At 35.8% G+C, this 144179-nt stretch overlaps 1 protein-coding gene across 2 annotated transcripts; it reads right to left on the reverse strand.

Annotated features, from left to right (window-relative positions):
• Nucleotides 1-4078: 4078 nt before the first annotated feature.
• Nucleotides 4079-118871, reverse strand: GABRG2 (gamma-aminobutyric acid type A receptor subunit gamma2). Of its 2 annotated transcripts, XM_003981341.6 has the most exons (10): nucleotides 118184-118871; nucleotides 84895-85046; nucleotides 83273-83340; nucleotides 80498-80718; nucleotides 77211-77293; nucleotides 73684-73821; nucleotides 23441-23593; nucleotides 9972-10177; nucleotides 7957-7980; nucleotides 4079-6544 (listed from the first exon to the last, which is right to left on the reverse strand). In XM_003981341.6, the coding sequence occupies exons 1-10, from the start codon at nucleotides 118288-118290 to the stop codon at nucleotides 6269-6271; spliced, it is 1428 nt and encodes a 475-aa protein (XP_003981390.1). In that variant the 5' UTR covers nucleotides 118291-118871; the 3' UTR covers nucleotides 4079-6268. The 2 variants fall into 2 exon arrangements, with proteins under 2 accessions (XP_003981390.1, XP_003981391.1); XM_003981342.6 differs by lacking the exon at nucleotides 7957-7980 and having other exon boundaries at nucleotides 118184-118869.
• Nucleotides 118872-144179: the final 25308 nt, after the last annotated feature.

Here is a 144179-nt window from a genome sequence, read left to right on the forward strand (position 1 = left end):
TAGAACCTGAAAAAAGCAAAGAACCAGTTCTCTCTTAGCGCCTCCGAAAGGAACTTGGCCCAGAGAACACCTTTAGGTTAGCCAGTGAGACTACAAACTTTGAGGTATGATCATGAATTTGTGCTGTTCTAGATAACTAAATTTGTGGTAACTTGATGTAATGGCAATAGAAAACTCAGATGATAATGGCTTTCCCATGATACTACATCATCCTTTTATTGGTGGACTTTTGTGAATAATTTCATTAATTTTTCATTTATCCCCTTTGAGTGTGCCATCTTGATTTCTGCTAAGACGCTGTTAAATGCCTATATCTCAGTGCCTGAGATAAATATAGATATTCATTGTATCATTATGTATAACAATACAATTTTCAGAAATTATGTTAAGAAATAACATAAATTTTCAGAATACGGACTGGCTAAATAAATTATGGTATTGCTATCTGATATAAAAATAGAACAGCAGAAATTGTTATATATGTACATAAATACATGCATAACTGTGTGAAAAAATCAGGCTACAAAACAGATCTATATCTATACCTATCCTTCTGTTTGTATCCATGTTTATACTTCTATTATGTAGTTAACTAGCTAGCTAGCTAGTGTCTCACTATATAAAGGAAAAATATAAATGATGATTTTAGTGGTTAACTCTTGCTAGTGGATTAGGATAAAATTTTTTTTTTTAGTTTTTCATATTTTTTCAAAACTTCTACAAGGCTTTCATTAGTGTTCAAAGAGAAAGTTCTAAACCAGTAATGAGCCTTCCTTACATATGGTGGAATGCTTTGTATTACAGAGAAAATCTTTTCTAGTTTCACCCAGTTAGAATAGTAATTTCCTCTACCTACAACTATTTAGTGCAGCTCCATTTTAGTTACTTATATTCTTATCTGAGTTCTCTATCATATTAAGGGCATTTTGAAGCAGAGAATGCCTTAAAATTTATTTCTTCCTATACTTACAGTGCCCTATGTGAGGCTCTTGATATGTGTTTACTGAAAGCTTTATATTAAGTTGATTTTACAGATGCTTCATCCAAACTTCTTTGATGAGGGACTTATTTTCAGACCCATAAAAAATACAAGTGACAGAAAAAAATAAGAGGCAAACTCATAGAGCAGGGAGATAGAAGATAACCTGGTTTAAGATGCAAATTTTGCTGAATTATTTATATCAGATTCTTGTTACAGAATTGTTCATTTAAAATTTGTTTACTAAGAGGATTAAATAAATATAAGTACTTAGCTGAGGTAAACATTAGGATAAGGCTACTCAAAAATCCCATCAAATACTGAAAGAAATAAAATAGCCTATCATACTTTAGTCAGACTGGAAAGTCTCCATGGACTAGGTAGAATCTTTAATTAGCAACTCTTCAGAAAGTGAACAGAGAAAGGCATTCCAGCAATGTGTCACTGTTTTGGAAAAGACTCAAGGAGGAAATAGGACAAATGAGTCAAGACAACTGTGTGGAAGATATGACAGAGTTTAGGAGGGTCTGAATGTTAGATGATATCAGTAACATTAGCAGAGGAGTGATAGAATTAACATCAGTCAGAAGAGACCAATTACCTTCATTTACATATGAGACTGAGTCTCCCAAGATAGGAATAGTTAGGAACATCCCCAGATGTGACTTGAATATCTATCCCAGGCCCAGTGACATTTTGTTTTTCTTTTAATGGCAAGAGTCCTCAATTATGATTGAGTCCTCATGTTGATTTCTTTAAGGATTTTATAAATTAGCTACAAAATAATTTATTGACTTATAAAAATGTACTATATTAAGATGGAACTACACCTTTGTTGATAATGTCACTTATGTTTATTTAGCAATCCCATTACACATTTCCATGTTTTTAAGGGAAATCTTTTTTACTTTTTAAAAGATAGCTACACTTGTGTCTTTATATGTATCATCTATGGTAATTGAAATGATACACTGTTCCACTTGGGAGTAATTATTAGTACTTGTCTCTACTCTTTATATACATGAATTTCCCAAGTATTGCATGTCAGTAAAGATAGGTATTGTTTATTATCTATGTTTATTATTCCCACAAAGTGGGAATATGTAGTAATTAACTTCATAAATGATAATCCATATTCTTAAGCAAGATAGACTAAGAAAGATCTCATGCCCTTTCTTTTCTGTGCTGAGGAAAATTATTAACATGCAGTCCTTTGGTATTAACTCAGTTACTCCTTACAACAAAGTTATGAGTTATAAGCCATTATTATCCCCTATTCAGGAATAATAGGTCTTGAGAGGGCCTGGATTTGAACCTAGGTAAACTGAAACAGCCTCTGCTTTTCCATTTTGCTCTAAAAATAAAAAGGGAAAATGTTTATATCCCAAATATGGCAGAAGAAAGTTACAACTGGATTTATAATTGGCCTATGATTTTTATTGTCAGAACTGGTAACAATAAAGCAGTTGTAGCACTTTCTTGATGTAATAGAAATAATGAGCCTATACCAAGGAGCCATAGGAAAATCTTTAGTTGTCTATTGTCTCAAGTCCTAAGGGACAAAGGCCAACTCTGGGTCTGGAATTTTTCAGGTAACTGGAGATGTCTTCTTTCAAACAGCATTCTGAAAGCAGCAGGTAACACCGAATAGTGTTTGATCATTACATTAGAAAGAGAATAAAAGAAATGCAAAATTTATCACATTATCTCTTTTACTACATATTCTAAAATTTCTGTCTCATTGCAATAAAATATTCAAAGCGAGGTCAAGATCAAAGAAAGGCATCCTCAAGTTTGGCGGATCCTCAAGTATTAACAGAAAGATAAAGTATTATAGAATTTTACTTCCAAATCCTGAAATGCTCTATGACCCAGTAGAAAGAGCAATGGTCAGATGCCTCTCCCAGGTTTGCCATTAACTGGCTGTGTGACCTTTGGCAATTCAACCACCACTAAAAAACATAGCAGAGCTTTTGGTCTAGGTCATCCTCCCTTTCTCCTACACATTTGACAAAAATTCATGGTGACAAAGCATACAGACAGCAATTTTTGACACAATCCCCAAAGACTGCATCATTTGGTTAATTTAATTTGACCTTCATCACAGACAAAAATTGTTGCTACTAGTCAGAATAATATGAGACTTAAAAAGGGGGCTGAAGGCCATACAATGAATACGCACTCAGCTAAATATAAAGGCATTGAGTTAGAAAACAAGACCTAAGTGAAATTGTTTTTTAAACATGTCTAGAAGGTGAGAAAGATGTCGAAATTGGATGCAGGCAGCCATGAAAAGCCAAGAGAATGACAGGCAGAGGAAGGTTAGGGCAGCTATGCTTGTAAAGGATTATGCTACTTTCTTTTGAGAATTTCAGAGGACTTCAATAAAATATGACACTGTCTCTGGAGCATATCTCCCTATGTTTTTAAGTTTGGGGGTACAGGGAAACGTTCTTTGGCCTTAAAAGTAATCTGTAAGATTTCTTCAATAAGAGACTCTGAGATTTTTATAGTTTACAGGAATGTTTGCAATACAAATAATCTTTAAAAATGAAACCTCATGCTGCAGAATCACATTAAGACATATGTGAGTATTGTTGGATATTTTTAAAGACAGCTTATATGATGGAGGTGGGAGGATCATGGTGGCAGAATATCGGAGGCCCTGGAAGTGAAAGAAGACATTTTGATCATTTGTTGAGTGTCACTACATGAGGTGGCATTATTATACCTTTTAGCTGATAAAATGGAGGATTATAAAGGATGAATTAATAACTGTCAAACAACAGGCAAATGGTAGAGTCGGGATCCCAATTATGTTTGACACCAGTGTCCGTATTCTTAACCACACCACAAGTTTGGAGGTACAGAAGGCTTGAGCTTTACTTACTTGATGTTATTACTTCCTTCCATTTCCATTTCACACCTCAAATATATCTCTTAATTTCTTCGAAGTGAGAAGCATCACCATGCATAATATGATCACACTGCTCACAAATAAAGCTCACATAAAAGGAAAGCAGCATTGGGGAATGCTACTGGAGAGAAGTCACGGTCTTCACGACAAACAAGTCCAACCAGACCACTGACATGCCACCATCAATTAGAATGCAGCATTTTTATTGGAAAAGTCCACATATTAGGCAATTCCCTTTGTGAAAAGGTTTTGAAATACACAGATGGGGAGCAGCTAATAATTAAGATTATATATAACATATATTCATACTGCCAGTACTATGCATACATTGGAAAGCTAGCTTTTTTTTTGCGTGTCCCCATTACAGAATACATTTCAAGTTGACAATAATGTGTTTCTCACCATTGAAAATTTGCCGACAACTCTCCTAAAGAGTCAACATTAAATTGTTAACAATTCAAAACATGAAAATAATTAATTATATTTACATGTCTTTGAGGTTATATATGAGAGTACTGATATATTAAAGATTTGTAAAATTGGCAGCTAAATGTGTTTCAAGATTCATCCAGATGACTCAATGAGGACTTCACATAGCTTTATAACAAAGCCACTCTTTCTTTTCTACTCTTTTTAGATTATCTATCAAGTTATACTGGCTATGATTGAATTCTGACTTTAAGAAATGGTTGCTATAAAGAAGAACTGACAAAGGGTGTTATTTTAGAAAAAAGGGGATTCAGGATGAGTACTTAAAGGTGGAGCTCAACTCATCATGTTTGAAGTCTGGGACAACCACTTCATGTGATTATCATTTAGTTGAAAGAAGCCACAGTCATAGGTTCAACCTCCATGTAAGTCATTCATTTCTTGTTTTATTTTTAGAAGTTAATTTTCAGTGCATTTTTTTTTTTTACAGAGCATAGAAAACAACATTCTGAACACTAGTCAGGTATGATTCCTGATCTTGCCTGTCCTATGTCTTCAAGTGGAATTGTGGATGGGTCAAAGCTAACTCATCCCCAAACCTGGAAAAAAATACACAAACTCTAATTATGCCCTAGTAGACTCATTTTTTTTTTTTTTTTGCATAAACATATGACTTAAGTATTATTTTAAAAGGAGTGTGGACTTTGGCTATTATTGTTCATTATCAAAAATTTATTTTAGGCAAAGTTCTTTGGATCCTTTTGTTCATTTTCACAAGATCAAGTATCACTTGACCATGCCTATGTTCAAAAGATGAGTCACTGGTTCCAGGCCAGCTCAGAGAGATTCACAGAAGCATATGAAGCCAATTTACTTCAAACCCTATCTGTTGAGCACCAACTATGTGCTAGGCACTATATAAGGTGCTGAGGACCCAAAGAGGAAATGACAAGGATTCTGCCCACAAGGCACTCACAATCACTAGAAGCAGATCTTGAGATGGAGAATAAGTTCTGTTATAATCTGTCAACCTAAAAGGAAGAAAAAATAGCGGCAAGCACATACAATTACTTTATACTCTATGAAATTGGGCATATTTAGAAGTGGCAAATGTCAATTATTCAGTCTATATTTTACTTAAAGTGTTCTAATCTGTCCTACAAGGAAAAGAAAAAAAAAAAAAGCTGTTTGAATCTTCATGCGTGAGGGAGAAGGTAGAGAAAATTCCTCCCTCCAATTCCAAACCCAAACCCTTATCGTTACATTCATGATTCTTTTATTGCCCAAAGACACAGAATAAAAGACAATGCTTTGTGATGTTAACTTCATTCCATTTATTTTGGTTCTAAAGAGATGCATGCATTAAACTTGAAGCATTCTACGTTATTGAAATATTTACATCATTGTACATGTGATGTGGAGGAAAATTTCTTCCTATCTTGGGATAGAGGTGTAATAGATTTCTAGTCTAGGCTCTTATATTTAAAGTGACTTGTCATTTTTCTCAAATGAGGGAGATATTCTACTGGGATCAAATTTACCACAACCTGCCCCCAAATGAACATAGGGTGCAGTTTTGGACATTTTGCATCTAATTGTATTTTGAATTGATTAAGGACACCACCACTGTAAACAGTCATGGCTTTCACTATTTCAGTTGTTGTAGCTGAAAGGTATCTTGTTGATTTCAGTGTTCTTGCTCTAATTTCACTCTGCCTTGCAGGTTTGAAACACAGCAAACATTAGAGTTCAAATTACACTTACCACAGGAGAGTTGGGCGCAAACAATATGACATTAATACAATTTAGCAGGTTAGAACATAGAAACAAACTCAAATTATCATAAACCACACAGGGGATTATTTAAGTGGACTTTAGAAAGGACATCTCCTCTCCATGAGATTTAGTGAATAAGACCCACATCAATAAAACCCATACCTCTTTCACAGGTAAAGGTAGGAAACCCAATAAACCAGATTGAACAAGCAGAAGGCAGTGGGGAAGAAGATCCGTGCATATGAGTCCATTTTGGCGATACGGATATGTATCCTCCCATGTCTCCAAGCTCCTGTTCGGCAATCTTCAAAACAGCAGAAAAAACTGGCACAGTCCTTGCCATCGAGACATTCATACCCATATTCTTCATCTCTCTCTTGAAGGTGAGTGGCATTGTTCATTTGAATGGTTGCTGATCTTGGGCGGATATCAATGGTAGGGGCCTGAGACAAGGGTAGGGAAGAAGAATTAGATATACTTGATAAATCCTAGATTAAGTCTCCACAATGTCACCAATGTGAATGATGAATCTGAAAATGAGTACTCAGGAAATTGCTATGACATCGTGATCTACAATGGTAAAATTGAACTTAGAAGGATAGCACATTTGCAGATTTCAAATTTTGAGCTTAAGCAGTGCAGCTGAAAATAATACCATCAAGCTAATAGCTATAGCAAGGAGATTGAACACCAAAAGAACTCAAAGTTTAAAGATTTAAATCAAACAACTACATGGAATCTTAGTCTAGTAAATATTAGATGTGAGATTGGTTACATGAAGGCATTTAATGGTGTTGCATGTGAGTAGAACAGAGAAATAAAATGCATTAATTTTGAACTCAAATTTTGTGTCATGCTTACCTATAGGCAAATGGTAAACCCCATTACACTGAGCAAAGTATAATGTACTAAATGCTATTAAAAGAAAATGTTAAAATATATACAAATGTAGGAGTTTCCTAAGTATAGGCCACAAATGGTATGGCTTATGTTTTAAAGACATATAGTGCTTTGTCTAACATTTACCATCTAGAAGCTTTAGAACAATGTTTAGAGCAATGTTTACCTATATGTGAGTCAACATTCAGAAAAAAAAAATGCTACCACCTTTTTAGCATTTGAGAAGAAACTAATATCAATAAATTGAATGACAATTTGATTTTTGATGTCATATTAATTATGAAATAACTATAAATCTCAATGATTAATTTAATTTGGAGGAGTTTGTTTTGGATATTATAAACACAAATCCCAGTGTCTCTGGGAAAATTATCAGAATTCAACTGGGAAAAGAAATAGCATTGCAGTATTACATGATAGAGCCAAAAGGCCCCTGGATTATTCTAGAGGAAAGGGATGGATATTTTAACTTAAAGCATTTCAAAGCGTATTATTTTTATAAAACTGACAGGTAGGGTTCAGACCAATGGAGATTATTAAATTTACTTAACAAAAAACAAATCTTATTTTGAATTCAGATTTACAGAGTTACATTTTAAGAACATATATAGTATATATGTTAGGTGCTGTCAGTGAAATTGGATCCTATTTTTATCTGGGAAGAGAGGATAAGTTTTGGTTTTGATGTTTAAAGAGGCCCTCTTTTCTAAGGACATCTCATAGAGTTTGCAGCTTTTGAGCTTTATATAGGGTCAACACTTCTGTGAATTAGTGTAGGGTTGATGACTCAACTCTGGAAATCTATAAAGCTTTCTTCATCTCAAAGCCCTTATCTTTAGTAGAATGCTTAAAGGTCTACTCACTAAAAAACAAAAGAAGTCGAAACACCATGTAAGCGTTAATAATTAAATTCAGCAGTTGCATGCAGTGAATTTTCATTCCAAAAACATTATACCTTGAAGGAAAACATCCGAAGAAGCTTTGGGTTTGTAGACAGAAAAGAGAATTGCATTTTTTTTTTAATTAAAAGAAGGAAAAAAAGAAAAGAAAAAGACAAAATAAGACAAATTAAAAATACATTTTAAAAACATAGTAAGTAAAATGAACTGAAATTATAAACACAGAAGGACAATTCTGAACTTGGAATAAAGTATATGCCTAACGTTGGAAAATGGAATTTGGGGATTTTAATAAATTAATCCACAATTACTTAACTATAAAAGCCAGTGTTGTCCACTTGTGAGGAAGCTTTCCATAGCCTGGCTTCCCTGTATAGAAGTATTGTGATTTTTATTTTCTAATTATTGTCAAAGAAGCCTTAATAGGTAAGTCTTAATAGAATGAACCAAAGAGCATATTAAATGGAAAAATAAGGTTTCAGCTTTTCCTTCACAGCTTAGTCTCTTTCTTGTTTTGATAAATCACTTGATTGTCTTAAAATAGGGAAGTCCATGAAATTCTCAGATAATTTAATTTTTTTTCAGTTTCTTTAATCTCCTCTGCAATCATATAGCTGTTAGGGCATAAAGGCTTTTTCCGAAGGACTCTTGTTTAAAAGCACACCCTCACATCCTTATCAATGCTGGAAGGTAATAATGCTGAATGGCATAGAACTCTATTCTTGGGAAAAATAATGGAAAGTGAAGAATGGGGAGAAATAATAATTTTAAAAAATACAACAACAAAAATAAAATAAGGTTAGAAAAAATGCAAAGACAAGCAAAACAGAAAGGGAAGGAAAGGACTGCATAAAGCTTAGTGAATAGTTGGGAAATTAAGGATAAGCATTTCTTTTTGTTTTAATTACCAAGAATAATGATGATTTTTTTTCTTTACCTGTTGCAAATTGTTACATTCAAGTAAATATATGCCATTTGTAGAATCTCGCCAGGTTTCCTGGAGATCCATCAGGATACAACCTAGAATCAGCTATATTTCCTCATTATAATTTAGTTCCCCCTAAGTTGGTGGGCCAGATAACTAGCCACGATCAAGGCCCTCATGGCCCTTACAGCAGACAAGGAAGGGCTATAAACTGAGGAGGCTAGGGTGACTTCCTTTGCCCCTGACTTAGAAGGGAATGGACCTTAACTTCCACAGGGCTTCCTATGAGCCAGCCGGCCACATTCAGGTACATAAATGGGTATACTTGCTCTCTTCAACATCCATATTAAAAGATAATTGCTTTAGGCTTGTTTATCTGTGCCTTTTTATTTAAAGTTTGATGGCAAGATGAAGTCATCCTGCCTTTTTCCAAATCATTGAAATCAATCCTTGTCGGTAAGTGTATAAATCATCAACATCAACCATTGTCATCATCAACTATTAAAGGTAAGGACTTCCATTTGTAAGGTACCATGTAATGCTTTTTACCTTCATTGCCACAGTAGTCCTTTGAGGTAATTATTTTAAAAAAATACATATTTTGTATATGAGTAAACAAAGACACTCAGAGGCTAAGTAACTTGCCTAAACAATAGAGTATCATTTCATTTAAAAACAAAATGATATACATTTTGGTATGAAACCAATAGTAGTACTCTGGTGGTAACATGCACAGAGACAGTTACTTGCAAAAATGTGGTGATCTTTGAAGTTTCAAGAACATTATGGCTTCCTAGTGGAAAGCCTTGAATGAAAATGTTATTTTAAAATAACAATAACTTAAGAATGTTATTGTAAGGAACAGAAAGGTGACAATAAATAGAAAATAAATGCAGGTGTCAGCAATATTTATAATTCCCATGAAATGAAAAGAGTGGGAGTCTTCCTTCATGAATCAGGTCTCTCCCAAATAACTAATGACCAAAATGAATTCTTATGTCCTAGCCAAACTCATACATTCTGTTTTCATTTTGGAACCCAAATCACTGAGGTTTAGTCTGCAGACAGACTAAGACCCAACAAAAACAAAACCAGGTGGGCTTCTACATAAAAATCTCCATGATCCCAATGGGAAATGATACATACAGGGTTTTTCTTCTTTTTGTCTTTATCCTTGCTTGGTTTCCGGTTGCTGACAAAATAATGCAGGGTGCCATACTCCACCAAAGCAGAGAAGACAAAGATGAAGCAAACAGATACAAAGAGATCCATTGCTGTGACATAGGAGACCTTGGGGAGTGACTTCCGGGCAATAGTGCTGAGGGTGGTCATTGTCAGGACAGTGGTGATACCTGAAGAAAGGTACAGTAAAACAGACCATGTGACCTTATCAGCAAGTTGGGTAACTGAGTCACTACTGAAACAAAATTTGTTTTGTGACTGCTGATAAGCAACCTCAATAAGGGAAAGGAGGCACAGGTGTAATCTATTCGCTCTGCCCACAAATATTTATTGCCTGCCTACCATGTATCAGTTACTATGACAAGCACTGAGTATATGCTGAAAAATAAGATGAACATGTTCCCTGAGCATATGTACCTTACATTTTAGTGACAAAGAACACTATAAATCAAGTGAGCAAAGAAAAGTATAATTACAAATTATGGTTCATGCCATGGATAACAGCATAGGTGTTGAAAACCTAGTTAGATGGAATGCTAAGGAAAGGCATCTTTGAAGAGGTGATAGTTAAGGAGCTTAAAAAGTTAGAAGACACCAACTTTTAGCTAATTGCAGAGTAAAAGGAAGATATTGAGGAAGGGACACTATGTCTTTTTAAAAAAACAAATAGAATACCTAGCATCTGGGGAGAGGCAGGAGGGTCAAGGTAATACTGGGATAACAGAAGTTGTATCATGCATAGCATGCAAAGGAGTTTGCATTTCATTTAAAATACAAGGGGAATCCATTAAATGCTGTTAAATAGAGGAGATGTGCTAAGTGACACATTCTGATTAATGAGTTTTTTAAAGGATATGATATAGAAAGAAGATGGTGGAGTAGAAGAATCATGAGTTCACCAACCTCACAGATATACCAAGGTGTAACAACTACCTATATTGCAACTCACTCTGAAAATGACCTGAAGATTGGCAGAATAGATCTTCTCTAACAGCTAAAGTAATAAAAAGAAGGCTACATCAAGAAGGGTAAGAGGAACAGAGATATGTTGAGGAACTTAACTGCTGCAGCTACCAACAAGTAGGAGGGACATCAGAAGCATGGAGGAACAATGGGATCAAGCCCCATACTGGGCCCCCCAGCCCTGGGCTCCTACACTTGAGATGAGTTGCTATGTCTGGTTTTAAAAATCAGCAGGGCTTGGGGCAGCTGGGTGGCTCAGTCAGTTAAGTGTCTGACTCTTGATTTTGGCTCAGGTCATGATCTCACAATTGTGAGATAAGAGACCCATGTTGGGCTCCATGCTGAGCATATAGCCTACTTGGGATTTCTCTCTCTGTTCCTGCCCCACTTGTGAACACTCTCTCTCAAAATAAAAGTAAATAAACATTTTTTAAAAAAATCAGCATGGCTTAACTCCAGGAGAGCCAGAAGGTTATAAGGACACAAAGTCTTGACTTTTAAAGAGCCAGCACTGAAGAAGCAGTAAGAAAAGTGCCAACTTTTCAAACACAGAAGAACCAGTTTGAAAAGGATATTTATGACTGATTTTCAAATATGTGCCAGAGGGTCAGAAATCTGCAGAAGCTTTCTCCAGGAAAAGAGGTACTGACAGGCGCCATTTTTCTTGGCATGCTTCAGCCTAGATATCTGGATGCTTGCAAGGGCCATTTCTGAAATTCTCTTCTTTGTGAGCAGCACTTGCACCACCCCCTCATTCCTCAATAGGTCCATCCCACATAATCCACCCTCCTCAGCAGGCACCCCTCCAAAGTGACTGCTGTCCTGACATAACCAGCCACGTAGCCTCAGTTGGGACCAGTGACCCCTCAAAGAGTCTATTGCCCCTATAAACAGGCCTCTCCACTAGCTGTGTGAGGGGCAGACCCCACCCACCAATGTGCCCACAGCAGTATAGCCACAACAGGAAGATGCACACACAGGGGATATCTCTGGGGCACCTGGCTCTGGAAACAAAGGTATATTATGCTGTGGGGCACCACGGGATGCCTCCACCATAAAGCTACTAATTTCAAGATCAGATATAGCTGACCTACCTGATACATAAAAACAAACACAGAGAGTTACACAAAATGAGGGGACAGAGGAATATGTTCCAAAAAAAAAAAAAAAAAAAAAAAAAAAAAAAAAAAAAACAAGACAAAACCACAGAAAAAGAGCTAAACAAAATGGACATAAGCAAAATCCCTGGAAAAGAGTTCAAAGTAATGGTCACATGGCTTGAGAGGTGGGTGAGTGAACACAATGAGAACAACAAAAAAATAGAAAATATAATGAACTAGTCAGAGCATATAATTGTAACTAAAAATGCACTAGAAGGAATCAACAGAAGATTTGAGGATGCAGAAGAATGGATGAGTGAACTGGGAGACAGGGTAATGGAAAGCACCCAAGCTGAACAGCAAAAAGAAAAACGAATTTGAAAAAATGAGAATAGGTTAAGGGATCTCTGAGACAACACAAGCATACTAACATTTGCATTATAGAGGTCCCAGAGGTGAAGAGAGAAAGAAGGGAATAGAAACTTATTTGAAGAAATGACAGCTGAAAACTTCCCTAATCTGGGAAAGAAAAATGACATCCAGGTCCAGGAAGTCCCAAGCAAATCCAAGGAGGTCCACACCATGACACATAATTAAAATGGCAGAATTTAAGATAAGAAAACAGCAAGAGCGGGGCAAACAGTTACCTAACAGGCAAAACCCTCTAAAGTCCTCAGCTAATTTTTTCAGCTGAGACTTTGCAGGCCAGAAGGGAGTAGCATGATATTAAAGTGCTGAAAGGAAAAACAAACCTATAAACAACAATACTCCACCGGAAAAGGCTGCTATGTAGAAGGAAAGAGAGTTTCCTAGACAAATGAAAGTTACAGGATTTTATCACCACTAAACTGGCCTTACAGGAAATGTAAAAGGAACTTCTTAAGTGGAAAATAAAAGGCTAAACCTAGAGGAAAATTATGAAAGAAAGAAAAATCTCAATGGCAAAAGCAAATATACATTAAAGTTAGCAAATTAATCATTGAGCTAGTATGAAGGTTAAAATGCAAAATTAGTATAATCAGCTATATCTACAAAAATTAGTCAAGGAATACATAAAATAAAAAGATGTTAAATATGACATCATATACATAAACATGGAGAGTAAAAATGTAGTGTTTCAGAATGTATTTGGACTTAAGCAGCCACCAACTTAATATAGACTACTATATACTTAGGATGTTATATATTGACCTCATGGTAATCACAAACTAAAACTTAAAATAGATGCACCCTCAAAAAATAAAGAGAAAATAATTGAAGCATAACATTAAAGAAGGTCATCAAACTATGAGGGAAGAGAGCAAAAGAAGATAGAAGTATAGGGGCACCTGGGTGGCTCAGTTGGTAAGCATCTGACTTCAGCGCAGGTCATGATCTCACAGTTCATGGGTTCAAGCACTATGTCTAGCTCTGTACTGACAGCTCAGAGCCTGGAGCCTGTTTTGGATTCTGTGTCTCCCTCTCTCTCTCTCTGTCCCTCCCCTGCTCATGGTCTGTCTCTCTCAAAAATAAACATTTAAAAATATTATTACTTAAAATTTTTTTAAAGTTTATTTTTGAGAGAGAGAGAGTGGGTGATGGCAGAGAGAAAGACACACACACAATCCAAAGCAGGCTCCAGGCTCCCGGGTATCAGCACAGAGCCCAATGTGGAGCCCAAACTCACAAGCCATGAGATCATGACCTGAGCCAAAGTAAGATGCTTAACCAACAGAGCCACACAGGTGTCCCTAAACCAAAATTAATGAGAAGACAATAATTAAAAATGGCAATAAATATATACCTACTGATAATTACTTTAAATGTAAATGGACTAAATGCTTCAATCAAAAGACAGAGTGACTGAATATATTAAAAAAAAAAAAAAAAACAAGACCCATCTTTATGCTGCCTAAAAGAGACTCACTTCAGACCTAAAGACACATACAGACTGAAAGTGAAGGGATAGAAAAAGATATTTCATGAAAAGGAAAGTAAGAAAAACTAGAATGGCAATACTTTTTTTTCAGACAAAATAGACTTTAAGGCAAAGGCTGTAACAAGACAAAGAAGGGCATTACATATAATAAAAAGACCAATGCAACAAGAGGGCATAACACTTGTAAATATCTACACACACCCAACATAGGAGCACCTAAACATATAAATATTAACAGACATAAAAGGGAGAAATTGTCAGTAATACAATAATAATAGGGGACTTTAAAAGCCCATTATTGGGGCGCCTGGGTGGCGCAGTCGGTTGGGCGTCCGACTTCAGCCAGGTCACGATCTTGCGGTCCGTGAGTTCGAGCCCCGCGTCAGGCTCTGGGCTGATGGCTCAGAGCCTGGAGCCTGTTTCCGATTCTGTGTCTCCCTCTCTCTCTGCCCCTCCCCCGTTCATGCTCTGTCTCTCTCTGTCCCAAAAATAAATAAACGTTGAAAAAAAAAATAAAAAAAAAAAAATAAAAGCCCATTTACATCAATGGATAGATCATTCAGATGGAAAATCATTAGAGGAACAGTGGCTTTAAATGACATATTAGACCGAAGGGACTTAATAGATATACACAGAAAAATCCATCCCAAAACAGCAGAATACACATCCTTTTCAAGTGCACATGGAACATTCTCTAGGGATAGAACACACATTGTACCACAAAACAAGTCTTAATTAATTTAAGAAGCACAATTATATGAAAGTAGAGATTGGGACACCTGGGTGGCTCAGTTGGTTAAGCATCCAACTTGGGCTCAGGTCATGATCTCACGGTTTGTGAATTTGAGCCCTGCATGAAACTCTTAGCTGTCAGCACAAAGCCTGCTTGGATCCTCTGTCCCGCTCTCTCTCTCTCTGTCCCTCCCCTGCTAGTTCTCTCTTTCTCAAAAATAAACAAACTTAAAAAATACTTTATAAAAAAATAAAGTAGAAATCAATTATAAGAAAAGAACTGGAAGAAACACAAAGACAGCCCACTGCTAAAGAACAAATGAGTCAAGAAAGAAATCAAAGAGGAAATAAAAAAATACCTAGAGACAAATGAAAATAGAAATAATACGGTTCAGAATCTTTGGGAGACAGCAAAAGCAGTTCTGTGAGGGAAGTTTATAGCAATACAGGCCTACATCAACAAACAAGAAAAATCTCAAGTAAAACTTAATCTCAAATCTAGCTTTACACCTCAAGGAATTAGAAACAGAAGAATGAAGCCTAAGGTTAGTAGAAGGAAGGAAATGATAAATATCAGAGTAGAAATAAATGAAATAGAGACTAAAAAGGAAAAGAAACTAAAACTTGTTCTTTTAAAAGATAAAATTGAGAAATCTTTAGTAAGACTAATCAAGAAAAAAAGAGAAAGGACTCAAAGTCAGAACTGAAAGAGAACTTGTAACTGATAAGACAGAGATATAAAAAATAACGGACTATTTTGAAAAATGTGTGCCAAAAAAATGGATAGCCTAGAAGAAATGGATAAATTCCTAGAAATTTACAATCATCTAAGACTGACTCAGGACGAAATTTTTTAAAAAATGAGCAGGCTAATGGGGCACCTGGGTGGCTCAGCTGATTAAGCATCCGACTTTGGCTCACATCATGATCTCACAGTTCTTGAGTTTGAGCCCTGTGTCAGGCTCTGTGCTGATAGCTCAGAGCCTGGAGCCTGCTTCAGATTCTGTGTCTCCCTCTCTCTCTGCCCCTCCACAGCTCACACTCTCTCTCCCTCTCTCAAAACTAAACATTAATTTTTTTTTAATTTGAAAAATGAACAGGCTAATTACTAGTAATGAAATTGATTTGGTATTCAAAAAAACTCGAACAAACAAAAGTCTGAGACTAGATGGCTTCACAGATGAATTCTACCAAACACTTGAAGATGACTTCATGCCTATTCCTCTCAAACTATGCAAAAAATGGAAGAGAATGCTCCAAATTCATTTTATAAGGCCAGCATTACCCTCATAACAAAACCAGAAAAGACACTACAAAAGAGAGAGAAAGAAAATTGCAGACCAATATTCCTGATAAATATAGATGCAAAAATTCTCAACAAAATGTTAGCAAACTGAGTTTAACAATACATTAAAAGGATCATTCAATACTATTAAGTGATATTTATTCCAGGGATGTGAGGATGGTTCAGTATGTGCAAATCAATCAATGTGATGTACTACATTAACAAAATGAAAGATAAAAATCATTTTAAAAAATCATAGCATCTCAATAGATGCAGAAAGGCATTTGACAAAATTCAACATCCATTCATGATAAAAACTCTCAACGAAATGTGTATAGAAGGAATGTACCTCAACATAATAAAGGCCATATATGAAAAACCCACAGCCAACACCGTAATGGTGAAAAGCTGAAGAATAAGACAAGGATGTCCACTCTCACCACGTTTATTTAACATAGTATCAGAAGTCCTAGCTATAACAAATAGATAATAAAAAGAAATAAATGGGGGCACCTGGGTGGCTTAGTGGGTTAAGCATCTGACTTCAGCTCAGGTCATGATCTCACGGTCCGTGAGTCTGAGCCCCATGTTGGGCTCTGTGCTGACAGCCTAGAGCCTGGAGTCTGCTTCAGATTCTGTGCCTTCCTCTCTCTCTGCCCCTCCCCTGCTCATGCTCTCTTTCTCTCTCTCAAAAATAAACATTAAAAAAAAGATTAAAAAAATTTTTTTTAAAAAGAAAAAGAAATAAATGGTATCTGAATTGGTAAGGAATAGGTAAAACTGTTAACTATTTGCAGATGGTATGATACTACATACAAAAAACCCTAAAGACTCCACCACAAATCCTTTTAATTGCATCAAAAATAATAAAATACTTAGGAATAAATTTAACCAAGGAAGTGAAAGACCTGACTCTGAAAATGATTATAAATTGAAGACAGCACAAACAAGTGGATAGAACATGCTCATGATTTGGAAGATCTAATATTGTTAAAATGTCCCTATTACGCAAAGCAATCTACAGATTCAGTGCAATTTCTGTCAAAATAACAAAAGCATTTTTCCCAATCCTACAATTGTGTGGAGCCATACAACATCTTTCATAGCCAAAGCAATCTTGATGAAAGGCAAAGTTGGAGGTATCACAATCCCAGGTTTGAAACAATACCATGAAGCTGTAGTAGTCAAGAGTATGGTACTGGCACAAAAACAGACACATAGACAAATGGATCAGAAGAAAAGAGCCCAGAAATGAATCCATGCATATATGGCCAATTAATCTACAAGAAAGGAGGCAAGAATATGCAATGAGAAAAAGAAAATCTCTTTGATAAATAGTGTTGGGAAAACTGGACAGCTATGTGAAAAATAATGCAACTGGATCACTTTCCCGCATCATCTACAAAAATAGACTCAAAATGGATGAAAGATCTAATGTAAGACCTGAAACCATAAAACTCCTAAAAGAAAACATAGCTGGTAAACTCATGGACCTCAGCCTTTGCAATATTTTTTTTCTGAATATGTCTCTCCAGGCAGGGAAAACAAAAGAAACAATAAACAATTGGGACTGTATCAAACTAAAAACCTTTGGCATAGCAAAGGAAACCATCAAGAAAACAAAAAGGCAACCTACAGAATGGAAGAAGATATTTGCAAATGATATCTCTGATAAGGGGTTAATATCCAAAATATATTAAGAACTCCTACAACTCAACACTAAAAAAGTAAAGAATCCAATTAAAATGATCAGATGATGTGAATAGACATTTTTCCAAAGATGACTCACAGAAATGGCCGAGATACTCATGAAAATATGCTCAGCATCACTAGTTATTAGGGGAATGCAAATCAAAATTACAGTAAGATATTACCTCACACCTGTCAGTGTGTGTCAGTTTGCTAGTATCAAAAAGACAAGAAATAGCAGTCTTGGCAGGGATGTGGAGGAAAAGGAACCATTGCACACTGTTGTTAAAGATGTAAATTGGTGTAGCCACTCTGCAAACAGTATGGAAGTTCTTCAAAAAACTAAAAATAGAAGTTCTACATTATCCAGTAATTCCACTTCTGGGCATTTACCTGAAAAAAATGAAAATCCTAATTCAAAAAGATATGTGCACCCTTATGGTTATTGCGGTGGCATTTAGAATAGCCAAGACATGGAAGAAACCCAAGTATCCATTGATAGATGCATGGATAAAGATAACATAAAATCTTTCCTTTTGTGACAACATGTATGACCCTAGAGGCTATTATGCTTAGTGAAATACATCAGGCAAAGACAAATGCCATATGATTTCACTTATATGTGAAATCTAAAGACAAATGTACAAATGAGCAAACAACAACAAGAATAGAAACAGACTCATGAGAACAAACTGGTGTTTGTCAGAGGGGAGGTGGGGAGGGACATAGGCAAAATAGGTGAAGGGGATTAAGAAGTACAAACTTCCAGTTATAGAATAAATAAGTCACGAGAACCATGTGGCTCTCTTGGGCCATTATGTCTTAGTTAAAATCAAGTTTCCTCTGATTTTCTGTTATGAAATTCTCAAGAGGGGAAAGATCTGTGCTGGTTGAAATCACTTCACAGAAAAGAGTAGCCTTTCACAGAGAGGGAGGAATGATCAGGGAACTGCAGTTATAAATCCTATCCTCTTTCCTATATTATTATTATGGAATAACCCATCTCCCTTCCTAGTCTGTATACTCTGAGACAACAGAAAAGACCTCTATCTTAATGTCCTTTGTGATTTTATGGACAAGTGTAGTTCTTGGACTCAATATCTTTTGAGTTCATAAATGAACCAATCAATGAATAGTGTATACATGAAAGGACAGAGACAGTTACCCTACATTTGAAAATATGATTTCATATTGATGACTTGGAGGAGAGAGTTTTAACTGCACATAAAAGCAGCTAACATTTATGGATCTCCTTCTTTGTCCAGGTACTGTGTCAGGCACTTGATGTATTATCCTCACAATGAGGATTATCACTGTTATCCCTTTTTTTTGCAGGTGAAAAAAAGCACCGAAAAAATAAGAAATTTGTCCAAGGTAGTAAGTGACAGAGATGAGATGAGATGAGATGAGATGCAAGCCTGTGGAATCTGATTTAAAGCACAATGCTCTGGGGCACCTGGGTGGCTCAGTAGGTTAAGCATCTGAATTCGGCTCAGATCATGATCTCGTGGTCCATGGGTTTGAGTCCTGTGTCAGGCTTTGTGCTGACAGCTCAAAGTCTGGAGTCTGCTTTGAATTCTGTGTCTCACTCTTCTCTCTGCCCCTCCCCACTCATGCTCGCTCAGTCTCTCTCTCAAAAAATAAATAAATTAAATAAATAAATAAATAAAATGCTATGTTCTGACCCATATTGTTATATTCTTTCGTTCTCTACAAATATGTATCTAATATGCAGCATGAAGCCCCAGACACTTGGAAGCTAGTGTATATTCCTAATCTGGGATGATGTGGACTGTGGGTCTTCCATATTGCCATGGTAGAACTTCAGCAATGGCCAAATTTCTCCTCTACAAACTGGGATGGTGTGGAGAGGGGCAGACCCCATAGTATTCTCATGAAGATTAAGTAATGTTCATTAACTGTCAATTCCTAGTAAGATATCAGTAAATGTAAGATATTTATTTTAGAGAAGAACAGTCTGCTTCTCAAACTGAAAAAGCTTCACTTTAGTTGTCTATGCATTAATTCATGTAGAAGTTCTTGACTACTTAATTACAGTTGATATTTGGGGGAGGAGAATTTAAAAACTAAATTGGGACCTGACCTTCCCTTCACATTCAGGCCTCAAGCCACACTTGACCTATGGAGGAGTGAAAATGTCAGTATTTATAGTAGATACCATAGATAAATTCACTTCAGAAAATCTGACAGATCTGACATGTAAGTTAAACACTTATCAAGCAAGTTGAGAAAATGTTATTTAGGCTACTTGGAAGTTCATCACAGCCATTTAAAAGAAAAACCTTAAGGAAACTGTTTCATGATATTTTCAAGTTTCTGCTGGGAGCCTCAGGAAAGAGAACAATGAGTGGCAGACAAGTGTAGTTTCAACTCATTCACCAACCAACAAGATAGCTGGGGGTGGTTTTTAAGCGCAGTTTTGCTAAGCAAAGAATTAGACTTCTCTTACCTGGGATGGATGAAAAATATCCACAAGTTTTATCAATTCCTCCAGTCCTGGCATCAAGTAAGCTCTCAGGCATGTTACCTCACGTTACTTAGGTGAAAAATAGGTACTTAAGTACCTCAGGTTACTTAGGTGAAAAATACCAACTGGTATTTTTATCATTTCATCCATCGTCATTAAATCATGATTAAGGTTTACCAGCTACCACCTGCATACCAAACTACATTCAAGTGTTACAAGCTCCAAGATAACTGCTCCCCCCATGCCCTTGTGGTCTGAGCTCAGAAAGCAGCCAGAATCTGAGCCACACAGGTATATTTATCTCACTTACTAAACAACTTGCCTATCACTATTCTGCAGCAAGAAACTTAGGATCCACAGGGGTTTAGAGTCATCTGGTTTAACTCTAGGTTATAAACACTGGAAAAGGTAATATGATCACACATTTGAATCACCTGCAAAATTGCTTTTTAATCCTGACACCCAGGCCATGATTTCAAAAATGAAATCGACATGTCCTGTGATTGGGCTGAGGCAGCTGTACTTTTAATGGCACTCTGGTGATTTAAATGCACAGTTAAATTTAAGAAGTTCTACATCAGGAGAAGACAGCAAAGTTAATACAGAGAAACTGTGTCAGTTCAGCTGGCCCACCTTTCCCCACTACAGCCTTCAACAAGGCCTCACAGAGCAAATATAAGTCCCATTATCCAAGGTGCAGATAGATGTACTATCTGCTGGTCCTGTGACTTTGTTAATGTCATTTAACATTGCAGCCCTCTGCTTACCCCTAAAATATGTGATAATAATTTTTATTGTCATTTCAACTTCTATATGCACTTGTAAAGAGCAGAAAGGGCACAGGTGCTATATTAAACATGCAGGACTTGTAGTCAAAGATTAACAAATAGGAACACCTACCTGTTATTTGTTCAGGGGCCTCTCCCTCATTCCTTAGCTCACTCACCTAGATCCCTTCTCCTACCATGGTGCTTTGCCAATGAGCATTCACTTAATGGGTGGTCGAAATGAATTACCAAATGGTCTTAAGAGGGGTTTTGACCAGCAGAAGTCTGAATTTCAAGAGAAGAGATTGATTTAAAAGCTTTTCCTTAAAATATCTTTGATAGGGGTAGATTGAAATGCATTAATGCATTTGTTCCATCCATTCTTAAGAGCATACATTACTTGAATAATCACTGAGGTACCAGCTATGCACCAGGCACTATACTGGGAATGAAAAAAAAAAAACATTTATATTCTGTTGTGAGAGACAGACATGTGAGCATGTAATGCAATGCATTCTAATCACAGTGACAAGTAATGGTCCTAAAGTAATAGTCTCAACATATTTTGGATTTGTTTCAACTTAAAGTATCAGACAAGATCTCATGACTTTTGAATAGGACTTGTAATAAAGTACTCCATATAACAGAAAAATCAAAATAAAACTATTTTGAAAATTGGGAAAATAAATTAGGTTTAGAAGAGGATAAACATGCAAATGATGTCTTCTTCCCATAACATCTTTTGCCCTCAGTTTTAATAACCTGGTACAGGTCATTTTGTCTGAAAATGACTATCTAGTTGACCCTTGAACTACATGGGTCCACTCTATTCAGATTTTTTTCAATAAAAACAGCACAGTACTGTATTTTCTCTTCCTTACGATTTTCTTAGCATTTGCTTTTCTCTACCTTACTTTACTGTAAGATCATACAGTACATAGATCGTGTAGCATACAGTGTGTGTGTTAGTGGTAAGGCTTCCAGTCAACAATAGGCTATTAGTACTTAAGTTTTGGGAGAGTTAGAAATTATCCATTGATTTTTGCACAGGTGGATCAAAACCCTTAATCCTCACATTATTCAAGGGTCACCTGTAGTTGCTAACATTTCTAAGGCCTTACTATATTTCATATGTGTTACATAGAATACTTTATGTAACCTAATAAAACCCTACAAGTTAGGTACAGAAAATGATATATGTTCTCCATTTGAAGAAACTGTGATTTATACAAATTAAAGAGCATTTTCAAGGTTATATTATACATGTGGGTTGAAATCCAGGTTTATTGGATTTTAAAACCCAAACTCCTGACTATTGCAATTGTATTGACTCTCTAGCCAAAGACTGAGCAAGAGATGTAGTTCTAGTTTTCACAGAGCTGATGAAAGAGGATTGTGATTTTATAATTCATCTTTCGACAGCTCTATTCTTAGTTATCTAAGGGATTTTATGTAGTATGAAAATATCATTCATGGACCTAGACTGTAATGTCCCTGTGAGTCTGTGGCTTTGTAATAATCTATGTGAACCTTCTTCCTCACATGAGGAAAGATGTATGAAAATCCAAGGTAATATCACATATACAATACATCAAGCAACCTCAAATAATCTTAAAAGAATGTGTGTGTGGGTGTGGGTGTGTATGTGTGTGTGTGTGTGGTGGGGGGTGAATGGTGGTGTTCCAAAAATGTTACAGGTATTTTTTCAAAAATAGCGTTTTAAATTTGTTCTTCTACACAGAGCCAATGGCTGTGTATATGTCTTCAAATGTCATTATAATTGTGGATGTTGGAATTAATAGACATCAGTTATGCACTGGTAAATGTGTGACAATTTACTGGGGAAAAAAAAGGCAGTCCTGATTTTTAGTGTTTGCCCATTTCCATGATGTTAATACTCTCACCTTGGCTGACTTCAGTCTACCAATGTGACATCTCTCAATACAACGTTTGGAAAGAATAAACACAATGAGCTCTTATGAGTTTGTGTGAGCAGCTCCAAAATATAACTGCCCAGAGACCAAAACAAAAATCTGTTGAAATTAGAAGTTTGATTTTTTCCTAGTTAATTGAAATTTATTAAGAAAATTTACCAAAGAAAGCAAATAAAGGTAATTAAGGAGAACTAGAACTAGAAAACTTTTAAACACTTTTTTTAATGCTAGTTTTCTTCAAAATGAAATAGGGGCACCTAGGTATCTCAGTTGGGTGTCTGATACTTGATTTCACTCGGATCATGATATCAGGGTCATGAGATTGGGCCCTGTGTCAGGCTCTGCGCTGAGTGAGGAGTCTGCTTAAGATTCCTTCTCTCCATCTTCTGCTCGCTGTCTCTATCTCTCTGCCTCTCTCTCAACATGACATAACACAGCATAACATAACAGCATTTCTATGTAATTGCTGACTGAGGTAAAAGCAAATCAACTTAGGGGAATGAAGATTATTGATATTGGGTACTTGAAACACTAAAACACAAAGGAATGTGTCTCACCTAAAGAAGTCCTGGCTGGAACAGCGTCCTTATTGATCCAGAAAGATACCCAGGATAGGACAACGATGAGTGTGCAGGGGATGTAGGTCTGGATGGTGAAGTATCCCATTCTTCTGCTCAGGTCAAAGTATACAGACATGACCACATAATCTCCTGGAACAGAAGATAGCACCATGCAAACCCTTATCAAAACTGAAAAGCATTTAGAATAGGAATCCCAACAATAAACCCATGCTGATGTGGTCAATTAGTCAATGACAAAGGAGGCAAAAATGTACAATGAGTCTCCAATGAATAGTTTTGGAAAAATTGGAGCTACATGCAAAAGAATGACACTGGATGAATACCTTACACTATATGCAAAAATAAATTCAAAATGGGTTAACTTGAATGTAAGACCTGAAACCACAAAAATCCTAGAAGAAAACATAAGCAGTAAGCTCTTCAACATCAGTCTTAAACATATTTTTGGACCAGTCTCAGGCAAGCACAACAAAAGCTAAAATAAACAAACAAGATTACTTCAAACTGAAAAGCTTTTCAGTGGTGAAAGAAAGCATCAGCAAAATGAAAAGACAACCTACTGAATGGAAGAAGATATTTGCAAGTGATATATTTGATAAGAGGTTAATATCCAAAATATATAAAGCACTTACATAACTTAATATAAACAATCCAATGAAAAAAATGGGTGGTACTTGAAAAGACATTTTTTCCAAAGAAGACCTACAAATGCCAAGAGGCACAAGAAAAGATGTTCAACATCACTAATCATCAGGGAAATGCAAATCAAAACCTCAGTGATATATCACTTCATACCTGTCAGATTTGCTATTATCAAAAGGACAAAAAAAATAGCAAGTTATTGGAAAGGGTGTGGAGAAAAGTCAACCACCCTTGTGTGCTGTTGCTGAGAAAATAATTTCGTGCAGCCAATATGGGAAGCAGTATGGAGGTTCCTCAAAAAATTAATAATAGAAATACCATACAATCTAACAATTCTACTTTTGGCTGTTTACCAAAAGAAAACAAAAACACCAATTTGAGGAGAAATATTCATTTCTATATTCATTGCTGCATTATTTACAATCACTAAGATATAGAAGCAACCTAAGTGTCCATCCATAGATAAACTGATGAAGATGTAATATATGTACAGTGGAATATTACTACACCATAAAAAATTAAATCTTGCCATTTGTAGTAGAATGGATGAACCTAGAGGGTATGATGCTAAGTAAAATAGAAAAAGACAAATTTCACTTATATGTGCAAACTAAAAAACAGAACAGAAACAGATTCATAGGTATAGGAAACAAACTGATTACCAGATGGGGAGGGGTTGGGGGTAGGTGAAATAGGTAAAGGTGATTAAGAGTTACAAACTTCTAGTTATAAAACATAAGCCGTAAGGATATAGCCAATAATATTGTAATAATTTTATATGGTAACAGATGTTAACTAGATGTATCATGGAGATCGTTTTGTAATGTATAAAAATACCGAATCACCATGAGGTATACCTAAGCCAGTAGGTTATTTTATGTCGATTATACTTCAGTAAAAAACTGCAAAGCATTTGAAAATAAGCATATATTGAATTCTCATGTTCACACATTTGAGAGTTCTGTACAAGGGGTATGTTGAAAACTATCTTTTGCCCATTTGGGTTAAAAAAAAAAAAACAGATTAAACTGACTCCTGATCCTTTCATAAGTAATGTGACCACTAGATGAAAGGAAACCTTTTGAGCATATTGATAATATTTTTTTCTTTGAGGTGGTTTTTGATGGTGCCTTGGCTGCCTACTTAAATATATACAATATAAAACGTTTTGCTTCGTGGGTAGGGAAGGAAACAGTGCCTATAATGAACCCTAAGATTTGTAACAATTTCCTCTTATTCTCAGGACCTTTCTCTATGCAAGCCACAGAACAATATGCTGGTGACTGACACTAGTAAGTACCTATTTTACCCAGTTTATAACCAAATTTCTATGCTGAGACATTTTTCTCATGTTTCATTGAATCTTATGGCTTTCCTTCATAACACTGCAATTCTTAGTTTCTCATTCATATGTGTGGCTATTTTTATAAATATCTGTCCTATTAGAATTTATTGCACAAGTTCACAGTGTCTCTTTTAGCATACCATTGCACTATCAGTACTTAGCATCCTAATTGAGTCCAAATAGGTATTCAGTAACATTTGTTGAATGATCAAAAGAATCAATCATGTCTTGCATTTTGTATGATTCCAAGTGAAATTTTAGGGAATTACATTTTTTAACTAGATAATATGCTATGGAGACACATTTCAGTTATTATACATTTATATTTTCTTTATACTCTTAGAGAATATTAGTTTCAAAGACTATGTCTGCTCTTGCAATTGGAGATGAACCTGAGACCACTTCTCAAATCTTGTTTCTTTTCTTTACTAAATTATAATTTGTTATAGAATACATAAAGAACAAAATACAAATCCTGTGTTTTGGTTTAATTATTTGGCTTTGTGCCTATGTTTCTCTACTTATTTAGGAGATTTAGATTTGATTTGAAAATCAAGTACTTTAGAAGCCTCAGGCAGAGATGACTGACTTAGCAGAATGAGTTATGACTCCTCAGTCCAGGTCTTCCTTCCCACTTGCAAGTGTCATTCCACACCCTTCCAAGCTGATGAGACAGGAAACCCCCTTGGTTACTCCTCCAAGAAGTGATGATTTTCCTCTAATCCTGCAGTTTCCTAAGTGGGGTTATGAAACCTCCTAACACTGCCTTTTGGTGGATTAATGTACTGTCATTTGTCCAAGTCAGGCTTGGTTAAGTCAGTGACAGTGACCCAGACACTAACTGGGAAATTCAGCTTCCATTTGACCACAAGTTCCCTCTCAGAGATCAATGAGTAGCCATTATTTAGCAACTATTCCTGAAGACATAAAGGTAGGAATTTCTCACTGATATTAAGTAGGTCTTGATTAGTTTATGCTTCTCTCTGTTGATTTATCTGAACTTAAGCTCTGTAAAGTCATGGCATTTCATAAATTAGTTTGGTCTCTGCTTTTCTTCTAATTTAGAATATAACAGACACAGGCTATGATCGTGGAGTAAAAACATTTCATTTGAGATTATCCCTAGGAATGTCTGTCTTTTTCTTTCCTGTTTCTTTGATCACAATACCAAAGGCAAATTCAAGTTCTCATATGCTAGATAGGAAAAACAAGGCAAGGTTTTCTTTTTAAATAATTAATATTCAGTGGCACTTTTTCTCCCTATTTTCAGAGTCCTTGAGAGTTTTCTGCACATTTTAAACACGTGTTTAAGTGAGACTTTACAAATTAAAATATTTTAAATAAATCTACACAATATTAGTAACTTCGTTTTACTTCGTATCATGTAAGTGAATGAGAATCTATACTTTGGCATTAATGATCTGATTCTTTTAAAGGTGAACTTTAATTTTGTCTGAAGTTAACAAGATAATTATCTAATTCAATTCTCCACCTCCTTTCAGGTCAGAATCTAAACTTCCATAGCTTATTTATCTATCAATTTCTATTTTAAGGTAATAGCTTCTGAGCATCTTTCATTTTTGCCAGCAAATCCAAAGCTTTTCTACCACTAGATTACGAATTCAAACTTGGGAACAGGCCATTTAAAAGCAAAGCAGCTTCACAGTGACAGCCTGATGCCTGTCTTATCTCTAAGGCCACATCCCTTTTTGTATTTTTAAAAACTCTGGGCCAAGAAGCCTATAAAATCAAATCCTCTGAAAGTGCCACATCAGTGATTCCTAAGCCCAAAAGGTTTAAATGCCAACCAAGTCAAAAGTGGTTATTTCACCCACTTCAAATATATTTCACCTATTGATTTATTCTAACATATGATATTTAAAGTCATAGCATTTTATAAATTAGTTTAGTCCCTGTTTGTGTACTAATTTAGCATATAATAGACACAAGCTATAACTGAAAAGAGAGGAAAGAATTTGAATGACACCCACTAAGGTCCATTCTTTCTTTATTGTTTTATAAGCTTCTTATGTCTGGTTTTATGAAGAGAACATCGATGTCAATTAATGAATTTCATTTTTTTAAGCTATGTTGTTAATCATATTAAACCTTTAAAATTCAGCGTTTATTAGGGTGTTTAGGATTTTATTTCATATATAAAACTATTTCCTAAAAACTTAAAGATTCCACAGTAGAAAAGTCTTCCACCCCAATGAACATCTGAAATAATGAAAACAAGTATTTTCTGGTTACCTACCATATAGTAACAAGGACCTACTGTGTACAGAGACTGGGGCTGAATAATTTGCATATATTATCTCAACATCATCAATACTTTGTCAGGACGGTGAGTAAAACAAATACTTCACTTTGTTCCTCACTCATGACTCTTATTCCACTTAAATATCATTGAATAGAGTATATATTATTCTACTAGATTGACTTGAAGGCATTATTAGTACTATGCTTTTCTTTACATTTTTCATAGTCTCTTCTTTATTTAAATCAACAAACCTTTTTGAATCACTGCTATGCATAGAGCATTCTATTAGGGAATATAGAGATTAAGACCAATGGAATCTCACAACTTATTCTAAATTAAATAGATTAAATGGGGAAAAGATAATTTTCTTTCGACTATAATTAAGATAGAGACATGTATTGAGACAACGCATTAGATCTAATTTTACCACCCCTTATTAAATACTTGAATCTGTGGTATCCTTCTCTGAGGTTGCTTTTGACCATAGGAAAGCAGGAGAGTTGATTGGCCACATTTTCCTTTGGGGAGTTTGCTTTTAAATTAGATCTGTAAATCACCTCACAAAAATAAATTTAAAATGGACTGAAGATCCAAGCGTGATCCTACACAAGGAAAACTACAAGAGATATAAATCCTACACAAGGCAAAACTACAAGAGAATATCTTTATAATCTTACTGTAAAAAGGCATAAAACATAAAAAGCATAATGGATAAAAATTATGTCTTTAGCATGTAAAAGAACTCATGGGGCACCTGGGTGGCTCAGTTGGTTAATCATCTGACTTTGACTCAGGTCCTGATCTCACAGTTGGTGGGTTCAAGCTCTGCATGGGGCTCTGTGCTGACAGCCCAGAGCTTGAAGCCTGCTTCAGATTCTGTGTCTCCCTCTCCATCTGCCCCTTCCCTGCTCATGCTCTGTCTCTTTCTCTCTGTGTCAAAACTAAAGCAAAACATTAAAAATTTTTTTAAAAAGGTACAACTCCCGTATTATAAAGAATGCTTTAGGGGTGCTTGGCTGACTCAGTTGGTAGAGCAATGTGACTCTCCATCTTGGGGATGTGAGTTAGTCCCAGGTTGGGAAGAGAGTTTACTTACCAAGATAGACAGACAGACAGATGCCAACTTAAAAAAAATTTTTTAAAAATGCTTTAGGCAATTTTAAAAGGCAAAATACCACAGCCGAATAATCTATCTCCAAAATAAGAAATCAAAGGCTAATATCACTGATACATAAACAATTCCCATTAATCATTGAGAAAAGAAACCCAAATTTTTAACTAGGTTAAACAAAATGAATGGCAAATGAATGGATAAATGAAGAGTCTCAACTTTGGTAGTGATCAGTGAAAGGCCAAGTGAAAGTATTTCATTTTCAGCCTATTACATTGGAGGACAAAAAATTTACAGTACAGACGACATGTAAACAAAGAGCTGCACACTCTAGGTGGGGGTATTCTTCACTTTTTGAAAGGTAATATGGAAATAGCTTTTTCAAAAACATATTTAACTTCAAGATATCTAGAATAAATACTTTTTCCCCAAAAAATGCTTTGTAAATATTTCCTTTCAAGTGGCATGAAGTTTTTCTCCAGGTTTGTTGTGTACTCAAAAGAATGAGTAGCATACCTTGGGCAGAATCACAGTCCCTGAGCTTATGGAGTCTAGAGTATTATGGGGAAGTAATGACTTCAAAATTTAAATGGTAAATGGCTGCTAATTTCTATACATGCTGTTCCCATGTGTTTCTGTGTCCATCACCTGCCCACCATTCCCAATGACTGCTCAGAGTCCTATTAACTTTTCTGGAATTACATTCAACATTCTTTCAGTAACTAGATCCTGTGAAGTCAGGGGAAGGGAAACACGACTAAACTGTAATCCTTGCTATCAAAGACTCCTCAGGCTAAGAAAGACCTAGGGATATGGCATCACTACTCAATGGCAAAGGGTCTATCAAAACATATACATGATAACATGCCATGTTTTTTTAAAGTATATTTATTTATTTTGGGAGAGTGCACCTTCCTGCGGGGGAGGGTCAGAGAGAGAAGGAGAGAGATAATCCCAAGCAGGCTCTGTGCTGTCAGTGTGGAGCCCGACATGGGACTCCATCCCATCATCCGTGAGATCATGACCTGAGCCCAAATCAAGAGTTGGATGCTCAACTGATTAAGCCAGTCAAGTGCTCAGTACCGTAATTAAGTTTCTGGCAAGAAACATATCTGAAATTTCTGCATAAATATTCCAATCTTTGAGAGCCTTAAAGAGATCCATGTTCCTCCTCACAGTCCAGACCCCTTAGTCTGGCATGGAAGGCTGTTTATAATCTGAATTTAACCTAAACCTTTCTCATTATTTCCTTCATGTTCTTTAAGCCCTAGACAAAGTAAATTAAATATTTTCATTTCACATTTCTATGATCTTTCTGTCAGGAAGATCTGACCTCCTCTGTCTCTCTCAGATTCCTAGCTCATCTCCTTGCTCCTTTTCCTCATTCCAATTTCCCAATGTCCCAACACCACCACACTACCACACACACGTGCTCTGTACAATGACTAGACTTGTGCTAAGATGGTAGTTACCTTAAGTAAAATATAGAATTAAACAAAATTCAAAAATCTATTCCTCCAGTTCATCAAAGGCATTTCAAATGCTCAGTAACTATACACAGTTTGTAAGTACTATATTGTGATAGTACAGATTTTAGAAAAGCTACTTCATCTTAGAAAACTCAGTTGGTCAGTGCTAGTTTAGACCAATCTTTCTAAAATGCATTTCTGCTCATGCCATTCCCTTCATGTTTCTCAGTATACAATCCATACTGCTTAACATATGCTTCTGGTCCATTTTACCTTGATCCATACTGAACGATCCCAGCTGTATCTCACACCATTTATCATCTCTCCATTTAATGCCCACCCAACCTGATTTACTTTCTACTCTGCCAAGGGGTATTACTCATTCTTATGTCTTCATTTCCCTGTTACCTCCAATTTCTGGAATACCCCCTGCTCCTTTGATCATGTCACACACATATACATTCCTCTAAACCCTTCAATAAATATCCAATGATATCAGTACACACTAAAATCCTTTAACTTGCCCTTTAAGACTTTGTATGGTCTTTCCCCTGACTCTAGCCTCTAACCTCATCTTAAATAGTATTCCCTACACTCCAACTGGGGTTCTTGTGATTCCTTAAATGGCCCTGCTACTTCTTGCCTTGGGATCTTTTCATATGCTGATTGTCTTGGCTAAAATTCTAATATCCCTATTTTATTTAATTAACTCCATTCTGCCTTCAGATATCCATTAATTTATCCCATCATCAAAGAAATCAATAGATCTAATGACTTCAGTAAAACCTCATAGTAGGTATGACTATTAGAGAACTGATCACAATTCAAAGTCTATGATTGGTGTGAATGTTGGATTGCAAGCTATAATTAGTTCACGAGTTCCACGAGGGAAATAGCCATACCTATTCATCTATTTTAGTCACAGCATCTAGTACAGTGCCTGGTACACAGAATGAGTTCAACAATTATTTGTTAAATGAATAAATGTTTTAGCTTAGAAAGTCATGCAGAAAATCTTGGGTGAGCTCTATATTCAAAACATTTAAAAACAAGGCAGAGATCACCATGAGCTTTTAAAATATTAAGCTTTCACTTTAGAAATTATTGCTTCTGGAAATATTTTTAGTGGACACCTTGCTGAACTTAATCCCTGGAGATGTGAATATAAGGTCACAGTGAGCTGTTAGCAATCTTAACCACTTGCCAAGAAGAAAAAAGGGATAGGAAATCAGTTATATCAGAGTGACCGCATTATGCTTATTAAAAAATCAATTGGTGATTTGAGTTTCTCAGCCAGATTCAATTAATGAGAGAAGAAAACAAAGGGGCTTGGCTGCTGAAACAGATCAATCAGTCTTCTCCATTAAGTCTAATAGTGTGTTTTCATTTCAAAACATCGCCATTTTTATTCCATCTATTATTTCTTTAAACTCATATATGGAAAAAAAAAATAACAATTTGAAAAATTAAAATGGAAAATTAAAGTATAATTTATAATTTTTAAATTTTTTTCTAGGCTAAATCTATCTTTTAAAGTCTCCCTCTGGCTTCTCCACTGAGCAAAGAGAGGATAGGATTATGAAGACATCTGCTTCAAGTTATATTCCCTAGAAGCAGAAGTGGAGTCAAGAATTCCTGCTGGGTTGAGTTACTTGTGAGTTTAAGCTTTCAGAAGAAGGGGAGTGAGAGAAGGAAGCAAGAACTGGCAGTGGGAAAAACTGCTAAGCATAGATTTGCTTCAGCCTAAGGAGGAAAGCTTCTAGGAGATTCTGGAACAAAGTACACCACAGAGTTAGTGCCACCTGGAGGCAAGAGCAGCAGCCACATGTACTCTGTAGGCTAAAGTGTAATGGTCTTAATCTCCTTGTGGAGATGGTTCTGTCTTGGTCAAAGGCAATTCTGGAGAGAAGGAACAGTGGTGAGCTGTCAGCAGTCACCCCTTACAACACCTGGAGGATGGCTACACCACCTCAGAGAAGATGGGAAGGAGGGTACATCAAAAACATCTGCTCTAAGGACTGTGATGTCAGACTGGCTTGGTTCAAAAGTCCTAGTCCTGTCACTAACTGGTTGTGCCATTTGGGGAAAATGCTTTAACTCTCTGAGTCTCAAGTTCCTTACATGTAAAGTAGGCATACTAAGAAAACTCACCTCATAGGGTTATTTTGAACCTGAAACGAGTGAATGTATGTAAAGTGTCTGGTATAATTCATGGCTCATAATAAAGAGCCCATTAATGTAATTTATTAGTACAAACTAGCATAATCTATGTAATATTATTAACACCATTCTGGCACATACAAGCATGGAGGAAATAGTACTCCAAAAGAGAACTGGTTAGAAAGGGTCTGAGAATTTATCTATATCAACCTATTCTATCCTCTTAAAGATAGAGGGGCAGTTGAGATCCATCAAAGAAGTTTGGTGTTTTATCTAAGAGCACAGAGCTATCCTGTGGCAGACCCTAGACTTCTGCCTCCCAAAGCAACACTATTTTTGTAGTAAACAGCTCGTTCATTTAAAAAAAAAAAGTTTCATCTTTGAGAGAGAGACAGAGTGTGAGCAGGGGTGGGGCAGAGAGCGAGGGAGACATGGAATCTGAAGGAAGCTCCAGGCTCTGAGCTGTCAGCACAGAGCCTGACACGGAGCTCGAACTCACAAGCTGTGAGATCATGACCTGAGCCGAAGTCAGATACTTAACTGACTGAGTCACCCAGGTGCCCCACAGCCTGTTTATTTTGAGCCAATGGCTAGGATCATGGAAAAATAGCAAAAAGCAAACACACAAATAGAAAGTCAAGCAATTATTGAATATAGTTAATACAGAAAGCTGGTTTGGAGAACTGGGGGTTCAAACCACAAAGAGAAAGATTCTTTTCATTTGCTCTTGAAACTTTCATGATAGGCAAATTACTTTTAGGAGAATGGAAACTTAACCATACTAGAGATTTCCTCCTGGAGAATAGCTTCACATAGAAGGAAGCTTAATATTTGTAAAGATTCCAGAGATGAGTGGTTTTCTCTCGATTCGTGCAGTGAACCTAAGTGTTTGCTAATAACTCAGTTCTCTGTATTTCTGTCCTAGAAAATTCTCTTTACTAGTGTAAATCACTTCTCTTTCTCACCCTCTGAAGAAGCCACCACAATTTCTTAGCTCAGTGTGACCTTTTGTAATAAAATTCATTGTTTTGGGTCCATTGTCAAATTCCAACAATGTAGCAAATAAATTCACCTTGGGATTTATATAAATAAAACCACTCTGGCTCAGAAGTCTAAAGCTGAAGATACAAATGAATGTGTTTGCCACTTTGATCCATCCAAAAAGAATGCAATTTCTCAGCATAATTAAATCTAACTCCTACAAACATCTGACTAGATACTAAAACATGTTTTATGTAAATTCAGAGCAGGTTGTAGTAGCAGGAAATATACTGAATCCAGTTCCAGAATTCAGGTTACTACTAATGACATTAACAAGGTTCAGAGACAAGGGCAAATTGTTTACATTCTCCCAGTAAAATAGAGATAATCATACCTATTGCTAAGGCTGCTGTGAAAACCACATTTGCTAATTGTAGCAAAAGTGCTTTGTAAAATTCAGAGACGATGATACAGTTGTTTTGCAAAATAACTTCTATGGCATTGGTAAGTGAGCTTCCTCCTGAGGTGATATCTATATATTTTTTAATCCTTTGTTAAAAGGCTACCTGCAACCATCAGGAATAATAGTAAAGCGTTCAGTCTTGTTCTTGTTTGTATGAACATCAGTGTGTCCATGAAAATCATTAATACCATCATTTGAACATAGTTCACAGATTTGTGTCATAAAAATCATCTGTTCAATGATTCACTGTTCAATATGTAACTGAAGTATGGACTAGTTATATATCAATAGCTTGGTAGTCAAAGGTGACAAAATATCCTTTTATGTATGTACTGTGACACCACCAGATCTCCTAATTTCTCTCTTTGAGAAGTCCCATTGTAGGGGAGATTTTAAAATGTGAATTCATATTCCACTCAGCTCTCACGGCTCTAAGTTGCTGACTGGAAATATTGTCAATGGCTCAGGAGAGAGATACCCGTAAGAAGCACACACCATAGCATAGTTAAATCTGTCAACTTGAACAAGAAAATTAAACTGGCTTAATAGAGGTATCACTGGATATTTGAGAAATCCTAAGAAACGTAGCAGTTGTTTACTTCCAGCAAACCACAGGTAAGTGCTCGATGAGGAAGGACTTCATGCTCCTTGTAATTAAAGGTTATAACTGATTTGTCACAGTTGTGATCCCAGGGCCACAGCAAATGGGTCAATATGTTATATTTTTCCATCCTGACATGTACATGATGAGACTGCACTTTACAAAGGAAAAGTACAGAAATTCTACTTGTGGCCTGCAGAAAGAAACAAGATTTCCCAATATGAAAGGCATGGTCCACAGGTCTGTTCATGAAGAATGGAGTCTTTAGCCACGGGCAGCCAGTTTCCTCTATTTTCCCTCACCTATTAAACAGGAATTTCCACACTTTTGGAAAATACTGGAAAGTAAAGATTCCACTCTTTCTTCTGCTTCATTCCTTCTGTTGTCTGATAGGCAAAATTGAGACACATGCCCACTTAGGTGTTTCCTTACTGGATAGATCTAATAATTTCTTGCATCTGTTCTCCATTTGGTAAGGTCTCCTGAGTCAAGCCAAGGACTAATTTTTAGAGGCTAATCTAGAAGTTTGTCCTACTCAGTCCCTACTTTAGGTACTGAATTGTTCTCAGCCAGCTATTCTAAGTGAGTAATTGGTCTTGTACACCAACTTCTCCTCTGAGTTGGGTGATGCCAAAAGTTAGATATGCATGATAAATTAGTAAGAATCCCGACTGTGATTACAAATGTATCTTCCAAATCAATGCTACCCCCAATAAATGGTATTAGAATTCTATCTGTTGGATTTATAGATGTATGCCAAAATGGTTTCAGAATCAGGAGGCAAAGAGCAAAAGGTTGTTAATGACTTTAATTCAAACCCAGAAAACTGTTCTGGAGAAATAACCATGTCAGTAGAAATATTGTAATTTCTTGTTTTTATTCATTTGATGGGCCCAGCATAATTTTGTGTTTGAAGCCAGACCTGATTAATCTAACCCAGGCACTGACATTTTCTTAAAGAAAAGACTCCACAGCAGTTGAGAAACCTAATGTTATCAGAACACCAAGCTTTCTAAAACAGCTTTGAAAGCAGCTGGAAAAAGAACATCCAAATTCAGGCAACTGCAGGCAATGGTTGCAAAAGGTCAAATCACAAAATGTTCCCCAAGATGTCAAATCACTCCTGGGGATACTCTGCAAAACTGTAAGCTTAAAAACTTGACCTCACTTGCTCTTTGTTCAATGCCCAAGCAGTCAATTTTAAAGCTTCCCACCCCCATCCTCCACTGGAATTCTCTCACCCTGGAAGTTTTACATTTTGTGATATTCAAGATCGTTTTTAGGATGTCTGGTAAAAAATCATTACTAATATATTTTTTAAAACTCTGTAAATCATATAAAACTACATAGAGTTCTAAAACACTCAACTTCTCTGAGAAAGGAAGCTTTATTTTGGTAGGGAAAGCACTAGACTCAAAGTCAGCAGACCTATGCTCTAATTCCTGCCTGTTTATGATCTTGTTGTGTGATCTTGGGTAAATCCATTTTCCTTTCTGTTTTTTTTGTCTTTTTTGTAAGATAAAACTAAATCAGTTAGATAATGAATCTTGTGGAGACCCTACATAAAATGTTAATTATTCTTTTAATATTAAATTTATTATTAGGGATGTTTAAAGCTACATATTGAAACATATATTCAAATTTCACCAACAGGAGTTGTAAAATCTATGAAAAATGAAGAAATATTTGACGAAAAGTAAAATTAAAACTGGCTATTTCTTAGTTTGGCATTAATTTGCTCGACAACCTTAAGCAGGTTTCTTAACTTGTCTGGTCTCAGCTTCAGCACATGGAAAAATAGGGATAATAGTCATCCGTACCTACTAGAATTCTAGTGAAGTTTAAGGGGAATGATTGCTGTAGAGTGTTTGGAACAGGGACTGAGGCATCCTAGGTCTTAATAAATGTTACTGACCTTTATTACCGTTATTTTTTTTCCTTTTCCTAATCTTTTCACTGAACTGAGAGGGTCTTATGACCTTGAAAAACTAGTTTAGATCAGAGCTGTTGGTTTTGATTTGTATCTACAATAAACATTCAATTTTCTCCACCATCAGGAAGTCAAATCTTAGTCCCATTCCTTCCTTCTCTGATTTTAAATGTAAGAATTCTATAGCTGTACATCTGACAGAACCTCTTTTCTTGCACTGTAATGGCCTTGGAGTCAAAGACAAGAGAGCAGAACAATCTATCGTCTTCCTTCCCCTGAAAAGACTCCATTGCAGACATAACAACTTAAGAAGCCACAGTGTAGCCAGGATATAAGAATGCCCCTAGTAGGGGTCAGCAGGCCTTGTACTCAATACCTGACACTATCTACTCAAGACTCCACCCCAGGGCTGATGAGATGACATGTGTCCTCTACTCAACTATGAGACAGAGTCATCTCCTTTTATCCACCAAAAAGCCCTTGTTGTGACTTGATTAATAAAAGAAAGTAATATAAAGAGTTGAGAAAAGCATGCAACCACATCCATTTTCTGATTATACTGAGATTCACATCTCAAGGCTTTTTGCTTTGTATGTCAGAGAATGAATTCTAGCATCGACCTGTTTGCCACATGGAATGTTGTGTCTCTTTCACTTTATGAAGGATAGTCTAGATTAGGGGGTTGATGCTCAGCATTCTTTGTCCACAGGGAAGATAAAGAATTGTGTTTTTGAACAAAATGGGCTTCTGGGAGCAAATGTTCTAGGAGAGAAATTATGTGAACCAATGTATGTAGGTATCTGCCTCATATTTGGCTTCTGCTATTGCAGGATTGATATAAGAGATTATTAAAGGCCCTCCAAGTCTTTTCTTTTCTTTTTTTTTTTTTTTTTGAGTTGGCACTTGTTTTATTTTCACAGATGGTATTCCATGTCTAATTAGCATCAAGAACAATGGTGTAATGCTCTGCTCACCAAAAACTGAAAGTGTCTTTGGCCTCATTATATAGAGGGTTTTCAGTACTTTCATTGCTGAATTAGAATTTGGATTTGATCCTAGGGTGTCAAAGCTGAAAGAGAATTTAGAGATCAGGCCAGTTCCTTCATTTTCCAGATGAGAAAGTAAACCTCTGAGGAATACCAGAGCTTGCCAAAGGTCACAACATAGAACTTTCACCAGAAGCTAGGTCTCTCAATTTACCTCCAAGAGCTTTCTTATTTTCATTAATACTGTCATTTGAATAACTAAATTGTGAGTTGTAAAATTGAAGTATGGTTTTATGCATTAAACATTTAATTAGATGTCCTCTCTCCTTTCCCATGCTTGAGTTCCTAAATAAACTTCAGAGTTAACCAATTCTTTCTGTGGAGTAACCATTTTTATGGTTTTCAAATAAGAAGGAAAAAATATTAATTGTAGAGAGCTGTTATTTGCCAAGAACTATTGTTCTCTCAGCATTGAGGCAAGAACTTCTTGTCAGCTGATCCCGAGAGATCTCTCAAGGAGGATTTGATGTTGACATTCATAAAATTGTAGCCTACTTGGAATCTGGTATTTAAATAATGGCAAATTGAAGTCCCTTGCTTCCCTTCTATAACCTTCTTGGAAGGAAGAAAAAAATACCACTCTTTGTTTTCAGTCAGTTTCTAAAGGATGTGTGATTTGTAGAACTTATTAACACTAATCTATAGCTCCTTTGGCCCAACCAATTATTTGACAACATATTGGATTTGATGGCACGAAGAAGTAATTGGAACAATTCACAAAACCTAGTTTTCAAGCTATAGGATATTAAAGAATTGAAAATAGCTGCTTTAAATTAAATATTACTATATTTAATCTTTATATTGGTAGGGAAGAAACTCCTGGCCATGTTTTAAGACTTCCGTTCTGCAAAAAGAGAAGATCTCTCTCTCTTTTCTTGTTTGCCATGTATGTTTTGGTGAACAATCTGCAATCTGCCACAATGTCAAATTCACCAAGCTTACATGCAGCTCATCTTGTTTTTAAGCTATAAGATTTTAATTTCATTAGTAATTAATGGTACACTACAATGTGTACCTCAAATAAACTGAATTATGGAAGACAGACTCTTATAGTAGTCATACAATGAAGAGAGAGGGAATAGGAACCAGCCTGCTGGAATAAGACATCTGTATTACACATCAACATCAATGGCAAATATTTCTCCAATTCTTCTTAAGAGATAAATACCAGGCAAGTTAGAAGCGGAAAAGTTTTGTTAAACAAAAACAACAACGCCTATAGGCACAGAAAAAACTTAGACCCTCAAAAAACAGATAAAAATTGGCCAAGTAAAACAAATAAGAAAAACTGGTTAAACTTCTCAGGCATACTACATTTTATCAAATATATTATACCAAGGCATTTTAGCAAAATAAAGTATTAAACTATACTTAGTAGACATATACATCTATTTTCATAACTATTTCATTACAGATTGATTGACTTTAATGTACTTGAATAAAGAATTATCTGAGATCAGTGCTGACTAAACATAAAGTAAGGAAGGCAGACATCCCCAGCCATTCTTTGCATGAACATGAATTCTACCATTTAATGCAGACTCAAGGCCAAAAATTATTGGGGTAGGTTTTACTTCCAGTATAGATTCTTTTCATGTAAGATCATAAAAATACAACACAAGGCGATGTGCCCAATTTAGAAATTACGTGAGGCAGCCACTATTAACACAGTTCCCAATAAGGGACAAGAAAAGCTAAATCTGATATACCAGGGCTCATCATGGGAGCAGAATAATCAAGTACAAGGAACTAGAACAGTCTGAAAATAGGAAACATCATGCCCTAACAGTCATTCAATCAAGGTTGATTTGATTGTTTTGATGACTAAAATAATCCATGTGAGAAATCCAAAATGAGTGTGAAGAATTCAGTGTCCTGTACACACATACACACACAGTGCTCAAAGCTTAGTTAGAACCATCTCTACAAAAGCTGATGAAAACATTGCTTGAAATGAAACATAGGGGCAGATGTGTTTTCAAAAAACAATGGTTACTTTTAAAGGAACTGTTGACATTTAACTTTCAAATCTGAAATTAAAAATGAAGTAGAACCTGGTGCAGGATATGTCTGAAGTGAATTAGAGCCTTGATTTCCCAGTGGCATAACTGAGACAGTGTTTGAATTTAAAAACCGTTCCATATTTTATGAGCACCCTAAAATTTTGATATAGAATAGCAATCCTAAAATGACTTTGGCCAAAATGAACTACCAAAGACCTGCACTGAGAGAGACCCCAGTTGCCAGGAGTGGATATGCAGATGGGAGGGGGGCTCACTAACTGCCCAAAGACCCCTACTGCCCTTTGACCTCACTATGCAATGAACCTAGAACATTTTTAGTAGGGAAGTCTTTTATAAAAGGCTTTTAATTATTGGGCAATACTGAGACAAAGTGAAAACTTTTTGAGGACTACATTTTTACCATATTTTAGGCATTTTAGGGCTATTCTTTTACTTATTTTTGGCTGTTACCAAATTGAAATCTCTGAAAGAAAAGAACAGCTTACCACAGGGTTCAAAGGGTATCCTTCTTCTATAGCTCATCTTTGGAGAAAGACATAAAAAATGTGGTGACATAAACATTCCCTGCAACTCCTCATGGCTCCTCTATAGAGTTTGACCATTGTTCTTGTTAAGAAAAGACACTGATAAAGAATAGAATACAGACAGATTCTCTTTGTTCCTAGTTCTAGAGTAATTCCTTTAAACAACTATTGCTTTAGAGTTAAGTGAAAGATGTACTAATAGAAAAAGAGAATGCATGTAGCTTAGACTTTAGAATTAGAAGACATCTCAAGGATCATCTAATCCAGCTGTAAGTGAAGCTCAGGGTTAAAATGACACATGCAGGACCACACAATTAGTTAGCATCAGATCTAAAATATGGAATTCCAGGAGGCTGATTCTCAATTTCCATGCTGAATTTCCATTAAAAGTGTTGCACATATTTTTTGCTGCATGCACTGACAAAATAACACAATAACCAAAACTACAGAAATATGCAATTCTAGATATCAACTTGTTCAATAGCTGCATCTTAGAAATGAAGAGAGGGAAGCCCTCACTCCTCAACCTTCCTCCCAGAGAACTGGAAGCTATCAGTGATCCTCTGTCATAGGTTACTATGTGTAATGTGGCATAAGAGGGAGAGGAGAGAAGAGAAAGGAACTTGGCATTGGAGAAAATTGATTATCTGCCTGCTGAGAGCTGAGCTTGGAGCAACAGCATTTTGCAAGTACTTAGGTTTCCTCACTACATGTCACAGGAAGGGAAACCGGTGCAGTTTCTAGCATTGTTCCTTGAAGAGCTGTGGCATGCCGTTATATAAAACAAACCCAGACAAGGGAAAGGATGCCAACAGTCTCTCCACACTTAGTCAACTGTCCTCCAGGGAGGGACTGACTGTCTCTCTGCCTGCAGAAGTAAAATAATGCCACTTGCAGAATGTAGGTTGAATGACCAAGATGAAAATCTGAGCTGAAGTCAATTCACCTCCTCACCTGTATCTCAGCCAGGGAAGAGAACTCGGGATAGCTAAGCAGGAGAGATAACATGGCTTGGCATGTAGCCATGTTCTCTAATCCCCAGGAAAGGAAGAGCATTCAGAAGGTTGGACCAGTAGTTACAAGAAAACATGGTTTTCCCTTTTTTTGGTTAATTCTGAGGATCTAAGAAAAAACATGATAAAGGCTGAAATTGTATATTATGTTTTCCATTTCTCTGGTCTTTTCCTCCTGATGCTCTCTGTCCTGTGTGGCCAAAGATCTCCTTTCTGCCCCCTGCCCTACTTCATACAGGGCCTTGTCTGACCTGCTTGCCTTCAGCAACCTCTACATTCTAGTCAAGTTTATGCAATGAAAACAGTGTGGGCTTTGAGATCAACTCTGGATATACACCTTAACTCTAGTTCTTAATAGATATACAACTTAAGGTAAGTTACTTAACTCCATGGAACACGTTTCTTCACATCTACACTCAACTCTTTTCTGTGTCACATGCCCTCCCTTTTGACTTATCTGGTAGAAAGGAAGACAATATGATAGACCAGGGGTCTAAATGATTATCTTTCCTAGCAGCATTGCATTTTATAGGGGATTCCTGTAGACACAATGCTTCAACTCAGTCGACAGGATTTTCAAAATCGGGATCTCTGGGATTCATGAGTCCAGCCTCATATCCAGAGCCACTGAAACTAAACTGAGAAGGCTGACAGCCTAAACCACCATAAAGTCAAACCTTAGTACTGCTCACATCTGGAGATATGAGCTTCCAGTGATGGTTGGATTACATGATGAATAAGAATAGTCCCAATTCTAATATCTTCTACAAATCTTAGATTTAGTTGTAAATCCTAAACAGATTACATAGATGATTAGAGAGAAAAGACAAACTAAAACATTCTAATATGAATCTAGAATAATCTTAATTTTTTTGAGCACAGTTTTAATTTTGAAGGAAAATCCATTTACTCCAAATATCTAAGGTGCATGCAATAGTGAAGATTTTCCTGTGAAGAAAAATGACATTTTTGTTCAAAACACACTCTTTGTCAGTGTGTGGAGATTTGATAACTTTGCTAAAAACAATCCTTAACATGAATCATGGAGCTTCAGGCAATCATGGTCTCTTAAATTTCTATTACTTATATGTTTGTACTTACTTGGTTTCCTCTCTTATCATCTCTTAATAGTGCCACTGTTGAATTCTAATAATGATAGGTTTGCAGAGGTAATGATGCCTGGGAATTACCTCTGAAATTTTGGAATTGTAAGTTTTAAAAAGTTAAGGAATATTTATTACTATTGGAAATTAAATATATTTATAGTAACCAATGTTTATTGATCATCTACTATAAGCCACTCCTAGTGGGAGGAACTGAAAATACACGGGTGAATGAGAACTTCTCAGTTCACAAAGTGCCACTCATGTATAATGAGAAGTAAACAGGTAATCCATAACACTGTTACAAGTGCCACAAAAGAAGAGAATGAAGGAAGAGAGGTGCAAACATTGTCAGCGGTTGCTTCATCTCAGCTGAATCATGAAGGACAGAAAGAGTTGTCAGGTGAAGAATCCAAGAAAATGCTATGTAGAAGAAAACAGCAAGTGCAAATTCCCTGAGGCATGTGAGAGCCTGAAATATTTGGGAAACTACAAACAGTTCTGTGGGTATCAGGTAGAGAGTCAGGAATGAGTGAAGAAGGCAGAGAGAGAATGTTTGGAGAAGCAGATATTGAGGCTTACATATATTATGCTAAGGAATTTGGAATTCGACCTGAGAGCAATGCCCAGCATTCCCTAGGCCTTCTGCCACATTATCATGGTGAATAGGGAAACCTCATGATAACGTTTGCCTTCTTCTAAAGTTTCAACTCTATTTAAAGCTTTCAGGTAGAGTCTCACACTTGGTATAAGCTCATTCACCCACAACTGAGGTCAAGAGTGAATCCACATAGTAGTGTAAGACTGTGATTTCTCTAGCCTTTTCCAATTGTCACGGATCAGTTGGGGAGAGGTCTGGATCACATACTGGCATAAACATATGATTTTCCAGAATGCCTTTCCTCATCTGTAAGGTTGAAGGAGGAGACACAGATAACTTCTCCCTAGCCATACCCTCAACAACAATCCCAGCAGTAGCCACCTTGAGTGTTCCATATCTAATCAATATGCTCAGATCATTTCCCACTTATTAAAGATTTTTAACTCTTGGCTCACTATCGCACTCTCTGACATCCTTTATGTAAATTCTGAGTTGTCAAAGATCACTGCATGATCTTTATAAAACTCTTTGAGTTCCTTAAATTCCTCTAGTCTGCTGATATAATGACAGTGACCTCAGTGCCACTTTATTCACCCACTTGTGTGGCACTGCAACACCACTTTATTTTTTTTTTAATTTTTTTAATGTTTATTTTTGAGAGAAAGAGAGAGAGAGCAGAGAAAGGACAGAGAGGGAGACACAGAATCTGAAGCAGGCTCCAGGCTCTGAGCTGTTAGCACAGAACCCAATGTGGGGTTCAAACCCACGAACTGTGAGATCATGACCTGAGCCAAAGTCAGATGCTCAACTGACTGAGTCACTCAGGCACCCCTGCAACACCACTTTCTAAAAATTAACTGCAACTGTTCCATAATCTCTACTTTTTGAATCCTACTATGTGACTAAAATCTCTTGTTTCTAGTTAACTTTCTCTGGTACTCTGGTCTCCAAAATCTTTTGACCCAACAGGGACCTTCAATCCATAGTTTCTATAAGCTTTTTATTCTCCTTTGTCTTCTCGGTATCCTCTCCTCCCTTACTCTGTAAATTCTTTGTCTGATCATTACACCATCCCCTTATACTCGCTCAACTTTGTTGCTATTCATCACATGCATCTGTGAAAACCACCACCTTGGTTAAAGTAAAATTCCTTGTACTAGATGCCTATTTCTAGTCTCGTTGATCTTCTTGATGTTCCTGAGACAACCCAAGAATCCTTTTGCCTTAGGAACTTCACAGTAATTAACAAGTAGTATCTAGAAATCTGAGAATCTTAACTCCAAAATGCTGTATAGGACCCCAATAAACCTTATATATCAGACCTTAAAGTATAACTACTATGTTACAATGAGGCCTTTTTAGTGCCCATGTTACCCACAACCTTGGTTGGAAATGGTTTGGTCAGTAGAACCCAGATGCCTATTATTTTACTCTCCTAACAAAATTTAAAATTATTCATAAAAACAAAAATTAATGCTAGAAAGGATACATGATGAAATAGTGAGATAATATTGAATACCCAGAGAATTTAAAAGGACTCTAGCACCAAACATAGTTGGCCCAAAGATTCAACTGGAAACAAATAAATATAAATTCTAGGAATTAAAACATATGTATCTAGGCCATAAATTTTTCCAGTTGTTTCTCTACCAGAAAGTGAAAATCTTAGGATATAGAATATTTATCCCAAGGCCTTTTGTTTTCAGACTTAATTATTTGAACTACTGAACACATAGAAGGTACACTTGGAAAGATACCATGATGCGACCTGAGAAACCCTGTCTGGCATTCAGTTTTTCATATGCTTAGGTGCAAACATGTCCCTCTATTCCAAAAGGAACTGAGAACAGTGTACCTTATTTAAAGGCATTTAAAAGGCACTTAAAAAATGCTCTTTCTGGATGACTTATGAGATCCCTTGAGCTATTTTGTATGGCAGTATTTCAGTTCTGTTTCATGGCTTTTGGAAATATTTAAGGCAAGCTAGGAATGAAGGGCTGGATCTCTAGCATTATGTGCCAAGTAGAAAATTAAGAAAGGGAGTCAATTTTATGATTTTTAGGTATAGATTTTCAATTTAGACCAAGTTGAAGGTATGCTTCATCTCCACTCCCAATGTTTTCCACCCTGTGAAAGAACTTCATTAGAATAACACTACTATCCACTCTATAGAATTTCAATCCATCCCAGGGAAGATGGAATTGTTTAGGTGAGTGATGAGCTTTAGAAGAAGCTGGACAGTCATTGCTCAGTGCCTTCCTGTTCCTCCTTCTTCTTGGCAGTGAGTGCCTAAAGGACATACCTGTTTCACTCGTTATCCAGGTATGGGTAATCTTAGTTCTTCTGGATGGGTAATTCTAGTTCTGGGGTTTAGTATTGTCAAGCTCATGCTCACATAGGTATATGTGAGATTTTTCAAAATCAAATTCTCTCCCTCTTTCTCTGACCTTCCACTTCATGCACTCTCTTTCTCAAAATAAATAAACTTTAAACAAACAAACAAACAAGATCAGCTTTGCCAGTAATGAAGAAAACACTTTGGTTGCTTTCCGTTTACTTGTTTACTTTTTCAATTGTTTTAGAACAGGAGAGGCAAAAATGTCATGTTATTAATTGGATTCCTTAAACACTCAACATTCACAATTGTTTGAATAAGCTTGGTCCTTCCTACATCTGAGCTCTTATCCTTGGTTAAATGCCTCTCCTCACTCCTCAGCCTAACAAAATCTCACATTAAAACCCAATTCAAGCATGCAATCTTCTAGGGAGCCTGCTCTGGTTTATTTTGCATCTCTAAGCCTATACTGAGCATTGCTTTAACTCTAATTTACTGTCCTAATCTTGACTTGTTGCTTACTGCCCTGTTTTGATATGTGAACATAAGGGATTGACTTTCCTCATAGATTTTGTGCTGATTTATAATTTAAAGATGGTGCCCCTATAGTGGGAGTTATTTTAAATGTTTTACACACAAATGAAAGTGTTAACACAATGATTATTTAAGTACATTCTTTGGAGTCAGAAGGGCCTGTTTTCAAGTCTTGGCTTTGCCACATACTAAGTGACACAAGACAAGCTTCTTAACTTCTCCAAATCTCAGTTTGTCATCTGCAGAATACTAATAATTCAGTTCCTCATAATTACTTTTTCTCAAATATCTAATGATTATCATGTTTAATATGTTCTAAAGTGCTTTAATTAATATTAAATGTTAATATTGGTGGTTTCTTGGCTGTATCAGGATCTACTTATCTTACAGGTATTGCAAAATAACATAGATTTTAAAAGGTGTCTTAGGGGCGCCTGGGTGGCTCAGTCGGTTAAGCGGCCAACTTCGGCTCAGGTCATGATCTCCCGGTCTGTGAATTCAAGCCCTGCATCGGGCTGTGTGCTGATAGCTCTGAGCCTGGAACCTGTTTCAGATTCTGTGTCTCCCTCTCTCTGACCCTCCCCCATTCATGCTCTGTCTCTCTCTGTCTCAAAAATAAATGTTAAAAAAAATTTAAAAAATACAAGATGTCTTAATTTTAGAGATACTAAGATATAAAATGAATGTGCACTGTAGAATCAGAGAGTAAGTTAACTTTTCAGAAAGATTTATTGAGAATATATGGCAGATTCTATGTGAGGGTATAAAACACAAACCGAGGACAATGTTCCTACCTTAATGAACACCAACAAAAATTATAAGGGAAATGTATGAAAAATAATAAAGTTAAGGATTAAAAGCATCAAAAATTGAAGACAAATTTTTATTCAAAGGTAATTTTGACTTAACTACAATCGACTAAAAAATCAAAAATAAACTTTTAAAGGATGTTAGTAATGGTAAGAACAAGAAAAAAATAATCGTACAGATGTCCATTTTAAACTGTAAAAAAAGAACCTATATCACACCAAACCTCCTGATGAGACAAAAGTATAAAAATATTTTTAAAAATAAAATGGATAAAGTTTTTTGACAAGAAATGAAAGCACATAGTTTGAAGGCATCAGGTAACAAAGGAGGCATCCAGGACCTCTCTCAAAATTCTAGAAAAAAGAAAACTACAGTCACTTATATTTGTTGATTCAGCACTTTCATGTTGCTAGGACAGTAAAAAAATGGAGTTCCAGGACAGACCAGAAAGGGGAATCTGGAAAACAACCTAAGCTTTCAGTTGAGTTTCTAATTATTTTTTCTAATATAGAGAAATAATAGTGATTTTTCTGTTGGCATTTGATTTAGTGATTTTACTGAGTTTTTATTCCAGAGCGAATCTTTCAATATTTCACCTCTGAATGTTTGCCTTAGTTTTTTTTTTTTTTTCTTTTTTAAATGCTGTGTATTGTATTGGGGACATTCCTTTTTATTCTTAGTTTACTAGTAATTTTTATTATTAACATTAAGTCTTCTAAATAAATGTTTTTGCATCCAGAGATAGAATCATATGTATATCCTTTTTTATTTTAGGACTGTGATAAATTTAGCATGTAATTATTGATTTTATAATATTAAGCCAGTTCTGCATTCTAAGAATAAACTTGACTTGGCCGTGAAATAATATTCTTCTTAAATAACACTGGAGTAGATGTGTCAACACCTTCATTACAATTTTACCTCCAAGTTCATGAGCAAGGTTGGTCTGAGTTTATTTGTATGTGTTCTTTTTTCTTGCTCTTTTTGTTTTTGCTTTTGTTTTTCTTGTTATTATTCTTGTCCTTCCTTCTTGTTCTCCTCCTCTTCTCCCTTCTTTTCTTTCTCCTTCTTGGGCTTTTTCTATTTGTCTTATAATGCGCTTTTATGATGTCTAATGAAAAACGTGCAGGACTTATACATGCATGCATGCACATGCACACACAGACATCCACACAAAAGGTATGATTAAGTAACAAATTAAGAAGATCTAAATAAAAGGAGACATATACTTTGTTCATAGAAGGTTGATACTATAAAGATGCCAGCTGTCCATAAAAGATTTATAGAATCAATACAGCATCAATTGTAATTTCAGGTATTTTTAAAGTTGATAATATTGCTTTAAAATTTATAGAAAAACATAATGATATTTTTCTATATGGTAACCAAAAAAATCAAGCTGAGGAATTATTAGATAATCAGATTAGGTAACAAGATGTTTACAAACTAGAGTCATTCAGACAATGTGACACTGGCACAAAGGTAGAAAACCATACTACGTTTACTCTAAGAAACATATATATGGTCACTTAACCCATTATATAATTGCCACTAACCTGCATCTGGAAAAGACAGTCTTTTAAAAAAAAATGCTGATAACATCATTGAATATACATTTGGTTAAGTTTGTTGCTTGATTGCTACATGACACCTTACACAAAAACAATTCCAGATGGATCATGGATGTAAATATGAAAGGTCTAACAATAAAATGTAAATTCTAGAACATAGAAAAATTTCTTCTTGACATTGGGATAGGCAGAGAGATCTTCAACATGACACAAAAGGCAGTTAACCATAAGAATAAAATTGTGTTACATTAAAGTTAAGAACTACTATTGATGAAAAAGCATCACGGAGAAATTAAATGGCAAGTCAGAGAATGGGAGAAGACATATATCTATCTGTCAAAAGCCTTGTATCCATATATTCAAGAATTCCCACAAACCAGTAAGAAAAACAAAGACAAAAAAGTTGGATAGTCTTGAGCAGACACTTTGCAAGGAGAAATAAGCAAATGACCAATAAGCGTATTTCAGAAGCCATTAGGGAAATCAAAGTTGAATCTACAAAGTGATGCCACCATTCATCCATCAGAGTGGCTAAAAATTAAAATTAAAACTTAAAACAGTAACTTTTCATGGAAATCCCAAGACTTGGCTAGAATGTAGAGTATCTAAAACTTATACTGAAAGTGTAAAGTGATAGAATCACTTGGGAAACTAGCAGTTTCTACAAAAGCTGAACATCTGCTTTCTTTATGGCCCAGAAATTTCACTCTTGGTTATATATCCAAAAGTAATGCATAAATGCACCAAAAGATATGCATATCAATGCTTATAGCAATGTTATTTATAGTAGTCAAAAGTAAAACAATCAAAATGTCCATCAGGCATAAAATAAGTTGTGGTATATTAATGAAATTGCATATTACATATCAATGAAATGATTTATTGCTGCTCACAACATGGAAGAATGTATTGAATCTAAGATACTAGATGAAAAAGTTTGCATACCGTATGATACCATTCATGTAAACATCAAACTGATAAAATGTCATGTAAATTTCAAAACCTGATAAAAAACATAGCTCAGAAAATAAAAAATCAGAATAGGGATTGAGGTAGTGGTAGGTAGGTATTACTAAGAAGGTGTATTAGGAAGGCTTCTGTGGTGTTAGTATTATTCTATATTTTTATTTGGGTGGTGAAAACATGAGTGTGTTTGTTTTATAAAAATTCATCAAGCTGAAAACATTGTTTTTAAACTTTACTCCATGTGCTTTATTCTTTAATAATTACATTGGCCCAGAGATAGACAAGGATCAATGGAACAGAATAAAGGAGCCCAGAAACAAATTACACATATATGGTCAATTAATCTGCAACAAAGGACGGAAGAATATACCACGTGGAAAGGATCCTCTTCAGTAAGTGGTGCAAGGACAACTGGACAGGTAGATGCAAAAGATTGAAACTGGATCCCTTTCTTATACCATACATAAAAATAAACTCAAAATGGAATAAAAACCTAAATATAAGATTTGAAACCATAAAATTCCTAAAGATAACATAGACCATAATCTCTTGGACATTAACTTTATACAAGGGAAACAAAAGGTAAAATAAACTATTGGGACTATATCAAACTAAAAAGATTTTGCATAGCAAAGGAGCCATCAACAAAACTAAAACTTACTGAATGGAAGAAGCTATTTCCAAATGATATATCCAATAAGGGGTTAATATGGAAAATATATATTTTTAAAACTCATAGAACTCAACACCAAGGAAACCCCACAAATAATCCTATTAAAAACGGGCAGGCAATATAGGCACTTTTCCAAAGATACACAGATAGTCAAGAAACACATGAAAGGATGTTCAACATCACTAATTATCAGTAAAGTATAAATCAAAAGCACTATGAGATAATATCTCACACCAGTCAGAATGGCTAGTATCAAAAAGATAAGAAATAACAAGTGTTGGGGAGGATGTAGAGAAAAGCGAACCTCGTGCACTATTGGTGGGCATATAAATTGGTGCAGCCACTATGAAAAACAGTATGAAGTTTCTGCAGAAAACTAAAAATAGAATTACCATATGACCCAGTAATTCCACTACTGGTATTTACCTGAAGAAAACAAAAACACTCATTTGTAAAGATACATACACCCCTAAGTTTATTGCAGCATTATTTACAATAGCCAAGATATGGAAGCAACCTAAGAGTCCATCAACAGATGAATTGATAAAGATGTGGTACACACACACACACACACACACACACACGAGTACAGGCACACAGGCATGGTGGAATATTACTCATCCATAAGAAGAATAAAATCTTGCCATTCACAAAAACATGGATGGGCCTAGAAGGCATTATACTAAGTGAAACAAGTCAAACAAATACCATAATATTTTATTATATATGCAATATAAAAAACAAAACAGGGGCATCTGGGTGGCTCAGTTGGTTAAGTGTTCAACTCTTGACTCTTGCTCAGGTCATGATCTTACAGTTCATGAGGTCAAGCCCCGCATTGGGTTCTGTGCTGACAGCACGAAGCATATTTGGGATTCCCTCTCTCCCTCTTTCTCTACCCCTCCTCTCTCTCTCTCTCTCTCTTTCAATAAATAAATGTTTAAAAGTGAACAAAAAACAGAAATAGACTCATAAATACAGAGAACAAACTGGTGATTGCGGGAGGATGGGCAAAACAGGTGAAGGGGATTAAGAGGCACAAACTTCTAGTTATAGAATAAATAAGCCACAGGGATGAAAAGTACAGTATACGGTGTATAGTTAATAATATTATAATAATTTAACATGGTGATGGATGGTAACTACACTTCATATGGTGAGTATTTCATAATGTATATAATTGTCAAATCACTGTGTTGTACGCCTAAAATTAATATTTTATGTCAACTATACTTCAATAAAAAGCATTCATAAAAAAGCAGAATATTGTTGCAGGTGTAAAAGCCATAGTAAGCAAAGTTTTAGGTGGTATATGTTGTCTAGAAATATCTATTTAATTGTTATTTGGCTTATATGATTTATATTTTAAGAGATCATAAAATGTCAGTCATTAACAGGTCATTTCCATCTCATGGAATTTCACAGACCGCATAATAAAATTTCAGGATTTTTTCTCAGTTTCATTGGTGGGGCCTGTAATGCCACTACTGGAAATGAGGCTTAAAATATATGATCATGAATTGCAGATGGGAAAGCAAAGAGTAAACTCATAAAATATTTTAAGTCTGTACATTTATGGTGCAGGTATCATCAAGTGATGTGGTTCCTGTAGTGAATAAAACACTAGATACAACAATAAAAGCATGGTGTTTTAACCCTAGCTCTGTCACAATTTAACCCAGTGTTCATTAGGCCTCAACTTCTCCATTTCTAATGAACAGATTGGGCTTGAAGTCTAAGAATTCAATATATGTACATAACGTGATTAAGAATGTTAAGACAAAGACACAAATGAGCAACTTTTGAAATTGGACCCTTCAGAATTTCTTTTACAAGATTCCTGTCTTCTATTTCTTAGCTTATACATTTATATTTTATCATTCACGCTATTGATTTCAACAGTTTACAAATAACCAGTTGGATAAACAGTTTTATTCTTCTTTAGCCCACACTCACCTCCACTCCACCTTTTCATGTTGTCACTGACACTCACAGAGGTTACTCATAAATTGCTCAACAGTTTCACTTCCTTGGGGTAGAAACTTGCACTTGAGCTGTGTATGATAATGCTCATAAGTGTATCCTGATTTCTTATCTGTAGATATTTTCCTAAGAAAATAATCCAATTCTAGAATGGATTGAAGATAGTGTTCTGTTAAATAAAATACAAAACACCATATTTTGCCTTCTATATTATCCATTTAATCCAACTAAACTTTGAAGTAAATACTGTTTTTTCCATTTTACAAAGAAATGGCCATTTAAAATAGACCACATGAGTGACTCGCTAAACTGACCAGTTGTGGGTTTGTGGTTTAAACCTCAACTTTTCCTACTATTGAACCCATATTTTCCCAATGCTTGTTTAAAGAACCAGGGCCAGCTGGAAGTTAATAATTCTAAGTTAAATCAGTGTCTTCCTAGATGCCTGCCTTTTGAAATATTAGAATCTTTACAGTATTATTTGACCATTGAGACTCCCACATCACCACATAGCTCTTAGTCACTTTGGTCAGATGTTGTAGTAAGAAAGAAGCCATACCTTTTGTTACATTCCTATCATATCTACAAAGAGAACAAGAGTTTCCCTGTATCTTTGCCATGTCTGGATTAATTTTCTGAAGAAGGTCAATGTACTCTCCTTTCCTAGGAGCTATTCCAAGACCTCTACTTAGAAAGCACTGGTGGTAATCATAGGCAATAAAAAAAGTACAACTAAATATGCCAGGGGACTAAAAGGCATATAAAATACAATAGGAGGGACTTCAAATGATAGCAAATAGAAGACAGGAATACAGGATGCATTACACAATATAATATGGGAAGAAACTTGTTAGGGATGGACTGAATCACTTATGCAATAGGAAATAAAAAGGCCAGCTTATCCTTAGCATCTGAGGCAGCACTTCTAAAACTTTATTATGCCGAAGAATCACCTTGGGATCCTGTTTACAATGCTGAGTCTAGGGCTGCACATCTTGGGATTCTAGTTCTACAGATATGAGGAGGGGTCTAGAAGTCCGTATTTTGAGTAAGTAGCAGGAGCAATGCTGGAGTACCCATAATGTCTTCTGAGAAAAAACACTCTAAAAATATCAAAGGAGTAAAGGAAAAATTAACAAGGTGATTCTACTTTGTTTTATTTCAGAGCCCTCACATTGCTATAAAAGAGGAAAGAACCAATTGTCTTTTTAAGTCATTTTAATGCCCTGCATGGGTGAGAAACACAATCATTTGGATCAACTGCAGAGATTGAAGTAAAGACATAAAATCCTTTCCCCCACTCGTCTTGGGGATAAATGTGTTCCGAAGCCATTTTCTAAAAAGATTTTACAAAATGAACACTATGCATATGACATGGATTATGGAACAATTCAGAAGAGTCTGGAGCAGTAGCCATAATCAAGCATATTTGTGTTACGATAATATTCATACTAAATGGGACATAATCTATAACAAGCCTCATGTCTTTATAAGTAAGTTCTTTCAACCAAATTAGTTGAGATCAAGTTGTATTACTTTTATGATGAAATAAAAACTACAACTGTCAAATTAACACTTTTACTTGAAATTAATTACTGTGAATAAGACACTGAGGACTTTAACAGCTATACTTTATTAAACACTTAATATTTTCCTGGCATTGTATTTAGTGTATTACATATGATCTTGTTGTTGTTTTCACTATATTCCTATGAAAAACATCTTTGTGGTCTTATTGTAAAGGTGAGGAAACTGAGGCCCAGAGGGTTAAAGTGACTGGTTCAAAGACAGGCTAGTGAGTGGCAAAGCCAGGACAGGAGCATGGCTGAGACTCTAATGATAGTCTTCTTTATACTGTGCTACTGCTTTGCTCAAAAATTCTCTTGTTCACCACTAAGTTAAAAAAGAAAAATGTGCTTCAGTGGCCATATAACTACAACTTTGAAATCTTTTTTTTTGTTAATTCCTAAAATGTTTTACTAAGTGTCTGTAGAATGCTTATGCAGTTTACAAATATTCTTTCTGGACCAGGGTAGAAAACCATTCACCCCCTTTGAAGTTAGACATGGCCATGTGATTGCTACTGTAGTATAATCTAATCTCTTTGGATTGAGACAGCACTCATAATCTGCTCTTAACTGTTTTATATTATTGGCTTCACTTTCATTCCTAGTTTATACAGTGACCGAAGTAAACATTAATAATGTGCAAATTTTGCTACTGACAATACCACTCTTTCCTACTTTGGACCATTTCCACCAAGAATGCATTTTTTAAAGAATACAAGAAAATATGTTCTGTTTAAGCTCTGATGCCAAATATATTTTTTTTAACCTCTAGGTTTTACATTAAATGAGAAGTGGTAAATTTGATACTGATATATTTTTAACTGATTTTTCTTTTTACCTATTCATTTTTCTTGGTACTAGGATTTTATTCAAATATTCTCAAGGTTTAAGAAAATGAGTATCATTATAATTTATTTACTATCTCCTCCCTCCCTCTTTGACCCAAGTACCTTACTTTCTTACCTTTGGGTATTTACTCTTCTTTCTCAGCCACTAAATTTGGGAAGTACTCATCCCACTCCATATCCTATGGAGAGGATTACTGGGACAATCCTATCCTCATGGCTAGAACAATTGGTTCAGGAATGTGAAACTGACCAAATTTAAAGTTAATAGGGGCCGACTGGGTGGCTCAGTTGGTTAGGCGTTCAACTGTGGTTCAGGTCATGATCTCATAGTCCATGAGTTTGAGTCCCATGTTAGGCTCTGTGCTAACAGCTCGGAGCCTGGAGCCTGCTTTGTATTCTGTGTCTCCCTCTCTCTCTGCCCCTTCCCTGCTCATGCTCTGTCTCTCTGTCAAAATAATAAATAAACATTAAAAAAAAAGTTAATAGTAGATAAATACCAGGAATTCCAAGGAGAGATTTTGTCTTTGACAATGTTGGGGAGATATGAAGTCTGTTGCACTGTAGCCATTTACTACCAAAAGGTGAGGAGTCAGATGTTTCCTCTAGCTGTCTTCCTTCAGTTGTACAATAGACATTTATGGAACATTCTCTGTGTCAGGTCCTGTGCTAGTTGCTAAGGAGATAACAATGAAGATGGACTTCCATAACAATACTTTCAGTCTTATAAAGGAGAAGCCCTCTCCTCAAATACAAAGAGCTTGTGGTAGGCTGTCTTTAGGTGCATTTTAACCTAAAAATTTACAAAAAGTATACTTTCTCCACCACTTAAAAAAATAGACCCAAGACTCTTTCTTTGGAGAAGATTCTACCAATTCTTTATCAGTGTTACCTTCCCCACATAAATAGACCTAAAATTATAGACCATAAATCTAGATTCATCTACTTTAAAAATTTGAAGTATAACATTTGTTTTAATATCTATTATTTTGATAATCACTCACAATTAACCCACACCCAAATATATGACTTCATGTAATGTCTAGCATGTCATTAAAATAGTTTGCCATTCATAAACATATTTGGGCAAAAATAGAACTCTGGATAAATAGTAAATTCAGCAGAATTACATAGACATGCAATAGAGTCAACCATGAGCCTCAAATGTTCAAATTACCAAGGGCATCAGTGAATACTTTTAGTTGAGGGAATGGAAAAAGTAGCTATGTAGACTAGTTTGAGTTGAATTAAACAAGGAGAGTAAAGAGTTTCTCTCCTCTACAGTTTTATAATTATTTCAATGAATAGGTTTTAAGCTTGACAGAGAGGTTGATACCTCATGTAACTTTGAACCTAGTATCATGTTTTAAATAAACATTTTCTTTACCACATGTGCTCTGGTATTACCAAATGAATAATGGACAAAGTAACTAACTGAACTTATATAACACTATACAAATGATCCTGTGGAGGTATATAGTGCTTTGCAATTACAAAGCCAATTTCATATACTTTAATTTCATTTAATTATTAGAGATATTCTCTATGGTTGACTAAATACAATATTTTGGTTTTATTTATAGGCATGGAAACTGTGGCTAAAATAGGCTAGAAACTTGCCAAAGTCCATGCAGCTTACAGAGATGGCCCCAGAGCTCAGGTTACCTGACTCCTCTTCCAGAATTTACCCAAGTCAAGAGGCTAGAAAGATTGATAATTCAAGTGAAACCTACAGGCTGGAGTGCTGACTGTAATTTCCTAATATCACAGAGAATTCTAGTAGATATAATGTCATGTTTAGACACGAAATTGCAATGCTAGAGCTATAGGTCTCAAAGAGAACTTGGTACTCTTTTTTTTTTTTCTCCTGATACCCTTCTTGCTATGACCTATTACAAAATGGATTCCTGAGGGACTGAACATGGATTGAAAGGTTGGATGAAACATTAAATGACTATCAAATCTGGAACTACAGACAGATCAGATTTTTCTGGACACAATGCTCATGCCTGGTACTTACATGGGCCAAAATTGAATGAAAGACAGGGAAGTCAACTAGAAACAGTTCAGAATTTTACTCATCATTAAGCCAGCATAGGTATAGAAATGCCATACTGGCTGGTATGTTAGCAAATGCTCCCCAAATTGGTTCTCCGAGTGCTAGACTGGCAGTTGGCTTCTGCAGACACCTCTCTCCCACCAGCTTCTATCTGGGAGGCATTGAGCATCATAGGTACAGGGGCGAGCATCCCAACTGCCAGAATGAGGGGTGGATGGAAGTAGGCAACTCACTAAATGAAGCCCCTAGAGCAGTGACAATTAAGAACTACAATGTCTCTTAAACAAGATAATGAGCATACTGGTACTTTCAAATTATGTTGCAAATGTATACTAATGTATTTTAAGAACTTGAGATATTTTTAGAACAATAGTTTCTTCATTCAGGGGGAAAAAAGAGTGAGGATGGCATGCTATTGAAGCATGTATGCATTAACATGCTCTGGTTTAGTGAAAAGTATGGGTTTTTGTGTGTGATACTTCATCAGTCTTGTCACATAGAGATTCATGTAAAAGTTATTTAAAATTCAGTTAGATGCAGCTCATTGTCAATCCATTGGACTGTGGGCTGCTCAAGGGCAAGGACTATGGTTAATTTATTGTCTTGAACCCTATTAATGGTGCTTAGAACATAGGAGGTCCTGCATAAATAAGCAATAAACGGAACTTAGGTGACCTCAAAGAGGTCAGAGCTTTCAGCCACTCTTGGTAGAGTTCAGCAGCATTGCATAGATATACAGAGGGAGGCTTTGTGGTCTCAACTGAATCTGAATCCCAGCTCTTCTGCTCACTAGCTGTATGGCCTTGGGTAAGGTACTTATCCTTTCTGAGCATCAATTTTTCCATCTGTAAAGGGGCTGTACTGGGGCGCCTGGGTGGCTCAGTCGGTTAAGCATCCAACTTCGGCTCAGGTCATGAACTCACTTTTGTGAGTTTGAGGCCTCCATCAGCTGTGCTGACAGCTCAGAACCTGGAGCCTGCTTCAGTGTCTGTGTCTCCCTCTCTCTCTGCCTCTCCTCTGCTCACGCTCCATCTCTCTCTCTCTCTCTCTCAAAAATAAATAAAGATTAAAAAATTTTTAAGTGGCTGTACTAATTTACCCACTGCATGGGGTAACTGAGAGAATTAAATAACACTGGTAGTAGGGATCAATCATTCCAATAGCAAAAAAAAAATCTTTTTTAGATTTTTTAAACATTTCCTAAAAAGGTACAGTTTCTGTAAAAGATTGAAAATCCTGGGCCAGTTTAAAACAAAACAGTGGAGAAACCATCTTTCTATGCAGTATGTTTTGAGTGGGTTTACCCACTAATTTTCATGAATCCCTCATCTACACTGACTTTCTGACTATTCTTAGAGTTGGTGAAATTCACCAGTACATAGCATTTAAGAAATAAAAAAGCTGAACCATTCAGGGACATGGCAGATGACCTTTACCATTTTTTCTTTTAATTATTTAACACAGTGTTTGGGAATACTACAGAGAAATGAAGCACAATGTTGAACCTGCCTTTGGCAAAATCTACTAACATCTCTAGCAAGTGCTCTGGCCATGCTGGTCTCAATTTCCAGTGATTTCTCAAGTAAATTTTAACTCCAGAATTATTTTCCCTCTTCGTCTTCATCCCCTGTCCCTCATCAAAAACATCCTCCTAAGGAATTCTGCTGAGTAGAATGTTTAAGGACCTGGGATATGTGACCTGTTCAATCTGATTTCAAATCCTCTATTTCTCTTACTGCTTGGGAGGGCTTGGACAAGTTACCTAATTTCCTTGAGTTACAGTTCTCTTATCTCTGAAAGGAGGGTAGTTGATCATATCTACTTGGAGGTTTTTATGGGGATTAAGAAAGAAGTTTTATAGAAATTACCAGGGGCAGTTTGTTGTACATTGTATGTTTTCAATAAATAAATCATGTTATTAGTTGTCCCACTGAATAACTGTGATGTCTTAAATTAAGCAGCATTTATTCCTAGAGAAATGTTCAGTGAGGATACTCATTCTTAAGAAGAAATAAGCATCTCTTTTTCTTAGTCCCAGACAGAATGGAGACTGGCACTAATGCTGACTCTTGTCCTTATTCTTGCACCCACACTTGCAATCATGAGAATGCATTGAATATTTTGAAAGGAAAAGATAATTTTCTTAAAATATGTTTCTAAATCCCTACACGAATTTTAATTTCAAAATGTTTCCCATCCTATATTTTCCATATAAGAGTCTAACTTTTGGGGCTCCTGCGTGGCTCAGTCAGTTGTATCTAGCTCTTGATTTTGGCTCAGGTCATGATCCTAGGGTGGTGACATCAAGCCCTGCATCTGGATCTGCACTGGGCATGGAGACTGCTTAAGCTTCTCATTCTCATTCTCATTCTCATTCTCATTCTCATTCTCATTCTCATTCTCATTCTCTCTCTCTCTCTTTCCCCCTGCCCCTCCCCACTCTTTCTCAAAAAAATTTTTTTTAAATAAACAAACAAATAAATAAATAAAAGTTTAACTTTTGATCTCAAGAAAAGTGAAAGCATTGAGTTTAGCCTGCTTGGCTCTCTCACAAACCCACAATGACTTAAAGATTGTCAAACGAGCAGGTCTTTTATTGACTTTAGGTGAAAATGCATTAATCCTAAGGAACATCCAAATTCCATTTTCCTGTGCCTTCCACTGAGTATAACTTTCATTTTCCTTTCATTTGTACATTTAGCCTTGATCTTTTAATATCAGGTTCCCCCAGAGAGTAGCAAAAACAAAAACAAAAACATAACAAAAAAAAACCTGTTGCTTTAATAATACCCTTAATTTTGATCAGCTTGTCATCCTCATCAAATCCTGATGACAAAATCTGATCCCAGGGACCCAGGACTGAAAGGCAAGAATTGAGTCACACTCCCAGCCTTGCCCCATCTGGGGCTGAGATCAATGATTCAATGATTCAGGGTTTTTTTGTTTTGTTTTGTTTTTCATTTCTCAGCTTCCTTACTGGCACAAAGATATATACATCTTTAGGCCTTAGCTTTACGACATGACTCTGGAACTTCAGATCTAGAGGAAGCCTTATAGGTAATTGTTAAAGTGATGGCAATGATGCTTTGGATATGTGCTGCTCTCCCAACATGTTATAAAGCATTTTCACATCCATTATCTCATTTGATTCTCCCCACACCTCTATGAGAAAGGACTCCCGCTAATGCCATGCACATCTTACTGACAGAAACTAAAACACAAAGGGATAAAAGGATTTGATCAAGGTAATGCAGCAAGTTAGACGCACACTGTGAGTGGAACCTGGGTTTTAAAACTCTTATTCTAGTTTTTCTGTCACCACTCCATAAGATTCTAACTAATAATGTAGACTTATGCTATCAGCACTGCTAAGCCACATATGACTTATTTCTCAGACAGCACTGAATGCAACATCTTCTGCCAACATAGAAATAGAAATAGGTCATCTTCTTAACTCAGTCATTCTTTCCCTTTTGGTTTTTATTTTTCTTCATTTTATTTTACCTCAATATCTGATACATGGGAAAGGACCTGCCCATAAACATTTGAGTTATAGAACAGAGAGGCTTGAGAGAGTCTGTTGGAATGAAATCTGGAAGCCAATTATTAGATGCTTCATTTCCTATGAAACTAGTTGGGAGAACTTAGGCTGGCCATGTCACTTCCATGGACTTTATTTTTCTTTTTAATATGAGAAATAAGGACACTTTGAGTAGGCAATTCTGGAGTCTCTTTGACTTACATGTTTTTGTCTTTATTACATAACTGCAGCATTGAATATTATTGGTACTGTGGAATGGAAAATAATGAATTTCTCTGACACATTTAGCGTGCGTGTGTTTGTGTGTGAGTGTGAGTGTGAGTGTGAGTGTGTGTGTGTGTGTGTGTGTGTGTTAGAGACCCCAATCTGGTCATGGCCAATAAAATCAACAAGTCCACTTAACATCCATTTCCTAAATCTTTCCAAAGTCACTTTATGGGACAGCTATTAAAAGAGCACTCCCACACACACATCTGCCCTTTTTGGACAAAATTCAGCCTTCTTTCTTTTTTTAGTCTAAATTTAAGGTTACAAAAGCAAGCAGAAGTGAATCATTGCATCAATCACTATCTTCTATGACCTTTCAATAAATTATAAATCACTTTTCTTTTCTCAGTCATTAAATATGCCTGAAATCATCATGCAGAAATATGTGAATTTCAAAGGTTAGGGAAAGGAATGAGAAAGAGGGGAAAATACAATTATATTATGATCATGTTGTCCTCTATTTCCGAAGCTATTCACAATTTTCTAGGCATTTTCAGATACTCATACCAACTCTTGTAGGGCAATTATAATTCTCCCATTTTACAGATAAACAAAGTGAGGTCTGACAGGTTAAATGACTTGCTCAGATATATAAACCTATTAATAAAGTCAGCTAGGACTTAAGGCCAGCTCATATCACCCTTAGCCAAGTATTCGTTCCTTTCAACTTTTCCTTAAAGTCATGTTTTACTAATATAGTATACATGTCATTTTGTATAGAGTTTTGAGTCATAGAAAATACTTCTAGTAATAGAAAGCATTTTAACTAGCCTTGTTCAAGATGCTCCTGTTACTTCCTCATTCTTATCTTTGTAAAGAAAAACTGACTCTAACTTGATATATCCAATTATCAACATTCTAAACGTTGCCATCAACTTGAATAGTGGAACATATTAGGTTGTTATGGTATGCCGGGGCATGAGGTACCTTGAAAGCATGTGCCCTTTATTGTATACTACACACACACACACACACACACACACACACACACACACACACCTGTTGATGTGAATAGCTTTTTTCCTTAATAAAAAGGAAATTGCTATTTCCTACAAATGAGACCTCCCAAAAATGCTATGGCTCAGTCTCAGAGCACAGGTTCAAACCCTGTCTCTGCCACTTCCTAGCTACGTGATCATAGAAATGAAAATAAGGTCAGCCTTCTAAAGCTGTTGCAGGTATATATTTAATAAACCTTGTAAAATCCTTAGCACTGAGCCTGGCATACAGGAAATGCCCAATAAAACCTGGCTTGAACATTCTCCTCATCATCCTCATCACCACTACCACCCCCTCATTATCAACACTACTCATCTGTGCGTAGATTAATAGGAGCAGATCTTTAGGACCAAAATATCTCCTATTACTCACTTATTTGGCGTCAGCCAGTGAAATGAAAATTCCATTTTATATTAGCTTCATTTTAGATAAATGGCCAGGGAACAGTGACTTGGGGCACAGATTCTTGTTCATTAGTTGTAATTGTACTGATTACTAGCCACGCAAAAATGTTTTAATTATTGTTATCCTATACTTCATGTGCTTCACCTATAGAACAGAGGGACACAATTAATTTTAAGAATGTTTGTAAAGGAAAGTGTTAAAATTATAGCTTTATTGTTAAGATTAAATAAAATGATTCCAATTTTACTTGAAACTACTGTATTTATACTCTTTTCTTATACAAGACTACTACAGATTTTTTATCATGACAAAATAACAGCAATCAAGACAGCCTGACCTTTTCATTATTTTGTGGCCATTCTTTATTAAATCATGTTCAATTACTTCCTCCTAGTGACAAGAGGATGATGCTAGTTTATTGTTTCTTAGAAGTTACACTGCCTAATATCTGTAAAATTTGATTTAGTATGGGACCAATATTTACGGACTTGTTTTTCAATGTAATTAATAAAGCTGTCCCAGAAGTATAGCAGGGAAAATCCTGCCCATGTTTATAAAATGTGACAGTTCATATCACCCTACAATCATTTCCATGTTAATATTGTATCTTTTCATCTGCTCTTTCTGAAGCCAATTTTACATAAATAGGAAATCATGGCTGGGTCATTGACAAAATAAGCAAGCTTGACCAAAACAGTCTCTTTTAAAGAGAGTAATTCTCAGAATCAGAGACATTTTAAAAACTGGTTTCTATTTTCTTTGAGAGTTCATCATTCCTCCCCCTTGCTAGTGGGTTTTTTCCCTGCCATATCATCTCAAGCTATACCTGCTCACCTGGCCAGGGGATGGGCCATGTACAGCAGAAAGGATTATAATAATGGTAAATTTTGGTTATGACTTGGCAGTCCAAATATTTGTTATCTCTTTCTACCAAGTCTTTCCCTACAAAGGCCTTGCCCAGTGACCCTTTGTGTAAGAGAAGCATGCATTCTACCCCATGGGCAACAGGCTTGTCTATGTGACTTGCTTTGGCAAAGGGAATATGAGCCAAATCACTTATGTTTATCAAAGCAGGAAATTTAAGAATCATTTTATTCTTCTATTGCCCCCTCCTCAGCCAATAGAATAGTATGCCAAAGAATGGAATATATTTTTTTTCAGCTTTAAATCACTGATATTTGAGAGCTATTGCTACCATAGCATAATCTAGCTTAAACTGACCAATATAGTCCAATTCTGCCATACACAGATGCACAGATGAAAGCTGGACAGGAAGCTGTCTGTTTAGTGACCTACTCTATGATTTGGACAAGGTCTTTGTCCTCTTTGGGTACTTTTCTACAAGATTGGTTACACATAATCATCTCACCTGGAAAATGAACATCACATTATAGAAATACTGTGAAAAGTTAATGAGGTGATTTATATAGAGAGAGCTTACAAATGCTAGTACATCATATTATTTTAGAAGTAGTAGATCAATACTATTTTAAGGGATCACCAATTCTCAGCACAATATCCATTAGCCAAATTTATACAATTAAGCTCTTAAAAATAATACATTATGGTCATACTATGCACACTTGAGGGCAAGTGTTCTTTTTGTTTTAGGATACCAAGTGCCTCTTCTTTCTCCTCTCTGAAAGCCATGCCAAAGCCACTGTCTTACCTTTGCCCTCTCCTAATTTCTCATTCAGAATAAAGGTAGTTCACATCCACCCTCTCTCCCCACACCCACTGTGGGCCTATTTTTCCTATGCCAAATTCATTTTTTTAGACCTTAACTAACTTACCAACCATCTCGATGGCAACACTCTGGGCCTCTTGCCCCCATGGTTACCACTGAAATTCTCTATACATGATAGATAAAATAGATCTGTTAATTTCTAAGTTTCATGGAATAAGAAAACATTAGGAAGTTTATACTAGGAACTTGTGGGGACATAAATGCCCACCAGAAGATTGCTTTATAACAAAACTGCCAAATATCAGGAAATATAACACAGCTAAAATATAGCATTTTAGAGGTGAAAGAAGCTTCAAATTCAATATAGTCTGGGTTTTTTGTTTGTTTGTTTGTTTGTTTGTTTGAGACAGAGAAATTGAGGGTCAAAAACAAATATGACTGTTCAAGGTCATTCAACTATATGATAGTACAACCACAAAGACAACTCTTACATAGGAATCAGATGTTTGTTTATTTGTTTGTTTTGGTTTTTTTTTTGCTCTATATCCAGCTGTCTCATTTCATCCGGGATAATAAAGAACAGAGCTTTATTGCAGAGCTTTATTGTATCAATCTTCAAGAAAGTACAACAGGAAAAAGTGTCAATTGTCTATGCAAGGCTGCTACTCAGTAATGTTCAGGAAAATTGCAACCAAGCTTTTATCTGCTTAGATGTGAGCCGAAAAAGACAAATACAGACAAGACTAGATGCACAGATGTCCATCTATGTAACTGCACCACTTTATGTTTATTTATATACAAATATATTTAAGTTTATTTATTTATTTTTGAGAGAGAAAGAGAGAGAGAGAGAGAGAGAGAGAGAGAGAGAGAGAGAGAGAGTGTGTGTGTGTGTGTGTGTGTGTGTGTGTGTGTTCAGAGTGCACAAACAGGCTCTACACTGTCAGAGAAGAGTCCAGTGTGGAGCCTTATCCTACGAGCCACAAGATCACGACCTGAGCTGAATTCAAGAGTCGGACACTTAACCAACTGAGCCACCCAAGATTTTATTTAAAATCCATCTGCCAGGAAAGTGGATTATAGAGATAAAGTGAATAAACTTAAAATTGATTTGCACTGCATATGCTATATATTTATGACAAATAAATCCAGCTGTAGAATATAAAAAAGCAAGTGAAATGTAGATTGGATAGGCTCTGGCACTTCCCTGCAAATCACTGTCTATTCTCAAGTAAACATTGGCTGAATAATAGTTTCCATGTTCATTTCTTTTTGCCTATTAAAAGTAAAAACAACAGCAACAAACAAACAAACAAACAAAAACTTCATTTCCAGGCATACATAAGTGCTCATTTGGGGATTATCTTTCATTTTCCCCAGTTTTCCACAGAGATATAGATGCACTTAGTTTTTCAAAATAAGGAAACAGTAACAGAAAAAAGACCCAAAGCCCCAAAAATACAACAGGGACTTTGGTAAACTGGTAATGATGCACCTCACCTTTCCAGAAATGTCACAATCCAACTCTACTCAATCATGTTCAAATGAAAATGAAGACCCAGATGTTTAAGATGTAGATATGTTTAAGATTTTCATGTGAAAATTTTCAATTGTTCAATACTGACTAAAATTAAATGAAACTCATCCATGTCTAATGATTCATGCTCTAAGCTGGAGTTGGACAAGTGGCTACCAAGTTACAACCAATGACTCTACCTCTTTGGAGTAATTTCCCTGTAAGTAAAATTACAATTGGGCTTGATCTTCAAGATTTAGCCCTAAAATTTTGCCTTTCTCTATCCATCTCTTTCCATTCTCAGTACTGATACTGCGAGCAAGAAATCACCAGCTAAGAAAGTATAATCATTAGGTGGTTATAATTGATGTCCATGATTGCATTGTCTGGTTAACAAGGAGCTATTACACAGCTCATGAATTACACATTGTCTTATATGTTATGTAGCTCTTCACCACTTACCAATGAAATTCCAGGTGCTTAGTGCTTTAAGTCACGTGAGCCTAAACATACTAGAAATCATGTTTGGAAACTATTCCAGTAAACTCAGCGTTCTTGACTGAAGCTTTATCTTCTAAACAAAGCCACTTATTTATTGTACTCCAATGTTCTTATAGAGCTGATAGAGAAGCATTTAAGGGCACATCAATTCGATTTGTGATGGGGATGGAAGAACAACTGTAATTTTAAGAAAATGCTATTTTTAGTATTCTTTTTGTCATTATTCTGATAGATAATTCATAGCAAGGAAAAGCTAATTTTGGGGAAGATAAACTGGAAGACAAATATGAAAAATCAAACATTTATGATGTGACTCACCTGTTAATGAGAAGCACTGTCAATTTCTTAAACAGTGGAAATATCGATATATAAAAAAAATAATTTAGTCATGTTTAAGATATTTGTCAATTATCTTTTCCTTGCACTTTCTGACCTATTTCTGCCCTTTGGGAATAGACTGTTCTTGCTTTTCTGAATAAGATAGATTACATGAGAGGTAGGTGAACATGGTAAACAAATTCTGGTCAGCCACTGCTTATATGTCCAGCAAATTCTTTTCTGAGCTGTTTAGCACTGCAATGTGTTGTCACCTTCTTAATAAACTCTTTTTGGGAAAAAAAAGTGAAATATTAAAAAAAAATTTCCTCATTGCTGTCTGCTTCCTTTTTCAGTCTCTGATATGCTTAAATTTGCATATCTATAATGCTTGAATAGCATTATTTTCTGAAAGTGCAAAAATAAGAAGAGGAAATTGGTCAATTGCATCAAACAGAGTGAAAGGAATCATTAATGAGTTTGTGTGGAGAGCATGATGTCTGTAGACTCAGTATATCTCCCATTTTTATATTTTAATACTTATTTAATATTTTACATTTATTTGGGGCAGCAGCTTGACAGGAGGGCTCTATTAGTCATATCAGTCACATGGATGAATGTGTCTTTTAAATATGGCAAAGTAGGATATTCGATTGAATTAGGAAACACCAAAGACTTGGATAAAAATTAATGTCTTGACCTGGTTAGTTCTCATAGACTGTCACAATAAAGTATTAATCCCCAAAATTACTGTAAATAGTAGTCATACAAACCCTTTATTAGGTTTTCTTTCTTATAAGAACAAATAGCAAATACACTGGATCTGACAGTTTCTTAATTAAAACCTTATTTAGATAGTGACCAATTGGTCCACTAAGCAAGTGAATAGTATTAGCTCATAGGCAGTAAACATGCTTCTGAAAAATGAAAGGCTATCATTGCTAAATTCTTTCTCACTTGTTATTGCTATATACAAATATAATTCCTATTCTTATAAGTTAACATTTTTTTTGATGCATATATATAGGGTTATTGTATGACTTCATTGCATTGTTTGTGTAATATTACCTATTTTCAAGCTTAAGAATTAACTTTTTCTTTTAATTAATTCATCTCTTTGCCTAATATGTTTATGAGAGGCAATGGGATAAAAATTTGGTATCTGGATAAATAACTCTGCTTTATTGAATATCCTTCAATAAATTATTTACCCCCTCTAAACTTAAGTTGCTTCATGTGTCAAATAGCAAAAAAATGTATTTCTTAGAGGCTTGTTGTGAGAAATAATATGATAGCACACCATGTTGCACAGATGCTAGAAAGCCATAAAACCCATTGTTCCTTCCTAGCACACAACTGAGCTACATTTCCCAGACTCATTTTATCATCACAGGAACATACAATATTCTTGCCAGTGGAATGTAAGCATAAATAAAGTGTATCACCTTGAAGCCAAACAATTTTCCTTAGATTTGATATGACTTCCTGTGCAACCTCTCTCTATCTCTCAAGCCCTGTCTCCCCACTAGGCAAGGTCAGAGCAACCTTGGAATTTAAAATTCTGATGTGGAACTTTTTAAAATGTAATATATAAATACTGCAGGGTTACAACTGAAAGAAAGAAAAACATAAAATTTTGGGTTAACATATATACCATCATATGTCACTAAAAACAAATACATGCATGGGACTGTTATTCCCCTTAAATTAAAAATCTAAAGGAGTTTGTTTCTGCATTTGACTTGCTTTGAAAACCTATTGAAAACTTGATGTAGAACATTCTAGGAAAACTTAATTTATAAAAAAAAAAGGCATTCCTACATTAGGACATCTATAGTGTAACTGTGGTGACATCAGAGGTTCTGGATAGGTCTAAGAACAAGGATTTCAAAGAAGCATCTAGTAAAATGCATTCATCTTATTATAAGCAAGGAACTTTAATCCCAGAGATGGCTATTCCTGGTCCAGCTCTATTTACGTTATTCTTATGTTTTCTTCTATTAAAACCAAACTTATTTTTTTTCTAAATCAAAGCTTAAAAATAAAATAAAACTCAATTACTATGAAGTTTTCCATGGATTTATTTTAAGACATTACATTTCTTCAACTAGTTTGAAAGTATATTTTTGACTAAAATGAACTCACAGCTTATTGTGACCCAAAGTCACAGGAGACTGTGAGATGAATGCACAGTTGTTTCTCTCCTACCAACTAGGTTTCTGAATTTTTTGGTTTATTTCAGCCTCTTCAGAAAAAAAATACTGTTAACTTGTATCTTTTTTCCCCCTTTTCTTTCCCTTAAAATAGTTCACCTCCATTATGAGTAAAGTTTTCGAAAGTGTCTCCCTGGTTTGCCAAAGACATCTAAATTAAAACACATCGTGGAAGGTGGGAGCTCTTCTTTTTTTTTTTTTTTTTTTTTTTCTACTTGGATAATTATTTGACCAATACATATAGGCTGATACAGGTACAGAAGGTTGGATTTGAGCTTGGTATTAAATAAGGAATATAGGACACAAAGACATGAAGTACGTACTACCTATACAGAACACCTCAGGGGGTTAAGGGTATGGGGGAAGAATAGTGGTCAAGCTTTGAAGGTATAGGGTAAATTTTAAATATTTTAGAAATGAAGCAATGAACATGGACTCTATCCACAGAGTTGGTATTTCTAAAATTGTAGTCTGACCAGTACTGTTGGAAAGTAAGGTAAATTTAGTGATACAGGGACTTTTTATTTTAATATTTATGTATTTCTTATAATAGAAATTAGGAAAATACAATAAGCACATGGAATCCTAACCAAAATGGTGAATTAAAGACAAAAAAGTAAATAATATCTAATGTTCATGGGTTCACCAAAAAATTTATGAGGATTTTCATGAAACACTGAAGTTTGCATCCTAAAGAAAATATGGAAGCTTTCATGGTATTCTAACATGGGAAGAATGTGATACATTCTTTGTGATTCAGAATGATGGCACTTGGATCACAGATTCTCCTAAGAAACTTATTTGCCCACTTTTGTAGCCCACACATCAGGATAAGAACATGAAGGAAAAAAGTTCTGCCTGATACTAAAAATCATGTAGATAATTTGGTGAACTGGCAATGGTAACATGATCAGAAAGAACAAAGTCTTCTACTTTAGAGTAAACAATGAGTAATGAGAATATACATAATAGAATTCTGCACTGCTTATTAAATTGAGAGAAATTTTGCAGGTTTATCAATATAATTGTCATAAACAATCAATTCTACAATTGCTACTGATCAACAACTCTAAGCAAGCCACTATACTAATAACATCATGGGTACAAAGATGATTAAAATAAGTGAATTTTGTGAAATTTGTGATTTATTGGAATGAGGGGGCAGAAAGGGGTAAATAAAAAGTGCCTAAGCCCTATGATCCAGCAATTGCACTATTAGGTATTTACTCAAAGGATTAAAAAAAAACCGATTCAAAGGGGGTACATGAACCCCAATGTTTATAGCAGCATTATGAACAATAGCCAAACTATGGAGAGAGCCCAAATGTCCATTGACTGATGGATGAATAAAGAAGATGTTGTGTGTATGTATACACACACACACACACACACACACACACACACACAATGGGATATTACTCAGCCATCCAAAATAATGAAATCTTGCCATTTGCACTGATGGAGATGGAGCTAGAGTGTATTATGCTAAGCGAGAAAAGCCACTCAGAGAAAGACAAATACCATATGATTTCACCCAGATGTGGAATTTAAGAAACAAAACGGATGAACACATGGGAAGGGGAGGGGGAAAAGAAGAGAGGGAAACAAGCCATGAGACAGAGGGGGTGGGGGAGGGGCCAGATGACTGAGGGGTATCAAGAAGGGCACTTGTGGTGAGCACTGGGTGTTGTATATAAGTGATGAATCACTGAATTCTAACTCCTGAAACCAATATTGCCACTGTATGTTAACTAACTAGAATTAAATCTAAATAAATAAATAAATAAATAAATAAATAAATAAATAAATAAAATTAGTAGGGAAAAAAGTGCCTTAAGCAACACAAAGCAGAAATTATGTCTTCATAAAGTGGGTAAAAATGCTCTGAGGGAGGGGCGCCTGGGTGGCGCAGTCGGTTAAGTGTCCGACTTCAGCCAGGTCACGATCTCGCGGTCCGTGAGTTGAACCCCGCGTCGGGCTCTGGGCTGATGGCTCAGAGCCTGGAGCCTGTTTCCGATTCTGTGTCTCCCTCTCTCTCTGCCCCTCCCCCGTTCATGCTCTGTCTCTCTCTGTCCCAAAAATAAATAAACATTGAAAAAAAAATTAAAAAAAAATGCTCTGAGGGAGAGTTAATGGAATGATGACGATGATGATAATTATTAATAAGAATGTCTTCTATTACAGAGTCTTTTCTGTGTGTCAGAGAAAGTTTCAAGCATTTTTAATTGAGTGTATTACTTAATCCTCAGAACAACCCTGAAATATTGGTGATACTGAGCTTAAATATATTAAATAATTTATACAAGTTAATATTCAAACTTGAGCTGCCTAACTCCAAAGTACACATTTAAAAATTGCTCCAAGTTGTTTTGATGAAAGGTAGTAAAGACCTCGTTGAGGAGATGCTATGCTTTTAAGCCTTAAAGTCATAAAGAAGGTAGAAAGGATTTGCGAAGCCATTCAGAGAAGAAAAATTAAGATTCAGTGTGTGGATAGGATTGGCTATTTATATTCAGAAAAATATAGTTGGATTAGTTCTGTCACAAGGTGGGAAATTATAGAAAACAATGTTGGAAAGTTCCTGAGAACAAAAGCTTGTGCTTAATTGACCTACTAAATTCTTGAAACATGGTGAAAGTTGTGTTTTCAGAAGATCCATTAGACCACAGTGGGAATAAAATAGCATAATAATTGAGAGCACAAGTCTAGGAGCAAATCACTTGAACTCATAGCCCAGGTTTTGTAACTGATCCCTGCAGTAAATGAGCCTCTAGAAGTCTGTTTCCTCATCCACAGTGATACCTTGGGTGTGATGTGTAGGAAATAGGACCATGGCTATGAGAATTCAACTAGGTTGTTTGGATAAAAAGTTTGCTACAGTACATGTAGTTAGTGCTCAGTAAGCGCTAGCTTTTATGATTAATGTGTAAAAGACAGACTGTGGAAGAGAGAGACTGACAGCAGGGACATAACTTAATAGGCTACCAACACAGTCCAGATGGGAACAGACAAATCCTGAACTAGGACAGGGGCATTGGCAACAGAAAAGAGGACAGTTACACAAGATGCTTTAGAGGCATAAGTGCCTTTGTGATTCATTAGAGGTGGGAGGTAGAGACATGACTCTAACTGTTCACGCCTGGCTCACTGAGACAATGATGGTGCTATTCCCAGATGCAGACCAATTATAAAGACATGATGGTTTGGAGGAAAAATCATGGATGCAGAATCTGTTTTGATATATTGACTGTGAACTAAAGATGTTCTTCAAGTCATATCCATCTACCACCAAGGCAATATTATTCTCAAGTATGATACAGATGTGACTGGTGGGAAATTAAGAAGGCTCAGGTGGTGTGTGCGAAGGTTGTCACTGATGACATTGAATTACATGGCGAGAAGATTCTTCCCTGAGAAATGGTCCTTCTACTCTTCTGTTTGCATCAATGAAATGTTTTACTTTGGGGCCAGCTGCAATTTCCCATTTCTCAAATATCTTTCCTTCCCTCATTTTCAATATACTCAGTCTGCATAACACTAATATATGCACTTAAAATTTAAGAACATTTGTTTGCTTTTCATTGTATTTTTGCATCAACTTCTATTGTGTCAAATGCTTCTGCTTTTTCATTATGGCCCTAATATGAACTTTCTTTTTAAAAATTCATTTTACTAAAAACAATAATGAATCAATTTAAAGAAAAAAATACTAAAAAATCAGCAGTATAGTCACCACTTGAATATAATAAAGTCATGAGAGGTGGGCTTGAATGAATGAAGGTTAGAAAGCCTTGCAGTAAGCTAGGTCAGATATTAGGCAATATTCTCACCCAGTTTTGACCAAGGCTTCTTAAACTGATAAACATTTATGGTAAGTCTCAGAGAAAATCACATTGTAATAATGTATTTAAAAGGAGTATAAATTTAAAAGGAGTATAAATTTGATCTGATAATTTCCCAAGAAAGCTGTTTTTATAACTTCCTTGTAGATATTAACTAGTTGTAAAGCTCTGCTTTGAAGGTAAGAATGGCATCAGAAATCAAACAAAAGGTCATGCAGAAACTTCAAGTCATTACAAAATCAACTGTCATGAGAATCAGGCTGCCTCTGAGCATTGGTGTTAAGTTTCCATTCAGTCCTTTCTCTTCACAAATACAACCAGAATGGCGCTGCACACAAAATACAAACCAACAAGAGCAGGGAGTGAACAACAAGACCAACAGGGAGTCTAACCACCGTATTAAAATTCACAAATGATGCAATCAATTAAATCATGCTACTCAGTATCAAATCTGATATCAATGAAGTCTTGCTTTGATTTCCCTAGGAAGATTAATAGCTTTGTGGCACCTTGGTAATATTTCTTGCCATGCTTTAAGTAAGTAGGTCATTTTCTTCTGGAAATATCTCATAATAGACAGTAAATACTCTAGATCATTCTCAAGATGAAATATTGAGGAGGAAATGATTTAGGCCCTATGATATAAAGCCAACACTTCCCTTACCACCATTTGGTTTTAATGCCCCTCTGGGCTCAAATGACTAAAAAGACTGGCTAGTCATCAGTTTTGGGGCTCTGTTTTAGGGTGCTGGAGCAATTACAGAAATATGAATATACAACACAATTTAATTCCCAATTTCTCATTCTGGAAGCATGCAGACTTAGAAATTATTTTTACACATGTTCTTCCTTTCACAGATGGAAAACCAGTTCTAAGGCAATCCTAAATCTTTTTTAGGGACCAAATAAAAGACTGTTCTAGTACTTGATGTTCAGGATTTGCAGTGAATAAGGGAACAGAAGGCCACTTTTCAAAAATATACTCAAGCATTTCTTTGACCTTCTTTTTGCAAATTAAGAGAGTTGGAGAAATATGCAAACACTGTTGATAATAGTGTTAAGACCAGATAGTTCTTTGATTTGGAGAATGATGGTTATGAAGATATAATCTTAAATTTCTATTTTTGCATAGGTCCTTAACTTGCTTCTCTATGTATAGCAGACCAAGACCTTATTCCAAATTAGTCAACACAGAAGTATATTCTATGAATTTCAGGGAAAAAACTCAGGTTTGTGCAAATAAATCAACAGAAAACAGTTCAACTCACAGGAATATATATCAAAATACATGTCTTAATAGACATTAAGCTGAGAACCCATCATTTATATTTGAAACTGGGACATATCAAACTCACTTAATTTTAAAAGGAGCAGCTGGAATAATTTGCTTGGAGTATGTACTCAACATTGCAGAGGGTTTATACTGGCCACCCAGGAGACAGATATGGTCTCTGAAATAGGCTTAAATTATATCACATGGGTTTTCAAATAAATTCAATTAATGCCAATAAAATCTATGATACTTGTTGTAAAAATAAAGATTTTTAGTTTCTCTTAAGAAATCTGAGCTCCTGACCATATTAGGTCCCACACGCACTTGTATTAGTAAAAGCTACTATTCATTGAATGCTCACTAAGTTCCAGGTATCATTCTAAGCACTCTTCTTTTTTGTTTTTTTGATTTTGTTTTTTGCTTTTTCCTTTATACACACAGTATGCCTGTGAAACAGGTTTTTTGTCCACATTAGTTATCTGGGAGATTTAATCCCTGAGAAATTCAGTAATTTTCTCAATATCTATAGCTAGTAACTGATGCAGTTGGGGTTTCAAACAAGGCCTGTCCCTTATCCATAAGAGAGCCAGTTCAAATATTAAATTAGTGAATGCGGAATCAGTCCATATCCATTATGATCACATTTCTGTATTTGCAGAAAGTTAATTTTCCCTGTGTGATTACTTTAAATGCTGCTATTTTAATATACCATAAAACTTATTTCCTAAAAGAAACATTACACCTACACCTAATAAATATTGTCTGCTTTTAAAATAATTGCTAGTCATTTTTGCTTAAAGAAATTAAGCAAATAAGTTACTAATCCAATTTTAATCCATTTTGCTTCAAACTGATAGAATCCATTTATATTTATCTATTATGCTAGAATACCAATTATAATTTTCTCTGGTAAATTAAAACACTTCATTTAATTTTCTGCATATCATTTGTAGACAGGTATTGAAAAGCCTGTGAATTATTTATACCAGAATATTAACTCTGGAAGGGGTCACTCAAAATTGCTTTCAAGAGCATCTTACCAGAAGTTGTCTTCACTACTTCAGTGGTATTTCTCAGTCCAACAAATGAAAATTGATAAAGCCTCCACGATCTTGTGTCACCTACTTCAACAGAACTACGCTTCCATTGGTAGACAATTTCTTCACGTGGATAGCCATCTGCCATAAGATGGAAAAGCACATATTTAAAATTATTTATAAATGAATGTATGTAGCAACCACCTTCCATGAACAAGACACTGAGGTAAGTATGAGAGAGATGGCATTTTAAGTTAGAAAAGGATCTTGAACTAAAGAGCATCACAATAGAGGAAATAAATACATGACATCTTATCCCAACAAGAAGTTAAGAAGTCATAAGGTCAAGATTACCCTTGAAAATAATTTGCATAGAAGATATGCTAAACATGGTTTCGGATATACTATACGCATGCTTTACATTGTCTGAGGTAAGATATAAAAAGTATCCAATATATGATAAATAGCACATATGCAAGATATTATTTTATGATGAGGAGGAGTAAACAAGGCAAGGTTTTGAGAGTCATGCAGAAACAGAAAATAATGGAAGAGGAGACTCAAATGCCTCTCCAGGCATGTCCTTAGAGTGAAAGATGACTGAGAAAAATAACCTCAACTATTTACATTATTCTCTCTCTCTCAATTTGTTGGGACTTCATTTTAATACATGCAGAAATCTACAATTAACAGTAGTAAGTAGTGGGACGCCTGGGTGGCTCAGTCCATTAAGCATCCAACTCTTGATTTTGGTTCAGGTCATGATCACATGGTTCATGAGTTTGAGCCCCACGTTGGGTTCTGTACTGACAATGTGAAGCCAGGTTGGCATTCTCTCTCTTTCCCACTCTCTCTGCCCCTCCCCCCCCCAAAACTAAATAAACTTTAAAAAAAAGTAGTAAGTAGAAATGCCAAAGGGAAGATACCAATGAGCACTATGTAGATTCTGAAGAAGTTAATTATGTTCAGCCAAGAGAACAGAAAGCCTTCATGAGAGAGGTATTGCACTGATTATGTAGAGATTATCAGTACCATTTGCTAGCCATAATACCCTCGACAAATTTCTTTGTTTTTTCCCTCAATTATTTGTTTCTTTATGGAGATGATGGTAGTACTTATTTCATGACTGATGGCCAATGTATAATTGTTGAGTGGATAAACATTATGAAGTAAATTATAGAATAAACTCTGTAGGGGTGCCTGGCTGGTTCAGTCACTAGATCATGCAACTCTTGATCTCAGGGTTGGAAGTTAAAGCCCCATGTTGCATGTAGAGATCACATAAAAATAAAATCTAAAAGAAAAGCATAAACTCAAGTAAAAACAGATAGATAGATGATAAATGATAGATGATAAATAAAACTAGACATCATTTCAACTATTTATGAACTAATAATGCTATATAAGTCTTAACTATGGAGGCTGATTGACTACCTGGAATAGGATCCCTAACGTGTTCCCTTTTTCTTTTCTTTTGGTCCAACTAGGCTTGTGTTGTGTGCTTATTAACTAACATGCAAGAAAAAAGAAAGCATGATCCCCAGACTGGCATGGAGAAGGGGTAGGGGATAGGATGTGTTGAACCAAGAAAAAGAATAGTAATGTTAGGGAACTCCCTATGGAGAACATGTTGATGATTTAACTTTTTTGATAGCAGTAAGAAACATTAAGTTGTGTTTGGGTTCAGAAGACAAGTGTCCCATCAGTGACCTAAAGACACAGAAATCACCAGCTCTAGATTTTATCTGACTCAGAAGAGTAGTCCCAGTTGAAAAAATAATAGAAAAGAAGTCTCATCTCCTAAAGCTTGGGGAGGATTTTACTTAAAAATATTCCATTCTTGGATAAAGTAAAACATATGAAATAAGATTTATAATGGGAAATTTTTTTTTAAATTTTATTAATGTTTTATTTTATTTTTGAGAGAAAGAGAAGCAGAGCATGAGTTGCGGAGGGGCAGAGAGAGAGGGAGACATAGAATCTGAAACAGACTCCAGGCTCTGAGCTGTCAGCACAGACCCAGATGTGGGACTCAAACTCATGAACCCATGAGATCATGACTTGAGCCAAAGTCAGATGCTTAACTGACTAAGCCACCCAGGTGCCCCAATTTAATGGGAACTTTTCTAAATAGATATGATAGATAGTGATATTTTTCCTCTAGTTCCTTCTGGAATTTATGTAATGATGAACAGATGATTGCTGCTTTCATCATTGATTTTTTTTTTCTTTTTGAAAGGACAGCTATTATTATTTAGTTGGTTTGTATGGGTCTCTGTCACTCCCTGCCTGGGAAATTCTACTTATAGAAATGTAAACTTAAAATTCATAATAAGTTTTTCATTCTGCCTAGTATCCATAGTTGTCAGACCAAAAATAAGAAAGAGGTGAGCAACCTAACGTGGACCTGAACAATTAGTGAGGCAAACATTTGGGGAACACTGAAGCTTAGGTTTAGTTTAGGCAGGAAATTATCTATGAAGCTTAATTTGTATTATAATCATCACAGATCATTTTGCTATATAATCTATTGCCTGATAATAATAATAATTAATAGAAATAATAGAGCTTTTTACTGAATCCTATTGTGTATGAGGTAGCATATCAAGCATTTTACATATATTACATCAACAAAACAATATTGTGGGAGGGCACATCTCAAAGTCTCTGCTGGGCACCTGAGATTGTGGACTCACTGCAAGATTTAATAATTTGCTCAAGTCTATAGTGATGGAGTTGGGATTTGAACTAGACCCAAAAGACACCAAAAATTAGTCTTTTATTCACTGGTAGATAACTAGTTCTAGATATTATTCAAACTCCATATGAAGTGGGTAATTTTCAATTTTGCTACCTTTAACGCATATACAAATGGAAATAAGCAGATGACACTGTAAGGGAGAGAATAAATGCTGCTACTCTCTTCTTCTGAGCCAATTGGGGGCAGGTGGGAGCCGGGAAGAAGAATGTAAAACCTACCATTATACCTTTCCAGTGAGTTCAGTCCTGGCTTTACAATCCTTCTTGAGAAAGGTCTCTGGGTGGGGCATCTGGGTGGCTCAGTAGGTTAAGCTTTGGACTTCAGCTCAGGTAATGATGTGGGGCCTGTGGATTTGAGCCCCACATTGGGTTCTGTGCTGACACCTCAGAGTCTGGAGCCTGCTTTGGATTCTGTGTTTCCCTCTTTCTCTACCCCTCCCCTATATGTGCGCTCTCTCTCTCTCTCAAAAATAAATACAAATTTAAAAAAAAAAGAAAAGAAAAATATCTCCAGGCAACCACTGTGAATTTATTAAAAATTTATGCCCCAGTGAAAGCTACTTGTAAATTCTAATAAAATAGATCCTTTTTTTGCAGGAAATCACTCTAATAGGGTTAAGCTGGTATTATGATGAAAGTAACTGTCAAAATCTTCAAAGTCAACAACATTGCTTGTTTCTGCATTCTCTAGGAGTATCCCAATTAGTTGGCATTGCAATTAGGAAACTGTTGGTGAGAGAGGATACAGAATACAGAATGAGATTACTTACAGCTGGAAAACTCCAAGGGGCAGGAATGTTCGTCCATTGGAAAATTGTGCAACTGCAATTGGCACTCTGCATCAATTGTCAACCTAAACAGAAGGATATGAAACACAAATAGAAGAGTTTAGACACAGTTTTAAGAATGTACATGAATGCAATTTTTAATGACTATTCTTCATCTTTGTTCCTGGAGAATATATCTCATATTCCTATTGATAATTCAAGGTGATTCTCCCTGAAGAAACCCACCAAGTCCAGGAGAAAATTACTTAAGACTTAATGTAGTCCATTCATTTTCACAGAACAAACAATAGGATCTCAATGGCTTCAATTCCATTTTTTTCCAAAATTTATGACCACGTAATTTTTTTGGCAAATTAATTGCACACATGAGATTGCTTGGCGAATATATTTAACTTAACAGAACAAATTGTTTTAGGAACTTAAGCTCATTTACTGTTTGCATGTAAATTAATGCTGATAATTCTCAGATCTTATCTGCTAATTAAAGCAGAACCTTCTGTTTGTAAGTACTTGGTAGCTGTTAGATTTAAATTACTATATGTGAGTTTTAACATACTTATATTTCACAATGGAGTATTATGCATTCTTATAATGGAACACTATGAAGCCATTAGACAGGATGTTACAGAGTAGAAGAATACTTAATAGCAAACAAGAAATGTTAAATACACATATACAGACATGTTTGAAAAATGTTTGCCAGTGAACCTCAATTAGTTTGCATCTGGGGTGTTTATTAAAGTTACAGATTTTCTGGATCTCGATATAGGCTAGGACTCTAGGATGGAGAAATTTAATGGAGTCCCAGATGTTTTGGACCATCTTTGGACAAGTAGGAATATACTCTAAAATTGTAATGGCAGTGGGTTATTTTTAAGATTTCTTATTTGTTAGCTATATTTCTTACAAAGTACAGAGAATAATCTTGAACTAATAAAAGTATTATTTTATAAATATTAATTTATTTTAAAAGATTTTATAACTCAGCATAATTATTAATTGGGGAGATTTCATTTTTCTATGGTATAATAGAGCAACTACTGATCTTAAAATATAAGTAATAATTATTCAGCCTTTAATCACCTATGTGACACTGGGTATGATAAATTTTTCTCTCATTTAATAAATGTTATTATCGCTTTAATGTACTTTAACTTGTTCAGTCACAAAACTAGCAGCACAGTTGAGATTTGAACCCAAGATTATTTGTCTCTAAACCCGAAGGTTTTAATCATTGTCATTCAATAATTATATGCTCTTCCAAAGAAAAGGTTAGTTTTATTTGTAAGTGAAATTATAATTAATTTGATATTTTTTAAGTTAAACTGGAATTATTAAAATTGAAAACACCTTTAGAAAGATTGCAGATACAAAAATAGATACACACATATATAATCTGTGCACACACAAATATTCATAACTTATAGATTGGCAACAAGAATAAAATCATCTCTATAGATTCACAACTCATTCAAACTTTGAATCTTACAAGTGGAATTTTTGAAGTAACTTCCATAATTAAATATTGGATAGAGATTCTGCAAGTTATTACAAGTTAAAAAATGACTATAGTTATGAGGACAATAAAGGGACTTGAGATAGTGTGAGTGACTCAATTTTGCAAAAGCTAGACTGAGCTCTGATTTATCAAACTTTGATTTCCACTAGATTCTAATTTCAATCACTACCTTATCTCTCATTTAATGAAACCCATGATTAATACAAACTATATGCAATGAATTTCTTTTGTAATTGTGGCCATTTTTCCTAGTTACTGATCTTGAGTGGGGGAATGTGTCATGAGGGTGGTGGTGCCTTACTTCCAATAACCTCCATCAATTCCTACCTAATTCCTCTAAATAAAAATGTAACCAAGTAAAAATATTAAACTTACTAATAAAGCTTTGAGATATACCTTCTAGCATCAAGACCCCTGCAACCAGATAGCTGCCCTTAAGTCATATACATAGAAATTCTGGAGAGCTGCCCTAATTCATATTGATAGTCAAATAGAGCTAAGAACCAAAGTCAGATCTGCCTGGTTCTTAAGTTTATATACTTACCTATTATGATGTTTAATAATATAATTTTACCCATTTGAAACCTCAACATAAAAACATTTTAAATGCATGTAAGTATAAGGGGTGCCTGAATGGTTCAGTAGCTTGAGTGTCCAAATTCAGCTCAGGTCATGATCTTGCAGTTTGTGAGTTCAAGCTCCACATTGGGCTCATTGCTGTCAGGGCAGAGGCAGAGTTGGCTTCAGATCCTCTGTTCCCCCTCTCTGCCCCTGCCCCGTTTGCACTCTCTCAAAAACAAACATTTTAAAATAATAAATAAGTAAATAAATAAATAAATAGATAGATAAAATAAAGTGCTAAGATAATGGCATACAGGAATTTAAGTAGAAAATCTCCCAAAAGTTATTTCATATTTAAGTTCTGAAAATAAAAGATACCTCCTTCAACTTATCCCTAAAGAAGTCTATTCCCAAAATAGCCAATAAATTAAGTCAAATAGCCTATCAGTGTAGTGGGGAGTGGGTGCTGGCAGATAGAACTCATTGTAGTTACTTGCTATTGTGCAGAAAAGAAAAGGAGGTACAGGAGATCTCCACACCAAAATTTCTCCTTTAGCAATGGTTTCCTTGGAAACAGAGACATTTCCAAGCATAACAACTGGCGATCCCAATGGTAACTGTGTTTCAGTCTCCTTATTTAAAAAAAAATTTTTTTAACGTTTATTTATTTTGGGGACAGAGAGAGACAGAGCATGAACGGGGGAGGGGCAGAGAGAGGGGGAGACACAGAATCGGAAACAGGCTCCAGGCTCTGAGCCATCAGCCCAGAGCCCGACGCGGGGCTCGAACTCACGGACCGCGAGATCGTGACCTGGCTGAAGTCGGACGCTTAACCGACTTCGCCACCCAGGCGCCCCCAGTCTCCTTTTTTTAAAGTAGCAGGACACACATGCAAAAGCCAAGGCAGGCACAAAGATCAGGTAACCTTATGAAGTCAAGGGACATTTCATGTCCGTGTGAGAAAACAGAGTTCTTACATTAGTCAAAGAAATAAGTTCTACCTATGACTTTGCAAAGTATATTGAAAACAGAAAGAAATACAAATTTTGTACTACCACATACTGTTTTGATCAAACATGCACACCCTGATGTAGGTTTGAAATTTCTTTCATTCCTCTTGTTTCAAGAGAGTGTGGGTGATCTTTGTTTTATTCCCAGAGATTCCTCTTTTTCTTTTTCAAAAGAATACCTTAAAGTGTAGAGCACTCGACCATCATTCCAAATTCTCAGCATCCTATTAGGGGTGGTTATCCAGTGTGCATCAGCTTTCTTGGAGTTTCTGAAGAAAGTGTCTGGAATCCAGATTTTCCCTACCATGTTGCTATTCAATCGGAGGACTTTAATGGTGCTGTTAAATTTCAGACGTCTGTCATACCACGTTTGAGCAAAAAATATGTCAATTGTATATTCCTGGTTTTTTTTAAAAGAAAAGGTGAAATAGAACATTTTAAACACAGAACTGTAATGTAGAACATTTGTTTGTATTTATCATTTCTATTCTCATTACCAACATAAAGCAAAGGTACTCTGGTTTTAATTAATTTAAAGAAGGCAAAAGCTTTGCTAAGGAGATACATCCATCTTTTATAGACAAATTGATAAAAAAATAGACCTGTTTAGATGAATTCTAGCAAAAGATCATAGTTGTAATATAGTCATTTGTATTCAGTGTCTGTACAGCAGTTTCTCATGTTACTTTGGGCCAGCTAATTCTTTGTTGTGGGGGCTGTGTTGTGTATGTTCGAATGCTTAGTAGTAGCATTCTTAGCCTCTACCCACTAGATGCCAGTAGCACCAACACCACCACCCCCAATGCAACCCCCTGCATATTGTGATAGCTAAAAATATCTTCAGACATTGCCACATGTATCTTGAGGAAAACAATCACCTACATTCAGAATCACTGCTAAAGAGTGAAGAAAGTCCATAATACTCAAAACAGTCCTCAACTGGAGCTCTGGAGAATGGCTCAGTTGCCTCAAAATAAAATTGGGATCTTTAAGAACCTGCCTTGTTAGGTAGTGTGAAGATGGAAAAGGAGAATTCACATAAAATGGTTTTGGTCTGGCAGATAGCAAAAACCAAATGCAAGGTAACCTTTAAAATATTTTTACTATTATAGTTGTCCTTTTCACTAATAACGAGGAAATTAACCAATTAAAAAATAATTTTTACTAATGTGCTAACTCCATCACAAAGCACATTCACAAAGTGCTGTGATGAGACATGATTCTGTAATGACTATACTCAAGTATACATCACTAAATTGGCAAGTGATTGACTTTACTTAAAGAGAAGTAAGTTTGATGTGAATTCAGACCATTAGACCTGGAATCTGAACACCCAAGTTCTGGTTTGTCACATTTAGATATTATTTAACATTATTTTATAACAATTTCACTGATGCCTATAAATGAGAAAAAACTCAGTGTTCTTAGAATATGAGAGCTGAGTGTTGGGAATCATCCACATTTCCTGTCTAATACCATCAACCAACCACCACTTTATAATGAAGAACACACATAAAACAGGAAGGTTACCCAAAAATACATAGCCTGTCAGGATCAGACTAAAATCTTCTTCCTTTGCCTCACTTGCATTGCTGTGTGATTTCTTTGCAACTCCTGCTGAGGTGTCTCACTGTAGCTGACTACATTTCCACTGGCGTAAGCCACATAACACTTTGTTCCATATTTGTTGTCTGTAAGTAGTAAGAAAGGAACCTATCTTATGAAATTCTTTATCAACTAATTAGTGACGAACCAGTAGATAAAGTAATTAAATAATTCTAAACTAGGGGCGCCTAGGTGGCTCAGTCGGTTAAGCGGCCGACTTCGGCTCAGGTCATGATCTCACGGTCCGTGAGTTCGAGCCCCGCGTCGGGCTCTGTGCAGACAACTCAGAGCCTGGAGCCTGTTTCAGATTCTGTGTCTCCCTCTCTCTGACCCTCCCCATTCATGCTCTGTCTCTGTCTCAAAAATAACTAAACGTTAAAAAAAATTTAAAAACAAAGTAATAATTCTAAACTACATTTTGGCAAGAAGCAAAAATAAATAAATAAATAAATAAATAAATAAATAAATAAATAAATCCATCCCACAAAAATAAAATCTTTTTTTCACTTAACCAGCATTTCATAAAATGCGATCCTGGGATAACAATTCTGGGGACTAGTACTCCTGAAGTTAAAAGTTCTATGTTTAAATAAACTACCCATATAGCTTCTTAAATATTTACATTTTGCATTAGAATCCTAAATATGCTGAAAATTTTATTTATAAGGAAGAAAACTGTTGGTATTTGTTTCATTGTTAAACAAATGAACTTACTTGCTTGGAGTATGCAGGTGATATACTTTATCATCACTGTACATGAGAACACTTAAAGTTTCTCATCTCTCTGACTCAATAGAGTGTCCTTATTGCTAGCTTGATAAACACCATTTCAAAATTATAATATCATATATTATGTTATGTTAGGTTAGGTATTATGTTATAGCATGTTCTACTCTATTCTATTCTAGACTCCAATCTAGTTTCTTAGGTCAGATTTGGGCAGAAAGAATCATATAATAATAAAGCTACATTTATCATTATATCTAATGCACTATTTTCTCTGATAAATAATTCCAGTATGAAGCAAACTCTGTCCTCTCTACCCCATCATTTTCCAAAAACTAGTGGAACACTGTATTTTATTTTGTAGTAACGAGTACTTACCAAGTAAGCAATGATTGTTGAATTTTAAAAGTATAACATATTTACAAAAATTAATTTGTACACATATGATCACATTTAAGTCTCATAACAAATTATAAAAAATAATTATCTTCATATTACATAAAAAAATCTGAACGGCTATCTCTCCCTTATGGATTTTTTGTTAGCATATTCTTTGCTATTTTTATGATACCACATCTCCTCTCTAATATGTTAATAAAATTGGCAAACCATTAGAAACTTACCATATTAATAGCATTCACTGGACCGATGCTGTTCACATACATGTCTGTGTGAATTAACGTTGGTTTCACTTTAAAGAGAATGATAAAGATATGTGAATTAAACATTTTAATGTTTTAGTCTGTGTTATTCTAGAAATAGATTTATTTTGCCACATTAGAAGTGATTTATTCACAACTAATTTGGTGTCGGTGACTAATTTATTACATTTAAATAACTATTTACTTTCAAAAAAATCTCCTTTTAAGCACGTATATGCAGTAACTAAGCATATTGGAGTTTTGAAACTGATTAAGCTTTAAAATTACATTAAGATGAACAAATGAGAAAACACTGCTTAGATTTTCTTTAGCCTTCTCTACATATCCTGAATTTTACCATTTTTCTTCAAGCCCCAGAATCTTTTAGGCATCATAATCTGACTTGACCCATGTAGAAAAAATAACTTAGTGATCTAGAAAAACTAAGCATTAGAAACACGAAGTAGACATTTGGTACAACAAATATTGTAAGTTTCTTTTAAAATATTTCCCTCTGTTGATTCCTTTCATGACCACTTAATTCTCATACACTTCAGCCAACACAAAATCAATCTTCCTAAATGACTTATTCAATCGTGTGACTCATCAAATAATATGAGGAAACCATATGGAAACTCAATACACACCTATTTGTCAAAGATGAATGATATTAAAATTCATGAAGTATTTCACCCATGACCAAATGGATGTGCTCCATTTTCATTTAACAGTTAATGAACAAGGATTCATAATATCATCCTGTACTTCAAGTCAATAAGTACATTTTCTCTCATCTTTATCCACTTTCCCTGAAAGTGCCATGCCCTAATTTTCTGTGTTGGATTGAATTCTTCAGTAGTCCCTGCATCTATGCCCCTGCATTTACTCCAGTGAGGCTACTTCTCTGCCTCTGAACTTGGGGCTTGACCATCTGACTTGTGTTGGCTAATACTACACAGATAAGTGAGTATACAAGTTCTAATCCCAAGCATTAAGCCTTATGAGCTTCTACTTTCTGTCTCATTCTTTGTGTGTTTTTTTTTTTTTTCATGATAAAGATACTCCTGGCTAGTCTGCTGCTCCCAGGAGTAGAATGAGAATACAGCTGTCTTAAATGAGCAGCCCTAACCTGGCTTAGCTTAGATTAGACCACCCCTGGGAAAATGTTAAATAAATGCTTATTATTATATGCTACTGAGAGTTGTGATATTTTATTTCACAGAAGTACGTAACTAATATATCCTTTCTTCTACTATTATTTTGATATTACTTCATAACATTTTGATATTATATATACATATAACATATAACATTTTGATATTACTTCATAAATCAATTGTCACATTTCTTCTACAGCCTTTGTCTAAGATATCTAGGAAATTTTGAATTTCTAGTTCTCAGGCCTTACTTGAAGATCATCTTTCTTCATTTTGCATTTATCAGTGCCCTCCCACCTCCAAGCCTGAATGCTATTTATACATTCTGTATCCATCTTTACAACATATAATGATCATTAAAGTATTTCTGATTATTAAAATATGCTAATTTTTTCTTCCAATGTGTTTGCCTCTGCCTGTGCCATATCACAAAATATTTTAATGTACCTCCTATATCAGGCCGAAGTTTATTGTCATATCCTTCCAGGAGGTTATTTAAGATGACAGTGACATCCCCCTCAGGAACTTTTGGAGTCAAGACCCATGTTTTGTTAGAAGCATAATCTTCATAGTCATCATCAGATTTTTGGCTGGTGAGGCTAAGAAAACAAAAATATTGGTCAGGAAACATATAGACTACATCCAAGAGGACTTTTACTCACAGACCACTGGGAAGAAAGGAGAAATGAAACAGAATTACAGGAAGGTATTACAATGGATGAAAATGACATTTTTCACTGAGGGTTAGTCTAGCTAATTAAACTGCATAAATGTAAATTAAAACATATTAAAGTGTACTCTCCAGTTTTCCAGAATGCTCTGTCTTCCCATCTGTAAGTATATTTTTGCCTTTTCCATAGTTGATGTTCTTTCTGTCTACCTGCCCAACCTCATGAAGGACTTATTTAGAAAAAACATTTTTTGTGAATGCTTAAACTATTTTAAGTAACGCTTAAATGATCATAACGTAGTTCAAGAATTCAGATGTAATGTCTACTTCTTCCTCCTCTACGAAGTTAACTTGCTCCAACCTATTAATGAAAGTAAGAGACTGATAATTAGATTCACTCCCACAAACCACCAGACAAGCCTCTCCCCTCTCAATTGAACTACTAAGGAGAACTCAGTCTTGCTGCTTTTTCTTCCCCCAGGGTGTGTGTATGTGTATTTTTTTCCTCTCACTTGCACTGAAAGCAAGGGCGGTTCATTTATCTTTGTTTAGAACCTGGCACTATGGAGGTTAGTTGTAGACTTTAAACCAGTCTTTATTACAGCGAAAGTTCCTGATCTGAAAACTCATACTAATGGTTAATGTACTATAATTGTATAATTGAAATTACCTACTTCGAGTGATCAAAAAGCCATGTAATATCCTGTGATTCAGATTTCAATGCCTGAACCTGGCAGAAAACCCCCGCAAGTAGACCAGAAGTTAAGGCTGACTTTGGAAAGATATTGGAATTCCTAGACCTTGCTTCTCCTCTTGCCCCAAGGTCCAACTCCCCTCTCCCTGCCGCCCACACAAGAGAATTACATTTTTCAGATCTAGGGCCAATGTAAACCTTGCAACAACTGCCATTTTCATTTTTAGCAGCATTCAGTGAATGTTGGTTATTTCTGTGGTTTATGGTAAAATTTTTAAAATTACAAACTTAAAATGTAAAGTGTCCCATCCCTATCTTCATTTTACTTTTGTAAATATATGGTAAAGAATGGATCTGATCAGAAATCAAACCACTGCCACATTACCCTGAATATACATACATACGTATGTACATACACACACAAACCATATTTATCATCTTTCTTCAATCACACTCATTCATCAATTTACATATATAAAATATATGTATGTATGTGTGTGTATGTATAGGTAAATAGATGACTACATATGGCAGACGAAAGCTGATTGCATGATTAACCAGGTTTGAGAATGTGGATGGGAGATGAAGTTTCAAGAGTAATCACTGGCATGGATCAACTTAGTAAGCAAGTAATCTCCTCTTTCATTCCTTTAAAGCTTTATAAATAGGAAATGTTATAAAAACTGAGCCACACATCTGCATAAAACCTAACATAGCCAGCCTTACATCTTGCACTTCAATTGCCATAATGACTTTAAACAACATTTAAATTTCATAAAGCACCCATATAGGGGACGATGGGCTAGACAAAGCTTCAAGGAGCTCTCAAAGAGAAAGGCCTTGGTGCTGGTGGAGGCAAGTTCTCTGCTAGGAAAATCCTTCTTGGACCTCAATTCATCATTTCTCTAGAGCACTGCTGAACACTGCCTAATAGAGCTCTAATCCTATGACCTAAATCCTACTAGTTTAAGAAGAAATAACAGCTCTCTGATAAAGAAATTTTCAAATCCCTTCAACAACTTTGAGAAAAGACTGTGCTTAGCCCATTGGACATCATCACTATGGAATTGTACCACCATTTAATTCATCCATGCAAAAATGTCTTTAAAAAAAAATTTCTCCCTCTTCCTTTCCCCTGCCTTCTGTGTGTCTCTTTCTGTCTCTGTCAGACAAATGCACCCTATTCAAGTTTCTTCAAGGGAAGGGAAGAAATGTTAAATCATTTGGCTTGCTCACTTATAGCAACTCCTCATACTAACAACTAAATGACCCAAGCATGATGGTGCTGTGTTACTGGTGTTACCATCATCTGGCAGACAAGTAGGAAAAATACATTAAGTAAAAATACAAAGGATACTTGCTTAGAAAGAATACCACTTTGTAGAATTGCACCAATAATTTATTTAGAGTCATCATCTGTTAGATGCCAAAACAGTAAATAAATCGATTATTTCATATAAAAGTATCAGTGACAGATTTTATCATACTTGAGGATGCCTACTGAGCCAGAGAGAGGTTAAAAAAAAAAGAGTTGAGAAATTAAGAGTATACATTTTAAAGTTAGGAAGTACTAGTTCTGCTTTCTAGATTTATCATGTCTTTCCTTTATCACTTACTATTTAATGGCCTGGGGCATGTTATTTAACCTTGCTAAACTTCACCAAGTTATCATCTTTAAAATAGAGTTAATGCTAGTATTCTAGCATTTTTTTGACATTTTTATGTCAGATTAAGATAATGGTTATTGTTTCACACAGTACCAGACACACAGCCCTGAAAATAGGTCCATTGTAATTATTGTTATAAAGTGACCACTGTTAGATTTATACCCACAGGTCCAACCATGTAACTAAAACCTGAATCTATAGAAGCTGCTTCCAGGCTTTTATGTAACACATGCTGAGAAGAACTAAAAACAGATGTTTTCCAGGAAGAAAAATAATGAACCCCTACATTATAATAAATGAAGTTTTTATTCTCTAGAGTTTTCCCAGCTGAGGTCTAAATTAATGGGACTGATACATAATCTGGGATTGTTTCCAGATTTGTCTTAAAAAAAGAAAAAAGCACCTCTTTCATTCAACATCGGTTATTTCTTCAGAATTCTGAGGAGTCAAGACTTCATTTATAGGTGGGCTGTCTAGAAATAAATGAAGTCTGATCATTAGAAAAGGCATTCTGCGGAACTGTTAACTCCATAAGAAGGCCTGGGTGGAAATAAATTGATAATGATTTAAAAAAATGCACTTGACCGTTGAGTGCGCTGAGCACAAACATAAAGGTGAACTTCTAGCTAACAGCATCTATCCAAATGCAATAGTCTTTAGAAGCAATTACTTGTTCTTGTACACTTTAGTTTAAAAAATAATCTTATAAAGAGAGAGAACCAATATTTAAATTAGTCTTAAATGAACTTACCATCCTGAAAAACATTTTTTTGTAATCTGAGTAGAATTTGTCAAAGACAATACCCGAAAAGGTTGTAAATTTTTCATCCTTGAAAGCTTTTTATTTTTTATTTTTTGAATGTTTATTTATTTTTGAGAGAGAGAGAGAGAGAGAGAGAGAGAGAGAGAGAGAGAGAACGTGCAAGCAGAAGAGGGGCACAGAGAGAGGCAGATATAGAATCCGAAACAGGCTCCTGGCTCTGAGCTGTCAGCACAGAGCCCAGCAGTGGGGCTCAAACTCCTAAACCCTGGAAGTCATGACCAGAACAGAAGTCAGATGCCTAACCTGACCCAGGTGCCCCTCATCCTTAAAAGCTTTCTAAAAAAAACATGAGAAAGCCATCTGACCACGAACCTTGGACAAGCAGCATGAATATCTCCTAAAGATATTAATACAAATGCAGAAACTTGGGCCCCAGTGAGATTCCTGAATCAAAATCTTTAATAAATTTACAAGAGATTCATCTGCACATTAAAATTTGAGCAACTCAGTCTGTGTTTAAACCAGTCATGTGTACTCCTGGGTGGAGTGCGGTGGGAAGGCTCTTTAAAAATACAGGTTCCCAGTCCCCACTTTAGATCTGAGTCTCCATGTTGTAAATTAGGTTATTATATTTTTATTTTCATGTTTACAGTTTTATGCATTATTTTCATTTATGCATGATTACAAACATGTTTTGAGTTCATGTTTATAATCAGAAACAAAAATTGATTTTACTTAGAAATATAAAAGTGGCTTAGAAAAAAACAAAAAAAAAGAGGGCAACTGGGTGACTCAGTCGGTTAAGCTTCTGACTTCAGCTCAAGTCATGATCTCATGGCTTGTGATTTCAAGCCCTGGGATGAGCTCTGTGCTGACAGCTCAGAGCCTAGAGCCTGCTTTGGATTCTGTGTCTCCCTCTCTCTCTCTGCCTGCCCCACTTATGCTGTCTCTCTCTCTCTCTGTGTCAAAAATAAACAAACATTAAAAAATATTTTCAAGAAAAACAAAAAACAAATACTTGATTGATGTTCAGTGAAAGTTCAATTATATAGAAGAAGCTAAATATTCAAATTTTGGTACATATTCTAGATGTTTGACACTAAAGATTAATCATGCAGTTTATGGAATTTTAAATTTTAATCCATGTATTTCACATTTCCAGAAATTCAATAAGGATCTAAGTTTTGTGAGAGGAAAAATCTCGTCATTGTATCCTCCCAGGGTAATATAACAGCAAATGCTTGGGTGAGATATAAAAACATCTGTCATTTCATTCAGGTATCTTAAAACCCACTGGATTTGGCATCATAAAGGCAGAATATATATATTTTTTTCTTTCTCTGACATATGTAGGTAAGTAGAATAAAAAATATACAAAAACTCATTCATTTTTATACTTGAGCTCTTTTTAAATAATTCGTGTTTCATTCGTTCCTAACATTAGCTTCAATATTTTGTTGGTACAAATCTCGGTTTATTTTTATTTTATAGGTGCAATCAGTTAAATACAGGGTATTTTATATGTGAAAATAAATCTCCCAAGACATATATGTCAACAAAATAAAACCTTTTGAATCTTTTCTATTAAAAGTTCCTATGCATTGGATTCTCTGCTCTGTTAACATTACCTCTTGTGAATCTCCACTGCTTATATAACATAAATCTCTGCTCTCAAAGAGATCCCATTCGACCTCACATTCTCATCAGGCCATAGAATCCAGTGAGAATCCTCACACTCCAAAAGCATAAAGAACAGAAGAATGTGCTATTCCTTACATCATCATGTTACCCAAGTTTGATGAGTTCTAAAAACTTGGCCAAACTCCAGTACATTTACACATATATTCCTTCCTCCTACAATCTTTTCTTCTCTTCACCTCCTAAACCAGTATTTTGTATGGCTTATCCCTTCTTACTTTTCAACAGAAATAACCTTCACATAGAAGTCATCCCTTATTGTTTTATCTAACACTGTCACCCACCCCACCCTTCATACGCAATAGCCAGTCCCATGATTGCTTCATAGCATTTGTTACAATGTCTGTGTACTGATTTGCTTATTGTCTGTTTCCATTACTAGACTATAAATTCCATGAGTGCATGCTTAATTAAGATTTGTGAAAAAGAAATATTCTTGCTAACCAGTTTTTCTGAGGTAAATAATACCAACAATAGCTACTTTCCAATATTCACCATGTCCTAGGAATAACTTTAAAAACTTCACATACATTCTCCCACTTAATCCTTAAAACAGTGGTATTCCTTTAATTATCCCCATTTGCCAATGAAGAACACAATGTTTCCACTAGTCACTTCAGTTTGCCAAAACCAAAACATTTAACCATTATGCTGCAAGGCTTTGAAAAAGAAACTGGGTCCAAAGAATCTGCTACTGTACATTAGTGAAAAAATAAGATCACCCAAAATAAATAGTTGTTCAAGCTCATTTTCCTCTAGGACAATAAATTAGTTTATGCCTGAGCTCAATAACAGTATGGCAACTTCAGCACAAAGTTAATAATATTCAAACTTCATAAGCTTGTTATTCCAGATACCAAAAATTTGATCTCCCCATACCAAGGACTAAAAGCAGAGATGCCTGGGCGGTACCCGGGTGGCTCAGTTGGTTAAACTTCTGACTTTGGCTCAGGTCATGATCTCACAGCTTGTGAATTCAAGCCCCACATTGGGCTCTGTGCTGACAGCTTAGAGCCTGAAGCCTGTTTTAATTCTGTGTCTCAGAGGATCCTGGGAAGATGGCGGCATAGGAGGACGCTGGACTCACCGCGTGTCCTGCTGATCACTTAGATTCCACCCACACCTGCCTAAATAACCCAGAAAACTGCCAGAAGACTAGCAGAATGGAGTCTCCAGAGCCAAGTGCAGACGAGAGGCCCACGGAAAAGGGTAGGAAAGGCGGAGAGGCGGTGCGCGCTCCACGGACTGGTGGGAAGGAGCCCGGGCGGAAGGGCGGCCCGCCAGCCAAGCAGAGCCCCTGAGTCTGGCTTGCAAAAGCGGAGGAGCCAGACGGAGTGTGTTCCCACAGCAAGCGGGACTTAGCATCTGGGAGGTCATAAGTTAACAGCTCTGCTAGGAAAGCAGGAAGGCTGGAGGACAAAGGGAGGGAGAGTTGCTAAGCCCCAGGACAACAGAGCTCAGTTCCGCAGGGAACAAAGTCGCTGGCCAGCGCCATCTCCCTTGCCCATCCCACAGCCAAAATCCCAAAGGGAACCAGTTCCTGCCAGGGAACTTGCTTGCACCGCTCAAACACTCAATGCTGTGCTTCTGCGGATCCATCCCTTCAGCAGGTCTGACTCCCTCCTAGTGCCACAGGGCCCCTCCCTAAGCGGATCACAGAAGGAAAAGTGACCTGAGCCTGCCCCTCCCGCTCCTGTGCACCTTGCCTATCCAACCCAGCTAATACGCCAGATCTCCAGCACCACAAGCCTGGCAGTGTGCGAGTAGCTCAGATGGGCCAGGCCACCCCACAGTGAATCCCGCCCCTAGGAGAGGGGAAGAGAAGGTACACACCAGTCTGACTGTGGCCCCAGCGGTGGGCTGGGGGCAGACATCAGGTGTGACTGTGGCCCCACCCACCAACGCAAGTTATTCAAAACAGCACAGGAGAAGTGCCCTGCAGTCCTGTACCACTCCAGGGACTATCCAAAATGACTAAACAGAAGAATTCCCCTCAGAAAAACGTCCAGGAAATAACAACAGCTAACGAACTGATCAAAAATGATTTAACCCATATAAAAGAAAGTGAATTTAGAATAATAGTCATAAAATTAATCACTGGGCTTGAAAACAGTATAAAGGACAGCAGAGAATCTCTTGCTACAGAGATCAAGGGACTAAGGAACAGCTAGGAGGAGCTAAAAAATGCTATCAATGAGATACAAAATAAAATGGAGACAACTACGGCTCGGATTGAAGAAGCAGAGGAGTGAATAGGTGAACTAGAAGATAAAATTATGGAAAAAGAAGCTGAGAAAAAGAGAGAAAAAAATCCAGGAGTATGAGGGGAAAATTAGAGAACTAAGTGATGCACTAAAGAGAAATAATATACGCATAATTGGTATTCCAGAGGAGAAAGAGAGAGGGATAGTTGCTGAAGGTGTACTTGAAGAAATAATAGCTGACAACTTCCCGGATCTGGGGAAGGAAAAAGGTATTGAAATCCAAGAGGCACAGAGAACTCCCTTCAGATGTAGCTTGAATTGATCTTCTGCACGAAATATCATAGTGAAACTGGCAAAATACAAGGATAAAGAGAAAATTCTGAAAGCAGCTAGAGATAAACGTGCTCTAACATATAAAGGGAGACCTATAAGACTTGTGACCAATCTCTCTACTGAAACTTGGCAGGCCAGAAAGGAATGGCAGGAGATCTTCAATGTGATGAACAGAAAAAATATGCAGCTGAGAATCCTTTATCCAGCAAGTCTGTCATTTAGAATAGAAGGAGAGATAAAGGTCTTCCCAAACAAACAAAACCTGAAGGAATTCGTCACCACTAAACCAGCCCTACGAAAGATCCTAAGGGGGATCCTGTGAGACAAAGTACCAGAGACATCGCTATAAGCATGAAACCTACGGACATCACAATGACTGTAAACCCATATCTTTCTATAATAACACTGAAAGTAAATGGACTAAATGCACCAACCAAAAGACATAGGGTATCAGAATGGATAAAAAAACAAGACCCATCTATTTGCTGTCTACAAGAGACTCATTTTAGACCTGAGGACACCTTCAGATTGAGGGTGAGGGGATGGAGAACTATTTATCATGCCACTGGAAGTCAAAAGAAAGATGGAGTAGCCATACTTCTATCAGACAAACTAGGCTTTAAATTAATGGCTGTAACAAGAGACGAAGAAGGGCATTATATAATAATCACAGGGTCTATCCATCAGGAAGAGCAAACAATTATAAATGTCTATGCACCAAATACAGGAGCCCCCAAATATATAAAACAATTAATCACAAACATAAGCAACCTTATTGATAAGAATGTGGTAATTGCAGGGGATTTTAACACTCCACTTACAGAAATGGATATATCATCTAGACACACAGTCAATAAAGAAACAAGGGCCCTGAATGAGACATTGGATCAGATGGACTTGACAGATATATTTAGAACTCTGCATCCCAAAGCAACAGAATAGACTTTCTTCTCGAGTGCACATGGAACATTCTCTAAGCTAGATCACATACTGGGTCACAAAACAGCCCTTCATAATTATACGAGAATTGAGATCATACCATGCATACTCTCAGACCACAATGCTATGAAGCTTGAAATCAACCACAGGAAAAAGTCTGGAAAACCTCCAAAAGCATGGAGGTTAAAGAACACCCTACTAAAGAATGAATGGGTCAATCAGGCAATTAGAGAAGAAATTAAAAAATATATGGAAACAAATGAAAATGAAAATACAACAATCCAAATGCTTTGGGATGCAGCGAAGGCAGTCCTGAGAGGAAAATACATTGGAATCCAGGCCTATCTCAAGAAACAAGAAAAATCCCAAATACAAAATCTAACAGCACATCTAAAGGAAATAGAAGCAGAACAGCAAAGACAGCCTAAACCCAGCAGAAGAAGAGAAATAATAAAGATCAGAGCAGAAATAAACAATATAGAATCTAAAAAAACTATAGAGCAGATCAACAAAACCAAGAGTTGTTTTTTTGAAAAAATAAACACAATTGATAAACCTCTAGCCAGGCTTCTCAAAAAGAAAAGGGAGATGACCCAAATAGATAACATCATGAATGAAAATGGAATGATTACAACCAATCCCTCAGAGATACAAGCAATTATTAAGGAATACTATGAAAAATTATATGCCAACAAACTGGACAACCTGGAAGAAATGGACAAATTCCTAAACACCCACACGCTTCCAAAATTCAATCAGGAGGAAATAGAAAGCTTGAACAGACCCATAACCAGCGAAGAAATTGAATCAGTCATCAAAAATCTCCCAACAAATAAGAGTCCAGGACCAGATGGCTTCCAAGGGGAGTTCTGCCAGACGTTTAAAGCAGAGATAATACCTATCCTTCTCAAGCTATTCCAAAAAATAGAAAGGGAAGGAAAACTTCCAGACTCATTCTATGAAGCCAGTATTACTTTGATTCCTAAACCAGACAGACCCAGTCAAAAAAGAGAACTACAGGCCAATATCCCTGATGAATATTGATGCAAAAATTCTCAATAAGATACTAGCAAATCGAATTCAACAGCATATAAAAATAATTATTCACCATGATCAAGTGGGATTCATTCCTGGGATGCAGGGCTGGTTCAACATTCGCAAATCAATCAATGTGATACATCACATTAATAAAAGAAAAGATAAGAACCATATGATCCTGTCAATCGATGCAGAAAAGGCCTTTGACAAAACTCAGCAATGTTTCTTAATAAAAACCCTCGAGAAAGTCGGGATAGAAGGAACATACTTAAAGATCATAAAAGCCATTTATGAAAAGCCCACAGCTAACATCATCCTCAACGGGGAAAAACTGAGAGCTTTCTCCCTGAGATCAGGAACACGACAGGGATGTCCACTCTCACTGATATTGTTTAACATAGGGTTGGAAGTGCTAGCATCAGCAATCAGACAACAAAAGGAAATCAAAGGCATCAAAATTGGCAAAGATGAAGTCAAGCTTTCACTTTTTGCAGATGACATGATATTATACATGGAAAATCCGATAGACTACACCAAAAGTCTGCTAGAACTGATACATGAATTTAGCAAACTTGCAGGATACAAAATCAATGTACAGATCAGTTGCATTCTTATACACTAATAATGAAGCAACAGAAAGACAAAGAAACTGATCCCATTCACAATTGCACCAAGAAGCATAAAATACCTAGGGATAAATCTAATCAAAGATGTAAAAGATCTGTATGCTGAGAACTATAGAAAGCTTATGAAAGAAATTGAAGAAGATATAAAAAATGGAAAAACATTCCATGCTCATGGATTGGAAGAATAAATATTGTCAAAATGTCAATACTACCCAAAGCTATCTACACATTCAATGCAATCCCAATCAAAATTGCACCACATTCTTCTCAAAACTAGAACAAGCAATCCTAAACTTCATTGGAACCGCAAAAGGCCCCGAATAGCCAAAGTAATTTTGAAGAAGAAGACCAAAGCAGGAGGCGTCACAATCCCAGACTTTAGCCTCTACTACAAAGCTGTAATCATCAAGACAGCATGGTATTGGCACAAAAACAGACACATAGACCAAGGGAATAGAATAGAAACGCCAGAACTAGAACCACAAACGTATGGCCAACTCATCTTTGACAAAGCAGGAAAGAACATCCAATGGAAAAAAGACAGCCTCTTTAACAAATGGTGCCGGGAGAACTGGACAGCAACATGCAGAAGGTTGAAACTAGACCACTTTCTCACACCATTCACAAAAATAAACTTCAAAATGGATAAAGGACCAGAATGTGAGACAGGAAACCATCAAAACCCTAGAGGAGAAAGCAGGAAAAGACCTCTCTGACCTCAGCCATAGCAATTTCTTACTTGACACATCCCCAAAGGCAAGGGAATTAAAAGCAAAAATGAACTACTGGGACCTTATGAAGATAAAAAGCTTCTGCACAGCAAAGGAAACAACCAACAAAACTAAAAGGCAACCAACGGAATGGGAAAAGATATTTGCAAATGACATATCGGACATAGGGCTAGTATCCAAAATCTATAAAGAGCTCACCAAACTGCACACCCGAAAAACAAATAACCCAGTGAAGAAATGGGCAGATAACATGAATAGACACTTCTCTAAAGAAGACATCCGGATGGCCAACAGGCACATGAAAAGATGCTCAACATCACTCCTCATCAGGGAAATACAAATCAAAACCACACTCAGATATCACCTCATGCCAGTCAGAATGGCCAAAATGAACAAATCAGGAGACTATAGATGCTGGAGAGGATGTGGAGAAACGGGAACCCTCTTGCACTGTTGGTGGGAATGCAAATTGGTGCAGCCGCTCTGGAAAGCAGTGTGGAGGTTCCTCAGAAAATTAAAAATAGACCTACCCTATGACCCAGCAATAGCACTGCTAGGAATTTATCCAAGGGATACAGGAGTACTGATGCATAGGGCCACTTGTACCCCAATGTTCATAGTAGCACTCTCAACAATAGCCAAATTATGGAAAGAGCCTAAATGTCCATCAACTGACGAATGAATAAAAAAAAAAAATTGTGGTTTATATACACAATGGAGTACTACGTGGCAATGAGAAAGAATGAAATATGGCCCTTTGTAGCAACGTGGATGGAACTGGAGAGTGTGATGTTAAGTGAAATAAGCCATACAGAGAAAGACAGATACCATATGGTTTCACTCTTATGTGGATCCTGAGAAACTTAACAGAAACCCATGGGGGAGGGGAAGGAAAAAAAAAAAGAAGTTAGAGTGGAAGAGAGCCAAAGCATAAGAGACTCTTAAAAACTGAGGACAAACTGAGGGTTGATGGGGGGTAGGAGGGAGGGGAGGGTGGGTGAGGGGTTTTGAGGAGGACACCTGTTGGGATGAGCACTGGGTGTTGTATGGAAACCAATTTGACAATAAACTTCATATATTGAAAAAAATAAATAAATAAAATTCTGTGTCTCCCTCTCTTTGTTCCCCTCCCCTGATTGTGTTCCCCACCCCCTCAAAAATAAATGAACACTAAAAGAAAAAAAAAAAAAGCAGAGCTTGTAATTTAACCTCATGGATGTGATCAAGCATCTCAAACTCTTTATCAGTTTGGAGAGCCGTGCACACTCCAGGAGCAAGACATACATATCAACCAGTTCATTTTAAACGATGTCCTCCAGCCACTGCAAAAATTGTCAGAGCAGGTATGGAAGGTGAAATATATGTCTCAAAGGACATGGGACTCATAATGTGATCATGGGAGGAAGGGACTCCACTCTGTATTGTCCAAGGGGACTGGGAACTCTCACAGGATGCTGTGGTGTTCTGTAAACAAGAGCATTGGGGCACCAGTTACTCTTTCACCTAGGGCCTTTAGTGGCCTATGCAATTCTGTACCTCCCAGTAAGGACATGTAAGGAACCTGTGCATAACCTGTTGGGAATGCTCTCTGCCCATGTGTGTACCCAAGTGCGGATATACAAAAAGGGGAGTGTTACAGCAAGGAAGCAAATCCCTAAGTATCAATTCTGGTAATGAATTTTCCTATTTATGATGATTTCCTTAGCTCTTACCAGGTTCAATTTTTTAATATTAGGTTAACAGCTGTGGGTAAATATGCTTATTTGACTGAGTCCATTATCACACATATATATTCCAGTGTGTAAATGCAAACTGTTTTTTTTTATTAGCAATCACCAACGATCCATATCAAATAACTCTCTGTGGGGTTTTATTAGGTAAGATAAATTTCAAGGCAAGTCTCAGAACATTCAAACTAAATTGGGGAGCACTGGAATATATAATCATAAACCCTAATGTAGGATAAGCTTCATGGTGCCCTGGTTAGCTTCACAACTATGTATTTAAAAACTCTGATTCTTTGTATCTCACCCTTCTATCCTCTGTCAGCTTCAACGCAAAGGTAGCTTGACTTTGCAGTCAGGAGAAGCTAACTCCAACTCCTAAATTCTATGCCTCTTTATTTACATCTATGAAAACATAGAGAAACTCTTCCAGAAATTCTCTCAAAAAGAAGGAAGTCCTCAGAAGGTCTAATTTCATGCATCACTAGCCAAATACATAGGAATTCACACATATGAAACTATGATCCAAGGCCAAGGGTGGGATTATATTAATTATTTTAGTCTAACTATCCTACCACTAGTATTCAAGATGGAATTAGCTTCACAAAAAAGCATGAAGACTTCACAGACACCCAAGGGAAATTGGGACAATTAATAAAGTGAGGAGAGGAAATGTGGAAAAGGCAACCACAACACTGATTGGGGTCCAGGGGTGTACACAGAAAAAAAATAGAAAAGAAAAGAAAATCAATGTTAGGTCTAGAATTATTCCTGAAGTCCATTTTCTCTGGGTTAGCCACTTCACCATCCTTGTTGGTTTGTTTTAACTGTTCTTGAATAAAAGTGGGAGACTGTGGAGCAACTAGGACTCATTCACTACTGGTGGGAAAACATTTTGGCATTGTCTGCTAGTGATAATCACCCCGAAAAAGTCCATCCCTAGATTTATTTCAAAAAGAAACACATGCACATATCCACTCAAAGACTTGTCCAGAAATATTCGTAGTTGCATTATTAGTAATAGATATAAACATAAAACAAAACATGACCCAAACAGATAAGAACATAATTCAGTAGAATGGATTAATAAAATACAGTATATTCACATAATATTATACAACAATACAAATTGGTGAACTATTACTAAATTCAGCAAAATGAAATCTGAAAAATAAAAATTTGAGCAAAAGATACTACACATACACTCATATACACACACCCACATGCTGTTTCTGCATATAAAATGTAATAAAAGGCAGGGACTTCTGGGTGGCTCAGTTGGTTGAATGTCTGACTCTTGATTTTGGCTCAGATCATGATCTCATGGTCGTGGGATTAAGCCCCATGTCTTGAGATTCTCTAGCCTCCTCTCTCTCTCTACCCCCTCCCCTACTAGTGCTCTCTCTCTCTTCAAATAAATAAGCCTTTAAAAAATTTAATAAAAGGCAAAATTCAACTATCGAGCTCAAAGTCAAAACAATGGTTTCTTTGGGGGAAGGGAAAGAAGAAGAAAATGAGGAAGGAGGTGAGGCTGTTTCCTAGGGTGCTAACAATATTTTATTGCCAGTTGTGGTTGGTGATTATATGGATTTTGTGATGATTCATTGAGCCATCTTTAGTCCTTTTGTACTTTGCATACATTTTTGCTTCACAACAACAATAACAACAACAACAAAGCATTTAAAAATTAGGTTTAGGTGTGAGCGCTAAAAGTAGAACATTAGGTTCCTAAGAGCAAGAAATGTTTTCCGTCTCCAACAGTGTCATTTTCAGAAAATTTGCCAAGTGCCTGCCACTTGACAAAACACACAATGAATAGTTTCCAAAATACTGAATGAATCAAGGAGAATGTGGGTTATTTTTAAAAATTGAATGTTGGCAAAATTCACATGGTAAAATTTACTCTATTTAAAAATGTACACATGTAACAATTATAGCTAATATTAAATTGAGCTGCTCTTATAATATGCCATCATATAATTGCCATCACCTTTTTTGTTAAATGCTATAATTCTTTGCATGTGAAAACTCAGGTAACATACACTGAAGATGTCTTTGAGAGTTAAAAAGGAAACAAGGCCATGGCTAACTCTAAAAACCAGACACCAACTGTCTATAGCTGTTGGATAGAATAGAAATAAAGTGTTGATGGTAAATTGTGCTAAGAAAGAAATGTCAATGAATACTAGAATTCTTATGGTGTAAACATTGATATTTATATAGATAATAATGATTATTAAACTGGCACATTCCTAATTTATCCCTTTATTTATAAAGTATTTTTATGTCATTTTTTTTACCAAGTGATAAAAATAATAATATTCTCAAATTCTTGTTTGGGTAAACTTTGCCACAGAGTAAAAGCTATGGCTTCAAAACCTGAATGATCTTGGGAAAGTGAAACAACTCTTCTTGCAATCTATATACTAATACGGAACTTTTAAAAGGCAGTACCCTAAAGTGGGGCCATAACATGTTGATCTCATGCAACAATTTTTTTTCTATGAGGTAGCAGAACTTAGCCACTGCACTTGCATTATTGTCGGACTGTGACAACGCAGTGACAAACTCGACCAATATAATTTAGGGGGGCTGCTCTCCTTCATTCTAGAAATACACAGTTTTCTATTTTTAGAAATAGTGTTTCAGGGTACACTGGAAATTCAAGATAGCATTATCCTCAAAATTTATGTCCTATTAAGATCATCCCATATCAGTATTTCCAAGAACCTAGGACAATTGTCCTTGGTAACCAAGGCAGCTTTAAATGTCACATAGGAATAGCATTAAGACACTGAAACATGTAATTTGAAATTTTTCCCTTTTTAATTTTCTTTTAGCATATTCAGTTATATTAAGGACATTGTCTTGGTTTATTTGTAATTTGTCTTTAGCCACATTTGCCAATTTACTAATCTGCTTTCTAAGGAGAACATCAAGCTTAGCACTTCTAGTAGAAAGTAATATATACATTTAAAATGTCATAACACCACCCTGGTTTCATTGTATCTACTTTGCAGTTGTCTTGCATTATGAAAAGTAAAAATGATTTTTAAGATTTTCTTTTATTATTTAATGTATTAAATAAAATAATATGCTTTAAAAAGATACCAGTTTTATGAAAGATATCAAGGAAATAAATGATCAGATGTCACTGAGATGTGGCAAAAACCATGAAGGTAGCCAAATTTGGGAAATAATGCCTTATAGATTTAGATTTCTTGGTCCTTCACTTAATTAGCATGTATTTGAGATTCTTTTGTGCAGAGCACAACTGCAGATGGAAAGAAATAGAAAGTTCAATGCTGATATCAAAACACCTTTCATCTATTTGAGGAAACAAATACCTGAAAAGTTAGAAACAGGCAACACTTAACTAACAACACAAGGCAATAATAAAAACACTGTCATATGGTAGACCATGACTAATCTCTGTCGGCAGTACCTCCAACTTGATGTTAAGGTTATTTCTATGAATGTGCTTTTGCATTTGCTGCAAAACCTTAATTTCTGTAGTAAGAAGGATAGTTTTCTCTGGAACATAAAACATTTTGAAGAACTAATACAACTTTTGCTCTTCCAGCAAAATAAAAGTCACACATATAAAAACTGTTCCCATATTTGCAAGGAGGCCACACATGTGGTTAGGAGGATCTCTGTGTACTTTCTCCCAAAGGTTAAACTGTCCCAGATTTAGGTTAGTTTAAGGGTCACTGAAAACTAGTGTAAGAAAATGAAGGATGGGGGCACTTGGTTGGCTTAGTCATTAGAGCATGTCAGTGTTATGAGTTCAAGCCCAATATTGGGTGTACAGATTATTTAAAAAATAAAATCTTAAAAGAAAAGAAAGAAAGGAAAATGCAGGCTGATTCTATTATATGCAATATCTACATATATTCAGATGTTTATTCAAATGTATTCAAAATATGTTGAAAATTCCTATCTTTGGACACTGTTCTGTGAGAGCAGAAAGTAAAATATTCCAATTTTGTTTTAATATTCAGATGTTTGGAAATATGGAGCTCATTTATTCAGGTGGCTGATTGAATTTTCACTTTTATGTGGAATTTTACCAACATGAGTACATACATCTGAGTGAGAATAATTATAGAAAATGTTTTTTCTCTCCTTTGTTTCTTTATTTTCTAAAATTGTACTGTATCTTTAAGTCAATACAATTTCCAACACCCTCTCTGGCCATGGTTACTTCTAGATCACTCTTAATGTTTTATTATTTGGCTCTTCTTGCCTAAAACATTTTCTTAAAATCAAGGTTTTATTAGTCACTTTAAAAAATTAATCAAATCTGTGGCACCTGGGTGTCTCAGTCAGTTAAGTGTCTGACTTCAGCTCAGGTCATGATCCAGTGGTTCATGGGTTCCAGCCCTGCGTCAGGCTCTGCGCTAACAGCTCAGAGCCTGAAGCCTGCTTCATGGATTCTGTTCCCTCTCTCTCTGTCCCTCCTTTGCTCATTCTCTCCCTCTCTCTCTCTGTCTCTCTCTCTCAAAAATAATTAAAACGTTAAAAAAATTAATCGTCTTATCTTTCAGTTTTCTTCCTCCTCAATTTCCCTATCCCTGTTGTATAAGTAATCCATTTTTATCTCATTATAATGTAAATTTACATAACTAGGAATTATAAATACTCCAGATCATAGAAATTTTTATTCAATCATTAATTCACTTTGTATTAATCATTATGAAAGTATTGTAGATGTTAACAAAAAAAAACTGTACTGAAAATGAGAATAAGTGCTCTGTAGATGTATTTTACAGAGTCCATACTTACTTTTGTTCTTAGAATTCCAAAACAATGGAAAAAAAGAAATCCCAATAGAATTTGAAATCACCCTAACTTCGCCCCAGTTTAAGCACATTTTAAATTGTCATGCTGGTTCATAGGCAAATTAAAAATTTTAACAGAGAAAGCCCAGTTTTTATCATTTATGTACTAACAAACTTAGATCCTGTATCAGGAAATAAGGTTAAAAGCTTTAAGTGATAATGAATTCATATCATGTACAGACTGCCTTAATGGAATAACAATGTCAATTAGTGTCTTTTCTAGATAGCGTATTATTACTTTTTTCAAGAGACTGATAACCTAATGCACAAGCTACAAAAAGAGGCTCCCACAGAATCCATACTTCCATGTGTTCCCTAACGGTATTCTTTCCATTCTTTCCAGTATCCTCAGGTACATAATCACCAGTGGTGTCAAAGTAGATCAAATTGCTGGTTACCATTTCGGTGATATCACTATCATTGAAAAAGTCCTGATTAATTCAGTCAACAGTACAATCTCGAGTCAATATAAAAGAAACTTCCATCTCATCTGGAAAAACTTAATATGATCATGTTGTGTAAGCATTCCAGAAAAAAATAATCTAGTAATCCATTTTAAAGTTATTATTCCATAAGATATTTAATTCTGTCATACAAATAGTAGATTGCTGAGTAATAGTATGTATGTTTAACCTTATACAAAATTGTCCAATTATTCCTACTAGCAATGTATAAGAGTTTCAGTTGCTCCACATCCTTACCAACCCTTAGTCTTGCCAGTATTTTTTTTTATTCTACCCATTCTGATAAGCGTATACTGGTATCGTAATGTACATTTACATTTAATGGCTATGACAGTTGAACCTCTTTTTGTGTGTGCTTACTGACATCTCGATAACTTAGATGAATCTCAAAAGCACTATATGGAGTCAACTAGATGATGCCACTTATATAATATTCTTCAGAAGAAAACAACTACACTAATGAATAAAAGACCAGTTTTTGCCAAGATTTAAGGGAGGGAGAGTGGTTTGACTACAAAGGGTGGTAGGACGGAGTTATTTTGGGAAGGGGAGTAATAGAACAATTCAGTATCCTGATACTGAATTACAAGAATTTATGTTTGTATTAAAATTCATAAAACTCCCTACCAAAAAAGGTCAGTTATGCTTGATGTTAACCTAAAAATGAAACAAAGAGCTATTATGCTGTAAACTTAAATCACTGAACATTTGAAAATATTCTTTGATATGAGATATTTGTGAAATTTCCAGATACTAAAGTATGAGGTAATTGAGTCTAAACATTTAAAAATCTTCTGGGGAAAAAGGAATTTTATTAATGAAATGGTAATGTGATTTCCTTTTAAATTGGTACAATGATATTTGGATTTCTTTTAGCTTTTTAGATGGAATATTACTTTTCATGGCTTTGTTGTTCACAGATTATGTTCAGCAACATATTTTATGGATAAGAAATAAGTATACTTTTGTTAATGCTCTTGGAGAATCCCTTAAAATCTAAAATTCAGTCATCCAAATAACTGCTCTTAAGTCATATTGATTAATTTGGTAATAAGAGACTACATTGCTACTTCTTAGACACAGAATATTCATCTTTATAAAATATATTTGTTTAAACACATTATTTAAATATAGTGCAATCATTTCATAACAATGCCACAAAATAATTACTACACTTCAAATAATTGACATAATAGAATTAATAACTAACTCTTGATCCCACTAAGATTCTGTAGCAAACTGTAGAACGCTACTATATATAACTCTAAGGAAGGTTAAAGTAAAAAATTTCATTAATTGCAGGCAATTGAGAATTGGTAGGTAAATTGCAACTCTTACCATTCCCCAAATCATAGAGGCACACTTCTTCCTTAAGAAAAAAAATTGATGGTGTTATTATATAAGGCATTTCCCCTGACACAAACCCCTTACCTGGAATATAATTCAACTTTTTCACTAAAGCTACAACTCCATGTAATAGGAAGTAGATTTCTGCCTCCTAAATCCTATGTCCTGACTTTTTCATTCTTAGTTACTATCCTCCAGCCATCTGGGCCTTTTTTTAGTTCCTAAATCACACCAAGTTCTTACTCCATTCAGGACCCTTGCACAAGCAGTTACCTATGATAAGAACCATCTTCACTTCAATATTTTCATGGATAATTTTTTTAACACTCATATAAACTCAATTTCTTACCCATTAGTCAGAATGGCCTTTCCTGACCATTCTACCTAAAGTAATTCTTTTCTTTTCTCCATCATATCAAATTTTTATTTCTTCAACACTCACCTCTCTTTGAAGTTTGTGTACTGTTTTTCCCTAGACTGTAAGGTCTAAAAGAATTAAGAAGGTATCTATTTTTCTCATGGTTTTATCTCCATCCCCTAGTATAGTGCCAAACAAGTATTGGGAATGCAACAAATATTTATTTATGGCAGGAAAGCAGGAGACAAGAAGGAGGAAATTTGTCTGCTTTGCATTTGTTAAATTCATGTTTAACATAGCAATTTAAAGCTCAACAAGAGTCTAATGACATCCCATGATAGCCTATTTCAAGGAGAAAATGGACAGAACCACATGGACCTATGGGTTGAAAAAAATGATTGAGCATGAAATGTTTACCTGGTTACACAATTTCCTTAAATCAGAGGCAGTAAGTGAAACAAATAAATATAAAATAGAATATTTTCTATAAGTAAATTTATAAAAGTATAATTATAATATATAATAAATAGTATAGTGTTTTGCTTTTAAAAGCATGTCTTTATTCTAGAAAATAACTTCCACAAGAGCAAGGACTGGTTTGTCTCATTCAATGCTTTTCAGCATTCGGCATAGTGCCAGGAACATAGTGGCTATGGATTAAACAAAAAGTGATTCACAAAATAAACAGGAATTAAGAAGGGCACTATTCACATCACCTAAATCAGAGTATGTAACCACTAATTCCAAACTTCTGCTTTATGTGCATTTTTCTGATAAATTTCATTTATACCTAAACATCTACTAAGATTCTGCTTAGGAGATTACTTGGAATCTGAGGTCCAAATAATAAAATTGATGAGAAAATATCTCTCTCCCTATTATGATTCTCTACAGAGTCTACTTTCATACTTATTCATCAGAGAAATTGAGCTGTATATGGGAATGGTAGCATATCTACAAAAAGGAGCTCTTATCATGGACCTCAGAAACTCTGTAAATGGCCTGTTGACCACAAGGGTATTTGAAAAGTCACATGTTTCAAGGAGTACTTAATGGCCAACAGGGCCATTATGTTGTCCATTGAGTTCATTTTATTTGTTGTTTATTGTATTATATAAATATTTGGGGGAGGTGACATGTGGTGTGACTAAGAAGTTTTCTTTGTCCATTTAGGTAAGGTATCACTACCGGATATTTTTCATCCTTTTAACTATAAGAATTAGTTCAGTTAAATATCTTTTACTATGATCTCTCCTTTTTAACCATGAAATAGAAGAGATTTATATTAAAAATATTCTTCAATCCTAAAACATCTCAATGATGGAAATTCTGAATTATAGAATTTCAAAATCTTCAAAAGAAAATTGAGAGGGAAGAAGCTCTGAAAGTAGTATGTGTAAGGGAGATAGGAAAATTAAACTAGCATTTGAAAGAAAACAGTAAAATATAGTGGGAGAGTCAAGTTGTATCTGATGAGAAATAAGAAGCTGACACTCGAGAGGTTGTCAGGGATCAGATCATGAAAGACCATATTGAGTATTCACATGCCCAGTTTGCCTGGGAAAGTTCCAGTTGGCATCTGTGATCCTGACAGAATTATTAATAATTATACCCTTTCACTATAAAAATGTCTCCATTTTGTGTAACAAATATATGGTATATTACCTGCAAGTCTACCTAAGACAACTGGATCTTATGGTATTAGGGGAGTTACTGCAAATATTTAATGTGGCAATATAACAACCATATTTGTATTTCAAGAAGTCATTCTGGGGGCCCCTGGGTGGCTCAATCGGTTAAGCCTCTGACTTCGGCTCAAGTCATGATCTCATTTATGGTTTGTGAGTTTGAGCCCCGCGTCAGGCTCTGCGCTGACATCTCAGGGCCTGGAGCCTGATTCGGATTCTCTCTCTCTCTCTTTCTCTCTCTCTCTCCCTCTCTCTCTCTCTCTCTCTCTCTCTCTGCCACTCCCCCCCTTGTGCTCTGTCTCTCTCTCAAAAATAAATAAAATGTAAAAAAATTTTAAAAATAAGTTATTCCGAAGTAAAACTATTTTTATTTGCAGATAACAATATTGCATATAAAAAATCATAAGGGACCTATAAGAACTACTGGAATAACTTTTAGAACAAATACCAGAGGATATAAAAGTAATATACAAAATATATTGTTTTTCTATAAAATAATAATAAACAGAAAATAATTTAAAAACATAACTTAAAATGAGACAAAATACTTAATAAACTTAAGGAGAATGTGCAGTGTCTACATTGAAATATATAATTAGTGAGAAGAACTTAAGAAAACCTAAACATGAAGAAAGATAAACCATGTCCATGGATTGTAGGACTTAACATTGTCAAAATGTCAATAATTTTTAACTTGATCTATACATTCAGTACCACTTCAAAAGAGACACAGCAGGACATTTTTCTTTTGTTTGTTTTTGTATAAGTTGACAAATTTACTAAAAATATGTGAGGATATAAAAGATGTAAAATAGACAAATCAGATCTTGCAAAAGAAAAATACATAAGGATCTATTTCATATTCAGTGCCTTGTTTCAAGATTTATTACAAGGCTACAATGATCAAAGTTATATGGTACTGACTTAAGAATAGTCAAGTAGACCAATGGAATAGAAGACAGATTTCAGAAACAGACCTCAACATACATGTTAATAACATTTTGACAAAGTTCAAAGGAACGTCAGTAGGAAAAGGAAAATCTCCCCAGAAAATAGGGCTAAGACCATTGGATAAATGTATAGGGGAAATGAATCTCATCCTCTAACATATTAAATGAAAATAATAAAAAATTGAGATGGATCAAAGAGAAAGCTATAATTACAAAGCCTCTAGAAAAAAATATGAAAATATTTTTGCAAACTTGGGGGAGGCAAATATCTTAGATAGGATAGAAAACCACTAACCAGAATAGAAACAATGACAAATTATACTTTAAAATTGAACATTTTGTTCATCTAATCAGTAAACAATAAGCCCATAGACTGGAAAAATATTTTCAATACTTATATCTGACAAAGGACTTTTATTTATAATTCATAAAGTACTCCTACAAATCAATAATAAAATATATCAAAACAAACAAAAAACCTGAATAGGTCCAACTTTACTCCCACTGTAATGGTTAAAACCCCAAAGGCTTTAGTTACCAGCTTCTGACATGTCCCCAGTGATCCTTATCTTCCTGGTATTCACACATTCACACTTTTACCTAAACCTTTCCCACTGTGTATCAGGATTGTTCTCTGTTACTAACACCACATGGCAATAGTATTGGTACATAATTATAAGATTTTATTACAAAATTCTATGGCTTCTATCTTGAGTTCTCTCTTGCACGCATGAGCGTGCATTCTCTCTTTCTCTCTTCTTTCTTTTCACTCCACTTCTCCATCACCATGGAAGGGCCACCAGTCAAGGAAATGGAGCTTCCTATCAATATAGGAGTGAACATGGGAATGGATTGTCCAGAACCTTCAGATAACTGGAACCCTGTTCAAGAATTTTATTGCAACCTCATGAGAGATCGTCAACCAGAATCATCCAACTAATTCACCCCTGGATTTCTGATCCTCAGAAACCTTGTAAGAAACCTTTGGATACCTGCTTATATAGAAATAGATAACTAAAACAAAGGCAGACGATACCTAAAGTTGTAAGGGTTTGCAGCAACTTGAACTGTCACACATTAGAAAATTGTTCCAATAATTTCTTATAATATACAAATAAATCAATTCTGTGTCCCATCAATCCCACCAAGAGAAACGGAAACAGGTCCAAAGAAACACTTGTACAGTAATGTCCTTGCCAGCTTTGTCCAAACTGCTTCAAATTGGATACATCAAGAAAAGACTCAGTAAACATGCTGCAATTCATGCCATGGATTCTTAACAATAAAAAGGAACTCATAATATCTGCAACATTATTATGTCTCAAAAACGTTATGTTTAGCAAAAGCAGCTAGGTACAACCTGTTGATTTCATCACTATCAAGTTCTAGAACAGGAAAAAAAAAGTCTATGGTGAGAAAAGCCACAAGAGAGACTACCAGAAGAAGGGAGGAAAGGGAGAGTAGACAGGTAGCTAGTTGGAAAGGAGCACAAGAAAAGCTACAGGTGTAATGGAAAGTAATATATATTAAAAACCTGTGTGTGTGTGTGTGTGTGTGTGTGTGTGTGTGTGTGCGTGCGTGTAGGAGGGATGGTTATACTAGTGGATACATTTGAAAAAATTACATCTAACTATGCACCTAAATTCTGAATATTTTATTACATCCCAATTGTCTTTATTTAAATAATATATTTGATACAAGGAAAGTCTCTTTGCTGTGTGGTAAATTAGTAAGATAGCAAAACTGGAATCAGAACGATACTTTGGGTGACTGATATAGTACCCTACACAACAGATAATGTTGAGTTTAATTCTATGATATCTATTAGGCACAAAGAAAAACGTGAGTTAGTCATGACACTTAATAGCAAAATATCAGCTTGGATTGTCTCCTTCCTCCTTACTCTCCAGGGTTTGCTGGACAACAACATGGGTTTGCTCTGAAAAATGGGTTGAGTAATTTTGCTCAGAAACTCAAAGACAGTGATTTCACACTATCTCTGGAAAAAGATGCTCCTTTGCATATCATTAAGGAAGCTATCTTCAAGAAGTTTCATATGTTGGCATATATTCTTATTATATTGGCATCTAATTGACATCTGTTAGAAATATTAAGTTTACAATAATGATCTAAAATCAATGATTAGCATTAAGTTTACAATAATGATCTAAAATCAATGATTAGCATAGACAAACTTGGGGACCTCTCCCCTATTTTCTTTTCCTATACAAGTCAAGGTAGGAGACTAAAGAACTAGAGAATTTTTATTAAGAAACTCTCTTCTGCACTCTCCTAAAATTTGGAGTTTAACAGAGGTGGAGAAGACACTTCTGCTTCTAGGAATATCCCCAGGAAATAGACCCTATAGTAGTAACAAAAACAATAACAAAAATGACAACATACAAGGGATGATTAACATGTGTGAAGCCCTTTACATGTATCATATCAATTACTACACAAAATAATCTTATGTAAAATTATTATCTTCCTTTTTTTATTTGAAGACACTAAGACTACATGAAGGTGGCTGAGGGCCATCAAGTGATGGTAGGGAGAGCATTGGAATCTGGTCAAGTGTGGCTCCATAGTTTATGTTCTTTAAGGACTACATTACACTATAGGACCTATTTGCTTTTTTTGTTTTTACTGGCAGCTGTATATGCTGAACTTAGAGTGAGATACTGTTAGGAAAATAAAAAGGCTTTTCTTTCTTCCCTTTATAAAAAACGACAAATTTCAGGGAAAAGAAAATGAATTTTTAATTATTTAATTGAAAAAGAATTATTAAAGATCTATTAGAGGCAAAGCCCTTCTCTAAAAGCCTGGGTTATATCAGTAGACAAATCAGCAACTTTGCTTTCATTAATCCTGGCTTCTAGCTAAGGGAGGCAGAAAATGAAAAGTAAAAAATAATAAACCTGTAAGCAACATATAATAAAATTATCTGCTTAATTACTGAAGGCTTGAAGTATAACGAAGGATCAAACATAGAAGAGGATAAGTGGAATTTTGAGTACAAGGTTGAGGGTTGTTTGCAACATTACATTGAATAATCAGTGTAGGCCTCATTGGGAAAGTAATATTTGAGAAAAGACTTGAAGTAGGTGAACTAGCCAGTGGATACTTGGAAGAAATATTGCAAAGGTAACAGAATTTTTTAATTAAAAAAATTTTTTAAATGTTTATTTTTGAGAGAGAGAGACAGAGAGACAGAGAGAGAATAGGCGAGGGAGGGGCAGAGAGAGAGGGAGACACAGAATCTGAAGCAGACTCCAGGCTCTGAGCTGTCAGCACAGAGTCTGACTCAGGGCTCAAACCCATGAACTGTGAGATAGTGACCTGATCTCAAGTCAGACCAGACACTTAATGACTGAACCACCCAGGCGCCCTGGGAACAGAATATTAAATATACTTTCCCTGTTGTCATGACCAATGTCGAGAACAGAGAAAAAATGGCAAGAAGTGTTAGGATCTCATTTAATACAAACATGTTAGGCACCAAAAAGAGGCAGACCTTGCTAGAGAAGGCTAAAACAGGTCATGGATTCCTTTTCCTTTTCCCAGTTTGGAGCCACATAATAGATGTGTAAGGAATCAATGACAGAGGTGTTCTTACAGAAGAAGGTTATTGGCCTATGAGTAGAAAGAGTTGTGCAATTTCATATCCCCTCCTCCCATGGAGGTACTTGCTCCACTTCTATCTCAAGACAATTAAAAAAGAAGTCACAAAATCCACTCATAGATGTCCACTGTGAGAGAAAACTAAGGAGGGCAATTGCTATCCCTACCCCAAACAGAAAATTGCATACCTGCTTCAGTGCTCTCTGAAACAGAGTGGATAGAGAACTCTTAGGTAAATTTGGCCTTTATTCTCTATAATCTGAAGAGTCTAAATGACTAGCCTGATTCTTTCCTGAAGAAGTCTAAAGGTAATAGGCTTATTTGAATGACCCAATAGTGAATAGAGTTAGAAAGATCTTCACTTCTAGAATCTGACAGGGAGTTTGCTAAGTCTATCAGTTCATATTTTATTCCTCCCTCACTCCCTCCCTCCTTCCTTCTTCCCTCTCTCTCTCCCTCCCTCTCCTCTCTGCCCTTCCCATGAATGCCAAAACAAATAAATGCCAAAACAAAACAAAATCATGTTGGAATTGTCTTTAAAAACTGTCTGGTGAGATGATGCTAGCAGGGAATCAGGGTGGATATATTTTGGAGTGGAGCTGAAGGGGTGTCATCCAACATCAGCCATCATATAGTATAACTCATGTCAGGGAATAATGTGATGCTATAGGTCCCCAAAAGTGGGAAGGAGAAAGAGGGTAAATTCATAGAACCCATCCAATCTCCCCATGAAAGAATAATTCAACATTTAGATATCTGTCACCCAGATAATACAAAGTAAGATCTTTCTCCTCCTTTAATTATCTTCTATCTTTCCACTCCAATCTCAAAAAATAGTCAAAAACAGCATAACAAGAGCATAACAAGCCTAACAGCATAACAAGCATAACAAGAACAGCATAACAAAAAAGTCAAAAACAAGCATGACAAGCCAAATCCTAGGTCAAGCCTGATCAAAAGAATAGAAGAAAAAACAAAACAAAACTCACTGGGAGGTTGAAAGATCAATTTAGATGAGAGTTTAATACCTAAAAACAAGATTATTCTAAACTCTAAAATAAAGAGAAAACTTATAGGATTTGTCTTAGATATTGGCCAGGTGTGAGGAAAAGAGATTCAACAGATGAGGTTTGAAGAGAAACACGATTTCTAGGCTGTACATAGCAAGTTCAATAAATCTGTTATTGGGAGGTTCAGGCAAATTTTAAGTATCATCTCCTAAGAGAAGACATGAAATTAAAGATCTACAAAAATCCTTAGAAAAAAAAATAATGAAAGACGAAATCAAGGCAACTAAACTAAATATTCAAGCAGAAATAATATTACTACTTCAATATCTGGGTATCTCTATGTTCAATATGTTAATAGTTAAGGTTGACACTTTAATCACCTCAATCATACAAGCAACTGCTTAATTAACTTTGGCATATGATAGCTTAATATCAAAGTGCTTAAGCTTTAATTTCCAGAGGAGTATGAACTTACACCTAGAAATTGGGGCTTTATTTTTTTTCTGAGAATTTTTGCATGCACATTCTTTTCTCTGGTCTCATGAGTTTGATAAGGAAAATAATATTTTTCTTTGTGAAAGCTGTAGGAAATGAGATATGGAGAAGTTAAGGGACTAGTCTGAGTCTTCTTGAATATTAGTTGTACAGCAGGATTAAAACTCCTCTAATCACATTATCAGGGCAATAATCCAAACTACACAAGTATAGCCACCCTTTTGCTTTCTAACGGTAAGAAAATACTTGGATTGTTTTGAGATATGAAAGGCCTCTCTAGTTGACTTTACTGAGAGGGTTGTTTGCTATTCATTTCTCCCATATTCTGGAGAATAAATATCCTTTAAAAGAAAATAAAAAACCCTTCTTTAAGTTACACATTAGTGGCTTGGAGTAAAAATAAAATTTAACTCCAAATCATATTAATCCCTATAGTATTGTGATAAGATTGCAAAATATGGTAATAATTCTATATCATTAAAAAATCATTGTATAACTCTATAGATAAAATGCCATGTAAATGCTAAATAAGTAGCACTGGCATTACACTCTCCACCCATTAATAAGAAAAACCATATGAATAGCAAATAAAATAATAGTGGGGAAAACAAGAATACTTTTAAGCAAAGATCCTTTATAATCATTGAAACCCTGCCATGAACACAAGTTTGGTTGTAGAACCAAAGTCTATGTAGTAAGACAAATATGTACTTGTTCCCCTTCAATTACAAGTATGTGTCATTCCAGGGGCACCTGGGTGGCTCAGTTGGTTGAGCATCTGACTCCGGCTCAGGTCATGATCTCACAGTTTTTGAGTTTGAGTCCTGCATCGCGCTCTGTGCTGACAGCTCAGAGCCTGGAGCCTGCTTCAGATTCTGTGTCTCCCTCTCTCTCTGCCCCTCCCCACTTGTGCTCTGTCTCTCTCTGTCTCTCAAAAATAAACAAATGTTAAGAAAAAAACATTTAAAAAAACAAGTATGTGTCATTCCAGCAAAGTCTACTTGTATTTGAACAATGAAAAGCCTGTTTGGGAATGGCTAGGAAACTGTGGCAGTGACAAGGAGCCAGAGCCCTACTAACATATTTACAACAAAGATAAAGTCTCCAAAGTTAACATTATTTCCCTTCAATTTGAAAAATTCTTTTTTTTTAAGTTTGTTTATTTTCAGGGGCACCTGGGTGGCTCAGTCAGTTGGGCGTCCGACTTCAGCTCAGGTCATGATCTCACAGTTCGTGAGTTCAAGCCCCAAGTCGGGCTCTGTGCTGACAGCTTAGAGCCTGGAGCCTGCTTAAAATTCTATGTCTCCCTCTCTCTCTGCTCCTCCCCCACTCATGCTCTGTCTCTCTCTCTCTCCTTCAAAAATAAGTAAAAACATTAAAAAATTTTAAGTCTATATATTTTCAGAGAGACAGAGACAGTGCAAGTGGGGAGGAGCAGAGAGACTGAGAGCGAGAGACAGAGAGAGAGAGAATTCCAAACAGGCTCCACGCTACCAGCACTGAGACCAATGTGGGGCTTGAACTCATGAACTGTGAGATCATGACCTGAGCTGAAATCAAAAGTCGGATGTTTAACCAACTGAGCCACCCAGGCACTCCCAACTTGAAAATTTTTTGACATGGAAGCAAATTTCAAGTGTGTAGAACGGAGACCTGTATCATTAAGTATTCTGTAGTTCAATTATTTTGAGGAGATTATTCTAAATGAAGTCTAAGATATCAGACAGACATTTATGTAACTACTTAAATTAAAAGCCAATTCTTAAATTCCTGCCTATAAGTCAAATATTTTGTGTAGATGGTGATGAGCAGCTGGATTTTGAGAAATACTGGGTGATCATATTTTTCTTTTTTTCTTTTTTTTCCAGGTACATGTTTGCCCCAGGGTAGACTGTTTGAAATTTTACACCTACAACTAAGCAATTAACTATGCTGAGGAAATTATTTTTCTTCTAAATAAAACCAAGTGGAGGATTTAGAAATATAGGAAAGAATAAGGTTGTAGCTAGAGATGAATTCTGTTAACAAACAGGGTTATAGTGAAGAATCACAAGATCCTCTCTACAAGCAGGATCATAGCCTGTTAAAGTTAAAACTATGAAAAAATTGGTTATGAGTCAAAATCTTTAGCAGCTCACCGTAAGAGTCACCTGAAGCATTTCTGTTCAGAGAACAGCTGAGAACAGAAAATATTTACAAGTCTTGAACTCAGTTTTCTTCTTTTATAATTCAGTGTGGGGCACCTGAGTGGCTCAGTCAGTTAATCATCCAACTCTTGGTTTCAACTCATGATCTCAAGGTCTGTATAGGTTCAAGCCCCAAGTCAGGCTCTGTGCTGACAGTGTAGAGCCTGCTTGGGATTCTCTCCCTCCTTCTTTCTCTCTCTCTCTCTCTGTGTCCTTCCTCTGTTCATGTTCTAACTCTTTCAAAATAAACTCAAAAAAATAAAAAATAAATTAATAAATGAAATAAAATTCAGTGCTCAAACTTCAAGGTAAGGGTTACATTTAATATCAGAAAGTTAATCAAATTCATGTCTATTCAATCTATCCTTGAAAAAATTATGTTATAAAAATCTTATTTTATTCTGATAAAATAAAAATATATTTGCTTTTAACACTTATTCCTATTTATTCTAAAAAGTTTCTATTACATTAAAATTTCTATTTCTTTTTTCTTGTTAGGGTATCTTTACTCTGAGGTGGAATGTAGTTACATTGAAAGAGTTTATAAAATTGTAAAATTTGTTTTAAAACCTGTATGTATGAAAAGTTGTACATGGAGTGTATGTAGTTTGTGAATATAATTACACACACATTCAAACATGTATGCATATTTTATTTTTTCAGCCAATGTTTACTCACACATGAGTTGGGTTTACTAAAATTCTTTCTAGGTATTCCTTATCCTTTGTGGTTTATATAATATGCCCAATGTTACAAATGAAAAATTCTGTATATGAAATTGACTCATTATGCTCAGTTGAATAAAATAGCATTATTCAAAGCACTTGTAAATATTAAATATGGTGATAAATAAACTTCTAGAAATCAGCAAAGTAAATACCACTTTTTTTCAATGTGGGTCTAGGGTACTTATTGGAAGTGAATATTCCTGAGATCCATCCCAGAAATAAAGATTCAGAATCTTTCAGTGTAGGGTTCAGGAATCTCCATTTTGGCAAGTTTTTTAGGTGATTCTTATGACAGCACTATAAACAAGATACAGGACAGTTTACATAATTTTGAGTTTCAGAAACTAATATTTCCCACACAAGAAGAGATATTAGGTGCTAACATCCTCATCCCAATGCTTTATATCCTCTTTGTTTTCCTTTGGTATAAACACAACGTAATAAATTTAGTCAATTTAATAAGGGGTAAAAACTTATTCTTTGCAGGTATATAAATGAAAAAGTCAATTAAATATTTGTTTCTTAAAGTTCCCTTAAACTTTCTAGGTGGTTCTACTGCCACTATTTACCCCCCAAACCTCTCTTAAATTGGCTCCTAGGATCCCACATTTTCCCAGATGCTTTTTTGTCCTCCTTTAGAATCAGCTTTAGACATCAAAGCTTCTATTTCCATCCAGCCCTATTCAGCCACTCAAATGGCTTTTTTTTTATGAGATTGCAGCAAACTAAAACTCTGATCACATTCTCTGCACTAAACTGCAATGACTCCATTCCCTCTCATTACTGAGAAAATATGCAAATCTTCCTATTGGAGAGTTTACATTACACATTATTTACATTATTTAGAGCTATCTAAAAAGCTCATCTAGGGTACTAAGCAAAGAATTGAAAATTAAAATATATCACTAAAGTTTTACTTTTTTATATAATATTGGAAAAGTCAGAGCTGTGGCAACAAAAAGGCATGTTAAATATGATACTATTATGAAAAATAACAAAATTATATATTTTTCATTAAAATAAGGCTATTGGAGATAAATAAGAATATCTTCATTGATTTAGTTATAAAATTGTTTACTAAGATAGACATGAAGAAGAAGGAAAGACATATTTCCCTATGTCCTGTCTAGATTTCAATCCACAGGTTTCATAACTGGTAACAATATGAGAATGATATTCTATCCATAAGCAACTATCAACTCTTTAATTCCTGAGACAAATTAAGAGCTACACAAAACACTGGACAGAAATATATATGCATAATTTTTAAATAGAAAAAATGATTTTCCAGGATTCCACTCAAATGTATTGCATAGAACAATTTCCAGTGAATGGTAGTATACACTTCTGAGAAACCTACCTAATCTTATACTCTTAATGAAAACACATTCTATTTTTATAGTAAAGAACAAAGGTATGAAAAGTGCTGAAAGAATTAAGCAGAACCTGTCTCTGCTTAAAAACTCCAAAAAAAAAAAAAAAAAAAGGCTTTCACTCCTTGTTTTCCCTGTGTCTCTTCTTTATCAGAAATCTTTATCTGCCAATACCTACCCTAGAGAATGGAGGACCAGAGAAGTTAACTAGAAAATTTTGATAAAATAAAAGTTTAACCCTCATGCCTTCTGTCTTCTTTTGCCACAACTACTACACAAGAGTATCAACTCCCACAAAAACCTTAGGGCAATGACTTGATTTCTTCTATAGCTAGTTTTTTTCTCTTCTTTTTGTGGGGTGCTAGGTGGAGGAAGATGAGAGTAATTCTTCCAGAGCTTTACTTCAAAATGACAGTATAGAGGAAAGTAAGAAATGTAAGTAGTGGACTTCTAACTTGACTTTGGCCCTGGCTAGAAATCCTGAGGGTATGTGTACGTGAGGTCCAGGGGCTATTCAGGTGTGTAAATAAATGATGATCTATAGGTGGAAGAATATTCTCCTGATACTTTTGGTGCAATGAAGTTCAGGAAAATTTGGGTGCAAAGCACTTCAGAGCATATAATTGCTCAGCGTTTTTAGGAATTCATCTTCCCCTTACCCATTTTCCATTTAGTGCAGCAAGGCTTTAAGGTATCAATGCATAACTTCACAATTTTGGCTTAACATTTACTTCGTTCAGCTTATTTTTCAACACTGCAGCAAGACCACCTCTTTTCTAGCCATATATCCTCTATAAATTCATCAACTACATTATCCACCCCATGCCCCAGTCCTCCTCCCACCTCCTGGAGGGTGTAGAGAAATCAGAATAGCCCCCCCACCACCACCACCCCCAGAGGTTTTTAGTGCTCTCTGGCTCCCTTGGCCTGTCTGCACTATAGGGATGTCCTGTATAGAATTAGAGCTGTCCTATGGGATTAGATAAGCTTCTTTTCCTTTTGGCCCTAACTGGGACTGCTGTCCCTGGTGCTGAACCATGTCTGCCCATCAGGGAATCTGCTGCTAGGTCAATGGGGCTGAATAGAAAATCTGGCTGACTGATCTTAAGAATGTCCAGGTGCAGGAGCAAGCAATACTTTGGTGTACAGGAACGGAACCCCTCCCTGCCACATACATACATCTCCTGGGTGTGATCCAGGATCCCATTTGCAGTTTTCTGCTCTAGACCCCCCACCCAAAATGCCTCCAACATGGCCTCAATTGCCGGCATGTATCAGTTCAGCCCACCTCCATATCAGATTGCAGTATTATCAAAATGCTACTCCCCAAATACAAAGTCTTCATGACGTTAGCTTTTCTACTCTAAAACAAAACAAATAAAACCAAAAAAAATTAAGAAATAAATGAAAGTGACCTTCCCCTTTTCTCCCTCTCTTTTCTGCCCCCCTATTTTCACATTCCCCTCATTTATAACCCCATATCCCAGAACAGTGTTTAAAATCTGGGTGGTCTCCCTATTTCCACATCCCTCCCCCCTCCCCCACGTCTCCGGAACAAAACAACGCTGAAAACAGCACATCTTACCCGGGGTAGAGCGATAGCAGGAGCAGAATCCACACCGTCATTTTCTGTGAAAATACAGGAGTCGAGTAGTCTGAGCTTCCTGTGCTCCATATATTTGTCGGACTCATCGCTTTTTTTCCTCCTCTGCCTCTAGCCTCTTGGTTGCAGAAGGATCCCTCCCCTTTGTATTATTATTATGCTTATGATCTGATGGTGGCTCCCCCCACCTGCCTCTAGTAGGTCCCTTCACTGAGATGCTGTGTTGCCATCAGCTCTGGGAATTAATATTCAGGGGGCAGAAATAAGATCAACACAAACGCTTGCAGATACCATCAAAGCGTCAGCTCTGGGAGCGGCTTCCAAGACTAGGGGAATAATGTATTTGAGGCAGGGGGAGGGTACAGGGAGAGACGCACACCGAGACAAATAAGGGAGAGAGATGCGCGCACACTCTACACATACTCCTGCCCCTGACACTTACACATACTCCCCGGGTCCATCGTTTTAGGATTATTTGTTTGCTGTTTTGATTTTTTTTCTTTTAGTGAGGGCAGGTAGGGCTAAGGCTGTGTGTGTGTGTGTGTGTGTGTGTGTGTGTGTGTGTGTGTGTAAAAGAAATTTAAAAAAAATCAAAGAGTCTCTGCGTGATTAACTATCACGCAGATTAACTATGAGGTCAAAGTGGAAGTGATGCACGCTGCTGCAGCACGAATTAACACATGCGTGGTGTCTTCCCAGCGCTTTTAAACTCCTTACTGCACACACAAGCATGCAAAGACTGACTTTCATGGGAACGAGAGATGCTTTAGCAAGCCCCTAAACTATATCACCAGTGACAGAAGGTTTGTCTCATCAGATCTGCCAAGAATCCTTATTAAAATCGTGAAGTCTTAGAAGTCACGGTTACACTGTAGGAGGAGGAGGGGCAGAAGTGGGGGATGGGGGAGGAATGACCATTTCTCTCTAAATCTCCCTGTAGGGAAACAGATTTGGTGAATTTTCCATTTGAATGAAGGGAGAAAACATTGATAGAATTAAAAGACAAGAAAAAATTCTATGCTCCCCAGGATTCACTCCTCCCTTTTTTGTTCCCCTTCCCCAGTGAAAATGTAAAGACACAAACACTTGAAGGATGAAAATAATTACACTGAGATAGTTAAGTAAAGAATATAGACCACAAAATAGTGGCTGCTTTTTGAAGAGAGTTGGTCAAAGGGGAAAGGTCAAGAGGACATTTAATAATATAAGGAGATTTCTATTCACTGTACGGGAATTGCCTTTTTTGTTGTTGTTATTCTGCTTGGTGACAATCCTGAAAATTTCTGGGGTGGATGAGTCGTGGTAGCATGCTTCCTTCTTGCTTAGAATGTTACCATGGATACTGATACATGGGAGATATCCCTCTGTGTCATCCTAGTTCATCTGCCACAGAGGAAACCCCATTACTCATCATAAGAAGAAAGTGAAAATTGTTTCAAGTTTCCAGTAGAGTCCAGACCACAGCAAAGATGTTTATGAACAGATACAGGTGAAGAGGACTAATAAGATGCCTTGTTGCCATATAGCAGGGAGTCATTTCAAAACCAGAGGCTTTTCTACAGAAAGTCTTCCAGGTGGGGAACTTGAGTAAGGAGTCCAGGAGGCAGAGGAATAGAATATTCCAACCACAACCCTAAACTCTGCCCAAGGAAAGCAGAGAGGATTGATAGAAGTTGAGGAAATTCATTCTGACAATGAAGCAAAAAGGGTCTAACAGACACACCTGGAATCCTAAAGGCCTTAAAAATCTGCCTCATTTTATGACATTTAAACAGAATCCAGTCAAAACAATAGTCACAGGAAGCAGGCAAGTGACTTCTTTCTATTGTTATTAAAATAGAGGGAGAAAAATTGTAAATCTCTATCTTTGTAATTTTCTTGTTCCTTGCTATACTGTGAAGAACTTTGGCCCTCTTTATGTTTACATTTATTTACAAAAAGATGCTAGGTTGTTAATAGTTGTATCTTTGTTTTGTTTTAATTTTTGATGTTTATTTGTTTTTGAGGGAGAGAGAGAGAGAGAGATAGAGCATGAGCAAGGGAGGTATAGAGAGACAGGGAGACACAGAATCCCAAGCAGGCTCCAGGCTCTAAGCTGTCAACACAGAGACTAAAGTGGGAATCAGGTTTGAGCCCAGGAACTATGAGATCATGACCTGAGCCAAAGTGGGACACTTAACTTACTGAGCCACCCAGGCGCCCCAGCTGTATCTTTGTTTTTAATGAAGATATCCTACTGTATTTTTGTAGGCTAAGGCCAGATGCCTACCAAAACCAAGCCAATAAGATAAATGAAAGAAAAGGGCTGTGTTTCTGAATAACTTAAGGGTTGGAAATGATACACATTGAAGTGTTCACACCCCTTCTGAATGGAGTTGCCACTGCTTTGTTCTAGTTAGAGTTGCCAGAGGAAATGGAAATAAAATTATGAGAAATGTTCCCATTTTTAAAACACAAAGGAAGCCACACGAAACATATGTAGGCCATTAGCTTGCAAATATTGTTTATAGCACATGAAAAATTGATGTGACAATTCTGTCTTCTATATTTCCAATTTTGCATCTTAAGGTTTTTTTTTCTCCTGAGTTTAGTGACAAACATATTAACCTGAGAGAATGAATGCTATCATATTCCCAAAGTAGTAATTCATGTATTGATCCCTTATCAGTATCATAACAGTCTCTGTAAATTCTAATCTATTTTAATAACGGAACACCTTTCAGCATGTTAAAAGAATCTGTGAAATTTTACTTTTTTAAAATTTTTTATAGCATTTGTATACAATTTTACCTGCCCTTATCCTGGCTAGGCTTCAGTTTGCCTCTCAGGACCTTTCCTGTCTGGTGAGTACTCTGAAGAATATTATTTTAATATATTTTCTAAGATTTGCAATACATATTATATTCACTGGTATTTGGAAGACACCTTATCCACTAATTTATTTTTTAATTATCTTTTAGTTACATTTATTCTTGCCCATTTTTTAAGAAAATATGTTTATAACACATATTTAACCATTATTTGGTAATTATGATGCTTATACTTTCATTGTAAATAATATATGCATACCAATGCAAATATGCATTTATATTAAATTTTTAAAATTGTTATAAAACAGAAAAAAACCTACTACCTGATTCTGTCATCTAAGCAAGCCATTGTCAATGTTTGAGATTCTTTTTGCAGTTTAACTTTTTCTGAATAAAGTTTTATTTTTACTAATAATTTGACATTATTATTATTATTATTATTATTATTATTATTATTATTATCTAAAGTGAATTATGAGGTCAAAAGTTGGACCAGTTTGGTTGTTGATAGCAAATCTCTTATCACTTGGGAAATCAAAGTATATTACTGCAGTTCTAGTCCTGGTAATGTAGATATTGGCTAGCCATCTTGCATGCTAAAAATTATAAGCAGTGGACAAAATATTAAACAAACTGTGTAAAGTACTAGAAAGTTACCAAAACAAGCAGAAAGTGTTGAACATCTGACCACAGAAAGATGAAACTGAATTGGATGAGATGTACAATTATGTGGCTTTTCCACAGAGGGCAGTTAAAGGATGACCAACTTGTCCCTATTAGCCACGAATTTGCCTGATTTGAGCATGGGAGGTCCCAAATTCCAGGAAAACCCTCAACCCCAGAAAGGATGGCTAGAATCAGAAGACAGCAATCTTATTAGTTTGAGATTCCAAAGAAGGACATGGGGGTGCCTGAGCTGTTCAAGCTGAGGGGGAAATCACAGAAAAAAAAATAACAGAGAAGAGTCAAAATCTGTAAGCAAACTTCCCTTACCTGTTTGTTTTGGGGTGAAACACACCAAAAAGCCTGGAAAAAAGTTAAAAACAGAAAGACTGAAAAAGCTAAGCCAGTATTTCAGCTGCCACTCAGTGCAGAAGAGACTGAGTTTGGAATTTCAATCCACCAAGTTAGAGGATCATAATAAATACATCACACTTTTCTTAAAAACCCTAGAAGGACCATGACCCTTCTCTGCTGTAGGAACAGGATTTGTTCTAAGCCTAAGGACAAAACTGAAACTAACCTGAAAACAATATAGAACTAATCCTGCCCAAGATGAAGGTCATTTGTCAATAATTTAACTCCTAATAAAACAAAAATCAACATTCTTCAGAGGACTATTAAAAATCAGAATGTTGATAACATAGAAATTGTATTGATACATGGTAAAATTGTTTGATTCATGATAAAAAAATAAAGACATTCTAAGTCTTATACATACAGGATAATAGGACACATATTTTTTAAAAATAGCATTCAATATAAACAAAACCTGAGATGTAATTAGCAAATAAGGGATATTCAGTCAACTAATTTTATCATGATAGTTATGTGGTCAGTGAGTGTACAGTAGGGAATCTCAGCAAAGAAATAGAAACTACTTTAAAACATAGAAAATTCTAGACCAAAATGTATAATACCTGAAAGGTATGGGTTTTAATAACAAATTGACAATTGCAGAATGGAAGCAATAATCAGTAGAATTAAAAATAGATCAATAAAAATTATCTGACATAAAAATCACAGAAAAAAATATTGAAAAAAATTTAAAAGAGCTACTAAAATCTGTGTGACAGTCTCAAGCCTCCTAATAAGCTATTGTAGAAGGAGAAGAAAGTAAAGCAGAAACATATTTAAAGTAGTAATAGCCAAAAGATTTCCCAAAATTGGTAATAAAAAATTTATTATAGATCCAAGAAGCTCAGTGGACTCTAAGCAGAGTAAACATAATGAAAAGTCCCCCTGGGAACTTTATAATCACACATATAAAATCTAAAGATTAAATGAATATTTTGAAAATATTCAGAGAACAGTGAAACACTTTAATTGCTAGAGGTTAACATTGCAATGATGGTTGACTGATCAAAACAGTTTGGGGCAGGAAACAGTGGGTGACATCTTTAAAGTGCTGAAAAAAAGTATATATAGAATTCTATATCCAGTAAATGGATCCTTCAAAAGTGAACCCCCCATAAAAAAAAGACATTTTCAAATAAATGAAAGGTGAGAGAATTTGTCACCAGCAGAGCTGCAACAGCATTAATAAAGTAAATTCTTCAGGCTGAGGGAAAGTGATACCATATAGAAACCCAGATCTACACAAGTGAAGAGCGTTGAAAATGGTTAATATGTGAGAAAAAAAAACACATATCTTATTGTGTTTCATGTAAAAGAGACCTTTTTCTTTCTTTCTTTTTGTTTATTTTTATTTATTTTCAGAGAGAGTGCTTGTGCACACTGGGGAGGGGCAGAGAAAGAGAGAGGGAGAAAAAGTCTCAGGCACTGACTGTGAAGCCCAATGCAGGGCTCATACTCACGAATGGTGAGATCATGACCTGAGCTGAAACCAAGAGTTGGTTGTTTAACTGACTGAGCCATCCAGGCACCCCAAGAGACCAGAATTTTAATGCAAATATTATAACAGCTCATTCTGGAGTTAATAACACATATGTGTATAATAGCACAAAGTATCTCAGAGATGGGGTTAAGTAAATTACACTGTTCCAAGTTTCTTCCATTTCATGAAGTGACATAATAGCAACTATAAATAGACTGATAAGTTAAAGATGAATACGGCAACCCTTAAAGCACCCCTGGAAATACTACAAAAGGATATAGCTAAAAATCATTAGAGAAATTAAAACCAAATACTAAAAAATAATTCATGAATGCAAAAGAAGGCAGAAAATTACAGAATGGGGAGGAAATAACAAGATAAGGAGAATACAAATAGCAAAATGCTGGCTGAAAATAGATATAAATACAAGGAGTATTAGAAGATATAAAGTGCTATTTATTATAATGACAAAAAGATTGATTCATAAAAAAGACATAAAAATTAGAAAATTTTACACACCTGATAATAGAGCTAAAAATAAAATGAAGCTATGACTGACAGAAGAAATAGATCTATCCCACAGTCCTAGTTGGCAATATTAAAAGTCTTCTGACTTCACAATTATACAACAGTATGCTCAATAATTATAGAGTAAATTAACCAATGTGCATAACTATGAAATGTTCATTAAACAACCTCAGTAAATTTCAAACTTTTGAAAGCTTATAGTATATATTCTCTTACAACAAAAGAATTCAATTGGAAAACAGAAATAGAAAAGTTCCAAAAACTGTGACAATTGAACAATATATGTCTAAATAATTCATAGATCAAAGAGGAAACCACATTTGCTTCAAAACAAATGAAAATACAACATATCAAAATTTGTTTTGTGGAGCTAAAGCAGGATATGGAGAAAATTTATAATTGTATATATATATATATAGAAAAGAAGAAAAATTAAAATTAATTATCTAAGCTTCTGGCTTCAGTAGCCAGCAAAAAGAATCAATTAATGAGTTCTACATATACATATTCATTTGACTTTCAACAAAGATAAGCCATTTTAAAGGGGACAGATCAATATTTTAAACCAATAATGTTGGAAAAATGGGTAAATTTTATCTTATAATTATTATTTTTTAAGTAGGGCTCCACACCCACCATAGGGCTTAAACCTAATGACCTTGAGATTAAGAGTCATGGTCTATTGACTGTGCCAGCCAGGTTGCCTCCAGATGGATAAGTTTTTTTTTCAAATAATCTTTGCCTTTTATTCTATCATACTTGCAAAAGCTAAAAATTATGGTCTTTAGAAAGACTATCTTCATGACTTTGGGGTAGGAAAAATTTCTTAGAGAAGGTATAAAAATTATTAAACATATGACATTGATAAGTTGAACTTCATAAAAATCAAATTTTCTGTTTATCTAAAGATTCCACTAGAAAAAAATAAAAAGAAAGAAAGAAAAAGAAAAGTCAAGTCACATACAGGGAGAAAATATTCCCAGTGAAAATATCCAACAAAGAGCTTGTATCCAGTATACATAAAGAAATCCTACATCATGGGGCACCTGGGTGGCTCAGTTGGTTAAGTGTCCAACTCCTGATTTCAGCTCAGGCCACGATCTCACTGCTCATGAGATACAATCCCATGTGGGGCTCTGTGCTGATAGCACAGAGCAAGCTCAGGATCTTCTCTTACTTTCTGTCTGCCACTCCCCTGCTTGTGCTGTCTCTCTTAAATTAAATAAATAAACATTGAGAAAAAAAAAAGAAAGAAATCTGGGGCACCTGGGTGGCTCAATCTGGTAAACAGCTGACTTTAGCTGAGGTCATGATCTCACCGGTTGAGTTCAAGTCACCCCCACCCCCCACCTTGAGCTCTGTCCTGTTAGCCCAAAGCCTGGAGCCTGTTTCAGATTCTGTGTTTCCATCTCTCTCCCCTCTCCTGCTTGCTCTCTCATCCAATCTCTCTCTCTCTTTCTCTCTCTCTCTCTCTCTCTCTCTCTCTCTCTCTCTCTCTTTCATTCTCTCTCAACCTCTCTCTCTCTCTCTCAATCTGTCTCAAAAGTAAGATGAAACATTAAAAAAAAGAAATTCTACATCTTATGAATGAAAATACAAATAACCTAATAAAAATGGTCAAAATACTTGAATAGGCATTTAATGAAAAAATTGTATGTGTATCTAATAAGACATGAAAGGTTTCTCATTGTCAGTACTCATTAACCAAATATGAATTGAAACCACAATGATTTTTTTCATATTAACAAAACCGGCAATGCCAAAATTTTAGAAGGTGGAGAGCAACCAAAACTCATTCTTTTTCTGGTGAAAATGTAAAATGGTACAACAATTTTAGCAGTTTCTTACATATGGTAAACTTCTGCTTACCATATGACCAAGTGATTCTACATCAAGATATTTTATCAAATAAAAATAAAAATGTATGTCCCCCCAAAAGCCCTATACAAGAATTGTGTTGAAGATTTATTAGATGTGGAACAATCTAAATATAATCAACAGAAGAATGAATAATCAGATTCCATGCCGTATTTAAAAAATGGAAAAATAAATTTCTTAGCAATAATCTTAAAAGCCACTTACTCACATGCACATATATATAAACACGTATCTATATCTATCTATCTATCTATCTATCTATCTATCTATCTATCTATCCATACATACATACATCCACACACACACACACATACACACAGGGGCACCTGGGTGGCTCAATTGGTTGAGTGCCCTACTCTTGATTTCAGCTCAGGTCATGATCTCAGGGTCATGAGATTGAGCCCTGCATCAGGCTCTGCACTAAGGATGGAGCCTGCTTAAGACTCTCTCTCTCCTTCTCCCTTTGCCCTTCCCCTGCTTGTACTCTCTCCCCCCCCAAAAAAAATAAAAATAAATAAATAAAATATATATACACACATACATATATACATTCAGTAACATAGTTGAGTCTCAAAAATATGTTAAGCAAAAGAAGCCAGGACTAAATAAATAAATAAATAAATAAATAAATAAATAAATAAATAAAACATTCCAGTTATATGATCTTCAGAGTCAGCAAAATAATTCTATGTGACTAAAATCAGAACAAAGTTTGACTATAATAAGTGCTAATTGAGGCACAGGAGAGATTTCTGGGATAAAGGAAATATTCTATATCTTGATTAGGAAGGTTAGTGGACAGGTTTATCTACTGATAAAATTTATGAAATTCACACTTAAAACCTAAGCATTTCACTATATGTTAATTTCACTTTAATTTTAAATTTTTATGGATAAAATAAGTAGTATCCTTATCAAAAGGCATAATTTTTATCAGGAACTGTGCTGTGTGACATTGGTTGATCTTCCTAAAAAAACCACAAGGCAGGAACTATTACCATTGCAGTGTTCCACAAGGGAAGATTAAAGTTTAAGGAAGTCCAATTATTTGCCTTTAATAACACACAGACTGGTTATACAGTCCATGGCAGAGCAAATATTAAACCCAGGCAATCTGATTTAAGAAACTGAACTCTTAAGCACGATTGCATGCAGTTTCTGAGTAACATGATGGCAATTTAAAAAGTGACAGTTTTTATGGGCTTCTCTAAAACTTGAGAAGCATTATGTTGTAATACAGAAGCATAGAGTCCAGAGTCAGGAATCTTGGTTCTATCAACTGTGACGTTAGGAAATTCACTTCATTTCTCTAGGACTTATTTTCTCATCAATAAAATATGGGATGATACGTGTGGTATAGATGGATCTTTTCAGTTCTAACATTCAGCAACCTATGGTTCCAACAGCATTTTGAGGGTAGTGGCATGGAAGGACTATCTATAGTTCCTCTGAATAGATTTATCTCCCTCAATTACAGCATGACATTCACAGGGTCGATGTCTATGTTCTTGCATTAAAAAAAAAAAGTTTGGCTTTATTATCTCAATCTCAGTCTCCTTCTGTCTCCTGGGAAACTCAAAGTACCTCAATGCTCAGGGTACTAGACAAGCCACATTCTGAGGAAGAGTCTATGTCCCCATAGTTGAATTTGGACTGACCTTGAATTTTCTTTGTCCAATAGAATGTACAGATGTGTGAGTTCTGCAGTCTGAGCCTCAAAGGGCATCTCCACTTTTATCTTCATCTCCTTGGAATGCTCTTGCCATCACATAAAAACATCAGTTCTCCATGACAACAGGGCATTTGCTTGCTTGATTTTCAGTGCACTTTATCCAGCACCTAGAAGAGAACCAGGAACATGGTATGTGTTCAATGAGTATCTGCTAAAATCTAAAAGTTGAATCTTATAAAGCATGCTCCAGAAATGAGTCCATTTACATTTGTAATAACAGTGCATAAATGCTAAGAATGCCAAGTTGGCCATTCTTTCAAAATCACAGCGTATAATTTTTTTTTTTAATATCAAAACTATGGTCTGAAAATTACAAGCATTCTCAACATATACTTACCATGGCACACCATGTAAGCACTTGATCAATGCTGTGAATTACCTTGTAATGATTCTCAGATGTTCTAGGCAATCATGACACAGTAAAGCAGACTTTTCCCAGGCTAATGTCTCTCATTGCTAATTATGGGCCTCCCAGGGATTTTCTTTTAGACTCTGGAGTCACAAGAGTGCCATTGAGTGTGGCAATGTCAGTGGATAGGACTGGTGGGGCAGACAGGCCTGAAGCTGTATACAGTTTGAACTCCCTGTTACTGGCTCCAGAATCAAGTACCCCATACAAGAGGATTTTAAACCACAGGGGAAAATAAGGACAAATAAAAATAACAGCAAATAATTATAATGATAATTATTGACATTTTTCAAATCAGTTTAATTTCATTCTTTTTGTTGTTGTTGTTCAGTTGAAAGGTCAACCAGCTTTTAAATGATTGATTTCATTTTTTAAAAAAATTTAATTTTCAAATTAAAATTTTTTAATTTAAAAATTAATTTTAATATTAAAACTTTCTAATTTTTAAAATTAATTAATTTTTAAAATTAAAATTAAATCCTTTGGTAGGGGTGCCTGTGTGGCTCAGACAGTTAAGTGTCTGACTCATGATTTTAGCTCAGGTCACAATCTCATGGATTATGAGTTCGAACCCAACATTGGGCTCTGCACTGACAGCATGGAGCCTGCTTGGGATTTTCTGTCTTCGTCTCTCTCTGCCTCTCCATGCTTGTGCTCTCTGTCTCTTTCAAAAATAAATAAAGATTTAAAAAAAAAGAGATTTTTAATTTTTTCTTTTTTTTTCTTTTTTTAATGTTTATTTATTTTGGGGAGAGAAAGAGAGACAGAACATGAGCAGGGGAGGGACAAAGAGAGGGAGACACAGAATCTGAAGCAGGCTCCAGGCTCTGAGCTGTCAGCACAGAGCCTGACACAGGGCTCGAACCCACCAACTGTGAGATCGTGACCTGAGCCGAAGTCGGATGCTTTACCTACTGAGCCACCCAGGTGCCCCTAATTTCTTTAATGTTTAGTTACTTTTGAGAGACAGAGACAGAGTACAAGTGGGGGAGGGGCAGAGAGAGGGAGGTACAGAATCTCAAGCAGGCTCCAGGCTCTGAGCTGTCAGCACAGAGCCTGACATGGGGTTTGAATCCATGAACCATAAGATCATGTGAAGTCGGCTGCCAGACTGACTGAGCTACCCTAGTGCCCCAAGAAGAAGAAGATTTAAAAAAAAAATTTAACTGTGGTAAAATATAAATATAAATCCCATCGTTATTGCAAACATCACAGTTTATTTCACATCGTTTTCATCAGTAGAAAACAAATGTGGAAACTTAAAAAAAGATATACAATATGGATCTACCAAACTGAAAAAACTTTCAGGGGACTTGGTGGCTCAGTTAAGTGGTTAAATGTGTGACTTCAGCTCGGGTCATGATCTTGCAGTCCCTGATTTTGAAACCCACATCAGCCTCTCTTCTGTCAGTGCAGAGCCTGCTTCAATTCCTTGGTCCCCCTCTCTCTTTACACCTTTCCCAGCAGAGGTGCTCATGTTCTCTCTTTCTCTCTCGCAAAAATAAACAAACATTAAGAAAAAAACTTTCAGTTTAAAATTTCAGACTATTGTATTGAGGAAACTAATTTCAGCTCCTCAAATTGACACTTAAAACATGGCTTCTTTAAAGTTACAGAAAATATGTGAAAATTTCTACTGCCTTTGTCAAAAAGGGAGAGGTTTCAACACGAAAAATTAATCCATGTTTTAAGTCTTACTAGAAATCTTACTACATGTGTGAATCACAACTGATAAGGATTTATTATATTTGCCTCATCCATATATGGGCTAATAATACTGCTGTGTGTATTTATATATATGTATATATATATATACACACACACACATTATACAATTGATGGGCTATATTGTAAATTTAATAAATATTATCTATTATTATCATTATGTATTTTTCTATTATTTAATAATATTCATCAAAATTTATTAGCACCTAAGTTATCAGGCCTTAGTGTAGGCATCATTTATTTATTTCATTTCTAAAATTTATTTATTTTTTGAGAGAGAGAGACAGCAAGTGCATGCAGAGGAGGGGCAGAGAGAGGGAGACAGAGGTTACAAAGTAGGCTCTTCACTGACACCAGAGAGCCTGATGAGCTCAAACTCAGGAGATCATGACCTGAGTTGAATTCAGACGCTTAATGGACTGAGCCACCCAAGCACCCCCAGTCTAGGCATCATTTAAATGAAGTTGCTTGAAACCAATTTTGTGCCCTTGCAGAAATTACAGTTTAACTATCTGAACTGCTACCATCTCACTGTTAGCACACCCTTTCCCCATCCTCCTCCGTTTCCTATGTCCAACTGCAGGCAGAACAAACTCAGTATAGCTAATACATAGGTTCTATAATATCTTCCTTGCAAAAATTCATTTCAAGTCTCTCTCTGTGCTCATTATTCTTTCTTGCACATGAAATTTCAGGCATATCTCATAGCTTTCCCTGGCACTGTCAGCTGACAAATGACTAGGTATTTACCAGGTACTAACATGTACAATTCAACTTAACATCAAACTCTAAGCATTTTCCAGTGTATAACATTCCTGCTGCAGTGAAGAGACCTACCTCATGATAAGATATCTGAAAAGAGAAGGGGAGGCGAATTGGCATTTCTGCTTTTCCTTGGTATATCTTCCCTCACTCTGTCCCTAATGCAGAAGCACCCACATAAACACAGCAAACACACACAAACATATACACACCTTTTAGCTGTTTTTTTAACAAGGGGCAAAGGGTAGATATCACTTGATTGGTTTATCAGCATCTGGTGCAAGGGCCTTAGATACATAGTTGCTATCTTCTCATATTGCACCTTTGAGTGTTCCTAAGAGATATCCACTAAGAGTCACCAGAAGTTTTCTGGTACAGACAACGCATCTGAGCGGTGGTGAGGATTCCCTAAATTTGTGCATTGCCAGGTAGATCTCCGTCTTCGTACTGATCAGAAAGGCTTTATGTGGAATCTCTCAAGACAGCCCACAGCCAACTCCCTTTCCTGGGAACCATATCTGACTCATGGAAAACACAATTTTGTTGCCAAGCTCTGAAAGTACAGAGTGTTTCCAATGCACCCAGTCTCTTCCTCTGCTACCAGAAAACTCTAGTCATAGTCTCTTGTCTTTAGACTGTTAAAATCTGAGTCATATGCAGATCCCTCCGCCCTCACCCCCATCATTCTCCAAAGAACTCTTATCATTCTCTTTGAGTGGCGCATATATATATATATATTTATTTATTTTTTTTTTTTTTGAGAGAGAGACTCAGAAAGTTTGTAAGCAGGGGAGGGGCAGAGAGAGAGAGAGAGAGGGACAAAGAGAATCCTAAGCAGTCTCTATGCTGGCAGCACAGAGCCCAACCAGACCTGATCCCACAAACCATGAGATCATGACCTGAGCTGAATTCAAGAGTCAGAGGTTTAACCGACTGAGCCACTGGGCACCCCTTTGAATGGTTCTCTTGAATTCCAAACCTGTGGCCTAAAATGAAGGGAAGAAATCCTAACAGCTAAAAAGTGGAAGCAATCCCAGTATGTGTCAATAGGTAAATGGATAAACCAAATGTGGTACTTATATACAATGGAAAACTTTTTAACCTTAAAAAGGAAGGAAATTCTGACATATGTGACAACATGGGTGAGCCCTATGAACACAGTGCTAAGTGAAATAAGCCAGTCACAGAAAGACAAACACTGCATGATTCCACTTATATGAGCTACTTAGGGCAGTCAAAACCATAGAGACAGGAAGTGACATGGTTGCTAAGGGCAGCAGTGAGAAGGAAATGGGGAATTATTGTTTAATGGGTATGGAATGTCAGTTTTATAAGAAGTAATGTGTTTTGGAGATGGATGATGGCAATGGTTACTCAAAAATTAGAAGAGAGAATTCCATTGACATTGATTCCTCAATTCATATTAGTAAAGCAACTATTTCACTTATTTATAAAGTTTATTCTGATTTGCTTGAATCTTTTCCTAAAAGAAAATTCTTTTGAACTTCATTCTCCAGACACCCAGGTAACCAGTATGCTTTCAAGTTCATTTATTAATTCATGCATTCATTTAACAAGTACTTTTAATTGTCAGCTAAGGTGTCAACACTGCACCAGGTGTTGTGATATAGAGGTAGGTACACCATGATTTTTGTTCTCAAGCCCTACACAGATTTGTTAGGAGGGCAGCCTGGTGTTCACTTTCAGGGCACTGTAATATATTTTGGAAAAATGATTTAAGAAGATAAATACTTGCTGGTATTCTAAGAGATTATACATGGCTGATTTGGGGAATTTGATATTGAACAGGCTATCAACTAAAGGCATGTGAATGGCTCAGTTGGTTAAGCGTCTCACTTCAGCTCAGGTCACGATCCCATGGTTCTTGAGTTTGAGGCCCGCACTGGGCTGTGGCAGTTCAAGCCTGGAGCCTGCTTCGGATTCTCTGTCTCCATCTTGTAGCAGTGAGTCACACACATAGAGTCAGGACATCAAGGCTTTCCTTTCCAGGAAGCAGCTTTATTTGTGCCAGCATGGGCTCAAGCAGGCTAAGACCCAAAAGGCTGAGCCCGAGCGCAGTGGGGGTTTGCCATTTGTACAATTTTTGCTCTTTTGTCTCCCATATATGGCAGCATACAGTCTGAATGGGTAGTCTGTATTACAGAGGTGCATGTGCACATAGTCAGGTTGTCTTCCCTTATCTTGAGGTTTTTACCACATCCCTTAGGGAGGGGCTCTACCACACTCTCTCTCTCTGCCCCTCTCCCACTTGCACTCTTTCTCTGTCTCTCAAAAATGAATAAAGATTTAAAAAAATTTAACTATCAATTAAACATTTTTAAATGATTGTAGTTCATTGATATTCTACTTGTAAAATTAAATACTTAAATACTTTTTATTACCTTTCCATATTTCTATTAATCACTATCAAATTATTCAGTAAAAAATTCTGAAATATAATGTGGGACCTAAAATTGATTTTAGAAAATAGTCAACTAATGTTTCTACTTTCAGGAAAACAAAGAAAGAAAGAAAGAAAGAAAGAAAGAAAGAAAGAAAGAAAGAAAGAAAGAAAGAAAGAAAGAAGAGAGAGAGAAAGAGAGAGAGAAAGAAAGAAAGAAAATCAGGCCAAGAGAGTTTTAATGACTAATCCAAAGTTACTCAGCTAATCAATAGCAGAGTGAGGATAAGAAATAAATACAGTGTTCCTGACTGGGAAATGATCTTCCTCCCAAACCACAACAAAACAACTTTAGTTTACAGTTTAAGACAACAGTATAGATTATCACCATAAAATATTTGTTTCAGTACTTCTTGAATCCTCTGCAATATGAGATTCTTTCCTGCTTATTTTATCCTGTCTTCAAAGGATAATTTACTTTTTATTGAGTCTTGCCATTTAACTCTTCAATATGGTACAAGGCCAGTTATCATTGATGACACCAGGGGATGAAGAAGAAAGGCATGCATACTCCTGAAAGGCAAAGTTTTGGGGTGTTCAGGTAGGTAGTTGCAGTTGGTTGTGAGTTTAGTTCAATAATACAACTTGGTTTGAACCATGGTATTGGTAACATTCTCAACCTCCTACTTGTCCCTTCAGATAGCCTTATTTCTTTCTTGGAATCTTGATTCTACCCAGGTAATTACCGACTGACAACTGACTATTTTATTTTCACTACTTTTTTAAAAAGTACTTTGTATACCTTAAGTCTACATTCATGTAAGCCGTGATTGTAAGTTTTATTTCTCTTTGAGAAAAATTTGTTCATTTAAACTAGGCTAGCATTAAGCTTTTAGTATGAGCAAAAAGATATGAAAAACAAAATGTTCTTTCCTAATATAAAAATCTATGCTTTCAAACATTTTCATTTTGCTTTAGACTATATTAACCTTGTCATCTCCAGTTGCTGGCAGGGAGGACTTAGCTGGTCATTTATCATTTTATTTCAGACTTTGGGCTTCAGTCTTTAAAAGAATGACAAATTCCTGGACAATTCAAACTCCAGTGCAATATGCAACTACTTAAAGGGGCTGGTTGTTTTGCTTTGTTTTTTTAGGCATACTTAACTAATGAATACAGAATTAACTTTAGAACAACATGTTACTTATTTTATGAATAGCTCTTGAGTAAAATGCCATGCTTCTTCAATTTTTTAAAAAGCTAAAGATTGATTTGTGTTGAGGCGTAGGTTAAGTAAGAAGAAAATAAAAATAGCACAATTCACATTTGATGAAAGATAAGATAATGTTAAAAACAAGGAAATATGTGTGTTTCATCAAGACTATATTACAATATTTAGTGACATGGAAAATGTGGGTGACATTTTGCTAAATAAAGAAGCAGGATTGAAAAGTATGTAATTATATAATTTTAATAAAGTTATAAATTATTGAAAGTTGAGGAGAGAGAGAGAGAGAGAGAGGTAGATGGGGGGGATGGTAGATAGACAGATACTTAGAAAGACTATATTGTGGCTGCCAGAATTGACTGACTGGATAGTGGCTGAACTTCACTAGTTCTATATTAATTATTTTTAATACCTATTTTTTTAACGTGTATTTATTTTTGAGACAGAGAGAGACAGAGCATGAACGGGGGAGGGTCAGAGAGAGAGGGAGACACAATCTGAAACAGGCTCCAGGCTCTGAGCAGTCAGCACAGAGCCCGACGCAGGGCTCGAACTCATGGACCGCGAGATCGTGACCTGAGCCGAAGTTGGCCATCTAACCGACTGAGCCACCAGGCGCCCCTTAATACCTATTTTTTAACCTTTTGCAATCAAATGCTCTACCCCTGAGCTATACCCCCAGGTCTATTATTTACCCTTTTGAATCTTAGTTTTCACATCTGTAAAATGTGGGTAACACTGTTAACTACTTCACAGATCATTATGAGTAAAATAATCCCAGTCAAGTACATAACATAATAATGAGCAATATCATAATAGTGAACATTTACTGCTAATATTTTAACTATATACATTTTTATATACAATTTGCTGTGTGCAAATTTTTACATAAGTGTCTCACTGGTAAACAAAAAACATTTAAATTTTTGAATTTGATATTTGTTTCAGTAAACATTTATCAATCACCTATTATGTATAGGTTTGTGAGAGAGATATGGACATATACATGTGCCATAATGCTATGAAGTCAGAGAATGGTAATCACAGTGGGTGGAAAGCGAAAATAAGGGAGTTCAAACTTAAGAGCCAGGGAGTGAAAGTTCAAAAATGAGAACATAAAGACCACATGATTTTTTCTCATGATTTCTATTATTAAACATACTGTAGGGGTGCCTGGATGGCTCAGTTGGTTAAGTGTCTGACATCGGCTCAAGTCATGATCTCACAGCTTGTGAGTTCAAGGCCCATGTCAGGCTCTGTGCTGACAGTTCAGAGCCTGGAGCCTGCTTCATATTCTGGGTCTCCCTCTCTCTCTCTCTCTGCCCCTCCCTGCTCCTGCTCTGTCTCTCTTAAAAACAAATAAACATCAAAAAAATTTTTATACATACTGTACACCCAAGAGGAAGCAGAGGATGAAGTGAATTTAATTCTTTATTGCCTTATCTGTCTTCATTTCCTACATGCCCTCACAATTGAGCATTCTACCAGGTCTGACATTATTTTAATAAAAATAATTTCATGGACAATTTTGGTATTTACAGTGTTATTTAAATTATTCTCATTTTTACTTTGCATGCAGCATTGAGAACTTAAAATCCCAGCAATTAAGGAAAACAAATTATAAATTATATACTATTGTTTTCAAACAGAACCATATAGTTATTTGTTCAATGAACTCTAGTGACAGGTAATTAAATCTAACCTCTTTTATTATTTTATTTTATTTTGTTTTCTTTTCTTTTCTTTTATATTTTTATTAGAGAGAGAGAGTGCAGGTATGAACATGTGCTTAGGGGAAGGGCAGAGGAAGAGAGAGAGGGAAAATCTTAAGCAAGCTCCACACGTGGAGCCTGACACAGAGCTCAATCCCACAACCTTGAGATCATGACCTAAGCCAAAATCAAGAGTCAGATGCTTCACTCACTGAAACACCCAGGCACCCACACCGCTTCAATTTCCAAAAAAATAATTTGAAGTTGCAGCACCTGAGTGACTCAGTCAGCTGAGTCTCCAACTCTTGGTTTTAGTTCAGGTCATGATCTCACGATTCATGGATTCGAGGCTTGTACCAGGCTCCACATTGGCAGTGCAGAGCCTGCTTGAGATTTTCTCTCTCCCTCTCTTTGTGACCCTCCTCCACTTGTGTTTTTTTTTTTTCTCTCTCTCTCTCAAAATAAATAAATAAAACTTAAAAACAATAGCTTGAAGTCTGGAAACACTGAGTGACTGCCTAATCTAATATAAAGAAAGGGCAAAAGAAGCAGGCAGAAGCCTTCTAATCTTTCTGTGTTTTCCTCCATCAGAAAATACACATTTCTCAGAGGGAGAAAACTGGTCCTATGTGTTTAAGATATATTCCTTTGTTAAATCAACTATGACAAGAGGACAGGGTCACAAGATGAAGTGGTCACTCTCATGAACCCTCAATACTAGCTGCCTCAGAAAAGGAATTAGTGAATGCTTTGTACCAAGTACATCTTAGCTGGTTCATATGTGTGATCTCCTTTAGTCTCAACAACTCCTTGAAATAGGAAGCAGTGTTTGTAAATTTCACAAGTAGAAAACTGAAACTTAAAGAGATTAAGTTACATTTAAAAAGTAACACAACTAATAAGTGTCAGAGCTTCCCTTAGGAACTAGATCTGCTTGGGGGGCGCCTGGGTGGCGCAGTCGGCTAGGCGTCCGACTTCAGCCAGGTCACGATCTCACGGTCCGGGAGTTCGAGCCCTGCGTCAGGCTCTGGGCTGATGGCTCAGAGCCTGGAGCCTGTTTCCGATTCTGTGTCTCCCTCTCTCTCTGCCCCTCCCCCGTTCATGCTCTGTCTCTCTCTGTCCCAAAAATAAATAAACGTTGGAAAAAAAAAAAAAAAGCTATGCTTCTTCATAAAAAAAAAAAAAGGAACTAGATCTGCTTGATAACAGAGGCCATGTCCCTATCCACTATTCCATGCTATTGGAAGAAATTCTTTCAGATCCTCTGCCGCCCATGCCATGTCCCCCTTCTTCCTTCCCTCCTCCACCCTTTAAAATTATGGCTTGTCCTTGAAGAGAAACTTCAAGTTAAAAGAAAAGACATCCTTGCATTTCTCATTTAATTTACACCCATCTACTATGCATTAAATAAAGAACCATTATAAAATTAAACTGAATCATCGAGGTGTTTTTTATGCTCTGTGCACTTTAGTACTCTGTATACCTTGTCAGAAATTCTATAATTGCTCCTTAGAAAGATACTTATTTGCAAAAGCTTTCAGTCAGATATTTTGGTGCTTAATCGACATGACACAGTTTAATATGGTATTAAATTCTAAACCACCAGTGCAGATAAGCATAAGCTTAGTACACTTATAATCTTTCAAGTTTTGATTTTTATTTTGGTTTTGAAAATTATATGTTTCCTTATATATGGACTGTGCCCCCTTCAATGAAAAACCTAACCTATATTTGTGTAACTACCTCCACACTGCCTTAGGTTAGTTATCTCTAGCCAAAGACATTAACAAGTGGCAAAGGTTATTGTTGAGTTAAATTCCTAAACAGAAGTAAATGGGACAAGATCACTAGGGAAAGAGGATATTTGTGAAGTGGAATAAGTGAAGTCAAATCCAGTTCTGATGAGAGGTTTACACTCTGACGCCCTTCCTCTATTGTTTGCATCAATACACACAAATATTTTCAAGCCTACCTAATGTTTTTCTTTCTTTCTTTCTTTACTCTTTCTTTCTTCTTTCTTTTTACCTTTTGTTCAAGTAATCTCTGCACCCAATATGGGGCTCGAACTCATGACCCTGAGATCAAGAGTCACATGCTCCACTGAGTGAGCGAGCCAGGCATCCCATGTTTTTCTTTCCTATAGTTTGTGCAAACAACAGTGGGAAAAACAGGAGCAAAAAATAGAATAAAGAAGTGTTTTCAGTCTCCTAAAACTATTGGGAATATCTTGGAGGAAATAATATACATAAGTAAAATGTGATATTTGTTGTGTTGGCCTCCATCTCTTACTCATTAGATGCAACTATTAGAAATAGAATGATAAAGAAACTATTAAATCTCAGTCACAATTTGCAAAATGGTATCACTCATAGGTAGGAGATTGGGGAGATTGTAGTCAATTGAATTTCTAGTTGTGGGGCAGGGGGGAAAGTCTGTAAAATAATTAAGAATAATTCACGGACTATGCTGATGTTACTTCTGAGAAATCAGTCTTTATACTTTTTATAATATTCCCCTTTTGCTGATTGTAAAAGGAATCCACATTCCAGGTGCACTACACTTAAACTTTGGATTGCAAATAACTTGTTCTGTGAGTGTTCTGCAAGACGAGCAAACATTTCTAATAAATTTTAACTTGATAAATGAGCAATGTCTTGCAGTATGAGTAGTACATGACCCTGAACATCACATGATCACAACTGATCCAATGGTTCTTCTCATTCTCTCTCTCTCTCTCTCTCTCTCTCTCTCTCTCTCTCTCTCTCTCACTGCATGATTAAACCCTTCACTCTATTGCCTTATTGCCAGTTACATTAAACACAGTATGTAACAAGAGTTTAATAATATTGTACTGTAGTCAACATCTGTTAGTAATAATCACAGTCATCCTACACAATAACCCTCCTGTCTCTTGTCTCCCTCACACCAGCCACAAAAGTTGCCAAAGGTAAGTGCAGGTTAATTTCTTTATTTTTCCTTTTATTTTGTACTTTCTTTAATATTTTATATTATACTACAGTATTATAATCATATAATATATAATTATATATAATCATAATTTGGATTACAAATTGTCTCTAGAACAAATTATGCTCACAAACTAAGGTTTTACTATATTTGGAAAATGTATAAACAATAGAGAAGAAAGTAAAAGAAATTCCCCTTTTAATACTGACTATTTGATTTGGTCATTACATTAATGCTGGCTGTTTGCTTTGGTCTTTAAAACTCCAAGTGTGATGATTAGATAATATTCCATCATGCTTTGTCTGACATATATTTTTATTTTTTAATGAGTCCTTTTTTATTGGGCATCAACATAATTTCCAAATATCTGCTGTTGTAAATAATATTTACAAAAACTTCTTATGTGTAAACCTATGATTACCTCTCTACTTGGTTCTCCGGAATCCTTTCTTGACATTGAATTATTAAGTCAAAGGGCACAAGTATTCTTAAGTTTATTTATTTATTTTGAGAGAGAGAGAGAAAACACAAATGGAGGAAGGACAGAGAGAGAGGGAGAGAGAGAGAATCCCAACCAGGCTCTTCACTAGTTAGCACATAGTCCAATGTGGGGCTCCAATTCATGAACTGTGAGATCATGACCTGAGCTGAAGTCGAATGCTTAATGAACTCAGCCACCCAAGTAAAATGGCACAAGTATTTTTATAATTCTTGACTTTTGATCAATATTGCCAAACTTGTGGAATTTGGCGGCAACCAGAATTTAGAAACAGACCGTCCAGAGTAATAGCTCCTTTCTTTCACTTGTTTGACAATGGAAAGCTAAGTGTTCTTTTTCTTCATGACACACCTCCCCACTTCACTTTGTGTTAATTTATTTAACATATACTATTGAAAACCTCTGTGCCAAGCAATGTGTTCTAGGTGTCCTGAAGATATAGCAATGAATAAAAAGGGAATAGTCTTTTCCTTCTTTGAGCTTATTTTTTAGGTGAGAAGACTGTTGTTAAAAACAAAAACACATACTAATAAATATAAACAAACCAGTTGTGAGAAGTGCTATTGAGAAACTAAATAAGTTGGGTAAGACGCGATAGCAGAATGGAGAACTTGTTTGTATTGAGATGGGGTCAAGGAAGGCCTCGCTGAGTCCTTAACAAATACTCCCTGTGATGCTTCATTTATTCTAATAAATAAGTACCTTGTGGCAATTCTCCCTTCACTTTATCCTAATACTTTTGTATCAAAATATATCAGAATAAGTATTTAAATGAGTTAGATTTACTTGAAAAGTCACAAGAAAACGTTTTTATAGCTTAAGTAAGACAAAAATCCAGGATTCAAAAAGATGGGGAGTCAGGAGAATGGAAACCTTCATAATAAAAGTGATATATAAAAGAAATCAAAGCCCAACTATAGACCACAAATTTTTAAAAACTTATTTTACTCAAAATGTATTATTACATTATTCTGCCAAGAGTTTATATAACCAGCAAGCATTTCATTCCAACAGAATAATGAGAACATGTTCTAACAGTCAGTTAACAAAAGAAAAATTACAAAACGCCAATAAATAAATGAAAAAAAAAAGAGATTTAATTATACCAATAGCCAGGGGAATTCATATTAAAACAACTGTGTGGGGACACCTAAGTGGCTCAGTTGGTTAAGTTTTTGACTTCAGCTTAGGTCATGATCTTGCAGTCCATGAATTTGAGCCCTGCATCGGATTCTGGACTGAGAGCTTGGAACCTGGAGCCGATTCTGCATCTTTGGATTTCTCTGCCCCTCCCCCATTTGTGCTCAGTGTCTCTCTTTCTTTCTCTCAAAAATAAATAAAAAAATATTTAAAAAATTTTTTAAAGCTTTTTAAAATAATTATGTGCTATCCTTATACCCATCAGATGGGAGCAAATGCTACCCTTCCAAGACTGAAAATAAGAGATGTGTTGGTTGCCTAACCACAACCAATTACCTCTTTATTTCTGAAAATAACCAAATTCATTTAGTTTTTTCATCCTTGTCAACACACTCAAATACTAGAGACTATGCTGGCTCTATTTGCAATTCCAGGGTTAAATATTGTTGAGTCAATCCATTTCCAGTGATTGGTTTAAGCATGGATTTCTCATATAACTCAGGTCAATAAGATAAGAGGTAAAATTCTGCAGGTTTGCACACTCTTTATAAAATAAATCAAGAGGGGCGCCTGGGTGGCGCAGTCAGTTAAGCATCCGACTTCAGCCAGGTCACGATCTCGCGGTCCGGGAGTTCAAGCCCCGCGTCAGGCTCTGGGCTGATGGCTCAGAGCCTGGAGCCTGTTTCCGATTCTGTGTCTCCCTCTCTCTCTGCCCCTCCCCCATTCATGCTCTGTCTCTCTCTGTCCCAAAAATAAATAAACGTTGAAAAAAAAATTTAAAATAAATCAAGAAATCCGTTTCTAAGCTTTTGCACAGTGGAGTAAACCATCAACCAAACCAAAAGGCAACCTACTAAATGGGAGATGATATTTGCAAAAGATATATCCAATAAGGGGTTAATACCAAAAATATATAAAGAACTTCTACAACTCAACACCAGATCAACAACTCAACACCAGATCATCAGGGAAATGCAAATCATAACCACAATGGTATCACCTTATATCTATCAAAGTGACTAAAATCAAAAAGATAAGAAATAACAATTATTGATGAGGAGGTGGTGAAAAAGGAATCATTGTGCACCTTTGGTAAGAATGTAAATTGTTAGAGCCACTATGCCAAACAGTATGGAAGTGCCTCAAAAAATTAAAAATAGAAATACCATATGGTCCAATAATTCCACTACTGGGTCTTTGCCCAAAAATAATTAAACACTAATTCAAATAGGTATGTGTAACCCTGTGTTTATTGCAGCATTATTTACAATAGCCAAGCTATGGAAACAACCCAAGTGTCCATCAATTTATGAATGGATGGAGATGTGGTGTACACACACACACACACACACACACACACACACTCCACCGGAATGTTATGCAGTCATAAAAAAGGATAAGATCTTGCCATTTGTAACAACATGGATGGATCTAGAGGATATTACACTAAATGAATTAAGTCTGAGAAAGACAAATACCAAATGATTTCAGTCATGTATAATCTAAAATATAAATGAAGTAACAAAAAAGCAGAATCAGACCTATAAATACAGAGAATAAACTGTTGATTGCCAGAAGGAAGCAAGATGGGGGCATGGACAACATGGGTGAAGAGGATCAAGAGATACAGGCTTCTAGCTATGAAATGGGTAAGTCATGGAAATATAAAACACAACATAGGGAACATAGTCATAGTCAATATCGTAACAACATTTTATGGTGACTGACAGCAGCTACACTTGTGGGGTCATAGCATAATGGAAAGAGATGTTGAATCACTATGCTGTACACCCGATATTACTGTAACACTCTGTGTCAATTATACTCGAAGAAAAGGAAAATTAAACATATCCATTTCTGTATCTGAATGGTGTTAGATCTAGAACAGACACCCAGAAGAGCTACAGCCTCTTTCAATATCTTGGAGAGCTATAAAAGGATAGGAGAACAGAAGGGGAATGAGATCTGAAGAGTATCCTTTCATCTTCTGAACTTAGAGTTAAGCAAGATAATGAATCTTATAATTATTTAAATACACTAAATTGACACTTTCTATTCATTGCAGCCCAAAGTACCCTGGCCAGATCTCAAATACTAACAGTGATAACACAAATTATTTTAACATTTTGGATAATCATCAGCAAATAACTAAATAAACTAAAATTTTCACCTCATTTTGTCCCAGTTAGCAATACTAGAAATCTTAAGAATATGTCCAGTTTAAATCAAGTATATACATTGCAACCTACTTGTAAAAGCCAAAAATAAATAAATAAAAACAGAGAGAAAGGAAAAGAAAAAAAAACCTTGGAAATAGAAAGGCCCTTACAAAGCTGTAGGACTAAATATATTTGGTGCATTTTAGAATGGCATGGAGTTCTATGGAGCACTGTACAACATTTAAAATGGATAAAGTCGATCTATAAAATGTAGATTGAAAAATATTGATATCGCACCAAATTTATTTATTCATTTATTTACTTATTTACTTATTTGCATAATCTCTACATCCAGTGTGGGGCTAGAGTCACTACCTAGAACTCACGACCTCAAGATCAAGAGTCACGTGGTCTTCTGACTGAGCCAGCCAGGTACCCCTGTCACAACAATTTTATTTTTTATTTATTATGAATTTAATTAGTTATTGTCTGACCCTGTTTTCCAAAATAGTTCTGTATTGGAAGAGTTTTAAAATCATATTCTTAGGCATAACGAGAAAATTGTGATGGAATTTTGAACAGTGTTCAATCTGAAAGGGATCTCAAAGATCATCTGTTATAATCTTCCCATTATATGAAAGGGGAAACTGAGTTCTGAAAGGGTTGTGTTATTTGACCCTGTTCTCATAGGTAGAAAAGAATCCCAGCATCCTGAATTTCCCATCTATATATGGATAAATTTGTCCCTGATGGTGAGATCAATAAATGGCGAGTGGTGTCAAACTGACTTTCCACAGGAGGGTAAATAACCATTATTTCAGGGGCTCAGAAAAATCTTCTATATTAAGAGATGCCCCTGATTTATTACGGACAGCATGCCTTAACACTTAAGATATCAGGTGCCAGACTCAGAAACATTTCAACTGGAAATCTGCATTTGTCATATCAGGTGTTTACTCTTTTAGTTTACTTAACCTGAGATATGGCTTCCCCGTTCTACATAATAGGAATAATTATCAGAGTAGTCCGTAAGAACGGTTTCCGAGGCTTAGGAAACACAAATATGAAAATATTGGATTTCCCAATCTACAGTTTTGGTAATGTCAAAGTTCACTTGTCTTTTTAAGAGGTACACATTACAAATTTTGTACACATTACAAAATTTGCTTCCAATTCTTAGTCTACAGAGCAGTTTCAGCACAAGATAAGGAATGAAGATAGATCATTTCTATTTTTTGACAACTTTGCTGATAATTTCATCCCATACTCCTGTATACAAACAATCCATGTGGAAGTTGTAAGAGTCATTATCAAATGTACTTTCCAACTGAAGTTTACCCAGTAGCTGATATTACTATCAAACTTCATTTACTGGGGACTTCACAACACAAGCTTGAACTGATAATTAATAAAATATGGATATATTTAATAAAATAATTATAATTTAATTAAATATATTTAATAATACATC

Source organism: Felis catus, chromosome A1 (genome assembly GCF_018350175.1).
Source record: "Felis catus isolate Fca126 chromosome A1, F.catus_Fca126_mat1.0, whole genome shotgun sequence".
Lineage (NCBI taxonomy): Eukaryota > Metazoa > Chordata > Mammalia > Carnivora > Felidae > Felis > Felis catus.

Excerpts from the sequence above, each read along its gene's own strand:
- GABRG2 (XM_003981341.6), bottom strand. The coding sequence starts at position 118,290 with ATGAGTCCGACAAATATATGGAGCACAGGAAGCTCAGACTACTCGACT. Across the intron at positions 85,047-118,183 it reads CTGCTATCGCTCTACCCCGG|CCTCACCAGCCAAAAATCTG; the intron begins GTAAGATGTGCT and ends TTGTTTTCTTAG. Across the intron at positions 7,981-9,971 it reads ACAAAAAGAAGAAAAACCCT|CTTCTTCGGATGTTTTCCTT; the intron begins GTATGTATCATT and ends ACAAACCCAAAG.